The sequence below is a fragment of the Arvicanthis niloticus genome, chromosome 16 (assembly GCF_011762505.2).
Source record: "Arvicanthis niloticus isolate mArvNil1 chromosome 16, mArvNil1.pat.X, whole genome shotgun sequence".
NCBI lineage: Eukaryota > Metazoa > Chordata > Mammalia > Rodentia > Muridae > Arvicanthis > Arvicanthis niloticus.
Genome location: NC_047673.1, coordinates 29,470,286 through 29,614,464, shown reverse-complemented (window position 1 = coordinate 29,614,464; position 144,179 = coordinate 29,470,286).

Genomic DNA, 144,179 nt, shown 5'->3' with positions numbered 1-144,179 from the left:
AATCCATCAATGTAATCCACTACATAAATAAACTCAAAGAGAAAAACCACATGGTCATCTCACTAGATGCTGAGAAAGCATTTGACAAAATTCAACATCCCTTCATGTTAAAAGTCTTGGAAAGATCAGGAATACAAGGCCCATATCTAAACATAGTAAAAGCAATATACAGCAAGCCAGTAGCCAACATCAAACTAAATGGAGAGAAACTTGAAGCAATCCCACTAAGATCAGGGACTAGGCAAGGCTGCCCACTCTCACCTTACCTATTCAATATAGTACTGGAAGTCTTAGCTAGAGCAATTAGACAACAAAAGGAAGTCAAAGGGATACAGATAGGAAAGGAAGAAGTCAAAATTTCACTATTTGCAGATGATATGATAGTATACTTAAGTGAACCTAAAACTTCCACCAGAGAACTCCTAAACCTGATAAACTACTTTAGCAATGTGGCTGGATATAAAATCAACTCAAACAAATCAGTAGCCTTCCTCTATTCAAAGGATAAACAGGCAGAGAAAGAAATCAGGGAAATGACACCCTTCACAATAGCCACGAATAAAATAAATTATCTTGGAGTGAATCTAACAAAGCAAGTGAAAGATCTGTATGACAAGAACTTCAAGTCTCTGAAGAAAGAAATTGAAGAAGATCTCAGAAGATGGAAAGATCTCCCATGCTCCTGGATTGGCAGGATTAATTTAGTAAAAATGGCTATCCTGCCAAAAGCAATCTACAGATTCAACGCAATACCCATCAAAATTCCAAATCAATTCTTCATAGAGATAGAAAGAGCAATTTACAAATTCATTTGGAATAACAAAAAACCTAGGATAGCGAGAACTATTCTCAACAATAAAAGAACCTCTGGGGGAATGACCATCCCTGACCTCAAACTGTACTACAGAGCAGTAGTGATAAAAACTGCTTGGTATTGGTACAGAGACAGACAGGACGATCAATGGAACAGAATTGAAGACCCAGAAATGAACCCGCATACCTATGGTCACTTGATATTTGACAAGGGAGCTAAATTCATCCAGTGGAAAAAGGACAGCATTTTCAACAAGTGGTGCTGGCTCAACTGGAGGTCAACATGTAGAAGAATGCAAATTAATCCATTCTTATCCCCTTGCACAAAGCTCAACTCCAAGTGGATAAAGGACCTTCACATAAAGCCAGGTACACTGAAAATATTAGAAGAGAAGTTGGGGAAGACCCTCGAATACCTAGGCACAGGGGAAAAGTTCCTGAACAGAACACCAATGGCTTATGCTCTAAGATCAAGAATCGACAAATGGGACCTCATCAAATTGCAAAGCTTCTGTAAGGCAAAGGACACTGTCAACAAGACAAAACGGCAACCAACAGATTGGGAAAAGATCATTACCAATCCTACATCTGATAGGGGGCTAATATCGAATATTTACAAAGAACTCAAGAAATTAGACGCCAAACAACAAAATAACCCCATTAAAAATGGGGTACAGAGCTAAACAAAGAATTCTCAACTGAGGAAACTCGAATGGCCGAGAAGCACATTAAGAAATGCTCAACATCCTTAGTCATCAGGGAAATGCAAATCAAAACAACACTGAGATACCACCTCACACCAGTCAGAATGGCTAAGATCAAAAACTCAGGTGATAGTAGATGCTGGCGAGGATGTGAAGAAAGAGGAACACTCCTGCATTGTTGGTGGGGTTGCAAGCTGGTACAACCACTTTGGAAGTCAGTCTGGCGGTTCCTCAGAAAATTGGACATAGCACTACCTGAGGACCCAGCTATACCACTTCTGGGTATATACCCAGAAAATGCCCCAACAAATAACAAAGACATATGCTCCACTATGTTCATAGCAGCCCTATTTATAATAGCCAGAAGCTGGAAAGAACCCAGATGCCCTTCAACAGAGGAATGGATACAAAAAATGTGGTACATTTACACAAAATGGAATATTACTCAGCTATTAAAAATAATGAATTTGGGAAATTCTTAGGTAAATGTATGGAACTAGAAAATATCATCCTGAGTAAGGTAACCCAATCACAAAAGAACACACATGGTATTTACTCACTGATAAGCGGAGATTAGCCCAAAAAATTTGAAACAACAAAGATTCAACTACCAGATGACATGAAGCTCATGAAGAAGAAAGAACAAGTGAGGATGCCTAGGTCTTTCTTAGAAGGAGTAACTAAATAACCAAGGGAGCAAATATGGAGACAAAGTGTGGGTCAGAATCTGAAGGGGGGGGTTGTAGGGAGACCATTGCGTCTGGGTATTCATTCCATGGGCAGTCACCAAAAATAGACGCTGATAGGGATGTCAGGATGGGAAAGCTGACAGCAGCCTGATAAGGCTGTCTCCTTAGAGGTCTCTCAGAGTCGGACATACCCAGAGACAGATACCCACAGCTATCCATTAATCTGATCAAAGTTCCCAATGGAGGAGTTAGAGAGTAAATTGAAGGAACCGTGAACCATAAGGGCTGGTGGCCCCATGAGGAGAGCAACAATACCAACCAGCCAGAGCTCCCCAGGGTCTAAACCACCAGCCTAGGAGCACATAGGGAGAGACACATGACTCCAGCTGTATATGTAGGGGAGGATGGCCTTGTCGGGCATAGGTGGGAGACAAGATCATTGGTACCCTGAAGGCTGAGCACTGAGGAGGGGGATCTGAGGGTGGGGAGGGAGGCTGGGGGTAGGTGGGTAAACACCTTCATAGAGGCAGGAGGAGGGGGGATGTGATAAGGGGTTCCTGGGTGGTGGGGAAAATATGGTAAGGGGATAAAATTTGAAATGCAAATATTATGTCCAATAAAAGAGGGGAAAAATAGAAAAGCGGTTAGAACCAACATTCTTAATAAAATGTCAGCCCTCTTAAAAAAAAAAACTATCTTGATACTAAAATTTGTTTTGAGAATTGTATATTGCAGAATGATCAGCCTTGGTGTATCTACTCAACAAGCAAGCTGGGCAGAGCTGCTCAAACCTCTGAGGTCCGTGAATTCCATCTGGAGGCAGCGAAGACACAGCATCAGAGGATTGCCAATTTGTTCTCCCCTCCCCCCACTCCTCTTCTAATATCTCAACGCCCATAATCAGCTTGAAGAAGCTAATGATGAGTCAGCGCCCCTATTCCCTGGGCATGGGGACTAAGGTGGTAAATGTTGGGCTGTCTCTCTAGGGAAAAGTAGTGGTTTTGTCGGAATAGAGAGGATTAGCTAGGGTTTATAGCATAGCCATAACCTATTAGTAGAAATCTGTATAATTAATATCAAGATGAAGATATAAATTCTTAAATGGCACCAATTTACTTTGTTTACAAAATTTTAAGGTTTTCATTGGCATGAGCTTCTTAGTGATATAAGAGTGAGATGAATATTGTTACTCTCATAGGCATTGTACCAGTATAACACATTTAGGAATACAAAGCTTAAACCCAGTCCTTCTTTAACTTTTTTAACTGATTTGAGATGGTCAGCCTGTGAGTTAAGGGACTATAGCAAATTCATGACTTGGAGTTTATTATAAGGATGTTCTCTATGTTTTATTTAGAAATAGCTGAGTGGAGTTAACAGGCAACAGTCCAGATTACCTTACATGGATAGCTGGTTTTCAAACATCAGAAATCCTTAGAATTGACATGACAAACATTTCGGTATTAATGTTCATTTTCATTAGAGACTTGTCTGCTCCGGACAGCTTCCTATGTTAAATTCTAAGAAGAAATTGAGCATCCTTGGAGTTACTCCAGTTGTGGTGAGACAGCCACTAGGCAAGAATTGCCACTTTCCTTCTACAGACAAATTACTGTCCAGAAAAGGAAACACTTGCAGAATAGTCGACTGATTATATCTGCCTAGACAGAGTAATCAGCCCTTAATAATTCTGCAGCACTAAGGTCTGTCAGATGATCCTGGGACAGAAGGCAGAAGAAAAGATGCTCCAACGTTTTAAAGTAGAGCGAGTGTCCAGGTGTTCAGAGGTATCCATAAATTGGCTAAGTTTTAGAAGCTATGCTTTGTGCTTCCCACAATTATAGTCAACTCAGTCATTCTGGATTTCTGACGGGGTTGAAAACTTATAGCTATTTACCTTGAGAGAAAAGATTTGAGTGGATGGTCGTCAGCTGACATTCATCCTAAAGCCAAGGAAAAAGCCAGGTTCAGAACTAAGTGTTTTAGTTAGGATAGATGACAGAGTGCTGGTTAGTCAACAAAAGGATGACTGGGTATTAGGACTATCTTGTACCTCACTGGTACAAATTGGCATAATTTTATCTTTATGTTTTTTTCAAAAATCATAAAGACTACCAAACCACTGTACATATAACTTAGAGGAAGTGGAAATTAAGTACTTTGCCTCTAGTGTAAATTAGACTTAAAGAAACTGATCTCCCTCCTTTTCCACACACAGTTTTAAACAGGTTTTCATTAGTGTCTGCTTATTTCTCAACTCTCTCTTCTCATTAAAGAGTCAGCGTATGCCTCAGGTTGAGCTTATTCTCCAGGCATCTTTAGAGGAGAGCTGACCAATGCCTGTTTATCACTTTGTTTTCCAAATATTGATATCTTATGGCAATCAATCCACGACTAACATTGTAGAACCTATTAAGAGGAGTGAATTGGTGGTCTGCTAGACACTAGACTTCACTCCTAGAGGAAAGGGTTATTTGCTAAGAAATCTAAAGAAGGGCCTATTTCAAAGATCCACAGGGCATTGTAAGAGCTTTGACTACACAAATAAAGTTGCTTGTTTTCTCTGAAGAATCATTAACATTCAGTTATTGTCATATTCCTCAGAATCCGTGATCAGGACACACACCATACACTATTAATACTAGGTTGCATGTAACCATTATTTATTCAATCATTGCCTGGACTTCCTCAAGCTTCTTAGTATTGATGAAACTGCTGAATAGACAGATATAAATCTGTTTCCCGTGGAGTTCTCTATTAACTGCTTGAGGTTGTGGTGGTGGTGAGTTAGAGAGGTGGTAGGCAGCATATATACAAATACACAAAGAAGATGCCATGATATAATGTTAGTTATTAATAAGAACATTAAATACAGCACTGTAGTATGTATGAAATCTCGAGAAGAGATGTGGTAATGGGAAAAATCAAGGTGGAAATGATTTTGTTACTTTCAGTGTTCCTCACCTTACCTTCTCTCATTCTGATGTAACACTTGCTTATATAAAATTATAAGGAGGAAACTGAATTTTGGCTCACAGTTACAGGTCATGGTCCTTTGGTCTTGTTGTCTTCGTTATATGCCAGCACAGTATTTTATAAAGCAAACAAGCAATGGAGAAGTCTCATTTATTCATTCTAGCTGGCTAGAAGTAGAGTGAACAAGAATAGAGGTAAGGATGCTGCTACAAACTTCAAGGGGTTATCATCAATGATGTAATGTCCTATTAGCCAACCTGACTTCAATGTTACATCACCTTCTAATATCAGCGCAATCTGGAGCTGAACATTCAGCATATTGACTTTTGATGTAAGTTCTAAATCATAAAACTAACCATCATGTAGTGGTGACTGGAACTGTTTTTCCTAAACTCTGTGAAAGGGTGGGACTCCATGGTACATATTCCAAGAGAACACACAGCCAGTCTGCTCAGGAAGTCCTATAATAATTTGTAGTTAGGTCTATGATCTATAAGACAGAGTATAACAACCATCCTATACACGGTAAGATTTTTTTTTTTCTTAAAAGAAGCAGATAAAATATCTGGTACAGATAGATACAAAATAGCTCTCATTTTTCACTCTCTTTTATCAATGATACTTAGTATGTATGTTTTATTTAAGTAAATATAAAGGGTGTTCCATTTAAAATATAGTTATGGAATATTATTGATCTACGTGAGCACAGTCCTGGGAGACTTAAATTAAGCTGGTAAATTTGTTTAAAAAGTAACCTTTCGGTCTGATCAAGAGAAAAATATTAGGCGAACTTCATCTATGACTCATTTCCCCACCGTTTGAAAGGAAAAGGTGAAAACGGAGTATATTTTAATGTGAATAGAAAATTACCTGTCAAAACAAATACTTCCATGTGACTTATTAAAAACCTACTTAGAAGGATTAAGAGGGATTTCTGTCTAAAATCTTTAAGCTTAAATGTACAATATTGGGTTTGACATCACATTTCTACAGTTGGAGGTAACTTATAGGTAAAATAAAATTTTGCTTAAGTAATTTGTTTTCATCCTTAACTGCCATAGAATTCACATGGGGATTTTTGACAGGCAAATTATTCATAAGAGGATGAATGAGTAAAATGAAAATTGAAGGGCTACTGTTAAAAGATGGAAAAAATTCAAAATGACTAAGACTTAAAAAAGTCATAGAATGCATGCTTTTCATTCAAGCAACAAAAAAATAAGATATTTTTTGCTTCAGAGCATTCTGTGTATTTGATTGTACATCAAATATATTTTTATATAAGTGAAATAGTGTATTAGTTATTTTGCGGCTGCTGTGATACTCCAGGGTCAAAACCAACTCATTGACAAAAGAGATTGTTTTGGCAAGCTTCCAGCAGAGAGAGCCCATAACGTTAGGGAAAGTTACAGCAAATAGGCATGGTGACAGTGAAAGAAAGCTGAGAGCTCACATCTCATCTACCCACAAGAAGCAAAGAGAACAAGAGCCAGAATGTGGTGAGGCCACCATCCCTCAAAATTGCTCTGATGGCATACTTCCTCTGTCAAGGTTCTACCTCCTGATGCTTTCATAAACAGGGGAGCAAATATTCAAACACATGAGCTTAGGAGGAAAATTTCTCACTCAAACCATGAGAAAAGAACATATTGTTAGACATAATAGATTCTCTCTTATTGAAAACATTTCTATCAGGAATCCCCCCTCTCTCTTTTTCTCTCTTTCTCTCTTTCTCTCTCTCTTTCTCTCTCTCTGTATGTATGTGTGTGTGTGTGTTCATTTCCCACTATAGGTCTAGAGTTTGGGAAATCCATGCTGAGGTGCTGACACAGTATGCCTCTTTTAAGAGCCCATTTCATGATGTGAAGAATTGCAATAGGTCAAGTTTCCACTACCCTTAGACCAAACTAAAATCTCTTACCACAGCCTACAGAGAACAGCAAGATCACTCTGTCTACTCCTAACTTTATTGTTTACAATTTGCCTATCTTGAGTGAGTCAGTGACTTGGCCTATGGTCAGGTTTTCCAAATCACTAACTTCATTGAGTTTTGAACCTTTCTGCTTTCTAAACCTATTGCCCTGTAATGTCAGACTTACTTACATGACTGGACCCTTCTCCTTATCCTGATCTCAGCATAAGTACTTTTATATAAACATGTCTAAACTGAAAGTAGCTAGCCATCTGGTTCATCACACCTCTATACATTTCTGTGCAATCATTTTATTTTCAGGGGCTGTTCATATAAGAAGACCACTGTACCTGGTTCTATAACAATATCTTTTACCCTAAAGTCTTTTCAATATTAATATCATCATATCACATTTCTTTTGAATGGAATTACATAGTTGAGATTTATTCCATTCTATATGTTTTATTTTCCAAGAAATTTCTTTTGGATGATTGTGAAAATCAAATGCTTCTATCTCCATTTATTTCCTCTTGTCCTTCCTGAGATACACATAAGATCATGTTGTTTCCTGTGATTATTGATTCATTTGTATTTATTTTCCCAAGGTGTTTCTGTCTCTCTCTTCAGATCCTTCCCTCCTTTCCTTAGTGTTCAATTAACTCTGTTGAATGACTTTTTGTATATTTGTATCATATTCTACTGATTTTAAAGTTGTATATTGCTTTCTATTCCTTTTGAAATTAATTTAAATTTAACAAGTATTAAATTCATCGAGTTATTACAAATATATAATTAACTAAGGTTTCTTCAAAAATCAACAAAAAGAAATTCAGGATGTCCTGATTCCCTTTTAAAGTTTTTATATATTGCTTCCTGGAGTTTTAGTTTTATTAAACAAAATTAATTGTAATATTGCTAGAAACTGTTAAAATTTACAACATAGCTTTTAATATTTTAACTTATTTTTATTAAATATATTTATTTATTTGCTTTACAACCCAGTATCAATCTTACCTTTCCTCCAAGTACCCCCTAAAGCAAGCCCTCCCTTCATTTCATCTTCCCCTTCTCTTTGGTGAAGGGGAAGCCAGCCTCTGGGTGTCAAAGAAGCACTTGGGTGCTAGAGATGTGTTTTAATGGGAGAACATGTGTTTAGCCCGAGGAGACTGAGGGTTTAATCTCCAGCCCATACTGATAAAATGGGATAAAGTTCCTTGGGCTGTAAAATGTCTAACTTGCTCTTTGTGTGTTTGAAATGTCTTCATTTTGCCCTAGCTCTACCAAGACTATTTAGATGAACATAACACTGTGTTCTTTTCCTTCAGCACTTTGAAGATATTGTTCTATTATTTTTTAGTTGTTATTATTGCTGTTGAGAAGCCAGCTTAAGGCTAATTTGAAATCCTTTGTAGGTAATCTGTCTTTTCCCTCTGGTAAGTTTTAAAAATTAAAAATGAAGTCTTTGATGATGACTTGCAGGTCTGCAGCACTGTGCTAAGTTTGCATTGGTATTTATGAGCCACCCTGTTCCTCTTCCTTCAGGAAACATTTGATCTGAGAAAAAAAATTTCCCCCCTTTTACATCTGGAAAGCACTCATTGCTGTTCTTGTCAAGTGCAATTTCTATGCTGTTTTCTCCCTTCTCTTGAAACTAACAAAATAGGTACGGAAGCTATTCAGTCACAAATTACTATATTCTACTTGTTCCTTTCATATTTTCATCCCCTTATGATTTGATTTTCAACAGTGTAAACATTGCTGTATTTCTTTTCTCTTCCTCTGGGTCTGGTGTAGAGTTCATCTTTTAGGCAGCACATTATTTCAGGGCTTTTTACTTACATTTATGATTCCCTAGTAAAGTCACTTCTGGACTTACATACAATTAAGTGTATCATAACTTAAAAATATCTTAAGTCAATTGCAGGGTGGTTTAAATAACTAAAATCTATGTTTTCAGCAGTTTCTAAGTTAAGAAACCTGAGATCAAGTTTTAAGAACAGTATGTTCTGCCTGGTATCTCTTAGGAGAAATCTGTCTCATGAATCACCACTAGTTTCCAGTGGGTTGGTATCTATATATTTTTTGGATTTTCGGATCAATGGCATGGCTATCATGTGCCGATATCTGTATATGATAATCTTCCTATGAGTGTGTCTCACAAATTCTCTACAGTAAAATTGCCTGAGAACTGTATTATCCTGGAAAGAGAAGGCAAAAGACAAAAGAAGGAAACATTTCCAAGACTATCTTGGTGACCTGTTGAGTTCATGTGCATTACTTACAGGTGCACAGTAAGTCTGCTGTGTCTGCATTATTGTCACTATGTGTGACAACTCACTTCAGTCTCTTGAGCAACTTGTCAGCAGTTATAACCCAGAAGAGTTACTTCCTCTTCAGCAATTATTTACCTCTTATATAACCTAGTTCTAGGTTTATGATATTTTTGTCTCAAGAGCTCTGTGAATTTTGAGCCTCTTAAGAAACATTTTGCCATCCATAAGGGAATGGTTACACACAATATCTGAAAATAAAGTTACATTCTGTGGTTAGGACCTAGATAGAGAAATTTTGTAGGGAACAAAATTCCATCAGTGACACACAGTCACAGTAAATGTCCTTAAGGATACTTCTGCTCAGGGTTTTGTAGCTCACCTTTGAGGATGACTACCAAATACCCACCTGAACTTCTGATTTTCATTCTTAAAAATATCTTTGGTTGCCTGATTCACACAAGTTAACTATGAGCCCCAAACTGAGCAGAACCATATCTTCAAGTTCCTTCAATTTTCTTTACAATTTTTATATCAGTCTTTATGGGTTTTGTAACAAGGCTATATGAAAGTATATACCTTCACAAGAATCACATACATCTCTATTTCAATTACAATAAGAATAGAAAAGAGTCATATTTTTGGAAAGCTGATGCTACAAAGCGTACACCATCAAGATAAGAGGAACAAACAGCTGGACAACTGTAAGATCTGAGGCATATTAAATTTGATTTTGATTTCTGTTAATTACTGCAGTATCATACTATCAAGAGATAAATCAACAAAGGAAATATATCCCAGAGATCAACACTTGTCCATAAAAATAAGTTGTAGATATACTTGGATTGCATTAAATTTAGCTGCACTAATACCCAAGAAGTAGATGAACTTAAAACTCTACCTCATGCTGTTCATCATGACTATACAATATAATTCAGCACATTACAAATATTGATTATAGCATGAAAGTATAGAGAATCTCTTACCAAAAAAGAAAATGGTACCACTGATAGCAAAAGGACATTTACAATAGGTCAACAATAATGCAATGGTAAATGCAGAAGAAATAAGAAAGAAAAATATGAAATGATGCAGAATCCGAAGGAACCTGAAAGTGATACCAGTAGACTCATTTGGAAAATGGGCTGAGAGTTCATGAAAAAGACTAAAAGTAAAGGTGGAAATGACATAGCCTCTGCTTATCTGTGGCTTTGCCTTTGGTGATTTTTTGGATAATGTAGTCAAGTGCTGTCTGGAAGTATTAAATTTTTATAATGATTTTATTTTATCAGTAGTTATTTTTAGTCTCTTCCTGTATTTTAATTTAATTTATTCTTATTATAGTTAATGTTAATTGCACCAAGTTATGGACTCTCTGACTATTTCATTCATGAATTTGCTTCATTAAAATGGATTCTGTCAATTTCTCTCTTGCTCTATATCCTGTTCCTGTTCTCCTACATATTAGTCACTCTTCTATTTTCAGTTGATACTCTGGTGGTCTTTTTGTTGCTATTTCCATGCATGATGGAAAAACATAATATACTTGCCTTCTCATGTCTAGTTTATTTTACTCAAGATAGTGATTTCCAGTTCATCCATTTTCCTTTAAATGACATAATTTCATTCTTGTTTAGGGTTGAATAATACTCCATTGTGTATATATGCTACATTTTCCTTCCTCATTCACCTATTAATGGCCATCTAGGTTAACTCCATGGCATTGCAATTTAAAATATTGCTGTAAGAAATGTGGACATAAAGGCATCATTTTATTTGCTGACTTTATTTCCAATTGGCATAGCTCTATCACATGTTTATTCTACTGTTAGAAACTTGAAGAATCTCAGTTTTTTTCTGCAGTGCTCCTACTACTTTATGATCCTAAGAGCAGTGTGTGGTGTTCCCCTTTCTTCCCTGAAGGCTGAGAGCATACATGATTGGGTAGGGGTTAGCTTCAAAGTAAAAATACAACTAGATATCTTTTAATCTTACATATTATGTAAATTTAATAAGGCAACCCAAAAATTGGCAGAGATCTCTACCAAAGACATATCTGCATAGTTTTCCTATCTTAAAAATACTCCTTTGTGATATATTATGGAACCACTGAACTTGTTACTGTTTTTTCCCACAGTTTTATAATTTTCTAAGTGCATATTAGTTGTCAGCCCAGAGTTTTGAGTCTTTCTGTATTGGCTACAGAAATAAAAAATATATCTTAAATGAAAGCATTCTTTGTAGCTTTTTACTACTTTGTTGTAAAATATAGAATTGGACAATGGACTAAAATCTATGATAATATTTAATAGAACAAAATTCACATCAAAATTGTATATGATATATACAAATTATTCATTGAGTTGTGGGATATTCTTTGGAGAACAAATGAAATCCTAAGCAAATGTGTGTTGATCACATAAGTATGGCCATGTCAAAGAGGATGATGCCTTAGACTCCTGGGAATGGAAAGTCTTTTCCTGGGAAGGACTCATGGGAATGCAAGGACTTCCCTCTGTCCAATTAGAGATATTTACAGTGTGCAGAATGTATGAGCCACAGCTTTTTCCTCTGGCATGACTGTGATCTGAGATTGTTCCTCTTCTGAGACTTCCTATGAAGTTGAGCTATTCTGTCTCCTCATTCAACTATATATAAAAACATTCCTCTTCTCATTTCATTGCTGGGCTCCTGGTATCTCTCCATCAGAATACATAGCTCACCTGACCCCAACTTTTATGTATATGTGTTTGTTGTCCCTTCATTCCTCATTATCCTTGTCTGGTCAGTCTCAAAGTTATGTATGTTTTGGCAACATCTGTTGGATATATGCTTAAAATAAAATATATGCAGTAGCTAGAGGAATAGTTCAGTGACAGAACAATTGTCTGGTAAGAAAAAGGTTCTGGATTTGATTTCTAAGATAAAAAAATAAAAATAAAGTCACAAATCAATGAATAACAATGATATAGCATATAACCACACTATTAGCAGTCATCTTTAATAATACAGTTACGTGTAATTTTTATTCTTTTTATGATTTTATTCTTATATTCTCTTTTTGTAGTTAGAGCAGTTTTATTAACTCACACACACAGAAACACACACACGATGATAGTTTTATTTTGTCAGAATTGTTCTCCTTATCCTTAAACCAACCCTATCATGTCACTGTTAAAACAATGGCTTCTTTTTACCTACTGTTTTAGTTAAAATAAGAGACAATTTCTACTGTTTTGTAATATATGCTTGACAAATAATCCTTAGGTAACCTAGGGCTGTTTTAACATTGCCATCAACCTTCTTGTCTCTTGAATAAATTAGCAATTTTATTTAGTACTTTATGTTATATCTTTTTTTAAAAAAAAAATTACACATTAAGTTAAAGTCTTTCTGTTCATCATGGACCTTGTACTAAATCTTCCCCACCCTTTGGGCAACCAAAATAATTTAATATAAGAGCAGAAAAATATATAAAATGAGGAAAATTGTCAACGTGCAAATTCAGAGATCTGCTTCAGAGAAATGCTGTATTGGAAAGCTGATGCTTAATGGTAAGCATCAATGACTCCCTTAGTACTTTTGTGTGGCTAGACCATCCTGTGTCTGTGTCTCCAGGCAACAAATAGGACTCTTGTGATAAGAAAGAGTTAATGTTCCTTTGAAAAGTACTTAATTTCTTTCCAGGGACTTTTTGGTGCACTTAAGGAATTTGTCACACCATAACACAGGGCCCTTTGGTAATAGCAGCAACAATAAAAACTTCTAACTTCTCTTTTGTTGCTTTCCATTGTAATAGTTTATTTTTCAACAATTCTCACATCAAGCTCATTCAGAGCTGAAAAGGAAATTTTCTGAGGTTTGGGGTATTGTACATTTAGGGCTGATTATAAACAACTCTGAATTTGTTATGCAGAAGTGAGCACTTCTAGGAGCTTAGAAAGGTGCCTGATACAGATACAGAGAATGGGCCAGTTTGTCTGAAGAATGTTATCAACATACACAAGTAAGTCAGTTTAGTTAGTTCAGTTAAGATAAATGTATATCTTGATTATAGAATGATAATTGAAATATGTAAATATAAAGTTAATATATATTCTATTAAACATTAATGTGATTTTTAAGGAACACAGTTCTTTATATTTTATGCCTTGTTTTCCTGTGTTTTTTTAATCATAAAAATATGACTATAAACTTAACTATGATATAGCACAGGGACTTGAGAGTGACTAGTAAATGTGCCTCCTATTAAGGTCTATGACTACTACCCTAGTTTTCAGTTCTACTTTATATCAACAATAAATGTCCTAGTAATTTTTATTCTTTATATTTTTGAAGCTCAATTCTCCTAAATAAAAATGAATTATTGATTATAATACAAAGTTAGTCTTTTTGAATTGCATATTTTATTACATTATTAATAGTTAGTTGTATAATTGTAGCAAAATTGAGTGGAATGTACTTGGTATTTCCTATTATGTCTTATACAGGTACCTGCATAACTAACTTGTTATACGTGTCCACAACAAATGACACATATATAATAATTTATGAAACTATATTTACAAATTGTGGCCATGAAAACTTCATAATTCTCACAAGGTATCATTTATAGCAGTATATTGTCTAAGGGTTTGCACAGATCTGTGTTGACATGGGTTCATCAATACAGTGCCACATGGAATACTTTCACTCATCAACCCTTAAAGTCTTCTGTATTCCACTGATCCGTCTGCTTCTTAGTGACCTCCATTTTTGTCTCATAACTTTTTGGCAATCTTTTTGGTGATCCCTTACTTTTCCTTTTTCAGATGTGTGTGTGTGTGTGTGTGTGTGTGTTTGATGAGATATAATTAACCACTGTTTTCTTTATTACCTATTTTTTATATAGGCTTCACTTTATTTCTTCTCTAACCATTTTATGCTTTTAAAACTATTTCTCTCTCTCTCTCTCTCTCTCTCTCTCTCTCTCTCTCTCTCTCTCTCTCTCTCTGTGTGTGTGTGTATAGGTGAGAGGTCAAACTCAGATGTCATTACCCAAGAGTAGTTCACTTTGCCTTTTGAGTTTGCAATCCCACCAGCAATAAGGGAGTGTTTTCCTTTATCTACATTCTCACCAGCATGTAGTGTTGCTCAAGTTTTTATCTTAGCCATTCTGATGTGTGTAAAGTAGAATTTCAGAGTTGTTTTAATTTGCATTTCTTTGACAACTAAGGATGTTGAACATTTTGTAAAGTGTTCTCAGACATTCAAGATTTCTCTGTTGGGAATTCTTTGTTTAGCACTGTACCCCATATTTTAATTACATTATTTGGTGTTTCGGAGTCTAACTTTTTGAGCTCTTTGTATATTTTGTATAATAGCCCTTTGTCAGATGCAGAGTTAATGAAGATCTTTTCCCAATCTATAGACTGCTGTTTTTATGCTATCAACAGTGTCTTTTGCCTTACTGAAGCTTTCCAGTTTCAAGAGGTCCCATTTGTCAATTGTTGATCTTAGAGCCTGAAGCATTAGTGTTCTGTTCATAAAATTTTCCTCTGTGCCAATCCATTCAAGCTATTTCTCACTTCCTATTCTATTAGATTCAGTGTATCTGTTTTTCTGTTGAAGTCCTTGATCCACTTGGACTTGATCTTTGTATAAGGTGATATATCCAGGTGAATTTTTATCCTACATGCAGACTGCTAGTTAGACCAGCACCGTTTGTTGAAGATGCCTCCTTTTTTCCCCTCTGTATGATTTTGGCTTCTTTGAAAAAAAATCAAGTGTCTGTAGGTATATTTGTTCATTTCTGGGTCTTCAATTCTATTCCATTGATCAACCTGTCTGTCTCTGTACCAATACAATGGATATTTTTGTTGTTGTTGTTGTTTTTTATCACTTTTGCTCTGCAGTACAACTTAAAGTCAAAGATGGTGATTTCCCCAGAATTTCTTTTAATACTTAGAATTCTTTTGTCTATTGTGGGTTTTTTGTTTTTCCATATGAAGTTGAGAATTGCTCTTTCAATCTCTATAGAAATTGTGTTGGAATTTTGATAGGGATTGCATTGAATCTGTAGATTGCTTTTGGTAAGATTGCCATTTCACTATATTAATCCTACTGATCTATGAGCATGGGAGATCTTTCCATCATCTGAAGTCTTCTTCAGTTTCAAAACCACTTCATCTCCAGCATCAATGATTACCATCTTGGTATGAAGTTATTTTATGTTACCCTAATAAAATATTTTACTCTAGATATTGTGTTTTAAAATATAAGCAAAACCAGACACCATGCAAATTTAAGTTTTGAACAACTGTTTTTACTGTGCCAATTCTATATCATGGCCTTCTTCAACAGGAAATATTTATTAATAAGTCACAGATATAGTATTTTATAAACAGAGCATTCAGATACCAAATACAATTAATAGGAAAGAGAATTGATTGCAGAGCGTTTTAGCCTCCTTGGGGTAAGTAGATTTATTGCAGTGAAAATAGTCTAAAGATAAAGTCTAAAGCAATAGTTTCAAACAAAGGCAAGAAGTTTTAACAAGGGCTTTAATGATGAAGCATAAAGGAAATCATGTATAATGATTTCAATTGAGATTAGAAATGTACAGAAATAATTCATATTCATGGAAGATGGTACAGATTAACTTCTATGTATATTTAATATATGAAACTGATGGTGTACTCAGAGATTTGAAATTTTTTAGTATAAAATAGGAAAAACTTGTTTGAATTGTACATATAAATGAGTTTCATAACTACCACATGTCAGCTTTGGATGGGATTTTCAGGCAGATATAACGAAGAGTAACGTGAGCCGAGAAATTACCCTGAACACAAAAAATGGGCAGGAAAATGGGCAGGAGAATACGGAAAGGGAGGGATAAATGAGGTGTCTCAGAAGAAAGGCTAAAGACAAAACAGCAACAGGATTCAAGAGTCAGGCACACACAAATTTATTTGGGGAACCAAATAAAACCAGAACCCATCCAAAAATAACAAAGTAGAATTTAGACACTCAAGTTTAAGAATAGCTGTGATTGAAATATTTAGGAACAAAGACTTTCAGTAGTGAATGTAACTGATTGCAATTCAGAAAGTTCAGCTATGCAAGTTCTATGTTGTCATGCCTATATTGCAGTATTATCTTGTTCTTATTTAATCTTGGAAGGATATATTTTCATGAGCTATCAATTAATATTTATACTGTGAAATCATCTATTTCTAGACATTTTTAGATAGAAATGAGAGACATATATAAGATGAAAACATTTAAAAGTAGAAAGGACGGGACAAACTGTATGGTTTGACATCTTGGGAAAGTGTGTTAGATGCAGAATATAATAGGAAGCTACCAGAGACTTCTAAAGGAATGGCTGCTGAGGTCTGATATGATATAAAATAAAACTCAGTCTTCACTATGCGCTATAGCTCAGAATTGGCATGTGCCTAAGGGCTCCTGTATTGCTGGCTAAGTCCCCAGCCTGTGGTGCTAGTGGCAGGCGCTGGAAACTCTGTTGCTCTTGTTATTGAAAACAGAGTCATCTCTCCTACAATACATCCCACCTGCAGTTTCCCCTCCCTAAACCCCCTCCAGGTTCCCCAAACTCTCCTCATCCCAAGGTCTCCTTCCTTTCTGTCTCCTCCCCAGAAAAGAGTAGGCCTCTTAAAAGATAACAGTCAAATAAGACAAAATAAGGCACAATAAGACAAGGTGAATACCATCTGATCAAGGCTGGGCAAAGCAACCCAATAGGAAAAAAGTGTCAAGAGCTGGCAAAAGAATCAGAGATATACCCGCTCCCACTGTAAGGAGTCTCACAAAAATACCAAGCTAGCAATCATAATGTATATATGGTAGACCTGGTGGAGATGCATGCAGACCCTGTGCTTGCCATTTTACTGACTGTGAGACCATATGAGCCCTGCTTAGATGATTCAGTGGGCCATATTCTCCTGGTGTCCTCCCTCTTCTCTGGATCTTCTTGTCTTCACAAGAAGACCATATTACATATGAGCACATATGTAATTCTTGATCTTCTGTGGGTTTCCCCAATCTCCTTGGTTAAGGACCCAAGGAAGACCTCCAATTTAGATTCTCTCGGCATAATGATTGGCTGTGTGTCTCTGCACTTATTGCCATCTTCTGATGAAGGAAGACTCTCTGGTGATGACTGGGCACCTATCTATAACTCAAGCAGAATATTATCAGGAATCATTTTGCAGATTTCTTTTTTGTTGTTGTTGTTGTTGCCAGTTTATGTTTGGTTCTGCCCTAGCACTCTGGGCTATCCAATATCTGGTTCCTGAAAATCCAGGTAGTGGAGGTCATAGAGTCACACTCATAGTAGGGGCCTCGAGATAAACCAAATATTGGTTAGCCACTCCTTGTAGTTCTGTGCCATCATGGCCATAGTACATTAAGGCATGGCAGATTGTAGATGGAGGTTTTTGTGTCTTTATTGATATGCCCTTTCCATAGAATATCGTCCCAAGCCAATGAGACTGGGGAGTAGAAGTGCAGGCTTTAAGCCTGCACCAGCTCTACCTCTCTACAGGAGCTGGACCTTTCAGGGGTAGTGTTTAGTGGAAGGAAGTGATGTTCTTGGGAACATATTTTGGAAGGTGCTATTGGGGAACAATATTGCCACTTTTGGCTTTAGCTTACCAGCCTCCAAGAGTTGAGCATCTTCCACCAGTATGTGATCCTGCCAGGATGAACTATGTGCCTATAGAGAAGTATGAGATCATTTTGAGTGCAATCTAAAGCTACAAGATGAAGTCTTGTAAGAAATGGTAGGATCCCTTGAGTTAAAATGAAAACTTGCACTGGATTTGAGATAGAATCAGGTGGTGATTCAGATCAATCAACTTTGAAGAGGATGGAGGTGAAAAAACAATCCCACAAATATAATTGGAAACACCAGCTATATTGAAAGAACAAGAACAACATTGTAAAGCTTGTGCAAGAGACTTAAAGAGAGGCAATGCAAAGACTCACTTAATAAAAAACTTAAGGACATATTAGGTAAAACCACCAAATTATCTCCTGGATCTGGGGGCAATATCATTTACCGCTGGTTTTTCTCTTCCTCTTCGAGAAGTTAGCTTATCAGGAACTGAGGAGGAAAGGAAGTGAGCAACACAGAGAAAGTAAGTTCACCCTAATTTCCAAAGCTTGGCCGTAAAGGAAAGACAGAAAATGGTTGTGGGTTTTCAAAATTTTGTGTGTTCAAGGAAAAAGTGTTTTGATAAATTACAAAAGTAGTAGCAATATAAAAACACAGTGGAGTAAGAAAACTCACTTAGAACAGTAACGGAATGCCAAACACAAGTAGAGGCAAGAATTAATCCTCAACAGCATGTGTGGACCTGAGTCTGACAGGAGGAAAGGATGCCACTGCAGTTATGGAAGTAAGAGAGTCTTTACGTGGAGTCAAGATGCAGGTTGTGGGAAACATGGGTTACCATGGGCCAAAATGCAAAAATGTACTGCAGAAACTCATTAAGAAATTTTCAGTTACTGAAGTAAAAGTTAAGGTCTTAATGTTTAAATTGAAGTGAAAAATACCACTGAGGCCCATTATAATATAGTTGAAACAAAACCAAATTTACAAGCTAATAGTGTTATTTTTCTCTTCTAATATTGACTTTATTTAATTGATAATATGTCCTGGGCAAGAATATTACATATGAGCACATTATTATTTTCTTGAATATGAATCAATACATTAAAGTTGAGAATACCTATGGATATTTCCTTACCATTATCCTCCTTAAGAATTCATTTTATTTTGTTACATTTCTCTCCATTGTTCTTTCTGTAAATACCTCACAGCAACATGTAATTACATTACTATCATCCTAAAGAAATGCGACTATTGTCTTAGTTCATATAATTCTGAAATTATCTAATGTATCATGTTAGAGCCATCAATCCATTTTTAGTTATAGGGCATGGTCACCTCATTTTAACATGCAGAAGCACAATAAAGGGACACAGCAGCAATGTTCAACACTTAAGAGTAATGCTTGGGGAATCCAAATATCTTCTGGCATCTGGGCCTTATTATGGAGCAAGGTCTGGCACATGCTGCTCTTCTGGGCCTTTGCTGTGTCCTGGATGCCTCAGCAGTCTTGACTGTGGGCAGCCTCAGTGCAGACATTAGCAGGCATTGGCAGGCTCTGCCTTGACATTGGCAAAGGCTGTGTGCAGTGGAGGCACCTTGGGGAAGCTCAGTGGTGATTCAGATGGAGGGCCCTGGGGGCCTGGCTACTGACATTGGCAGGAAGGTACTGCAGAGATGCGCACAGAGCAAATGACAGACACCATGCTATTATGCAGAAGCTCATCTCTGAGGACCAGTGAGGCGTGTCCCTGTCATTCTCAGGGGAAATAGGGGAGAAACTGAGGTGAACATTGTTAAGTATTTGAGAAGGAGAGGCAGAGAATTACACTATGGTTAAGATTAAAAGTCTCTCTTTATTCCCCATGTAGGATGGATACAAAACAAGAGCTTCATCTTCCTAAGCCTTAAAGCATCCTTTTCCTAAATTCCTATCCATTTGTCATCTTCCACTCTTACATTTTAATTCACTTATATACATATTAGGTTGAATTATTATCTATACATGTTTGTACATTGTGCACAATATAATTATGTAAGTGCATGGGATGTGTTATGTATAGTAATAATACAGTTAATACTGGATACATAAGGCATAAAGTAGAATAAGTAATGTGATATTAATAGTATTTCACTGTAGCAAAACTTAAGTTCTTGCTATCTTTGTTTTGTATATAGATTGCAACATTTACTCATGCTACCATAATGAAAGTTGAAAGGTATCATTGTAAGCTTACCAGCTATACTTTAATAATTCATTAAAAGTTTTATCCGAATCATTGTATTTCAGTTTAACAAATATAGCCCTAGAAGATAGATAGTATCACTATTTTATGGACAGTAGTAATTTAAGAGGATAAGGATTAATAGCCCCATTCATATACCTGGTACAGGAAAGTAGGACTTAATACCATTGGCTCTGCGTTTAATACTAAAAACTACCACCTACCACCGATAATCTGACTTTGAATTCTATGATGCTCTGTTTATACATTTAAGATTTGTTGCCTTTGTAGATATAGTCTTCTTCTGGTTTACAAAAATTCTGTAATTCCATGAGATGGTATCAAAGCTAAAGTCTTTACTGTCCCTTGTGTGCTTTTGTGCTTAGGCTTCACCACATTGGCTAGAGCACACAGTGGTTTGAAAATGAGTGTCTAGAACAATTTGTTTTGCTCATCCTAACCACTCTGTTTCTGAACTAATGGGTTGTTTAACTATAATAAAATGTTCCCATTAGAGGCTTTTACATTGAAAACACCTGACTCTTGTGGAAGGTCACAAGCTTTGTGTCTAGGCCAAAATGCTCATGCCTCAGATATGGGAGGGTCAAAATGAGTGTTTATAAGTAAGGCTATTAATAGAGAGTGAATTTATGATACAGTATCTTAAGATCAGATATGAAATTAGTATATCTTTCTGTGGCATCTATCCTTTATACCTTTTAATATATTGCAGTATTAAATAAAATTAAACATATCAAGGTCTTACTTGCTTTTTATTATTAAGTGTATGTAATAAGACCTTGTGTGTATATATGTATATCTCCATTTCATTGCTAATATACATTTGGAATATTTTGATTTTGGCACAATCAATAAGTATCGAAGACTCTCTAGCCCAGTAGTTCTCAACCTTTCTAATGTTGTGACCTTTAAAACAGTTCCTCATGTTTTTACTTCACGATTTAAATTTTGCTACTGTTGCAAATCATAATGCAAAGATTTGATATGCAGGATATCTGATATATGGCCCCTGTGAAAGGATCATTTGATCACTAAAGGAGTTGAGGCCTTGATCCTTGCTGTTTGGGCAGACTCTTATCTGGTCTGCTCCCATAAAACCACCATATAATGACCCATCCTAGAGGATCTGTTGTTCTCAGAGCAGTTGGTAAGAACCCTCCCCTACAACCTGAAGTCCCAGAGCTGCAGTTGCCAGCCTGGTGCACTCAGGACCCATCACTCACCAAAACCTCCCCCTCCCGAATACCACTCCCCTTCCGCCTCCTTGACCTGCTGGAGCAGACTCCTAGCTGGTCTGCTTCTATGAAGACACCATATCCTGAGCCATCCTAGCGTGTCCACTGCACTCAGAGTAGTTGAGGATACATCACTGCACTCAGATCAGTTAACAATCAGCTGCACTCAGAGCAGTTGACTGCTAAGTGGTCTGCTCCCATGAAGACACCATATCCTGAGCCATCCTAGAAGATCCTCTGAACTCAGAGCAGTTGACATCACAGCTTGAAGGCATGCAGGGCAAGTGACCTGACAGACTGAAAGCCTCCTTGGAGTTCTGCTGCACACAAGGAAATAGAAACCACAGTCCATAGGCCAAACTGGAGAACATCTTCACACAGGACAACAACATGACTGCTCCACTGAAGAACCAACAGTCAGAAGGCCTACCAGGAGGTCTACTAAAGCCAGCACAACAGATCAGTAGCTTCTCTGCCCCTCTGAAGAGCTTCCAGTTGGAAGGTCCCACAGATAGTCTGCTACAGCCAGGGTTGTAGGTCTACCAAAAGACCTGAAACAACCCAGGAACAAAAAAGGCAGACTCCAGACAGAGTCATGCAGACCAACAAACACTAGGGATATCCAGATAGCCAGAGACAAGCACAAGACTATAAGCAACAGAAGACAATATGCATGGGCATCATCAGAACCCAGTTCTCCCACCACAGAAAGCCTTGAATACAACAACATGGCTGCAAACCAGGAATCTGTCCTAAAATCCTATCTCATGAAGATAATAGAGTCCTTTAAGGAGGATATCAATAAATCAATAACTCACTGAAAGAAATACAGGAAAACACACATAAACTGAATAAAACAATCCAAGACCTAAATAAGGAAGTAGAAACAAAGAAAACACAAACGGAGGCAAATGGAAAACCTAGGAAAGAGGACAGGAATTAAAGATGTAAGTATCACCAACAGAATACAAGAGATAGAAGAGAGAATTTTAGGCATAGAAGATACTGTAGAAGAGATTGACACAACCTTCAAAGAAAATTTATAACGTTAAAAAAAATTTCCTAACTAAAAGCATCCAGGAAATTCAGGACACAATGAAAAGACCAAATCTAAGAATAATTGGTATAGAGGAGAATGAAGATTCCCAGTTCAAAGGACCTGAAAATGTCTTCAACAAAATCATAGAAGAAAATTTCCCCAGCCTAAAGAAAGAGATGGCCATAAAAGTACAAGAAGCCTATAGAACATCAAATAAATGGGACCAGAAAAAAATCTTCTCATCACATAATAATTAAAACATTAAATGCCCAGAACAAAGAAAGAGGAAAATCTGCAAGGGAAAAAGATCAAGTAACATACAAAGGTAGACCTATCAGAATTACACCAGACTTCTGAACAGAAACTATGAAAGGCAGAAGAGACTGGTCAGAGGTCAGCCAGACTATGGGAGAACACAAATGCTAGCCCAGGCTACTATACCCAGCAAAATGCTCAATCAACATAGATGAAGAAAATAAAATATTCCAGGACAAAATCAAATTCAAACAGTATTTATATACTAATACAGCCCTATAGAAGATCCTAGAAGGAAAACTTCAATACAAGGAAGGTACCTGAACCAAAGAAAGGACAAGATATTAAGCATCTCACAACAGAGACAAAAGGAGAGAACCACAAGCACATAAAGCCACCTACAAAAAAGGAACCAGCAGTCATCTCTCTTTACAATCTCTCAATATTAATGGACTCAATTCACTTATAAAAAGACATAAGCTTTGAGTGAATACTCAAACAAGATCCAGCATTTTGTTGCATACAGTACACATACCTCAATAACAAAGATAGACATTATCTCAGAGCAAAAGTATAGAAAAAGGATTTCCAAGCAAATGGTGCCAGGAAACAAGCTGGAGTTGCCATCCTAATATCCAATAAAACAGACTTTCAACCAAAATAACAAGCACGATGAGGAAGAACACTTTATATTCAAGGGGAAAATTCAAAAAAGAAAGTCTAAATTCTGAACATCTGTGCCCCAAACACAAGAACACCAACATTCATAAGACAAACTTACTAAAGCTCAAAATGCACAATAAACCCCACACAATAATTCTGGGAGACTTCAACACCCCACTCTCATCAATGGACAGGACAGTGAAACAGAAACTAAACAGAGACACAGTGAAACTAACAGAGGTTATGAACCAAATGGACTTAACAGATATCTACAAAACATTTCACCCTGAAACAAAAGAATACATCTTCTTCTCAGAACCTCGTGGTACCTTCTCCAAAACTGAACATATAATTGGTCACAAAACAACTCTCAAACAATACAAAAAGATTTAAATAATCCCATCCATCATATTAGATCACCATGACCTAAGGTGGGTCTTCAATAACAGCAAAAACAACAGAAAACCTCAATGATATCTTGGTTAGGGCAGAAATAAAGAAAGAAATTAAAGACTTTTTAGAATTTAATGAAAATCTTAAAACATTATACCCAAACTTATGGGACACAATGAAAGCAGTGCTAAGAGGAAGATTCATAGCACTAAGTGCCCTGGTAAAGAAACTGGAGAGATCTTACACTAACAACTTAAAAGCACACCTGAGAGCTCTAGAAAAACAAGAAGCAAACTCACCAAAGAGGAATAGAAGACAGGAAATAGTAAAACTCAGGGTCCAAATCACCCAAATAGAAACAAAGAGAACAAGAAAAAGAATAAACAAAACCAAAAGCTGTTTTTGAGAGAATCAACATGATAGATAAATGCCAAGCCAAACTAACTAAAGGACCCAGAGGCAGTGTCCAAATTAACAAAATCAGAAATGAAAAGGGAGCCATAACAACAGAAGCAGAGAAAATTCAAAAACCCATCTAATCGGACTACAAAAGCCTATACTCAATAAAACTGGAAAATGTAGATGAAATCGATGGTTTTCTAGACAGATACCACATACCAAAGTTAAATCAAGAGCAAGTAAATCATCTAAACATTCCCATATTGCACAAGGAAATAGAAGAAGTTACTAACAATCTCTCTACAAAAAAAAAAAAAAAAAAAAAACCTCAGGACCAGAGGGTGTTGGGGCAGAATTTTACCAGACCTTCAAAGAAGACCAGATACCAATATTCCTGAAACTATTCCATAAAATAGAAACAGAGGGAATGCTACCTAACTTGTTCTATGAAACCATAATTACTTTGATATCTAAATCACACAAAGACCCAACCAAAAAAAGAGGACTTCAAAACAATCTCCCATATGAATATCAATGCAAAAATATTCTTGAAAACAAAATCCAAGAACACTTCAAAACCACCGTTCATCATGATCAAGTAGGCTTTATCCCAAGGATGCAAGGTTGGTTCAATATATGAAAATCCATTAATGTAATCCACTATATAAACAAACTCAAATAAAAAGTCACATGATCATCTCCTTAGGTGCAGAAAAAGCATTTGACAGACTACAACACCACTTCATGTTAAAAGTATTGGAGAGATGAGGAATCATCATCATACCTAAACTTAATAAAAGCAATTTACTGCAAACCAACAGCCAATATCAAATTAAATGAAGATATACTTGAAGCAATCCCACTAAAATCAGGGACAATACAAGGATGCCCGCTCTTCCCATTTCTATTCAATATAGAACTCAAAGTGCTGGCTAGAACAATAAGGCAAGAGAAAGATGTCAAAAGGATAAAAATTAGCAAAAAGAAATAGAGGTATCACTATTTGTAAATGATACAATAGCATACATAAGTGACCCCAAAAATTCTACCAGAGAACTTCTCCACCTGATAAAGAACTTGAGCAAAGTGGAGGGATATAAAATTAACTCAAATAAATCAGTAACCTTCTTTTATACAAATGATAAACAGACTGAGAAAGAAATTAGGGAAACAACACACTTCACAATAGCTACAAATAATATAAAATATCTTGGGGTAACTCTAGTCAAACAAGTGACAGATCTGTATGACAATAACTTCAAGTCTCTCAAGAAAGAAATCGATGAAGATCTCAGAAAATGGAGAAATCTCCCATGCTCATGGATTGGCAGAATTAATATAGTAAAAATGACCATCCTACCAAAGGCATCATATAGATTCAATGGAATCCCCATCAAAATCCAAACACAATTCTTCAAAGATATGAAAAGAGGAATTCTCAAATTCATCTCGAAAGACAAAAAAAAAAAAAAACCAAAACAAAACAAAAAACAAACAAACAAACAAAAAACAAAAAACAAAAACAAAAAACCCAAAACAGAATAGCAAAAACAATTTTTAACAATAAAAGAACAACTGGGGCAATCACTATCCCTGACTTAAACCTTTACTACAGACCAATAGTGATAAAAACTGCATAGTATTGGTACAGAGACAAGTTAACAAATGGAATAGAACTGAAGACCCAGAAATAAAACCACACACTTATGGACACTTGATCTTTGACAAAGACTCCAAGAATATGCAATGGACAAAAGAAAACATCTTCAATAAATGGTACTATTCTAACTGGCTGTCTGTATGTAGAAAAATGAAAATATTTGTCACCATGTACAAAGTTTAAGTCCAAGTAGATCAAGGACCTCAACATAAAACTAGATACACTGAATCTAATAGAAGAGAAAGTGGCAAAGAACCTTGAATTCATTGGCACAGGGGGACTTTTCCTAAACAAAACTCTAATGGCTCATGCTCTAAGATCAAGAATTGATAAATGGGACCTCATGAACCTGGCAAGCTTCTGTAAGGCAAAGGACAGAGTCAATAAGACAAATCAGTGTTGAGAACTGCTCTGCCCCACATTGGGGGTCAAAATGTTGTAGACTACTCTGTCAATGTTGGAATCCTCACTGCCAAAAGCCTTGGGGGCTAAATTGTTAGAGCCCACACTGCCCCAAGCTGCTCCAGTCTGGGGTCAGCAAGAGAGAGAGTGAGGATGGACTCAAAGAATGGAGACCAGACAGAGTGTGACTCAATCCCATTTATTCTTCAGTAGCTCTTCTCTCCAAGTCCCTAGTTCCCAGTCCTATTTCTAAGTTGCTAGTCTTTTTCCCAGTTCCCAGTTCCCAGTTCCAAGTCTCAAGTCTCAAGTACTCTTCCAAGTACAAGTGTCTAATCCTCTGTTGTCTGTCTCAAGTCTCAAGTGCCTACTACTTTCTTCTGTCTGCCTCTTGCCTTTTATATGTCTCACTTCTAAGCCATGCCTTTAAGTCACACCTTTAAGTCATGCCCTTAGGTCTTATCTCTAAATTGCACCTTTAAGTCATGCCTTTAAGTCTAGGCTCCAAATCACACCTTTAAGTCTCACACACACAAGGGGAAATCCTGGGTATCTAAAACAAGATGTTATTAGAGTGTGCTCAGCTGTTGTAGGCTGTTGTAAACAAATCTCTTGTCAGGGTATATGGCTCAAGATGGCTGTAAGAATGATAGCCGCCTTCTGTTGGCTCCCCACAAATCAGCAACCTACAAATTGTAGAAAAAAATGTTGGGAAAAAAATTTCAGCTAACCCCACATATGACAGAGGGCTAATATCCAGAATATATAAAGAACTCAAGAAGCTAACCACCAAAAAACCAACAAAACCAATAAAGAAAATGGGGTATAGAAGTATACCAACAATTCACAATGGAGGAATCTCAAATGGCTGACAAACATTTAAAGATAAGTTCAAAGTCCTTAGTGATCAGAGAAATGCTAATCAAAAAGACACCAAGATTTCACCTTACACCAATCAGAGTGGCTAAGATCAAAACCTCAGGTGACAACATATGTTGGCAAAGATGTAGAGAAAGGGGAACACTCTGCCATTGCTGGTGGAAGTGCAAACTGGTACAAACACTCTGGAAATCAATCTGGAGGTTCCTCAGAAGTCATGGTGTGTTTTTGTTAACTGCCTTTGACTGCATATTAAAGGAAGAGATACAAAGAATGAGGACAAAGAAATAGAAGAAGCCAAGAATTTTGGAATATCATGTACACAGAAATAACACTTGACTTTTACATACCATAAAGCAAAGCCAAAAAATGCTAAGAAGCTTTCACATGAAAAGGACCAGTAAAAGACATCTCTTTAGTAATGGCAATCATATTTGTGACATAATTCATGTTGTCAACATTCTCCTCACTTATCAACTATCTCTATCTTCCCATTAAACCATTTAATAGTTTAGCAAAGGGGATGTTGATGGATATACATAGAAATAAAGCATATCTAAGACTTCTTGAGATATATTTGATATGTCTTCCTACTCCTTATACTAAACACCAGAGTAGATTATGAACCTACTAGTAATTTGACAGACTGTTGTGACCAACAAAACTGCCTCTCATGTTAGATGTCACAGGTATAAAATCTTTGGATTTCTGTCTCATATTGACTTGTGAACTCTTAAAGTCTATATGTAAAAAATACTAATTCATCATATTTTGAGATAGAGAAGCAAGTTGAGTAGGTTCTATGAGGCTTCTGTGTCATATTCCTAATTCAATATTACTGGTGTTTGTATAGAAAGAGAATATTTGGACACATTATGTGATGCCCAGGATATAAATAGAAAAAGCCATGGGAAAACATAATCAGAGGGTAATTCTTTCAATATGTAGAAAGAAGAAAGCAGATTTATGCATACCTTATCTGTGGGCATCTGTCTTATAGAACTTTACAAAACTTGTTTTAAATAGGTAATTCAGGATGTTGTAGTTTTTTATAGTATTCCCAGTGCATTAATGTACCATCAATGCTAACTAGAAAGATGGTACCCATCCCCTAAGGAAATTTACCCTTCTTCTAACTATTATTTCAGATAAGGGTAAGGAGGAAGATAAATGCAGAATAAAATTTTGAAAAGCCACAACATTGCTCCAGGAAATTCTTCTTATATCAACAGGATGAAGTCAAAGACTACTGACCATTCCCAGGAAAAGGAGACTGTAGCCTCCATCCGTAAGGAGTTTGTCATAGTTGCTATGTGTATGGGCTCATAAATGTGGTGCCCTATAGCATTTTAAGTTTTTCTCTTTCTTAATAGGGATAATTTTATGGTTATCCTAGTATTCTTACACATATGCATATGAGAGTTGGAGGGAAAGGTTTCATTTTTTTAATCGCTTTTTCAAACCCACCACTGCTGAACAAATGCACTGACACTGAATGATGCTCTTCTCCATAGGGGATTATTATGTTTTTAAGTTCACAGGTGACTAAATTATGAGGAACCACAGGTGAATGGGAACATGCAGTCCTGGTGTGTGAGGCATTGAGTTGAACAGATAAAGAGATAAGTTGCTCCCCGTTAGGTAGAAGGTGAAGAATTCTGTGAGTGCTTATGAGGTAGCAAGAGCTTGTGTCAAAAGCTGTGGTCCTGGTTGAGATTGCAAGATTTCTTCACCATCTTCTTTCCTTCTTCTTGTTAAAGCTAGACCACATTCTTGGTTTTTCCCATAATGATGTCAGGATTCCTGGCTAAGTTTAAGTTGGTGTCCTACTTGACGAGGCAACAGGTCTACCCCTTGAAACCTGCTTTTCCTAAGTTAATATTCTGTGTAATTGAATGTACGTCAAGAGAAGATTCAAGACTCCAGAGCTGTGGATCTCATCCTGTGTGTCATAAATACCCTGCATATTAGACATTTACATTAGTATTTATAACAGTAGCAAAAAAAACATTTATAAACTAGCAATGAAATAGTTTTATGGTTGGGGGTTGCCATAACATGAAGAACTCTATTAAAGTGTTACAGTATCAGAAAGGTTGAGAATCACTGACCCAGAAGGACCTGTAGATGTGTTATGCTATGAAATGAAACTATTGCCCAAATAATCACACAAGTCTGTGATATGAACAAGAAAGAACAATTTGTTGTAATACGAAACTGAGTGTTGGGGCTGAAAAGATGGTTCAGCTGTTAAGAGTACTGGCTATACTTCCAGAGGCCCTGGGTTCAATTCTCAGCAACCAAATGGCTCACAACCACCTATAATGTGGTCTGATGCTGTCTTTCAGGTGCACATGCAGATAAAGCACTGGTAGACATAAAATAAATTAATAGATTTAAAAAAAAAAGAAACTGAGTGTTATCTGTCAAAACTAGTAGTATTCAGCTTGGCTGACAAAGAAATATCTCTATGGATAGACTTTCTGTACTGTAGAGTATATACATGTACACACTTTAAAAAATGCCTATTTCTCCCATGTTGTTCAATTTATAGTACCAAAGAAAATGATGAGATCTTTTAGTGGCTCCATTATCCCCCAACACCATCTTTGCACATATTGAAGTGTAAAAACGATTCTAATTTTGGTTTTGAGTTTTTCACAAGTAATAGTAAAGATGGATGTATATGTTACGTGTGCATGCATGAACACACACACACTCACAGAGAGAGAGAGAGAGAGAGAGAGAGAGAGAGAGAGAGAGAGAGAGAGAGAGAGAGAGATTAGGAAAATAAAGCAACATTCATACATTTATAGTTATTTTCATTGTCAACTTGACTGTGTTTCGAATCACTTAGAAGAGACACACTTTAGCATGTTATTAACCAGCGTTTCCAGGTGTTTAACTGAGGTTATGAAGACCCAATCACATCACCCAATAGGTTGATATTCCATACTGAGTGAAAAAGATACTCCATACTTCTCATCTTCACTCAGCTCCATCGGCTTCCTGACTATGGACCCAATGTGAGCAGCTGCCCGATGCTCCTGTTACCATCCTTCCTCTGCTGTGATCTACAGTATATCAGGTCTGTGAGAAAATTTGACTTTTCCCCCTTTTGCAGGTGTGTTCTGAGAAGCATTCATAAAGGAAGCCAAACCCAGAAGTATAAATTGTAGAGATAAGTTCATTCAGATCCAGCAAGTTTCAAGACATGAAAACATGCTGCTAGGCTCTCTTTGGGGAAGGAACACTTTCCCACTTTCCTGTTTGGGAGGTTCTGCTGATGTGTTGTTTCCTTTTCATTAGGATACAAAGAGATATTCCTGGCTTTTAAGGAATGAGATAAACCTTTCATTCCTAAAGTTGTTATTGTCAGGCATTTTGTAATAGCAATTGGAAAGGTGACTAATCTATGATTCCATTAATAAAGATAGAAACTCTTAATCAATGGTTATTCTTAGACGGAGTATGTGTGAGGAGGTTAGTTACAGAATTTTAACACTGGAAGTGGCTTCAAAGGGAAATACATAAAATTTTTTCAGCGTGTCTAGTTAAATATGTCTTGTGGTAATGTTCTTTGCTTGTAATTTCACTTAAATTGATTTGTCTGCTGAAAGGTGATATAGAATAGTTTTAGGTTTCCTAATACAATCCTAATAATTTAGGATGTTTGTGTTCTGAAGAGACAGATTAGGCACAAGTTCTCAGATATGGGGAGATGCCTTTTTGTTGCTGGTTTGTTTCTCTTTCCGATGTATCTTGTGTTAAATATTTCAGGTGATTGAAATTCTGATGCACCCATTTCTCTCTCTCTCTCTCTCTCTCTCTCTCTCTCTCTCTCTCTCTCTCTCTCTCTCTCTGTGTGTGTGTGTGTGTGTGTGTATGTGTATCTGTGTATCTGAAATCATAAAGCAGAGGTTAAGATTTTATTATCTGTCAATTTAGCTGTGGATTATGTCATGTAACATATTTCCTTAACCGTTGTCCACAGCTTACTTGTGAATTTTCAGTGTGATCTTCTGTTAAACATTGCTTTGTAATTGATCTGAGTCCCTCTATTTCATGAAACTGGTTTCTACCTCTCTTATTTTTGACAAATATAAATGATTAAATTACATAATTGCAATAAGAATTATTTTCTATTAGTGCTCCTGATGTTTGTAATATCATACAGAGTAATTTTTTTATCTTACCTATTTTTAAAGGAAATCTTGGAAAGTTGTCTATAAAAGGTAGGGTTTTTTTTAATCCTGAAAATATTTTAAGATGTACAATGATTATCAAACTATGGAAATTTTATTTTTGAAATATTATTGGTTATGTACATAATTGTTAGGGTTGATAAAAGTGCACAGTAACAGATAGATAAGTTTTAAAATTAATGGCCATACAGGAAGAAATTAAAAATAGTTCTTCAGTCTTATAAGTGAGTTATGCATAAACCGTTATAAAATGTACTTGAAAAAAAATGTAATTGTGTAAAATTAGTTTTTAATGAAAATATAGAAAATACATATATTGCTTCCATTTCAGAAAACAGGTAGAACATTAAGATTATAATATTACTGTAAGAAAGAGACTAATATAATAAAAGAGAATCACATAGGTGGTTTTATAACATGAGCTACAATTGCCTCCATTGTAAGCCTGCATCCAAAATAAATTATTAAATGAAAAATTTATACACGTGTTTCATTGTGTCTCTGTCATTCAGAGTTAAATTAAACAATGTGGATTTTATCCATATGTGCTTTACAAATCCAAACAAATGTCCTTAATCACAGAAGAATTAAGTGGCACTTTCTAAACAAAAAAATTCATATGCCCAATTATGCATTTTGGAAATTCCACCCTCAATTTCCAAAAACATTACCTTTAAAATCATCAACATTTGCATTCTTTCTCCCACCGGTGTGTTCTGAGATGTACCAAGAAAACAAGCTAAATCCAGAAATATAAGTGGTAGAGATCACAGCATTCAGAGCAGGCAAAGTTTCATAATATGAAAAAAAAATTACTGGACTCTCTTTGGGGAAGGAACACCTTCCTGACTAGAAGTTTTGGCCAAGGTGAATTTTATTTTTAATTAGCACAGAGCAGATCTTCCTGGCTTTCTGGGAAACTGTTCATCAATCAGATGTACACTATTTATTCAGGTGTGATTTGTGGGGGAATGTGCTTTCAGTTCAATACCAGGATCAGTATAGGTACCAAAAATTTAATGAATAATTGCATTTTAAAAACCTCAAAACTATAGTAAGTTGGCCCTCACACTAATATGTACAGTATATTAAATGTACATATTAAATATAAATATATAAAATTATCTAGGCAATATTACACTTCTAGTCTCTCATGAAACCACAGCTAAAGATCAAGGTTTATTTTCCTGTTGTTGTTTATTTTTTGTTTTATTTTTACCATTAGGTGGTTTATTTGACTAATTGTATGATCCTGACTGAGAGACAGCTTCATAAGGCTCACTGGACAGCCCTTAGCTCTTCTGACTATTCTTTTTTTTTTTATTGGGTATTTTATTTACATTTCAGAGTTATCCCCTTACCCCATCTCCCCACCACCAAGAAACCCCTATCCCATTCCCCCTCCTCCTCCTTCTATGAGGATGTGCCCCTACCCACCCCCTCACTTCCACCTCCCCACTCCTACCTCCCCACCCTCGAATTCCCCCACACTTGGCCTCCAGCCTTCATGGAACCAAGGATCTCCTCTCCCACCTGTGTCTGACAAGGCCATCCTCTCCTACATATACAGCTGGAGCCATGAGTCCCACCCTATGTGCTTCCAGGCTGGTAGTTTAGACCCTGGGAGCTCAGGTTGGTTGGTATTGTTGCTCTCCTCATGGGGCCACAAACCCTTTCAGCTCCTTTAGTCTTCTCTCTCCTCCTTCAGTTTCTGTCCCACACTTTGTCTCCATATTTGCTCCCTTGAGTATTTTGTTACTTCTAAGAAGGACTGAAGACCCACACTTGTCTTCCTTCTTCATGAGCTTCATGTGGTCTGTGAGTTGAATCTTCCATATTGCGAGCCTTTGGACTAATATCCAATTATCAGTGAGTGAATACCATTTGTGTTCTTTTGTAACTGGGTTACCTCATTCAGGATGATATTTTCTAGTTCCATCTATTTACCTAAGAATTTCTTGAATTCATTGTTTTTCATAGCTGAGTAATACTCCATTGTGTAAATGTACCACATTTTTTGTATCCATTCCTCTGTTGAAGGACATCTAGGTTCTTTTTAGCTTCTGGGTATTATAAGTAAGGCTGCTATGAACATAGTGGAGCATATGTCCTTATTATATGTTGGAGCATCTTCTGGGTATATGCCCAGGAGTGGTATAGTTGGGTCCTCAGGTAATGCTATGTCCAGTTTTCTGAGGAACAGCCAGACTGATTTCCAGAGTGGTTGTACCAGCTTGCAATCCCACCAACAATGGAGGAGTGTTCCTCTTTCTCCACATTCTTGCCAGCATCTACTATTACCTGAGTTTTTGATCTTAGCCATTCTGACTGGTGTGAGGTGGTATCTCAGGTTTGTTTTGATTTGCATTTTCCTTATGACTAAGGATGTTGAACATTTCTTTAGGTATGTTTTGGCCATTCAACTTTCTTCAGTTGAGAATTCTTTGTTTAGCTCTGCACCCCATTTTAAATAGGGTTATTTGGTTGTCTGGAGTCTAATTTCTTGAGTTCTTTGTATATATTGGATATTAGCCCTCTATTGGATGAGGGATTGGTAACGATCTTTTCCCAATCTGTTGGTTGTGTCCTGGCTATTCTTATTATCAGTAAGATACTGACAAACTGAACAACATAGTATTAGACTATATATTTTAAATTTTTGTTCCCCTAATTCTTGGAATGTTTCCAAAAACATTTATGCAAAATAAGTTAACTAGCCAACAATGGCCAACAAATGAAATCTTCCAGAACATTGGCAAAGCTACTACCATTACATAAAAATGAAATATTTTAGTTGGCAATAGGTAATGGATTTCTGGCTAAAATAAGTAAAATGAGTAAGATTTTTTTTTCATTTTTTATTGGATATTTTATTTACACTTCAGATGCCATCCCCTTCCCCGATTCCCCCCCCCCTTAGAAAACCACTATGCCATGCCCCCTTTTCCTTTTTGCACTTATACATTTTTTTAAAAATGTTAATCAAAGGCTTTATAAGTTTGGTAATGCTCAATCAGAGATGTAACCCACTAACCAACCTAGATATATCAACTATCTTTGACTGGTTGAGATACGTGAACATCTGCCTCCCTGTCTCCCCCCTTTCACTCTCTCATCACCTAGCTTCTCCTCTCCTTCTTCGCCTCCTCTCCTTACTCCTTCTCTTCCTCTCAGTATCTTGTACCTCACTGGTACAAATTGGCATAATTATGCTCTAATTGTATTTTGAGAGAAAAGTTTTATTTTAACAGGAAGGATGATATGTAGGAGAAGCTAAGGTGGGAGGAGTACTGAGAGGAAGAGAAGGAATAAGTAAGATTAAAATTTAGAAAGTCCTGGGCAATAACCCACCTCCCGTAAAAAGAAAAAAATTGACAGGGCCTCAATCAAAATCCCATTGTTATTATTTACTTTTAGAATACTCATTGTAACTTAATTTTATTGTCAGGCAAATTATTTAAAATATGCTATAAGCTATTCACTTATTGAGTATAATTTCACTCCATTAATGTATTTTTATTATAGCTATGGCAAGTATAGGAGTAAGAAGAAAAGAATTTCTGTATGAACAGATATCTTGAAAATAAAATTCAAATCATAGGCAAATGTTAACAAAATGAGAGAAGCGATAGTTACATGTTCTGTGCTACTAATTTCATCGCTGCCATGGGAAAAATTTTAAGCTAGATATGGGAACTGTATTTTAGAATTGAATCACATGAAGTATTTTCTTCCAGGTTCTTCATTGTTTTTTCTCCCTTGTTTATTCTATTCAATGGAAGGCCAGTGTCATTTTTAGTCCATTCCAGCTACTCAGACTTCATTTGGAATCAATAACTTTTCTTCTACTTTGTGTTATGACCCTGTTCCTCATGTTGCTCTATTTCTAAGTGTAAGTCAACTCATGACTCAGGTACTTTTAAAATCATCTGTTTGAGTAGTTGACCATAATAATTAGCTACAGAGGCACCTTTGCCAATTTCTTTTGTCATTATTTCTAAAAGAAAAGAAAAAAAAATCCCAGTCTTAATATTTGGTATCTTTGATAGTATCCTCTATCTTTATTTTGTCTTCAAGCTGGATCAAATCTGCCTCCAGATTTTTCTTAGCTTGGATTTTTACATTCTCATTTTCTCCTTTCTAATCACACATGAGATACTAAATGTCTTTCATTTTTTCTCTTTAGAGGAAAAAGTTACAACCATTTGCCTGTGAATTTCATAAAGTCATTGTTTTTAATAGCTGAGTAGTATTTTATTGTGTGTCTGTTCCTTTGTTGAGGGACATCTGGGTTGTTTTGAGCTTCACATTATAAATATGACTGCTATGAACATAGAGGAGCATGTGTCCTTATTACATGTTGAAGCATTAGTCGGAGGAGCGGCCCTTGGTCCTATAGGGATTCGATGCCCCAGTGAAGGGGAATACCAGGGTGGGAAGGCAGGAGTGGGTGGGTGGAAGAATACCCTCATAGAGGCAGAGGAGGGGTGATGGGTTAGGAGGTTTCTGGAGGGGACACCTGGAGAGGGAATAACATTTGAAATGTAAATAAAGAAAATATCCAACAAAAGAAAAAATAGAGGAAAAAGTTAGAGTAGAACCATGAGACCCATGTTGGAGGCTAAAAAAGAAATTACTTTAATTTTAGTATTGTTTTCTATTAAAATATATATCTATGCTCTAATCAGATGTGATTAATTTTGGAGAAAAGATGAAGCTTTTAAAAAAAATCTAAATCACAATATCAATAGTTCATTTAATTTATTTTTCCTTAATATGAATATTAATACTCATGTGACTTATGCAATGTTATAATAACTAATACCTTATATATTTATTTATGTAATTAAAAAATTTCATGTAAAAATAAGATCATTATAAGATAATTCCTTCTGTGATATGATAAGCACTTTGAATATAATTTCTGAGCAGTACACATAAAATGAGGAACCTGTTAAAACAAGTTATTTAATAGTATATTTTAATAAATCATGATGTATTGCCTCTCCTTTTAATAATTTCAAAACATGGAAATAAAATATTGCCTTGCTATGTAATGCAGCATGAAAAGCCAAATAAAAGCATAAAATTGCAAATTTGGCATGAGGGTTTGAAGGAAGAAGTATAAAGGCTTACAAAATTTAAAACTCTGTAAGTGATTTTTTACTACAGATGAATAAGAAATATATTGTTGACTGGAAGAAAGCATATTGATTTACAAGTAGCTTACTTCTGTAATCTAAAGATGCTCACAATGGCAGGTATACATCTGCTTTAATACCTATGGTTGAAGGTGACATTGATGAATGTATCTATGGATGAGTGAACCTGAAGTGTAAAATCTCATGACCTGCAGGTGTTTTTGCACAGCCTTCCCCGTGCTTGGGTATTGCAATTACACTGTGCAGTTTGCCTTTGAATTGCACATCTTTGCTAAATTGAATGATTCGCCTTTCAGATATTCTGTTTTGTGCCAGAGCTAAGTTTTTCTTCACTATCATGGGTAGCTGTCTCAGAGATGGAGTTTAGGACTTCTACACAATATGGTTATTCTTATTTTACTTCCCCATTCTTGCCTTGCCTGATTTTATGTGTAAAGTCAATTCAGTTTTCAGAGAGTTGCCTCATCTACTTGTGGGTCAGATGAAATGGAACGAAGTCCTGATTGCCTTGAAAGGTAATATAAATATACCATAGCAAACTGCATCCCTTCTTATCAAACTATTCTTGTTTGAGTTTTAGGAATATGTAGACTAGTAAATTTATATAGAAATTCATGTTAGCTTGTAAAAACTCAGTAGTCTTTGGTTTTATAGATATTTAATTAGATGTAATACAAAGCTAAATTAGAGGTCACCAGTCACTTCTGTAGCTCATCAAAATGGAGGTTTGAGTAACATCAAATGTGGGATATATTTTGATTTGAATTTCAATTTCACTAAAAATGAAGTTATTATATATGTGCTCATAGGTAGGTACAAACACATACCTATCTATGACTGTAAGTGTATTTTAAAATGCAACTTAATTATCTTTGTTCCTATGTATAACAGTATAATATAGTAATAATAGTTACAAAATGTATTATGTACAATATAATCATCATAATCATCATCTTCCTTGTGGTACACATTACAATTACAAATTTTAAAATCCTCTTAGTATCACTCTTCATATATATTCATATACATCATCTTGTTTTATTATTTTCTAAAATTAGACGGCCACTATTTGATAGGAAATATATGCAATATACAAATATTTTATATAACAGTTTTGATTTTAAAAAATTATTATGTATTTTTATGTTGAATCAGTAGTACATTTTAGAAAAGCAGCTCTTTAAGGAGTTATATTTTATATAAGTTCATGTACTGGCTATGTGCAACTTTATTATTTTTCCATCCTATATATGTAAGATAATTAGACAAACAGGACATGTAATGTTTATTTGCAGCATTTGATGTTTGGCCCACTAATTATGGATTATTGGCTATTTCATGTTATCTCTGAATGTTGTAGGCAGAAGTCAAAGAAGAAAGACGACTTTGATAAGCAAGTGAAATAGAAATGAGCTCAAGCAAAGAACTCAGCATGCTTAAGAATAAAGCCAAGTCCTGCAGGCTTAGCTGCAAAATACTCAATGGAAAGAAAAATGGGGACCAATGTGATAATATACACACACTATATGTATGAGATGACAGGAAAAAAGAAACAGGCATTTTTAGGAATTAGAATTGTAACTTCAAAGATTTCTTACACGCATTTATCTACTTATTTCACATTTGCATGCTTTATCATCTACTAGGCTCTGGATGTACTGGTGAATAAGACTGGCATGATATCTCAAGGGCATATCATTTATTGAAGAAGTCACACATTCAAGCAGATAATCAATGCACATAGGCAATAATGATAAATCGAGGTTCTGCTATGATAAGTTAACTGAATACAATATCGAAGGGACTCACGCTCAAAACAATCTTTTCTGAGGGAATGACATTAGACTGAAACTGGAGAACGAGAAAGATATGGAGTCAGGGGAGGAAAGAGATGTCTTGACAGAGAGGCAGAGGTATGTATTAGTGGAAAGTAGAAGGAACGGCACGTGCACAGGTAGACCAGATGACTGGAGCTCAGCAGTGCAGAAGTATGAAAATGTAGTTAGAGAAGTTGGCCAGAAAAGTATGTGTGGACAGGTTTCAATTATTTTCAAAAGATACATTCTTTTAAAAAAAAAAATAATTTACATTGCTCTTTTTTGAAATCTGAAAACATTTTTAGATTTGAGAGTTTTATATGCCACACTAAAAGGTGACCGAAGCCTTAACATAAATCAAAGGGTTTACCCTAAAATATGTAAATGAAGCAGAGGAGCCCCTACCTCCAAATTTACAGATTACAAGTGAAATGCATTGACCTGTTAGAATGAATTCAAAGAAGCGTTTTCCAGCAGAAAACTAACATTATTTTGAGATACATCGTGGCGAGAAATCTTTAACAACCCCACTCCCCATCATTTAAAAATTAGTATTTAAGGTAAAAGCTACCTGACATTTAAACAGCTCAGATCTAATGGATACAGCTGAGATTTAATTGGATGCATGAAAACGATACAGGCAAGCCTGTGTCTCCCTGTGCTTATCCGAGCAAGAGGCTAGAACAGTAAGTGAATTAAAATGCCTGTCACCTAGTGGATTCCGGACAGAGGGCAGTCTTTAAGACCCAGCGACTGTATTTGTCTGGAGAGGAAATGTTGCTTTTTGACAGATGAGAGAAATCCCCTTAGTGCTGGCTGTGGGAAGGGAGAAGTGAAGTCAGTCACCTGGTGGTGAAGGCCAGTAAAACAGCAAAGCGGGAGGAAAATTGCGGTCTCCCTTCTCTTCTCTTCCCTCTCTTCTCTCAGTGGGAGCCTCCTCCTATTCTCTCAACTCTTTTAGCATAACCTTCAAAGGAGAACGGTCCCTTCAGACTTTATTACCGTCTTTTCCCCACTGAGAGAATACCTCTTAGCTACAAGACATTTTTTTTTAAGTCTATGCAGGACTTCGGGGATCCAGTTATCTTGCCAGGGAAATTGATGATAGCTAATGTCTGAGACTCACAGCGTGCTAAATTAGCTACCAGAGTATGCCTGACGGAGGAAGGCTTTTATCACATACTCTTCTCTCCAGTTTGAACACATTTGCTTGAATTTTGCCGCATGATGCTGTCCAGGGAAGCAGCTTTTTTTCTTGGGATGCAGCAACTCGCTGGTTTCTAAGCTTATTGCAGAAGAAAAAAAAAAATCTGAAATTGAGTGGATTTTCCCCCCTCCTCTGCTTGATTCGACTGAGCTGTGTTGCACGGCGGTAAAGATCAACTGTCCCTAAATCTTTGAAGAAGTAAAACAAAGTGAAATATCATTAATATTTATTTATTTATATTATTTTTAACCGGTGGAGGCGGCGAGACCACGGAGAATGAGATTGAGAGAAGCTGCCGGGGCTTGGAGGAGGATAAAGCTGAGTTTCAGCTGGAAACTAAAAGACTAGATCGGTTCGGGGAGCAACTTGGCCGGTTCCTCTCCACTTCCTTTAGTTTCACTCCATGGACAGATCCACGGACCTGGACATCCAGGAGCTCAAGGTACGTGGTCCTGCGGCGGCGGCGCTGGCTTTCCGCTCTGCCGCGCTCGCATCCTAGGCTTTGCTCGTCGCTACCCGGCATCTCCGGAGTAGTCGCGGGTCCCGCTGGACAGCGAGGGGGCATCTGGGGAGGGGTGTCCCCGGGCGCAGCGCCCCTCCCCGGGTCGCGAACACACAGGCGACTATCCCTAGCCCTCCCGCGCGGGGCTGCCCTCCGAGTCGTTTTCCGGCTGGAGGCCACCGGGTGCTTCCCTCTTGGGTGACAACGGCAGCTGGGCTGCAGGACCTGAGGTCCTCGGTGCCCCGGAGCTGACAGAGGATACAGAGGTCGCCCCATCTCTACTCGAGGTCGCCTGCTTTCCCGGCAAAGTTGTCCGCGGCCACTTTCCCTCCGGTCCCCGCCCGCCCCTGTTCTGTCCCGCTCCTGCCCCCGTGCGACACCGGGACAGCCGGTTTCCGTTCGCAAATTCGCTGCACAGAGGTGTTTGTGGCCACCACTAGGCAAAGACCCCCTTTTCCTGTTGCCGACCACACCGAATCACCCCTTGATGGCCACTGCCTTTGGGCGGGAACGGGTGGTGATTATCCTGGGGACAGGGTGAGACCAGATAGACATGAGGGGTCCCCTGCTGGCTTGTCTCCACCAGCAAAGGGAGGGACGAGCTAATCCTATTACCAGGCTAAATCTGAGGAGCTGGGGAGGGGAGCCCCGGGAGGAAGCGATTCTGAAGGGGGCGGGGCGCCCCTCCCCCGCCCACCCTCCCGGGGGGCCCAGACCCTTCCCAATCTGCTGCTGTACCCCATGCGGTGCCCTTCGGTGTTCTAGCACTACCTGTCTTGGAGTGGCCTCAGAGCGCCCAGGCCACCAATTTGCCACTCTCCTGGTGGATATTTCTACCTGCAGGGCAGATATAAAGAGAAAGAAAGAACTTTAAAAAATTAGCAAGTCACAAAATAATTTAAATGTCCCGCTCACTCTTAGATGATAAATCTGAAACGAGGAGAGGCTGAAGTGTTAAATATTCATACATATTCACCCTACTCCTCCTCCAGTCATTTTGTACACTATCATTCTGCTTCGGGTGGGTGGGGGTTACTAGAGCTCTACATGTAAGGACTTTGTTCAGGTGAGGACTCTTTAGGCATTCCCTCCTGCCAGGGAAACTTGATGGTTAGAGTTTTGCTGAGCAGAGTCAGGGAAATGGGTTTGTAAAAGAAGGTGAGTTCAGGTTATGGGAAACCACCTTGCAGTTTGCTCTGATAGAGTCCCTAAGCCTGCCCATCCCCAGTGAGTGCTAATGTCACCTTGTGGTTGCCAAGCCACAAGAGGAAAACGTATGTAGAGCCCTCTGGTGCCAGACTGTGCCTTTAGCCCCAGGGAGCCTGGACTGTTTGAATGCACCATAGACAGTACTTCAGTCCAAGCTTCTGGGTTCCTTGGAGATGAATTGGGGAAGAAGCAGATTAGATGTTCCAGTTTAAAGTTGGCAAACAAGGTCCTGTGCTTTGGCCAAGGTCACAGTCAATAGACCTTGGCCTGGATGGAAATGTCCTGTTACCTCTCTATTGTACCAATACAGGACACCTTGCCTTGTACTTAGAAAGATCACTTGCTGCAGTCTCCCAAATCATTTGGGAAAGGGAGTAGGCTTTACATGAGAAGAATACAGGATTATGATGTGTTTAGTATGGAGAATTAGGTAATTGCTAATCCTCCCCCCCCCCCAAACAATAAGGTATGGCACAACGAACATTTTGTTACAAGAAATGGAAGGAAAACGTGATACGAGTCGATCATTTCCTATTACCCCCTCCCCCCTTAGGTTTCTAGTGGTGAATTCCTGAACGCATAGACACAACATTGTTTACATGAACAAAAGCAGCATGTCCACCATGGAAACTTTGGTCTGGTGTCAGTCAATGATGTAAACTTAACCTTAATGCTACTATCCATTAGACTGTGGGTCTTTCAGCCATCAAATACTAGACTCTGTAAAGGACTAGAAGGTTTTGGTGCAAAAAGAGACGTTTGAGGATGTCTGGGAAGAAATGAAGGGATGCTAGAAGAAAAGTTACTTGGAGACTGCTGAAAAGTTGTATCAGGTCATACTTCTGTGAGAGTCAGAGATAACAAGGGAAGGAAATAAGCAGTTAAGCCTTAATAGGAAATAGTTGATGTCATATTTGAAGTACTTAACCTCTGAACAACATGTGGTCTGTGATGGCATCACATAGAAGAATGGCTTTCTTACAGCAGTGTCTACAGGCTTGGGTTTCTTAGGTTTCTCTGGTTCAAAATATTCTGTGATGGCTTTATACTAGACAACCTTCCCTGGTGATCAGTGGACAAATGGGCATAGAAATTTTTGAGACAAGTTTGTGGCAGCATCATTTGACGTTTTGATATTTATTTTTCCCCTCCTTTCCAATGGTACTTTTATTAAGACACAGCTACATAAACTTTAGTTTTTATGATGCTTTAAAGGACCTGGAAATTATTTCCAGGCATTAGATAAATAAGCAAATGTGTAGAGTATTACTATAACCCTGTCTAGCTCAGTTTGAAATCTTCAGTATCGTTAGAATATTGTGGTACTCATCATCTTTGTTTCAGGGTAAACTTTTCTCTTTATGAAATTTGACAAGAATATGTATGTATGTGTATGTATTTGTGCTGTGTGTGTGGCATTGGTATTTCCTATATGTCGTTTGGTCAATAGTGCTTTATGAATTAGCTGGAAATACTAAAGATTGGTTTTCAGTAATTAGATGTGAAACCATTGCTATCACTATCACAAATACAACATGCATATTAAAGGATTATTGGTGGATAATTGAGATAGAGTTATGTGTGTGAAACTTGCTAATGAAGGTGAGGATATTTTCATCTTCTGGTCTACACACAAGCCTCTGATGAACCAGAGCTGCGGTGAAAAGGGACCCAGTTCCCAGCCAAAGAGTGTTGGTCTGTTCTTTTCTCTTTGATCTGTCTCTGTTTGAATGTATAAACTTTGCTCTGGATTCTGCCTCCGTGTTTGTTTTAAAGAAGAAACAACATCAAACAACCCAGAATATGGGCTGCTTCTTTGGAAATGTGGGAGTTAATGAATATTGATATTAGAAAGAGTATCCTCAGGCCTGGAATAGCTCTAGGTGCAGGGCACTGAGTGCCTCTGACTAGTTGGTATGTACTTATTAACTCTAGCTTGTGTTGAGACATTTCCCTTTCTCCCCTTGAAACAACAAATTTTACATCATAGAACAAACTACAGTTGGTGCCCAGAGTGGATACTTTAAAATATGACTATAAGGACAATTTATGATTATGAAACACCGAGCATGAATAAATTATGGTTAAGATTATGAGCATTGAGTCTTAGAAGAACAGGTTCTATTTTTCTGTATTGGCATGTAGAAAGTTATGCTTTTAAATGCAAGTAATTTGTTCTTGTATAATCTAAATTGCTTGTGTATCAAAAACATGAAAACCTCCAAGACTATATAGTGCATTTTAATGTTATATTTAATTTAACATTTTACTTACTCATTTTTAATTTTTTTTAAAAGAAAAAAACTGGTTAGAAGTTAAAACAATTTTTTCTACTATTAGAACAGCATTACATGTGATTCTGTTTTTAAATTTTCTTTTTAAAGACAAAATGGCAAACTATTTAGTTTATCCTGCTATGCATAAACCGACTTTTTAATATGGGTAATTTAATTGTTGAAGTAAATGTGATAAATACAGGCTACAGTTGCTTAATGTTATCTCTTTAAATTGGACACAATTTTGTCAGCTAAGAACTTGAAACTTGACCTATATAGGCAAGGCAAAACCCTCTCAGAATGATACAATTAGGCCATTAGGAAAGTACTGTATGGGAAAGAAATGATTACCCAGCAAAAGCATGCATATATTTAAACAAGTGGTTTATTCCAAAATGCAGAAGTCTGTAACAAATACCACAGTACATTTGTCTACAATTCAATAAAATAAGAGTATTGGCACTTAGAGAAATTCTAAAAATGATTTTTTTTTGTTTCATCAATAAGACACTCAGCCCAGAAAAGTGGAGCTTGGTGCAGTGTGGGAGTCTTTGCAAGAGAGTAAGTAGGTGATATTTTTTATGTTAGTCATTCCATAGTGAAAAATAGTACTCTCCAACACATGCCATATTTTTAGCAACCTGCTTTTTATATTCATACTTTTTGGTAAGAATAAGGAAACGTATATGTGTACAGTGGCTTTTTGACATCTTTGACATCATTAGGAGTTAGAATTTCCCTCCAGTTATGTCCAGTTTGAACTTTTTGATAACAAGAATTATGCAGAGATTTAATTGTACTTAAATTTGACTTTTAAAGTTAATATTATCTTAATTAGCAAATAAGAGCAGTATGTATGCCTTTATGGTAAACAACCAACATGATATTGTCAGATGTTTTCAATATCAAACTCATTTGTATGTTTCTTACTTCATATTTTTTGTGGTGAGACATTTGAAACTTACATTTATATTTTGTAAAATATGTTACAATATGTAATTTTATATTTGTTATGTCTTAGTCACTTTACAATGTAGACATACATCAAAATATCATGAAGTATATAATATTTTGCATTATATATATATAATGTATATATATATGTACAAGTAGATACATTTTTGTCAGCTCAAAATTGAAATTACTGAGGAATGATAGGTAAAGGGTATTTCAGGAAGTCGCTAAGTTATTGAAGAGTAAAATTGTCTCATCAATGCATGTATAGGAATTATTATTTGTTTTTGTTTTATCATTACATAATTTGTTGTGTGTTTGCTTATTGTGTGTATGTAGGTGTGTGAATTACAGGGGTATACATGTGAAGGTCAGAGGACAAATTTTAGGGGTCAGTTGCACCATGTGAGTCTTGAGGAGTATAACATAAATTTGTCTTTTAAATCCAGAAATGTAGTTAATTGGAGTGAAGTAAACTTTAATAGAAGTGTAACACTATTAATAGTTGAACAAAGAGATATATTTAATATGTATGGAAAGAGAACTAGGACAAAATTGCTATTGTGAGAAGACTTGTATAGATACATTTGAGAAGCTTCAGTCAATTGCTGTCATTAGTAAGCTCAGATTCAAAGCTCTTGCTGGCTATTTCAACTTTGCTGATCTCCAGACTTTACAACTAAAGATACATCAAATCTTGAAGTTACAGTAAAAAAGGATATTTCAGGATTTATAGGCTCAAAATCATAGCTCTGCAAGATGGCTTAATGTTGTAAGACAATAATTCAGTGTGCATCTTTTGGGGCATTCCTTTTGTATGATATTTAGTTATTTGTCATACAGATCTGGATTTCAGGTAAAGTGCAATTCAGCAGACTTAGAACTTTAAGGTACTAAAGAAAATGACGATTTGCTTTGGTTCAGATCTCTATGGTTTTTCTGAGAACATGCATTTAAATTTTTACTTACTAGGTGAGCAAATGTTCACATATCAAAATGAAATGTTATAAACTTAATAGTTTAACATTACCCGTGGCTTGTGATTCTTAGCCTCTAAAACTCTGAGAATCAAAGTTACCTCATTAAAAGAATGTAGATTTTAATATGGCAATTTTACTAGCATATGTATATATTTTTCTTTGGCTAAATTTTTTTTCATGTGTGAAAGTTAAAATTATAGGAAATCTTATATTTTGAATAAAACTGAGTAGAGAATTCTAAGCTTACCAGAGAATGAGCATTTTTAAGGATGAGTGTTTTTTTTTTTTTTTAAATGTCACATTCCTTCAGGTTCTAAATATTAAAAATTGTATTATATGACTTGGGAGTTGTCTTGGTATATGCCTAGATAAGTTACTTTTAGGTTGGTTATAAAAATATAATAAGCTATGGTCATAGTTTTGTGCCATTTAATAGGTAACAGTGCTTCTAAGCCAAGAGGAAATATGAAAAACAAAACAAACAAAAACCCTAAAAGTTTAACAATAAAATGTTTCTGTATCTACTCTGAAATTCTCCTAGCTCCATGGCAGTGCCTATCTGTAAAAGAGGAGCTAAAGTTTAGACTTAGGTATTAATTGAAACTATTAATTGAAATTATTAATTTCCATCCTCCAAATATTTCTCATCTGAACATCAAGCAGGGTTATATAGTCAATATGATTTTTTTCATTTCGTGAGTCTAGATTGTAGCTCAGAAAAATCAAAAGGTTAATTTAAGAAATGAAATAACGACTCTCTTCTTTGTCTTCTGTTTCCACATTCAATCTCTACCAAAATATTAGAAAACAGAGATATACAAGAGTACCAGAGCACCTTTTTTTGCATCTGGCAGTCTTGGGGGTTCTTACATGCTTCTCTTTCATAATATAAATTGCATTGATTGTTTATACAATCAAATCCTGGCTCACCAAGGCACTAGAGGTAGCTGTATGGGCATGGCTCTTAAAGCTCCCAGTTTTCAGGTTTTGCAGGGTAGCAACTACTAAGGCTGGAAATTGGCTTTCATTGTAGTGTTTTGTTGTAACCATTTTTAACCTATGGCTGGCTATTTTCTTTAAAGATACATTGAAAATAATCCCAGTATTTAACCTATTCATGGAAAGTACTTCAGATTAGGGCTATTATCAATTCTGCTTGCTCTTAGCTTACAGTTCACCAGAGACACTGCTAAAACCTGTAAGATGAAAAAGTATAAGTTAGAAACCTCATGGTCATATGCTCTCTTAATTCTCTGGTCTTTGGCTACCTGAGCTTTTGAAAAATGGCAGGTTTATATCTTCTTCAAAGAAACTAATTTTCAAACTGATACATTTAACACAGCCATTTTCCATTCTCCAAATATTTCTCATCTGAACATCAAGCCGGGTTATATGACCAATATGATTTTTTCATTTCGTGAGTCTAAATTGTAGCTCAGAAAAATCAAAAGGTTAATTTAAGAAATGAAATAACGACTCAATTCTCTATCTTCTATTTCCACATTCTGTGCTACCATAAGTAGTTTAAAACTCAGATATATCCAGAAGGCATTTCTCATGGAAGAATAGTTTACTCTGACTTTCAGGTTTGGAGTGTGAGCGGTGACATTTGAACAGCAATCAGAGTGTTTCCTCTTAATTGAGAATAGCTCTTCACTTTGCATGCCTTAAACAACAACAGCAGCAGCAGAAGCAGCAACAACAACAACCCATTATGTTCATTCCCTAATATTTGGGCTAAATACTTTAGGTTGATATTTGCTAATAAAACCCAATACTAAGTAAAGGAAGCCTAGGTTTGTGCGCATGTTAATAATACCAGGAATTGGAAGACATAAGTAGGGAATCAGAAGTTCAAGTTATCTTCAACTATACAGTAAATTGGAGACCAATCAGGCTACATGAGTGTTTATCTCAAAAGTTTTTTAAACTTAATAAATAGTTAATAAAACTAGTGTAATAGTTTTATAACCTTAACAACTCTGGAAAACTAAATCTTAAGTACTTTGTATAATTTTATATATTTTCTCCATTATTTTACATTTCAGGTTAGTACAAATTTTAATTTTGTTAAAAAGTGTAACATAAATTTGACTCCATTTCAGCTTTTTGTACACTCAGTTTCGGTTTTAAAAATTAATACACACGTATACAAATGTGAATTATCATGTTCTTAGATTTATGACAAAGCAGAATTCTGAAAATGAACATTAGATTATTTAATTCACAATGAGGCTAAAGATACCAATAGAAATTCTTGATACTTAACAAAAGTAAAACACATGGCTATAAAGTAAATTTGGTTTTAAGTTTTGAAATAATTTTTGTTAATATTTTCTCTGATTTTGTGAAAAAGTCTTTTATGTATAAACTCTTAAAAGCACAGCAGCATATTGCTTGAGAAAGGCATTTCTTGTATATACATAAGAGATCGATACTTAATAAGGCTTTCTGAGGGCATTTTCTAAACCTTTTGAGTCGGAGTATTTCTAGGTCAAGCAGATGTGACTAAGCGCATAACATTTATTTCCTTGAAGAATCATCACTTCTTAGGTGCCTTCTCCTTCCCTAACAGTGCTGGAGGCTGGTGCTCTTCTGAAGATGCTCTCCTTGGAGCAGCACAGTGCCTGTCACTGCTGCAGTATGACTGCTTCTGTGACAAGTAGTCAACAGGATGGAGCTGTTCTGAACTTCAGAGCAGGGTGGGGTAGCAGACCGCTTCATGCTGCTCTTGCTCACAGAAACATCCTGCCTAGTCTTTGCCTCTGTGAAATCAAAAATGGCTACCAGCCATAAACATTCTGAGTTACATCTAAAATAATTAAAAATGAAAGGCTTAACTCTGGGAAAATTAAAAATATACTATATTCATCTTAATGGGGCCTGTGATGCTCAGTTACTAGGTCACACATAGTCATTTTCTGGTTTTCACATGTGTTGATACAGATGCTAGGCCAAGGAAATATATTGCTTACCTTGAGATTTATAGAATTGTATTTTAGCCTTTCTGCCTCTCCTTCAATTTGAGAGACATGAGAAATTTTATCTAGTTTTAGAAACAAAATATATCTCACTTACCCTAAGCAGCTGCTTGGTTATTTAACTTTAAGAAACCTTCTTGTCCTGAAACTGATAATGCCTCCATCTGGTATTGATGCCCTTTGCGTTTACCATAAGGGCATATTTGTGTTTCCATTCTAACAACTACTTCTATTCTAATCTATTGGGCATATAAGACAGTGATTCTAGTCTTTCATACTTTCTTTTTTTTTGTTTTGTTTTTTGTTTTTATTAGATATTTTATTTACACTTCAGATGCCATCCCCTTCCCCCATTCCCCCCCCCCTTAGAAAACCCCTATCCCATGCCCCCTTTTCCTTTTTGCATTTATATATTTTTTTAAAATAATGTTAATCATAAGCGTTATAAGTTTGGAACTTCCATACTTTCATAAGTAAGAATTTATTGTAATTGTAAAATTACAATTTCATAAGTAAGAATTTCATAAGTAAGAATTTTATATGTAATATAATATACATATATATATACACACATGTATATATACATATATATGTATATATATATGTGTATATATATATATATATATATATATATATATATATATAGTTGAAATTACAAGGCTCTTTGTCTGTGACTCCAAAATTTGTAAGATTTTAAGCCATGAAAACAATGCCATAGTGTTACATATATCTTGCGAAAGGCTCAGCCCTCTATGAATTTTCTTGCTTATCAGAAGCAGCAAACAGTAGGTACACAGTTGGAATTAGAATGCTGTGCCTATATACAGATGCCATGTGTGTTGTATCACTATGAATTAGCTCAGAAACTTTGGAACCTGTTTGCCACAAACTAAAATCTTGTGTGCCCTTGGGCTGGCAGTCTGATCTGGAACACTGATTTTTGGGACTTTTTTCTTATTCAAATTTATTCTGATACTAGTCACTATTTCACTTTTCATTGCTTTCGAAGTTGGCCTTTGTGAAGAATAATTACACATACTGCCACAACTATGAAATTCTAATGCTCCTTACTTTTATCTGGTGTGGAAACATTGTTTTAGGAGAAGTGAAAATAAATAAACCCGTCTAAGTCAGCATTTTGTTTAATGTTTTCAAATCCACTTTGTAAAATCAATGTTTTGATCTGTTGATTGCTCTAGGCCAACAGACACAGTTAGAATTTATTTCATCTCATCAACTTTCTCAATGTTCATATGTGAGTGAGTTATGGTTCAAAGAGTGAGCAGTTCCATGTACTTCTCCTGATGATAAGCACCCTCATTAAAGCATCCCCGAAAGAAGCTCTAGCCATTTAGTAATTACAAGATGTGAAATACACAGTGGAAACAATTAAATGTATCTTAGGTGTGTACAGTGGTGCCGAGTACATTTCATACACTTCTTAAGTCATAATAAACAACTGCCTTCATCGCTATGAATATGATTCTGCAGAATATAATTGATTCTATCACTTCATGAACTGAATTAAAGGCAAAATACACCCGACTTTAGAATGTCTAGCAATTTTTTCCCCATGAAGATGATTTTTAAAAACCTTTTATTGATTATTTGTAGACTTCACATCATGGACCCCAATCCCACTCATCTCCCTGTCCCTCCATATCTGCCCTCCACCCTCACAACTTCACCCAAAATAAAAGAAAAAGAAATAAAAGAACCCAACAACTCTATCTCACCATGAAAGCTTTAGTGTGTCCCAGTGTGTCCCAGGGTATATCATTGCACTTGCAAATCTTAATTGCAATGAATCATTGGTATGGTGGAAGGCCTCTAGTTTCTGCTTACACTAACAATACTGAATTCTTAGTAGGACTTTTATTGGATATCCTTGTTGCCACATGTCACAGAGATCCTGTAATATTGGAGCTGTAGGACCAGCTTCTTCACCTGCTTCAGCAGTTCATAAGAGGGATAGATGTTGGGATGGGCCAACTCAAAGTCCTGGATCTGAGCCTGGGTAGAAGGTGAGTTGGATAGTTGGTCAGCTCTCCTGTACCCTCACTACGAGGGTGAGATCTCTAGCATTGCCCCAGCTAGCTCACCCAACATGATGCCAGCAAGGGGGCAGGGCCAGCTCTCTAGCTCTCAATGCCCTTGGGCAACACCCATGCCAGCCAGTGGGGCCAGCTCTAATGTGTTTCCCAGGCAATGGGAAAGAATCACTCTCCTTAGTGCTGTAGCCAGAGAGGGGCAGGGACCCACAGGCTCTCTTGCTTTCATGACATTGGGGCTAGCTCTCCTGTCTGCCATAGGCACAAGTAGGGGTAGGGGTGGGAGCATCTCTTCCTCACCAAAGCAAGTGCAAGGCAGGTAGTGACTATTTTGGCCAAAATACATTTTATTTTTAAATACACTTGACATAGGTTTTGATAACTTTTTAGAGGACAATGGGAAAGGTAGGAATGGAAAAGTTCTATAGATAATATAATAGTAATGTTGTATTTCACCCTGATATAGAGTTCTGCCATTTTAATATCATCTGAAACACATGCTTAGACTAGGACTTTTGTCTTCCATGTCTCTACTTTCTGATGCTTAGTGAGATATGCTATTTGCTAAATTTGTAAACTGTGATTATTCAATGTTATGACATTCCTTTCAAGAATATACAAGAAAATCAGAATTCAAAGACTGAAATATCATTTTTCTACCTGTTGAGTTATTGACAAATAATATCAAAGTTTAAACTAAGCAAGATGATAAGCTGAAAAGTCAATAAAAATTACAAATGTTTACTGTAGCTTACAGGTGAACTGAAAGAGACTGGTTCTATGTAATCACAAAAAAACAAGAATAAACATTGCTTCCGTCCCATAAGAATATTTTCCCACATTCTACCATGCCCCATGATTTTAAATAATTTAATGTCTAAATTTTACATTAAAAGACCTCTGATCCACTGCTGTGTTATTGAATGTAAGCTTTCAAGCTCTTGGCATATACATTAATTATTATTGAGGAATTGACAGTAGAATATTTTCAAACGTATATGAATGATAGAAATTTTTAGCTATCTGAGCTGTCACTTTGAGAATCTTTTATAGATTCCTTCCATGTCTGCTTTCTAACACTCTGTCTTCTGAGAGTTTGTTCTTGATCAGTTCCTTCTTCCTCCTTGCACACAGTTGGTAGGTAATCTCAGATGCCCCAGTAGTTACACAGTGTTAGCAGCCAGCAATGAACATTCACTTCCCACCTCTCCTTTGGGCTTCTTGGTCTCTATCACAGAGTTTCACAATCTTCTAGATAGCTCAGATGTTTAACAACCATCCTCTAGTTCACTGGGTTTCAGCATTCACTCAAGCGTCCGTTCTCTGATGCCTTCTCTACAGCCATCACTTTCTTCACCCTCATCCTACGCATCAGGAAGTTCATCATAACTTGTTTGTTTTCTCCTTCACAGCTTTTGCTAAAGGAAGCATGAGGCCCACATTTGTTATAGCTTCTCCTAAGAGTCATGTATAGAGCCCTTGCAATGCTGGTGGTCATTGTAACATTGAAAAATAAGATTAATCTTAGGAACTGGGTCAGAATCACTGCCAAGGGATTTATACAACCTTGTTCTCTTTTTAATTTCAAATAAGTTAACTCAGAGTAAGTTGGGAAAGACTAGACACTGATTCTCAAAGCACAAAGGCTGTTCCTGATTCTCAATAGAAAGAGATTTAGATTTTTTTTTTTGAAATGCCTGAGGGTACTTTGTAAAAGGAAGAAAAGAAGAACTCTGGAAAATAGTCCCAACAGTAGCCAATTATCAGCCTTGACAAGATTCCTCCATCTGAAGTTAAGAAACACATATTCTTTGAAGATGATTATCAATTTTCATTTTGTGTCATGGTGAATTTCTTGCATTAAGTGTTCACAGAGACTAACATCTTGATTGCTTAGCTGCTTTTCTGTATATTGGGCATAATAATCAGTGTCCTCACAGATAAAATTATTAGCCGTTTCTTAGAATTTGAGAGTTATGTTTTCTTAATGTGACTGGAAGATACTATGCTAACATAGAAAGTCGACTTACCCAGCAGTAGGGAGGCTAATCTGGAAGATTCTCTATGAAGCCAGGTGAAGTGTCAGAAATCTGAGCCAAATGAACTTGTTCTCTTAGCTACCTGCAAATTGGATTGTATCTGGCTTTTATAATTATTGTATCCAATTCTTTTGGTAGAAATTAGAGTGTATCATGTGTTTTGTGACAATACATATGACTTATATTAGTAAGGTAATATAGGTGTCCACAGAGCAAAGTAAGAATAAGTCTGCAAAATCTAACTGAAGTTGTGTGCTAGGAACAATGAGCAGTGTGAAGTTTCCTAGGAGAATGATTAAGAAGAAGGGCAAGTAGCCTGTTTATGGCTTTCTCTCTCTTTTTAACTAGCCTTGAGCAGCCTAATTCCCAACCCATTCACAATTCTACCTTTGTACATATACTTTTAAGAATCAAACCGTAGTTTATTTCTTATCTGTTTAAGTTTTATGGTTTATTCTCTGTCGCTTATTTATTTTAATCCCTACACTTCAGCAAGGTCCAGCTCAATCAGCATTATGTTGACATTGCACATGCCCAGGACGTCCCCAGCCCCTAAACTTTACTAAATAATTAATTTCTTCTTGATCATGCATTTCCTCGCTCTGTCTTATAATACTGCCTATGTACTTGCTGGAACACATTTTTAATTCTTTGCCAACTGATTTTCTACTTTATTGATCAATAACTCTTCTGAGGAAGAGACAACTGACAATTTTTCTACCTTTTCATTGCCATACATTGCATATTGCACCACACATTCTTTGGTCAGCTGCAGGTAGAGGGAGAGAGAGATGAGGGCGGTGCTGTTTCATAATACTCTTTTTTAATAATTGTTTTATTTGTTTACATTTCAAATGATGTCCCCCTTTATACAACTTTTTCAAACATGTGAAAATGTTTTTGTGTGTATGGGTGTTTTGCCTGTAAGTATTTATGTACATCACATATCTATAGCAACTGTGCAGACCAGAAGAGGGTACCAGATTCCCCTAGGACTGGAGTTATAGCCCACAGTGAGCTGCTTGTAGATGCTGGGAATTAAACTTTGATCCTCTGAAAGCAACCAGTGTTCTTTACTGCTGAGCTATCTCTTTAGCCACACATAATAAATATTCTTATAAGGTTTGTTAAACATAACCTTAAGACCAGAATGCAGTCAATAACTGTACAGGTTCTGAATATCCTTGAAGCATAAACAGTTACGTTTTTAAACTTGTAAAGTGCCTATTCATTGACTTTAATCTTTTATTGTTTTTTATGCATTATACATTTTTGCTTTTTAAACTATGAGATATATTTGTTATTTTTTCTTGCTGACTTATTTTATCAATAATCTGTGGAAGACTGAGTTTTAATTATGGGAAAGAGTGTTATTCTTTTAAGCCTGCCCTTTGGTTTGCTTATTACTTGGTAAAACATACGAGTTAAATGAGGCATAAATGGTGCTTACTGCAAATGAGTAATGATTAGTTACTTATATTCGTGCTTTTAAAAAGTTTATTACTATTTGATGATGGCATAAGATATTGTCTTTTGGCAGGTAGAAAATTATCCCTTTAAATTTTATGTGTACATGCTATGAAGTTCTATGACAAGATACTATATGAAATGTATTTTTGTGACTGAGAGTTTTCGTATTGCAAATTTAGGATTTTTTTTTTTTGGTTTTTCTAATAATTCAAGGACTTTGTAGAAATTCTTTTCTAAAGTTCACACTTGTGAGTCTGTTTTCTTGAATTAGAGAAAGTAATCCTGTATAAACTCAATTTTATATTAGCCACAGGCTAGAAGAATTTTAGGTGTTGTATGGTTTGCTCTATGTGTTTATGGAATGGAAAGTAACTCATATGATATAGTCAGGATTCTATAATCTCTTGTCTTCAGGGGAAAAACAGGTTCCCCAAATGACCCAAATTTCAATAATTATTTTAGCTTAAATGGGTGGTAATTTTTCTCAAACAATGTGCTTATTAAAGTGTAGTTATTTACAACTCAATTTGAACAACAGCAATGATCAAATTTACTTTTCTCTTCTTTATAGCTTTTAATTGTTCAATGAAACCACTTTTTTTTGTTCTAGAATAATGTTTCTTTTTCTAATCTACACATGCACAGACACATACACATAAGTGTGTGTATGCACACAGACACATTAATATGAATAAACACATACTCGCATACATACTCAAACACGTACATATACAACCTGTACACATACAGCCATATGTGTGCATGTCTGTCTGTCTGTCTGTCTGTCTGTCTGTCTGTCTCTATCTATCTATCTATCTATCTATCTATCTATCTATCTATCTATCTCTTCTTATACAAATACTGACTTTGATGGTTTTTTTTTTTTTTGAGGAAAATAATATTACTATCTATCCAAATTAGTTTATTTATTTTTTTAAATTTTACTGTAGTTATATCCTTGTATTTAAAAAACTAAATGCTTAGGATTTGCCCTGTTATACTGAAAATTCCTCAGAAAACTAGCCTTAAGAATGGCATAATTCTATTTGATGTCTCTCTATACTCTCTTTTTGGCTCTAGTTAGGTACTCTGTTAGAAGGCAAGAAAAATATATTTGCTATTTTATGTGTGATTCTTTCACTTAATGGAAGAGAACTGGAGTAGGACTATATGTATATCAATACCAATTTATCTAAACATGTCGACAAAATCGACTTATTATGTTTTATTAGTGTATATTAATTTTACACAGGAATTGTTATGACATTTTCACATGTGTTTATAATACACTTTGATAATATTTGCCTCTGGTAATTAATGCTGCCCCATTTATTTTATTCTGCCCCAAATGACTTTGGAACATATGTTAATTTCTCAAAAAAATTCTAGGTTTAGCTTATTGTTTAGATTTTTTAGATACTAAGTTCTATGATTTCTCTCAATTTTTTAAATTGCTAAATAGATTTAAAAGTACCTGTATGGTATTTGCTCTTTAAATTATCTTAAAATCTGTATCCATTTGTTACATACATTGCATAACAACACAACAGATAAATAGATTTTGCTTATATATTCCTTTTCAAATTATCATAAGTTAATTTTATACTTGAAAAATTTATTTATCACTGGCACCTATTTTTTTTTGAAACAGTATGAGGAATATTTGTTGAGTTAAATACCTCTGAATAAAAATTGCTTTTCAATGCTCACCTTACTGAATTTTCCTCCTACAAGGTTATCATGATATCAATGCAGATAAGAAATGCAAATGGTTTATATGTCCTGAACAGATTTCTTATTAGTTAAACCCCATGTTTCATTCAACATTCATTTAGATGAGGTTGATATTATTCAGCATTCATGGCAATCATTCACCTACTCAGCCTCCTCATAATACTGACATTATTGCATAAGACATTTAATGTGACATGAATAAAGACACCACATCCTGAGATAAAATCCCACTGCACTCTAACTGTTATGAAAGGCAAAGCATGTCCTTCCTAGATGACCATAATATTGAATTTGGCACTTCTTATTTTGGACAAGTAAGTAATAAGAAATGCAAGATAATGTAGAAAGCAGAATCCATAGTTGAAACTCTGTACATGATACATCAGGGTTAGGGCATCATATTGTTGATATATATATATATATATATATATATATATATATATATATATATTCTCCTAGCTTGTAAAACCAAGGTTGTTAGTTTATATTTTCTTCAAATTACATGCTTGTCTGACTCTACAGAATACATTAAAGCAAACTGTCATAAACCCATACAAGAGACACTTTATGGAAATACATATCATGACAATAATTCCCATGTATGATCTCTGAGTAAAATTTACAAACTTTTAAACACTGAAAGAAGTGAATTTCAGTAGTGGGTGAAGACTATTATACGTTATGCTGATGTTCACCTACCTAGACAAATGTCTTGCATTAAAACATTCGATACATGATTACTGAGTAGAATGTAATTTCAGCATAGGGATTTTAAAAACATTTTTAACTCATAGAGAACTTGAGAGTTAAATTAATTGTCATCTACCCATTGTTAGAAAAAAAATAATGCAATCTAACAAAATTTGAGATGCCAAATCCAGGGCTTACATGTCTTTGCTCAGTTTGGGAGCTACATAGATGTGAGTTATTTCAAACTCCCCTCATGAGCTACCTGTCTTCTGATGAGGTACTCAGCATTTAAGTGTCATTTTCTTCTAATGGTATATAGAGACTAATAATTATTCTTTCTGCATGTAGATATGGGATTATAATGCTATAGTCATTGAGCACATTCATCAATGGTTAGCATAGACCTATCTAGCCATGTATTAGTTATTATTCCATTATTATCATTAATGGCTATTGAGGGCTAAGAAGAATGGGTAAAACCTGGAGCAGGATATTAGAAAAAGTAAACATACTTCCCACAGTATATGGAGGTGGGTTCACCTGGGAAGAGAATCTGATTAACTTGCTATGTAGGACAGAACTGGTATATGGGAACACCAAAATCTTTCCTGGAATGAGACTTTGTTTGGCCTTTGCACAGTTCTATGGTAGAACTGAATCCAAGTGCTTGAGTTTAGTAATATCAAATGCTCTCCAAAGGTTCTTAACTGCCTAAAGGCAGCTTTTAATTTTAAACACCGAGAAAAGTCAATCAGCCTCCACCTAAAAATATGCATTGGAATGTGTTTTGCATGCATTAAAATCTAATTTCACATCTCACCAAGTTTAACTACTTTTGTGCTCAACTAGTCTCACATTCTTGGTATTTTATTTATTTCTAATAGGGCACATAATCTGCTTTACCATATATAGCTCTCAAATAATTATTTTTATATAAATTCTTTCAGAAATATTGGTTTTGTTGAGGTATTTTTAATTGAAAATAGATTATTCTGTCACACAATACATACTGACCATAGTTAATCTGCCCACTAGTCCTTTTACCCTCCCCCGCCCCCGCCCCCAACTTTTCCTCTTCTCCAGATCCTCTCCCCCTCCCATTTCTATTTAGAAAAGAGCAGGCCTCCAACACAAGACAACAAAACAGGACAAAACAAGATACAATATGACAAGGTACAAGCCCGCATAGCAAGGCAAGACAAAGCAACCCAACAGGAGGAAAAGAGTCCCAAGGTCAGGAGATATTTTAAAATTTAGTGTCTTGTATAAGGAATTTAAGAAAAGTTTCACACTAAAAATAAATTTCTCAACCCACACACAATGAGAACTCTGAGTAGAAAAGCAAATTTTATTCAAATATTTTTATATGTCATGACAAATGAGCTATATTTTTTAAGGTTTTTAGTTATTTATTCATGAGCTTTAGAGGAAGGATCTCTTGTAGCCCAGGCTGGCCTTAAATTTGCTATGTTGCCAAAGGCAGCCTTGACCTCCTTAGCCTTTGCTCTGTAGTGTTTGGTCCAATACATTGAATTCATTGCATGTATATTTGCTAAATTAAAAATAATTCTGTCCGTGGGCTGTACATGTGGCTATTTGCAATTCACAGAGCCTTTGTTTCTTAAGCCTAAATCACTACTTCTTGCTTTGCCTATAGATATTACATAAGAGAATGTTAGCTTTTGTGAAACAAAAGCAGACAAATTATGCTATAAATGCTAACATTTAAAAGCTCTCAGTGAAAACAATGCCAACCTCCACCACCACCACCACCAACCAATCAAATGAAGGGGTAGGTCCTGGTGAGCCTTGCCTTATCCTCTAGTTTTGAGATAAGAATCCATGGCCTCCCTATCTGGGTTGGCAGAGTTTGTTATTGCAAAGTCTTGCTTTTGGTTATATAACTCAAATGAAACTATCTTTCTAAAAATGGCAATTTAGTTAGTATAATCTGTGGCCCTACATTGTAGTGGAAATGCCAGCTATCACTGATCAATTTTTCTTATCCTGCTGACTTTGTGAAAATGTAAACATAGAAGCCAAGACATGATGTCAGAAAAGTGGGCAGAATCTATCAGTTTATGCCACCCCCACTACCACCACCAAACAAACATTCCTGAGCTGGCTAGTCAGAGCCGTAAATGCTGCCTTCTCTTACCTTGATCTCATGTTTAGTCCAATTGTAGCCAAAATTTTCATCTTTATTATAGGAGGATAGAAGTGAAACAGTGCAAGAAGACATTATTTTATTCTCTCCTGTTTCTGACACTCTGTCAGCTTGTAACTTTGTTTGTACTGCAGTTACAAGTATAAGCTAAGCATATTTTGTCCTTGTGCTTGTTAAAGGCACTTGACATTCTGAAGGTAGAATTACAGGAATATAATCAGATCTTTTCTATTTATCTTTATAATTGTGAACTGGTAAGTGCAGGGTATGCATATAATTCTTTTGATATTTTTATAAAACCTTAGCATATTTTACAGATCACATATGGTGCCATTGGTAATTCTTAGATTTATATATTTTTTAGAATAAACTAAATTAGTAGACAAAAGTACATTTTCTTCAAACTAGAGATGCCCTTTCCTCTAAACATAGTAACAGAAACTAAAATTAGTGCTGTGGACCAATGATAATAGTGACGTACATGACAGGAGATGTGCTGTTCATAAGCACATCTGTGACATCACGCCCTCCTTGAACTAGTAGAGATCTGAGAGATGTTTTGTTAATGAAGAAAGTCTCAGGGCACTGACAAGTATATTCTCCTGGCACTGAAGTAGAGGGAAAGAAATTACCATTTCTATCATTGGATTACAGTTTGTACTTTTCTATTACCCTTTCAATTTACATAGAGATGACTCAAAACTTTTTCGTTTTAAAAAATGAGTTTCATCTATTTATTGCTAGTGAAGGTATACATGGGTCTAGAAAGTTTTTCTCTTATACACTACATCCTGACTGCTGTTTCCCTTCTTTCTAGCACTTCCCTTCACCTCCCCTCTTCTCCCCATCCTCCTCCTTTCTCTCCCTCCAGTAAAGGAACAGATTTTTAAATGGCTGATAGGAGTCCCATTTCTCACTCTCAAACTGTTCAAGATTTAGCAGAGTGGTCAGGTTGCTGTAGGGAAACTTTCAGTTCAGTTTATATTACTCATCAGAGTCTTTTTATTAAGACTACAATATCTTCTATTTATGTAGAAGAAAAGAAGCCATAATTTCCCTAAAAAACAAACAATGTGCTAATCAACAGTCTCTCATGATATCATTAATCTCATATCCTTTGGTCTTGGCTTATCCTGGTGTCATTGGAAGAATGTAGTAGTTGTACAAATGCATCAAACAGAAATTTGAAACCTGTACTTCTCAAACAATTCAACAGTTACTACGATAACTGGTCCAGCAAGAATCTAATTGTTTTATTCAGGCAACATCATTTCCCTAAAGCATTGATCAATTTTCTTCTTGGGGATAACAAATCAATACATATTAGAATAAAACAAAATATGGACAATCTATATAGATGTATTTTCTCAAGGTCTAGATAATATGATATACATGTATAGTGTTCACATATTAATATTTGAAGAGCAAAGCTGATGTTCACTGTAACTTTAATAGCCACAAGATGCTACAATCCACTTCAGTTAAGTAAGAGACTTGTAAACTAATTTCTTATAGTGTTTTACATATTCAGCAATCTACATTGTCATTACTTAAAGATGAAAAGAGAGACTTGTTTTGAGATTGAATGTTAAAAGATGCAAACTAACTTGCTCATTTAATTAAGGAGGCATGGAGATGAGCATGTGGGAAGAGAATCAAGCTTAAGATTTTGTTTTACATGTTGTATCCTTCACTAGTTTCATCATAGTCTCATTATCCGAAACTTCTTTTCTTCCTAATTGAAGAAACACCTGCTCTTCCTTTCTTATTGAGTTTGCTGTTTTCATTTGCTCACAGCATCTCTAAAGACCGATTGCCAGATTATATCCTTAAAATTGCTCCTTCAGCAGCCTGGATAAGGCAATTATCTTGGAGAGGGGAAGTGAAGTCAACGTGTTCGAAATTCATGTCTGATTTTTCTTAAAAATGACCTCTACAAGGAATATTCCTCCCTTAGGAAGATAAATTATAATGTGAGCTCCTTAGGATGCAGGGAATGAGTGTGAGATTGCACAGAGAGCCGTGTATGTCTGGCATGAGCAAATGTTCTGACAGTACCTAAGAAGCAATTAGGAGCTGCACAGAGCTTTTTGATTTCAAATTTAATTTTGATTAGCTAATATACTAGACATTATTTAAATGATTTATATTCACAGACACATTAAAGTTGGATGAGTTAAAATTAAAACAAATAATCCTCAATGAATATTAACATCCAAAACATTTAATGAAAGAAATGGTATAGGGATTATAGAATTTCCTGTAAGGCAGCCTTTGAAATGATTTTATGTGTGTGTGTGTGTGTGTGTACACATATATATACATATATATATATATATATGCCTTTGATACTACTACTTTGTATGTTCTTTTGTAAGAAAAATCATAACTCCTAGTTGCTTGTTTTCATTACTTTGCAATCATTATTTTAGAATTTAGGGAAGTGATATAACTAATTTTGTGCTAAGTTCCTCACTTTCTTTACCCTTTAATGGATGATTTTAATGCCAGCTCCAGTGCTCCAGTTTTCTTAAGTAAAATTCATGATGTGTTAGAGGATTTGGCATCACTTAGTATGTTATAGTGGGAGTGACCTTTCAGCTGCTATATATGCATGCATAAGACCTGCAGAAGATCAAACTAGCACCAATTCCATCCTGGAAGAAGGAAGAGCTCAGGAAGGATGCCTTCTAGCTAAGAAGCTATTGGAAACTAATAGCTTCTGGTATAAAGTTAAGTTTTTACCAGGAATAATGACTATCAGCTTTCTTGTGAATGACCAACCACCCATGCACATATCACAGTGTTAAATGGATTCATTGGCTTTTAAAGAAGACAAAAGACATGAAGTTAGGAGGGAGAGAATGTGGGAAAAATAGGAGAAAATTGGAAAAATATGGAATGGGGATAAAGTTTTATTTATCTATGTGTTTATTTATTTTTAACTTATATCTTAGCCAAAATTTCTAAAGTTAATTAATAAATAATCAGGGGCTGAATTATTTTTGCTGCAATAATATAGGTAAAACCTTAAGAACTACATTGATTCAACCTAAAATATATTTTTATCTCTAATTTTAAAAGTTATTCAATATATACTTAGTGACAATTGTACTTGCTTAAATTTATTCTTCACTTTTCCCTTTATATAACTTTAAATGCTCCAAGTTGGAAGTGTGCATTTAAGTAGTCAATTCCATCCACTTCTGTCAATGCTATAATTTTTGTTATGTTCAACAAATGCATTTAGTGATCAATATAAGAATGTAATTGATAGAGAAACGTTAAACACTAAGTGAAGCTTTCTAACTTCAAACTGATCATTTTTACCACATAGTTCATTAAAATGTACAGAGGCCATAACTGGACAAATGTTTGAGGCTCTTCCTTTTCTTTTTGGGATTGTAATTTCATTATAGCATTTCTCCTTCCCTTTTGTTTCTCCAAAGCATCTCATATACCCATATACCTCCCTGCTTTTTTCCAAATCCATGGCTTCTTTAAAAAAAAAAAAAACAACAAAATTCCACCAGTTGTTATTACATACATCGATCTATACATATATGCATACACATTCCAAAATGTATTTTGTTAAGTGCAAAATGCCAAGTATATCTTTTTATTTTAGGCATGATCATTTGGCACTGGACAACAACAAATTGGTATGCTCTTCCCTGGGTAGAACCACTTAATTTGTTCACAGCTTTCCTTAGTTGCCTAAAGTTTTCTGGGCAAAATTGGGGCCTCATCAGCTTTTTTTCCATTTCATTTTGGAAATGTTCATTAGTGTAATTCTCATTCAACTCATATGATAATAGTCTTGGTGAGATGTTATGGGTGAAACTTCTGATATTACCAAGAGGTACAATCTCACAGAAAACTCTCTGATCCTCTTACTCTTATAAAATTGTTATCCCCTCTTCTACAATGTTCTTTGAGGTTTAGGTCTGAGAGAGTTTTGTAAATGTATCCTCTGGGACTGAGCTCTATAACTCTGAATTTTGGTTTTGGTTTTGGTTTTCTGCAGTAGTCTGTCTTGTTTGAAAATTCTTGACATAAGGTGAAGATCACCGTTATCTGTGGGTATGACTGTAAAGTTCATGTTTGTTGAAGAAAGACCTCAGAAGACAGCAGATACACTCTGCACTAAAACAGGATCAAGGCTAAGTTTAAGAATAAGCTCATGAAGCTAAGGAAGTTTGGGATGGAATGGAGTTCTAATGGACAGAATGGAAAGGCTGAGACAGAGCAATATTATGGGATATTACAGTGGAGAAAGAAAGTCACTCGGGATTCTTATAGGATGGTGTACTAGGAGATTGATTCAAGACTGATTACTGCATCTATAAAGGTGCTTTGAACTGTGGTGCTTTCGGCTGTAGTATTAGAGTTATTACAATTCCATATCAATACTAATAGAGTTTATACAATTCCAGTGTTAATTTAGTATTTCAGTGATGCTAGGATTCAAATTCATTTTATCTGCCTAAATAGAAATCTGTTTTTATTGCCTCTTTGCTCAGGCTTGTCCTCTTAGAATCATAAATACCAGACAACAAGCATTGAATTTTCAGAACTTCTAGTTCAATGGGAAAAACTAACCAACCAACTAAATGACTGTATTTTATGTGTTAGGGAAGACCTCTCAGAAAAACCATAAATGATAATAGCTATGATTTTAAGTGATCAAAACTATTTTATGTATAGAGATACAACCATGACATATTAACTTAGAGAAGCAACTGTAATTAGCTAATAGGAATATATATATATATATATATATATATATATATATATATGCCTTGTATTAAGGGAAGATACAACTTTGTAGTAAGAAAATAATAATACATTTCTTTATGTCATAAATAGTGTCTAACATTTATTGTTGGCTACAAATAAAACCTTAAAAATGTAATTGTTTTTTATATAATTATTGACTTTTATATCTTTATGGCTTAGAGCAATTTATTTAGGTAGTTTATTTTTATTATTCTCTTCCCTCTCCATCTTTCCATCTCTCTGCCTGTCTCGATGTGTGTATATCAGTGTACAAACATGTGTATGTTGAGTGCACACATCTTTAGAAACAAACAAGTTCCATAGCAGGGTGTTGGCCATCTTACTTTATTATTCTCTACCTAGTCTTTTGAGTCAAGTTCTTTCCCTAAACTTGGGGCTCATTTGTTGTCAATTCTTGGCTTTAGTTTCTAGGCAAACAGAGTCATTCTAAGACAGTCCTTTCCTACATGTATCTCTTGTAGAATGTTACCTATGGTTTCTTCTAAGGCTTATTATTTTAAGTTTTAAGTTAAGATATTTGATCCATTTGGAATATGTGTGTGTGTGTGTGTGTGTGTGTGTGTGTGTGTGTGTGTAGGGTGATAGCTGAGTCTACTTTCATTCTTCTACATGTAGACACCACTTGGAATTTCAAAGATAAAATGCTATGTATATAGAACAAGAAACAGCACAGAACCTGAAAAGCTGCAAGAGGAAAAAAACACAAATCAAATTTAAGAAAAACCCATTAGAATAACAGCTGATTTCTCAACAGAAGCTGCGAAAGCCCCCAAATGCGCAGAGCAATGCAGGCCAAGTTCTAAAGTGCCACCACTGCCAACATAGCCTATTATACCCAGAACAACTATCTGAAATAATTGAAAATTCATGCCCATTAAAACATATTTAAATAGAATACTGGAATCAATAGTTCAGACTAAATTAGGAAAACATAACCAGGACACTAGAAAAGAAAAAAAAAAAAAAAAAAAACCAAATGAAACTACAATTAAAGAAAAACAAAACAACTCACCATGACTTAGTACATGAGCAGTAAACGAAGGCCAAACCAACCAAACCAAACCACCTGCCAATCACACAAACAAACAAAAACAAAGTGACTGAAATCAATACATACTTTTCAATAATGACTTTAAATATTAGTAGGTTAATTCCCTAGTCCGAAGACTCAGGTTAATTGAATGGATTATTAAACAACATCCACCTATTCCTTTAATAAGAAACTCAGCTTTAATTAAGGAAACCCATGTAAATTTTCTTCCAAGTAGTAAAGCGAGTCTTTTTAAGTTTTTTTCTAAACACTGATATTTTGTCCCAATAAACTCATCATAATAATAAAAAAACCCCTTAGCTTTAAATATAGACATTATATTAAATTGTAAGGATATTAAGAACAAAAACAACTAAGCAAATAGGACAGTAATCAAGCTAGAGTGGCTTTCTTTGTCTGATAAGAATTAACCAAGAGGGGTGGATAGATGGCTTAGCGGTTAAGAGCACTGACTACTCTTCTGGAAGTCCTGAGTTCAATTCTCATTAACCACATGGTGGCTCACAACCATCTGTAATGGGATCTGATACCCTCTTCCGGTGTGTCTGAAGACAGATACAATGTACTCATATAAATAATAAATACATCTTAAAAACAAAAAGAATTAGCCAAGAAAGCACTGCAGTTGTAAACATCTGTGCAACAAACTCTGTTGTACTTCCTCCCATGAAAAGTGTAACACTGACATTAATAGCACAGATAAACACTAATGTGAAGTTATTAGGTAATTTCAGTATCACTCTTTTTCTAATAAACAGCTACAAAGGTTGAACAAAGAAACTTTAGAATTAAATGGATCTAATAGACAACTACAGAATACTTCACACAAAGACAGAAGATTACACATTCTCCTAAGAAACTTGTAAAATCTTCTTTAAAGTAGACCACACCCAGGGATGCAAAATATATCTTATCAAATTTAGAAAACATGAAATAATTCCATACTTCCTTTCTCACTATTATGCAATGAACTTAAAGCCAGGAAGCAAAACTAGAGTAAGTGCAAAAGTTCATGAAGATTAAGTAAGTCATTACTGTATAGTGAATGGGTCATAGAAGAAATCAAGAAAGAAATAAGCTAACCGTGGAACCAACTGAAAATGAAAACACCATGAATCCCCTGGGACAATAAAAGCATCTATATAATAGAAATTGATAGCTCTAATTGACTATACTAAAAATCAGAAAGAGTGCAAATAAATGGCTTAAAGATACAACTCAAGAATTTTAAAAACTAGGAACAAACCAAACCTAAATTGCATAGATATAAAGAAATAATAAAAATCAGAACAGAATTTATTGAAGTAGAGAGAAAATAAACTATACAAAGGAACACCGAATCTAAGTGGTTGTTTTTAGAGAAGAGAGAAAAGATAGACCCTTTGCTCAACTAAACAAGAGAAAAAAAGGGTGACCCCAATCAATGAATTAAGGAATAAACAGAGAAATATTGTAATAGACACCAAAGAAATTCACAATATTAGAGTGGAATACTTTAAAAACTTGTACTCCATTAAGTTGGAAAATTAAAAGAAATGGATGAGTTTCTAGATTCAGCCAAATCACCAAAGTGATATCAGGAAGTGACCAACAACCTAAACAGACTCTTAATAATAAATGAGATTGAAACAATAATAATAATCTTTCCATCTAAAAAAGGAAAAGCCCAGGCCTAGGCTTAGAATTATATCAGATTTTCAAAGAAGGTACAGAACCACTAGTTTTTAAATAATTAAGGAAAAAATAGATGTACAAGGAACATTCCCAAGCTCTCTCTATGAAGCCACTATTACTCTAATACTAATACCCAGTAAGGTCACAACAAGACCAACAATGATCATAAATATAAATATTCTCAATAAAATACCAGGAAACTGAATACAGGTGCATTAAGATCATCCTCCACTTACTGTATTGAACAGTGTGTTTAGTACCTTTAACATTCTTACTTTTTAAAGAGTTGGAAGCACCAGTAGTCTTTCTTTCCATTTGCCCTCTTAAGCTTTGTGTTATTTTGGTCATGTGCTTCCTGTCCCTTCTTTCTTGACAGTGTCACTTTCCTTTAAACTGTTCTCTGCAAGATATTTATTAAATACTTATTAGATATTTGTCTTATTGTAGAAACCTATTAGCTGATATTTTTCTCCTAGCATTCATTGTAATTCGTATTTCTTTCCATACACTGAAGACAAATGCATATTTCTGACATGCCGTCTAATTATGCCATCTTAAATAAAATCTTAGCTGACTCTTATAATGGAAAACAGTCTCTTCAGTCACTCATTTGATTCTCCCTGATGTAAAAGCAGTCTACTATCCTATTCTTCTTTTTCTCCTCAAAAGGACCCTGTGCTCCAGCTTAATTGGATCAGTCACCACCTTTGCGAAATGCTGAAGCTTCTTCTGGCACCCTTCCCAGAATCCCCTTACTACTGCTGACAACCAAGTCAACCAATAAGGTGGAGCTCAGTTCTCACTTCTGAAAAGCCTTCTATTTGAATCTTCTGTAGTAAAAATAAACAAACAAAAAGTTCTCTTTTGCTTTTAAAATCTATTGGTTAAGAACTCTCCCTACTAGTTGAAGTCCACATTAATTATAAAATATTATTACATAGTAAAATTGGTATTTATTACCTTAGAAACTTCTTTTCAAACTTATTTCTTGTTACCATTCTCTTGATTGAATGTGAGTTCTGAATGTGCCACTTTAAGCTTTTTTTCTCATAATCTTGAAGAACAAAAGAGACACAAGGTGATCAGAAACAGAGAACTTTAAACATCAGATAGACAGCTGTTTTGACTGGTCATGATTTCAAAAATTAATAATTCTGGTCAAATATTTTTTCTTTATGCATGATAAATACAAAGATGATGCAATAATAAAATGAGAGCTGCATTCATTGAACAGTATTAATAATAGGTCCAAAGGGTTTTAGTAACTACAGAAAGCTTTTATTTTGAGACAAAATCTGTTTATAAAGTAAATAACATTTGATTTCTGTTTCTATGGCAAATCATTATAAAATTGAAGTTATGCTGCTTTTGGTTGTTCTTAAGTCATTGTGATCTCTTGGGTATTTTTTTAGATGGAAAAGAAAATTATAGATCCCAAAGTGCTCATTACATGTAATAATATTTCAGCCAAATTATGCATATTTTATGACTGTCCTGATAGATTCCCTACAAGATCTCGACAGTTCACTCATTCCATCTTTTATTTTTTACTATTTCTATCACTTGATAAAATAACCATATGACATATACAGATATCAAATTCCTGTATTAAAAAATCACTTGAGCTAGTGAAACCAAAACCAATTTAAATAGAAGTAGCCTGTGGCATTTGCATGAAGAATCAATGTGCTTCTCGCTCTAGAGTTAAATCTATAAAGCTGAGCTCTTGTTTTACATCAGCCCAGTGTATTTTATTTGTTCTGAGTCTAATAACAATGTACATTGTGCAGCTGCAGTTCTATCAAGGCATATGTACACACAGGCTTGACATTGGTATAATTGAGAAGCCAATTGAATGTCCCATCATGATAGATTTTGTTTTCCCAGTGTGACAGAGATAAAAGGCAAACGAATGTCTGTGAATTTTCACAATATATATTTACTTGAATTTTGATTAAAGTATTTATAACAAACTGGTTTTATTTTAGATCATGGGATGAAGTATCATTTCCAGAAAAAAAAAATGAAGTAAGGCAGAATGTCACAGGCAAGAAAATCATTTTTATTTTTTTTTGTGGTATTTGTGTATATGTATAGCCATGAGTTGAATTATTTATTTTAATTTTATCTTCAAATGATAGTAAAAATTCCTTTAACTCAGGAATATATAAAGGTATCAGGTTATAGAAAGACTTTACTCAAGATTGCAATTTTGTAGGCAGATGATAAATAGAAGATACTTATCTTTGGAATTTTCCTTGGCTGTCAGTGTTTAGCTGTGATCTTGGACTGTGGCATTGTTATGTTGTTTTTGATTGCATATTTCTATTACTCTGTCACCTTTCTGGTGCTAAGGTGGTAACATTACTAAGACCTGGAATGTTTGAACCCGGGGAAAAATAAAAAAATACTACTAATTGTTTTAATGATTAATAAAGAAAAATAATGTACCAACATTTAGGAATAAACCCTTTAGAAGAACAATACATGCAATTGAAGGTACTAGTTGTCTTGATCTGTTGGTGTATAACTAACTGCTGGCTACTGAAGTAAGTGAGAGATTTTGAGACAGATAATCAAAGTGGCCCTGCAGGGAAAATATTCCTATTGTATGTATCTTGGTTTTTAAGAACATTAACAAAAGTTAAAAATAATACAGATTTTATGGGTTGCAATATGTGTATTTTTTCAGTTGTGTAACTGCAATGATTGGACACATCTTCCTCATGAACTCAAAAAAGAGAATTTAGTTCCTTCATGATCTGCTGAATGGCTGTTGGCTTAAAGCCTGGATACAGAACCAAAGAGAGGAACTGGGTGACTTACAAAGATTTAGGCTTGGCCTCCAACTCAGGTTTTGTAACTTTGTGTCTTTTGACAAGTTATCTTACCCCCAAGAACATTTCCTCCAGCAGAAAAGACGTTGCTGTCTTCATTAGCTTGTAGAATGGTTGTGAGAAATTGTTTTGATTGTAGATGATTAAATACAAAGAAATCTTCAATCATGGGCAGATATTTTGTTTCATTCTCCTTAAAGTGTAAATAGACTGGTAAAATGATTCAGTTGCTCGCACTACCTCACAAGTTTGAGGACTGATATGTATATCCCCAGAATACCACTAAACATCCCAGCATCCCAGGGTGTGTTTTTGTGCGTTTGCGATCCCCCGAATGGTGAGATAGGAAGCTCACTGCTTAGCTAGCCTACCTGAAAAAGGTCCATGCCTATAGGAGATCTTGATCCAAAGAGAAAGGGTCTAGAAAGCCTGTGAAGAATTAAAGTTTCCCTTTGGTCTCTACACACAAGGTCCTATGCATGCAGGTGTTCACCCACCCAGAAAACACCTGCATCAAAGCATCCTGCCCCATACATATTATAAAGGAGATTTATCTGGGAATGTTTTGGAAATGAAGATGCTAAAATTGTTGTTGACTATAGAAAATCAAAAGGAAAACAGTATATGGACATTTCTACAGTATCATATTTAGAAGTTTGAACAAAATACATATTTAGATTACGATTTTGATCCTGACTCTTATCCTAAGAGTCAAGTATGTGCTTAGAGTGGGCCTGAGGTGGAGTGTAACTGACAGGAGAAATTTAGAGTCAGCAGGATGTGGCTATGCATCTCCTCTATGCTCAGATTTCTCTCTTTTTTGAAGGATACTGGTTATTCCTCTAGTTAAGAAACTTCTAAAGAAAACTTCTACATACCACTCTGCTCTATCCACTGAACATTCTTCATCTGACATGATGGAAAAGAAGTGACTATTTATGCCAGTAATATATATGAAGGGACAACCATGACATCCTGGATTGGCAGGAATTTTTCCTCACATCATATGATCAGTCTGTATTTGTCCCCTCTGGCACTCTTCTGGGAAGTGTATGGTATCTTGTGTTAGACTTTCTAAAGCTCAGTCCTATTCCAACTTTGTCATGCTCACAGCTGAGCAGCCCGACTTTTCTGATACCCTATGGGGGATTTCTGTCATTACAAGGAGTGACGTGGAAAGCTGCAGAGCAGAAGCCCCAGTGGAATTCTAATTAGGTTCTAACTGAATTTTTCAAACTTCTAGACTCGGGAATGAGAGCTAATTTACTTAAATCTTGGAACCATAACAGCCCCAAAGACATAGACATAAATCAGTGTTTGCACCCTCAGAAGATTCAGTACTGGAACTTGATAAAAACCATCATGCGTTTAACCAGATGGTTTTTTTTTAATCTGGATGAAGAGACATGTATTTCTACAGTTGGACTTATTAATTAAATATTTTTTAGTATAGAAAAGCATATAGGGATCACAGTAGAGGTATCATGTAATCAGGAAGGTGCTACCATTTTCCACTACAGAGCTGTTCACTTCTGTTCTAATCGGCAGTTACATTTTCATCATGTTGGAATAGCTGGTTGGAGATGAAATTGATACTTCTACAAATGTTTATCATGTTCACTGAATTAAACCAAGAATCACAATTTTCACATGTCTTATACGTTATAGAAAGGGTAGCTCAATCATTATCTTCCAACAGAGGTTTAAGAGAGAGTTGAAATGTATGGTGATGACTTGCTTTCTCCTTCTATGTGATTAAAAGGTATGATTGGTTTGTATGTTCTTTTCTGTAGAGGGGCATCAGCTGGTTTGTTTCTCATTTGTAGAGTGTATCTATTAATAAACTTTCTATGTTCTAAATGAAGTCCATAATTTCCTCCTTGCTTTTTCCCTTGGCTGGAAGTCATTATTCGTTATGACTCTAGAGTATACAGAGTGACAAAGATTTTCAGAACAGATGGAGCATTCCAATCTCTTAAGTAACAGTGTTGTTCAACTTTATTACACAAATTTAAAAGAGTAAAAGAAATATTAGACAGAGATGATTCCAGTATTTAATAGGGATTAAGCTACTTTAATGGGTGAATGAATTGCATCTATGTAGGGGTTAAATGAGCTTCAGGTTATTTTTTCTTTTGATTTGTTTTATCACTGTCATGATAGAAGTATTTGAGAGGCACAATAGGAAGTACTAATACTGTAGCTACAACCATAAAATAACTAAACTGTTAAATTAATGAAGACATGCAAAATGAATGAATGAATGAGTGAATGAATGATACAAAAGAATATCACACCAAGCTCTGTCAGTGCTGGAGACTCTTGAGGAACATTTCTAGATAATGAGGTTTCTAAAAAACAAAAGCAAAAATCTTAAAAACCATCAGTACCTAGAGGGAATTCATGATGCATCTTTTAGACAAATAACTCAGATATTAGAATGTTCAGAAGACAATATGAGTTAGTTGTGCTACATAATACTAAATATAAATTTTACATTGTGTCAACTGTCCACAAAACTATACTTCCTTGATATTCACATATGATTCTAGACTTATTTCTTGACAAGAAGATATATAATGTATAAATATGAGACACAGGTTGCATTCAGATAGAACCACTACTAATTGCTCCTCTCAACTATACTGAATTAAAACAATAACATAGTAGTCTGAGTATATTCATTGTTATTATTATGATGATGTATTACGACAGTTTCCTCAAAATGAGACACCAGCAACATTTAAAGGGTTGTTCTTTCTACTTGCCTTTGCTTTGCATTAACTTGAATACTTTTATAATAAGAAATGCAATCACTGATTTTTCTTTACAAGATTGCTTAAACAAGAAAGAATTTAGATTAACATGATTTTTATATATGTATCCACTAAACTTTCAGTAGTATCTCAACAGGTTGATAATCTAGAAATGCCCTGTGGAAGTCAATATGTATGTTTACTATATATCAAAAACTATAAGGAACTTTCATCTGAAAGATTTCTTTGTATGTATGAGTCTTTTAGCCACATGAATATGTATGCGCTATGTGCATGGCACTTACCTATGAAGACCAGGAGAAGAAGTCAGATTCTGAAACCTAAAATCATCTATTGGTTCTGAGCCACTATTTGGGTGCTCAGAATTAATCATGAGTTTTCTGGAGGAGTAGCAAATACGCTTAATTTGCTGAGGCATTTCTCCAGCCCCAAACTATAAGAAAATCTTTATTTGAAATTTTCTCTTTTCTTTTTAAGATGAGCTTATTATGAAATATAAATGACCCTCTCTTTTATAGACTAACTTCACAAGAGGTAACACATACCCAACAGTGCTCAAGTAACCAAGAATCAGAGACAAGATAATCTATAGACCTAATATAAAAACAAACACTAACAAGTGTCAGTAAAATGACCCCTAATTATATTTTGCTATACTATAGATAAGTTACTTATCTAGTTATCTAGTTAGAGGTTTTCTTCAACAGCAGATGGAAACAGATGTAGAGCCCCATATCCAGACCTTACATGGTACTTTTCAAGTTCTGACAATGAGAAAATATAAATAAGCCTAAATTTATAAAATATTTCGTGATTGTGTAAAAAATGTATTCACTTACATTGTCTCATGATAATTACAACATTTATTTAGTGACCTGTTATAAATTCACCTCAACACATTGGAGGTAAAAATCTCTGAGGTGAAAAGTGAGCAGTAGCCATCAGTTCAATAGTGTCCTTGAACTTGGGCTTGAGAATAGCCCCTCAGAAAAATGTTCAGTTGTGTTGCAGAACTTTAACTATGTTGGCACATTGACAGGATTTGAGCTCTAATTGGGCATGCAATCTTGTCACCAATGAGGTAAAAATATAATGCTCTACTTTAGCATTATTAATCAGGAGGTTGATAGAAACAGCAAAGAAGTTTGCAGCAGACAAAAGGAAGCACACTTCAGAATAAAGACCAAGTGAGTTAGTGTGTCAAGGGCTGAGACTACAGACAAAAGCTACTGTTGCACCCCAAGTCAGCAGAAAACTTTTGTCGTTTGACATTGAATAAATATCCACAGAAATGAATTCAGGGACAGTGTAGGAGTGAACACAGATTCTGCATGTCATTGTCAAGATTATAGGTAACACAGCAGGGCCCATGACTTTTGGGAAAATGTCTGGGTTCCCAGAAAGTGATGAGGGGAACAACAGTTTTATTCAGTTTCTCAGGATATAAATGTGGTTCCTTTGCTAAGAAAAGCTGATTCATGATCTATGGACCTCATTGCATAGCAGTGGCTTATTAGATTGAGAGGCACTTAAAAAATTGAGGTGGAAACTTTATTCTAAGGTAGATTATTAGTCATTTCAATATTTCCTTTTGTGTTTGTTATGAATCTATGTCAATAGCTATAGATATTTTCTAAATATAGTACTTTCCTATTGTGGCTGAAACACATTGTAAACTTGCTGCTTGAAATACTGCCAATTTATTATCTTATAGCATTGGAGGCCATAAGTTCAAAATGGGTTTCACTTGGCTATAATCAATTCTCATCATGACCACACATTTCTTTTCAATATATCAAGAAGAATTTATTCTTTGTCTTTTTATCCTTCAAAAGCCTTCATTTCTGGACCACTTTTTACCAATAAAGGCAGTGTCCCCTTAATCAATCAATCAATCAATCAATCTTCTGTTCCTCATTTTTCATCTCTCCTCTGCTTTCATCTTTATGTCCTCTGAATCCAATATTCTTCCAATTTTCTTACCTATCTGGTAAGAGCTCTTGTGATTATTTTGGACTCTCTAGGACTATCCAGAATAATCTTCCCATCTGATCATCCATAGAAGAAGGCAATTTTACATTGATTAGCCAAATAAGGTATATATTCACATACTACTAGGAATAGTGTTAGGCATCTTGCTGAAAGAGATTCATTGTTAGACCTAATGCTTACGTCACAGAGCACAGTATTGATTTGACTTTTTGTTGTCTCACAGATGGATTAAAAATGTGTATTCTTCCCTAGTAGATCATCAACAGCCAACTGTTGAAATATTTTTACTCAAGTCTAGCTTGATCAGTCAATGAGTTTAATTGAGTTTTATTATGGGAGCATCGGCAACCTATAGACTGGCATATTACTATAAACAACAACAACACCCACTCCCATTCCCCCACCACCACTGTTAATTGTCTATAAATCTTAGAGATAGGTAAGGCCTCATGACCCCTCTCCTCTAATGATCTTCAAATAACCATAATGTTTTATAAACCATAGGTGTGTGGCAAGGTCCCATGAGACCCTCTCCTTATACTGTATAACTTTCATAAACACTTTTGCAATGTGCCTCATGAGCCACTTCCCAACTCCATGGTTGGAAGTTGGTGGGTACTAATTTTTGCAGTTCTTCCTTGGGTAAACACAGCTATCGATGGTGTTAATAGTCTGAGGAGATAATAACCATGTGGAGCTTGGAGGACAGCATCACAACAGCCTGGGACTGGCCTGACTTTCTTGCTGGGTGTAATGCATCAATAGGTGTACAGTGTGTGTGTGTGTGTGTGTGTGTGTGTGTGTGTGTGTTGTGTTTACACAGAGGGCATAGGAACACGTCTATGCAATAGCCAAGAGGAATAAAATACTAAAACTTTGTTAAACATAAATATTTATGCATAAGTAGCTATGCTTGTTTAAAACTCTGCTTAAGAAGAATATTTTTACATAATGGTCAACACAGAAAGCATTAAATGTTAATGGCCCTGATTTTATTTTAGGCAAAGTGAAGCTAGCTTAATCTCCTCTTACAGTAGAGGAATGTCCACCCTGCCAAGTCATATTATTAGTTAAATAGTAGAACAATACTGAGAAGTTTGGCCTAGTTTTTCAGCTCTTATATTGTTACCATGGGAACATGTTGAAAATAACAACTTGGAAAAAAAGGAGAAGAAATAATTGCTTATTCTTTAAATTTTTTCTTGTTTGTTTGTTTTTTGTTTTCGTTTTAGACAGGGCCTCACTATGTAGCTCTGGCTGGCTTGAAATACACTATGTAGATCAGGTTTGTTGGGAACACACAGAGATCTGCTTTCCTCTGTTGACGTAATTTTTGAGCTACTTTATTGGGTTCTATTATCAACCACCCTTCCAAACCCCAACACTAGGCAGGAGAGAAAAAAAGAGTAGAGGGGGGAAAGGAGTCTAACCCTTTTTAGACTATTTTCTGCTCAGTAGGATCCTGAGTTCCTTAGGGCAAGTCCAATCTCTGAAGACATCAGACTATCTTCAACCAGCAATCCCACAACTCAGTAATCCAGTATTCTAGCAATCCAGCAATAGCAAACACAGAAGCAGTGACCAACAGCCATGAGAGACAGCAACTACCACAGACTCTAACATTTATAAATTACATCCTCTCAAGATTCTTCAGAATTCCAAACATAAACTATCTGCATCTGGCAAAAATTATGCCCTTCCTACAGCAGGAGACAATTATAGTTGTGGTGGACAATCATTAGCAGCCTCATATCCCACATGTGGGGTTAAAACAACATATTCACATAACAACTGGGTTTTTTAAGTAGCCAAACTTCTCTCTATAATCCTCTGCTCCTTGAATGGGAGGACTAAGTTGCACATCACCTGCCGATGGATGTTTAGCTTTAAAAGGGAAGTGCCTTACTCTTTATAGGCACCCAAAGTAGGTCGGTCTTGGTTTTCTTCTACTCAAACATGATTTCAGATTTCACTTCCCATCCACAGAAAGTTTCATTTAAACTTGCTACTGCAGACTTTCCCAGTCCATCACTAGCTATCAAGATCTCAGCTTCACGTGAGTTTATGGAGACTTTTAAACCACCCAGTAAGAGTTGTAAGAAAATTAGATGCAGAATATGGCACCATGAACAGAGAGTGTGAGTTCAAATTTTCTGCTTGTCTGTTTCCTGCTCATGGGTGCTACAGAAATAATTGCATCACACCATGGTTTGCTTTTCTCTCTTTGATGATTGTTTTTGCCATTTACAAAGTACCATTTCAGAAAAGTTACCGTGAAAGGTTTTTATAAGAATTAAATGATTTTGTACAATAAATACTTAAATACTTTGCTGACAAACAACATTCGGTATGTGTTTAGACAGACAGGAAATCTGCCCAAGTTTGTAAACAATGTGAAGGGTAATGGTTGCAAAAAGTATCATCTTGAACCTACATAGCTGATCATTCCTAATTTAGGATAAAATTATTTCTAGTGGCAAGGTTAAACACTCTTCCATGTTTCTGACAATTCAATCTTTTATTAAATAGCGTTTGTGACTGTTATTCCGATGCCTATTCCTGGTCACACAAGAAAATTGAGACTCCAAATATAGTGTCCTATGGAAGGCAGGAAGATTTACATGAGACATCGGTGTCTCCCACCAAACACTGTTGGGAGCTTGCTTAAGTTTCAGACAGCAAAATGCCCTCCCCCCATTTCCTCTGTTACATTCAATACATACTGTCTTAAGGAACAGGACATTAGTGGCTGTGTTTAAATAAGCTTCATTAGAAGAAGAAATTAGCCAATTCTAGTGCCATTTAAAACAAGTACTTGGTACAAATCTATTTATGTAGGAATTAATTTTAGTATTCTTTTAGAAAGTCCTTTTTCCTCTGCATATCTAGTTCTGAAAAACAAAACAAAGGAAATCAGTTCAGCCTATTTTTATTTTCTTGGAATGACAGACCACAAGGACACGAAACCCAGTAGAATTTCCTCAAAGCGGCTCAAAATTCTCTCTGAAGTTAACTGCAAGAGAGCATAAGATTTGAATGGAATTGATAATTTTAGAAACTATACAAGTTCCAAATAAGAAAGCATCACAGAAGTTCTTGGGAGTAAAACCGAGTTGTTTTGTATTGAATCTGTTGATTTGCTGGGCAATTAAGAACCGATTCTGACATTTAGAATATCAGGTAGTGTCTCTTCTTCCAAACACTGAAAAACATGGAAACTCTAATTTCAAATTGCAAAATAAAGTGAGGAAGGACAATTTTCAATAGGTGCTTAGTCACGATGACTGGAAGATATGTAAATGCAGAGGTGCCAATCATTTCTCAAGATATTCCTCTGGCATATTTGATTTACTTAAACAAAATAACCTGTTACATGTCAGGATTTCCAAAGTTGATTTAGCAATCAGGTGTATTTAAGGATCAATTAGTATTCACATTTCAATCTTCTTCCCACATTGTTCACCCAAACATATTTCTAAAATTGTAAAGCTGTGCTTCTTTCCCCTTCAGAAACTCTGACTATCAAAAGGTATGAGAGCATATCACCAAGGCAACTATCTATATGGGCACAGGGATTTGGGAGCAGCTTTTACAGGGATGAAGAAATGGTAGGTGAACAAATATTATTTTAAAGATGATTGCTGCTGAATTTGGGAAGGGATATGATGGCAGAACAAACAACATAGTAATTAATAACAGACACATTCATCAATTCCTATATTATACATTTTTTATTATATATCTGCTATATATAATTCTAAGTGCTGTATAGATATTAACTATTGGTCCCAGTGGTCCTCACTCAGTTTCTCAGAATCTATTCCTGATTTATTTATTTTTTGAACTTCATACAGATTCTTCTTAATTAAATATTCAGTTTAATGCACTTCTTTGAGGAGATATGCTAGAGTCAAAAATCTTAGAAAACTTTAATATATTAATGTCACTAATTTAGATCTATTATATATAATTCTAAGTGCTGTATAGATATTAACTATTTAATTAGTGACATCCCTCATTGCTGCTAAGTTTACTGTTACAATATTATGAGAGAACTTGGTTAGGTTTGCCTACCAGAGGCTCTCTAACTCAAACTGAACCACACATCTAGCAACTGGGTTCTTAAAAATTAGCCCAAGACTTTGGAAAAATAAAGGAATGTATTTATTCTGGGCTGTGTTTTTACCTTTATTACTTAATAGTTATTTATATAATTAAGTGGATAATTTTAATTGCTGTCTTAAATTTTAAACAAAGGGTTTATTCCAATTGTTAAATAAAGCATTTTTAAAGTACTGTTTTCCCAAGGACACTGTATGTGCACAAGCCTCACTTCTATGACTAACAATTCTGTTAGACCCTTTCTAAGCATGCTATTTTTACATTCTGTGTTGTCTGTTTTCTTTAAGTCATAAATGTCTTACTTTCATATGATGCTCAGTTAAGTAATTTGAAGATAAACATGGATTCATAGAGACATTGTCCAATGAAAGTTTGAACTCTAGCACGTGTGGTTTAAAATAATAAGGTTTTGGTTTATTTTTAACTTCAAAAATCTTAACTCAAGCTGCCATTAAGGTTAAATACAATTTACATTTTCAAGTTTATAGTTGAGTTTAAATCCCTTAAGCAGTGACATTCAACTTGGTCAAACATATTTTCCACATCATTTGTTATGATTAGTTTACCCGGCTGGGTTAGGTGTACTTAAGAATATGAAATGAATACCAAATATTTTCTTTTGGAGATTAAATGACTTCATTGTGCATTAGATCACAGAAAGTTTTTTAATGTCTCTGTCTTATACACTGAGTATATTTAAATTTATAATTCTATAATTTATTGGATAAGTTTTATGGCATTAATTATTCTGGACCAATAAATCCAGATGTTTTGAATTACATTTCTTATATGGACTGCGTAATAATAAAATGCTTGACTTGATAGAATTATTGTTATATTAAAGTATATGTATATGTGGAAATTTTAATTGGATCCTGTTGAGAACCGCACTACCCCACATTTGGGGGCCAAAATGTTGAGAACTGCACTATCAGTGTTGGAACCCACACTGCCAAAGCCTTGGGGGCTAAATTGTTACTGCCCCAAGCTGCTCCAGTCTGTGGGTTGGGGTTCAGCAAGAGAGAGAGTGAGGACGGATGCGAAGAATGGAGACCAGACAGAGTGTGATTCAATCCCGTTTATTCTTCAGTCTTTCTTCTTCTCTCCAAGTCCATAGTTCCTAGTACCAAGTCTCAGGTCCCTAGTTCCTAGTACCAAGCCTCAGGTCCCTAGTTCCTAGTACCATGTTTCAGGTCCTAATCCTAGTTCCTGCTGTAATAAGCCTCAAGTCCTTATCCTAGTTCCAGCTGCTAGTCTCTTTCCTAGTTCCAAGTCTTTTCCCAAGTTTCAAGTTTAAGTCTCAAGTTCCTAGTCCCTAGTTCCTAGTCTCAGACCCTATCCCCTGTTCCAAGTTTTCTTCCAAGTTCCTAGTTCCTTCTTTTGTCTGCCCCTCGCCTTTTATATGTCTCACTTCTAAGTCACACCTTTAAGTCATGCCTTTAAGTCTCACACCTTTAAGTCTCACATACCAAAGGGAAAATCCTAGGTATCTAAAACAAGATGTTATTAGAGTGTGCTCAGCTGTTGTAGGCTGTTGTAAACAAGTCTCTTGTCAGGGTATATGGCTCAAGATGGCTGCAAGTATGATAGCCGCCTTCTGTTGGTTCCCCACAGAATCCTTAAGTTCATTTCCCTTTAAAATCCAAGCAATGATGTCTGTCTTCCATATAGAGTTCTTACTGCTAACTTCTAGTTATACATACTGGTTTAAATTAATGAATAACAATGTCAACTCCTTAATTGTCTTTCAATCACTAACTTTTTGAATTTTCTCTGTTTTTTGCTATGCAAAAACGGCTGTGCAGTTAATCATTCTTTTTGTGATCCATTCATGATTATTTTTGTGAATAGGACAAGATGTTATAATGGGGCTGTAGTGATGAATAAATATTAGTGCATCATGTGGGGGCTTTTTCCTGCCTACCTCCTTTATCGCTTTTCCAAGTTAATATTTCATGATGTACAATGACAATGTATATCATAAATGAAGCAAGAGAATGTAAATAACATCACAGAATATGTGGTTACTATTTGTGTGAAAACAGCAGATTGGCAAACTTCAACATGCTGATTGTTTATATGCAAATAAATTCTGTTAAGTACAAACGATCCTTATCTGTTTCTTCAAACAAGCACAACAGGAATTTTACTTGAAGAATGTTTCTAGTATTTAAACTTGTTCCTTGTAGGGAACACCAAATGAGTCATGCCAATGCGTAAAACAAAGTGAAATGATCTCCACATATTTTGTGATTACCAAGTGAGAAAAAGAAAAGACCATATTTTCCTGTAGCAAAATTACTTTCTTAAATTGTCATCTGACAATTCTGTGTTCGTATTTAGCTCATTTAGACCTATAGATACACCAAGAAGAACATTTTAAACTATGCTAGAGAATATATCTGTATAGGCCACTGGTCCCGGAGGAGATGGCTAGGTACTGGTTCAGTTTTAAAGCTTAGAGGAATTAAAAAAAAAAAAGTGAAAAGCTTCTGTAAGGCAAAAGACACCTCAATAGGACAACTTTGCAACCTAAGGATTGGGGAAAACTCTTCACTAACCGTACATTTTATAGAAAGCTAATATGAAATAATGTAAATTCCTCAAGAAGTCAAAATTCAAAAAGCCAAATAATCCAATTGAAAATGGAGTACAGAGCTAAACCAAGAATTCACAAGAGAAGAATCTCAAATGGCCAAGAAGCACTTAAAGAAATGTTCAAAGTCCTTAGTCATCAGGGAAATCCAAATGACCCTGAGTTTCCTCCTTACATCAATTAGAATGGCTAAGATAAAAAACTTAAGGGATAGTACATGCTGGCAAGATGTGGAGAAAGAGGAACACTCCTCCATTGCTGGTGGGATTGCAAACAGGTATAATCACTCTGGAAATCAATCTGGCAGTTTCTCAGAAAATTGGAAATAGTTCTACCTAAAGACCCAACAATAACTCTCCTGGGAATATACACAAAAGATGCCCCATCCTACCATAAAAACACATGCTTCATTAATTTCATACAGCCATATTTATAATATCCGGAAGCTAGAGTCAACCTAGATGTCTCTCAACTAAAGAATAGATACAGAAAATGTTCATTTACACAATGTAATATTATTTAGCTATTAAAAATGAATTTTGCAGGCAAATGGATGGAACTAGAAAATATCTTGAGTGAGGTAACCCAGACCCAAAAAGATATGCATGGTATGTACTTACTGATAAATGTATATTAGCCAAATAGTACAGAATACCTAAGATACAACCAATAGACCATAAGAAGTTTAACAACTAGAAAGGCCCAAGTAAGGTTTTTTCAATGCCATTTAGAAGGAGGAACAAAATAATCACAAGAGGCAGAGGGGCAGAGGGGCAGAGGGGCAGAGGGGCAGAGGGGCAGAGGGGCAGAGGGGCAGAGGGGCAGAGGGGCAGAGGGGCAGAGGGGCAGAGGGGCAGAGGGGCAGAGGGGCAGAGGGGCAGAGGGGCAGAGGGGCAGAGGGGCAGAGGGGCAGAGGGGCAGAGGGGCAGAGGGACCTGGGTGGGTGAGGTGTAAGGGGGAACAGGATCAAGTATGGGAGTTGACAGGAGAGAAACACAAAGGGCCAGAAGAATGAATGAAATTATGTAGCCTCAGGGAATGGGAGGTGGGGGAAACCATCTAGAAAGTACCAGAAACCTGGGAGTTGAGAGACTCTCCAGATTCAATGGGGGTGATTTTAGCCAAAATGCCCAACAATGAGGAGAGAAAAGTCTACCTCCAGTACATAAGCAGGGCCTCAAGTGAAGGGGCAGTATTACCAACCACAGTCAAAATTTCTGACCCAGAGTTGTTCTTGTCTAAAAGAACTAAAGGGGAAAAAATGGAGAAAAGACTGAAGGAAAGGGGTTCCAGTGACTGGCCCAACTTGGGATTCATCTCATGGAGTGGGGGGGGGGGGGGGAACCAAGTCCTGACACTATTACTGATGCATGTAAGATGTTTCCATCCTCTGAGATCTTCTTGGATTTTTTTTTTCTTCAGAGATTTGAAGTTATTGGCATAAGATCTTTCACTTTCTTGGTAAGAGTTACACTAAGATATTTTATACAATTTTGGCTATTTCATAGGCTGTTGTTTCCTAACTACTTTCTCAGCCTATTTATTATTTATTATATTTATAACAGACAGCTAGCCATTTGTTTGAGTTAATCCTATATCCTGTCACTTTGCTTAAGTTGTTTATCAGCTGTAGGAGGTCTTTGGTGGAATTTTGCATGTAGCTTATGTATACTATCATATATCAAAGTATCTGCAAACAGTGATACTTTGACTTTTTCCTTTCCAATTTGTATCAACTTGATCTCATTTTTTGTTTTTTGTTTTTTGTTTTTTTTTTTTTGGCTAATTACTCTAGCTAGAACTTCAAGTATTATATTGAATAATTAGAGAGAGAATAGGTAGCCTTATCTTATCCCTGATTTTAGTAGGGTTGTTCTATATTGCTTTTATTATGTTGAGGTATGTGCCATAAATTCTTGACCACTCCAAGACTTTTAACATGAAGGGGTATTGAATTAGGTTGAAAGTTTTGCAGCATCTAATGAGATAATCATATGACTTTTTTCCTTTATATTTTTTTATATAGTGTATTACTTTGATGATTTTTTTGTATATTGAACCATCTCTGTATCACTGGAATGAAGCCTACTTCTTGATATATGAATATAGACAAATATAATATATATAAATTTATAAATAGAATCTATTTAAAGTAAATAGGTACATAAAAGGCATACCTTGAAAAAGAGGAGCCCTCCATATATTGTGAGAGTCTCCTAATGATTATTGAACTTCCAGCTCAGTATTTCTTCTGATTTCTTTCTCGTACCTGTGTATTAATCCAGTGCAGAACTTAGTCTCAGAGAATTATGAGGTTTACTTAGTCCTTTATTAAGATGCCATTGTGATCACCTGCCTTGTCTAGGTTGCTGGGTGACTTTTGTATACCCCTAGGAATAAAGGGATGCCCACTTTTGAAGGACATTTGCCAAACAGTTGTCCTTTGACTCTCCAATTTTAGGTTTGTCTTGCTGCTCAGGGGCTAGGCAGGAAACAGATGGTATACTCAGCTAGAATTTTGATGAGATCTTAGCAAAGGGACTATTTAAAGGGAATCAACAAGGAATGTTGAAACAGACAAAGATTAGAAACAGCTGGAAACCATTACAAGGCTGAAATGAAGAGGAAGAATCAACATTACCCATCATTACCCAAACCTGGAGTGGACTGGACAGATGATGCGGCTTCTAGAACAGCAAAGCAAGAAGGTGGTGGGTAAAAGTGGAGCACCTCCTTGATCACCTCCTACTGCCTCCTCCTGAACAGTCCCATCTGCAAGAGACCCTGGGTGAGTGGATGACAGAGAGTGATGAGACAACAATTCTAGACATGAGCCAGGACTATAGAGTTCATGAAAGGGATAAGAAATGAAAAATAACTGGCATGATTCACTTTCAGTCCAGCTGTCTAAAATGAATTACTTCATTAAAGAATTGTATATTTTAAAATAGGATGTTTTTTGTTTGGGAGAGTTGTAGATGTACCTGTTTAACAGTTTATCCAATACTACGTAAATTTTAAAAAATGGATACTTGCTTATTTTTTAAATATAATTAGATTTTCTAGATTGTTAGGCCTCCTGAAAATATATTTTCATTTTCTGCCTAAAATCTCCATAATCGTGGTCCTCAACCTTCCTACCTACTGCACAAATTCAAATGGCACTCTCCAATAAAAAAATGAAATAAATTTTTTAAAAAATATGAACTATCTGGTTGTACAGAAGTCAGAAGTATATCAGTAAATACTTATAATAAACTAAGTGGGTGAACATCCACTCAGTAAAAATGACAGTCAGTATGCAAAAATCTCATCTCAGTGTTCTGATGTCAAAGATCAATTATTTGAGCTTTTGTCAACAGTGATCTATGTGTATTAAAATCAGGTGGAATTCAGGCAGATACTATCATTGCTACTTCAAAACTGAAATTTTCTACTGTTATAAATAGTAATGTAAATATCTGTGTTTTCTGATGGTCTTAGGTGACTCTTATGAAAGAGTTGTTCTACCATTCAGAGGGGTTGTGACTCACAGGTTGGGAAACACTGCTCTTTAAGGGAAGTATCTAAAACAAATTACTGTGTAATTTTTATTGAAATTATGAAAAATGTGTACTCATGATTCTTTTTTATAAGCAAACATGCTAAGGTGAGTAAAAATAGCGTGTTTCAAGTGAAATATATTGTGTTGGTGCAAGATGAAAAATATATATACATGTATATGTGATATATATGTAATTGAGTGATATTTACCCTGTTTTGATTTGACAAGTAAATAAAATTTATTTAGATTAAAAAATCCTAGGAAGTGGCAAAGAAAGCAAGAGAGCTATCTGTATATAGTTTATCACAAGATGGCATAAAAATGTAGATTTCAAAGAAATAAATAGCTACTAATAATTATTTGTTATTTCCCAAATGAAAACCTAAAGAATATACTGTAAGACTATTTTGGCATAATCTCAGCCCACCTGCCATGCATGACTAAACTTGAGCCTTGTAAGAATTAACATTAAAAATTATTTAAAAATACTACATAAAATCAGAGTTGGCTCTGATTTTTTCCAAAGTGCAGTGCATTGTGTTTCATTATGTTAATTTTTAATTTCTCCTTCACCGTATTTTGAATCATTTAAATATAATTGAGTGATCAAGGTTTATTGTTTTTATGAATCCCAAGACATGGTTGAGATCCTTTTTTGGGGCACAGAGGATAATTTGCCCTGGATTCTCTCCCCCTACAGGAGTTAAGTCTCCGGATTGGTCTAGCTAGCCTACTTCTCTTAAATATATTCCGTCTTCATTGTGATACTCAACATAACTCTCATTTCAACAAGGAAACCAGACAGTTCTGACATTAACCATGCATGCTAATGAACATTGCTGCTGATAGAATTATGAGAGGCAACAACAACAACAGCAACAACAACAAAAATTTTGTATATTGTCCACACCTGATAAACATCTATGGACTTTTGGATATCCACAACTGGTTATATTTGATGGTGAATAAAATGTCAAGATAGAGGATCTTATGTTGAGATGTAAGCCATTCCATTAATTTTACATGACTAAAATATGTCATTGTGTTATTTCAGGAGTGTGTTCAGAATGAGGGAATTTTGGAAGCATGTCATGCGGGGCTTTCATGTTCTTTGAGAATTTAGTATAAATGACCTATATTGGAAGGTTATAGGTTGCTTTTTGTAGAAAGAAGTTATTTCCTTTTATATAAATTTACTGGGACATCTAAGCTCTTGGATAGCATTTATTTTAGCTTTTAGGTCTTTGCATAATATTTCTGTCTTTAACAATTGTAGACAGCAAAAAATATAATTATACAGGGTGGATAATTGGTGATATATAAGGCATTCAGTGAAGAGAATTATTTAATACCTAATTCTGTTATTTTGTAATAGATATAAAAATTATTATTTATCATATATATGCACACACATATATATGTATATATGGATACATATATACTTAATGGATATAATAGGGTTTGTGTATATTTTTGTGTAAGTATGCAAAATGGAAGTTCTGGATTGAAATAAAACCATAATTTCCTCCATTAAAATTAATAAATTTCACCTCATTTGTTGGCTTCCTGGCAAGTAACATAATTGTCAAAATTAATGTTAATCTAGATAATTCAATGTATGAATTTGAATTTATTCTCATCTTTATTTGTGTATGATACTGTAAATTTTATCATTTACATTATTTTACATAATATATATAATTTAGATTAGTATTAGATATGATTTATATATTGGTGTCCCATTTTGTTCTCTTTTCTAACTTATTTGCATTTCTGTTAAGTTTGTGATCACTCTTATCGCTAGATCAGAGTGAGTATTGCTTTGTTCAACTACATTTACATAAAACAGAGCCAAAAAGAAAGGAGCCGATAGAGGATAATTTTCAGACTAAATATTACTTTCAGCAATTTCTGACTTCAAAGCATGTAATACTGCAAATAATATTCCATAAAGGGCTTATCAGGTCAGTACATCAACGTGATAGTATAATTGAAATTCCTACAATAGCTTTACATAACTGCAATAGCCTGTGTCAAAGCTAAAACATAGCCTTTTGATATGTCCATGTTGACAATAGCTTTCTGCACATTGGAATCACTCAAATTGTACCAGGAAACTCTGTGCAACATACCCTTTTAGAGACAGCATGACTTCAGTTCTGCTGGTCTAGAGAATAATGTATCTTTCTTGTGATCATGATCTGGATTGTCATTCTAGAAATGGTTTGTTTAAAGAATTGACTGCTTACAAAAGAAATAATCGAGATCTTGAAAAGGGAATTGTTTCATGCCCTGTGAAAAATATATAAAACCTAGCCAGCCCAGTGGTGAGTGGGGTTGGGAATGCCAATGCCTGCTCATGTGGTCTGGTCCCCAGGAGAACAGCTATTCTGAGACTGCTGTATAGGGCACAGCTCACTTATGTTTTCTTTTGATCTTGTCTCATGCCCTTTGAAAAGTCCCTCTGTTTGGTCTTTGCTAATGATCCTGTGAGGTGCTTTCTGAACCTGTTTTCATCTCGCCACTCCTACTTGATTTCTTGTCATTATCCTCTGATTAAATTGCAGAATTATGCAGTTGAGGCTGTTACTCCCCCCCCCTTTAGGGTGACACCAAAATGCTACTCATTTTCTTTCTCAGTTATAAATTACTTCATGAAACAATGGCTGTGTACACACTTTGAGTCATTCATGACATGGAATAATGCATTTCCTAGCTTGAATTGCAGGCTGTTCACATTCCCCAAACAATGACAATTGCTTTTCATTTTTGGTTTTTTGGCTTGTAGTTATCAGAGCATCTTGAAATCTTAAGAGCCTTTTAGTGCTTGCTCTGGGGTGATTGCTAATAAGATTCAAAACTATAAAGTTCTGTGTAATAATAGTAGAAGCACACAATAATTGATTGTTTCTTCCCCACTTGTTTTATTTTCTTTTGAATTATGTCTTCACTTAAAGAGATTGAGCTTGGGAAAAAGTTTAGTACAGAGATTGTTGTTTTTGTTGTTCATTTATATTTCTTTCTTTCTCTCCACCTGAATAAATTAATTGATATTGCTTTTTATCATCTTATTGTTAGGTCTTTGTCAGATTAGTAATCAAAATTACATTAATAGATTGCTATTATTTATGGCTTAAATCTCAATAGTATCAGAGTATGTATCAATAAAACTGGAATTATTAAGATTTTTTGTCTGAATTCTTGTTCATAGCAAAACAAATCAAACTAATCTTTTCATTTTGATACCCATGGATCTAATTTGTAGTTTATCAATATAGTGCATGATAGTGAAAGCATCAAAGAGGTATCACAGCATAATCAAATGTCAAAGTCACACTTAAGCAGTTTTTCTGCTTTTTACTTTTTTGAACATGGCTTTACCAAGTCCAGCATTGAAAATTTATTTTTCACTCAAAAATTCATGATATTTCTCAAATGTAGAGGGTTTTTTTTTACTCAAAGATAATATGCAGTTTCTAGAAGATTTATCTCTCTTTTTCAATTTTTCCCTCCTCCATGTCATCTCCTCAGTTAAACATTCAAATTATAGAAGTTTTTCTGGCCATCGGCTCAAGTCATCATGTGTTGAAGTGGCTGTAGAGGATACCCTGCAGGGGTAGAAGAAAAGAAAAGTGTTTTAAGACATATTCCATGAAAGTTAAAAAGATCCCTGAGGCTCCTTATTATGAAGGTAAATGTGCTGGATTTGGTGGTAGGAAATGCAGAAATGAGTGGTTGCATGGAGCATGCAGAAAGCCGCAGGCCTGAAGGCAGTCTTGGGAAAGAGGGGGCAGGGGTAATGCAAGCTTTGGTAGATACGTAGGGAAGCTGAGTTTGAAGGCTGACATAATGGCTTCACAACTTCCATAAGTATGTACACAGGAGGCAGGACATCCACACCTGAAAGACTCCCAAAGACTGCTATTACAGTGTCAGGAGGAATACTAGAACATGCTGGTGACTCACAAGGAAAGATGCCTCCTCTCCTCGTTTGTGGAGAACAAAATGATATATTGTGTGAGAACTTATGTTTAGAAAGCTAATGTTTTCACACCACACTTTATTATGCTTTGAATACTGACATTCACCAGTCTATTTTTCCAATGTAATCAGCTTTTTAGTCTTTCAACAGTCCCCAAATCTCTCCTATCATTTCCTTATATAAACTCTGCTGTAATGCCTTCCATTGCAATATCAATTGTTTTTACTTTTCTGTACCAAACAGTCACCAACTTTATTCGTACTTAAAGGTGGGGATAAAATAAGGCCTTGTTTATAGAATACTACTGGATTAAAAGAAATTGCCGAATCACATGTTAGTTTATCACTCAGCTAATTGAGTACCGACTGCAATCAGGTTTTCTCCTATCTTGCAGTATGTATTTCAGTCCATGTGGTGCTATGGAATCTCTTCCCTTATTCATTACCTGCTGTGAGTGGGACCTTTCTCTACATCCTAACATGTACAGTAATTGAGTGATGAGAGGCATACTGAAGTAGCTTCTACTTGTCATATTGGATTCTTTATTTCAAAAGTATATCTTTGATTCTGTATCACAATTGATTTTTAACTGAGGTTCATACTTGACTTAACAACAACAAAAAATAAAAAACTTGTGTGGAGACTGTGGGAAGAAAAAACGATCGCTTCAAAGTTATCCTTTATAATAAGCTTTACAAAACTTAGAGCTCTTAACATATGGTGATTTTTTTAAAGATAGAGTTATTTATCCAAGGAAAATATAATACTTTGTGGGGACAAAATAATTTATTTGGTAATATTTTTGAGTTTATTGTTCAATAATATGCTTTAGGTTATTCACTACGGTGAGTTATATCACATAATAACTCTTCATAAAATATTACTTGGGAAGTTCCACAGTATATTTAATATTGATCTAATGTTAAGAACTTTGATTTTTTAAGGGAAAACATAGTATGTTCATTTATTAGGCTATTTAAACACAAGTGTTTTTAGTCCTCTAATTGGATCACTTCCCAGCAAATGCAAAATGTTTATTGATGTCAAAAATCTTTCCTAGAATCACAAATCATTATCATGAAAATTAAAGTTTAACATTTGATACATGAAAGTTGAAAAGGAAAGATAACAGTATCACGTGGCTAATAATTTATGATTAGTTTTCACAGGTTATCCCTAGAATTTGGTGTCATAATTCAGAAGGTGGGCAAACCTAAAGCCTCTAAAGTTTAACTGTTTAATTAAACTACAGGTTTGATGTGTTCCAACTGTAGTGTTGCAAAATCAGAGATAGCCTAAATTTTCATTTTAATTTGACTAGTAAAAAAAAAAATAGAAGTTTTTCTTCTGGTTATTCTTTTAAATTGTTTTAAACTTCATATATTTATAATGAACATAATGTGTATGCTCTTCATTAAAAGGTCTTATGTGTTTCTGCATTCAGTTGTATGCAAACTCACTTGCTATTTACTACAGTACAAGTCTTCCTGTCAACTATGAACCTTAACTTTGTGTGTTTCTGTTCACTTAAAGGTCTTTTTCTTCTCTCTTTATATTAACATTTCTTCTATTTTAACTTTTCTTGATATTTAATTTGAAATCCAAATTTTTGGTAACTTAGTAGGTGGCTTAGTAGATGAAGATACTCACTGCCATGACCGAAAAGTTTAGCTAAGTCCTCAGATGCTAGATGGTGGAAGGCAAAAACAGATTCTTTAAAAATTGTCCTCCAACTTCTCTATGTGCTTCCTGGTATGTGGGAAGGTATGCTCCTGTATGTACATATGTACATGCATGTGCATGCACACACATACCCACACACATGTGAGTGAGAAAAAGAGACAGAGACAGAAATAGAGAAAGAGAGAGACAGAGAGACAGACAGAGAGAGAGAAAGAGAGAGAGAGAGAGAGAGAGAGAGAGACAGAGACATAGAGAGTGAGTGCAAGTAAAACCTATATTTATGTAACTGCATAAGTTTCAAAGGTATCTACTCTGGCCAAGTACTCTAAGTGATTAAATATCCCGTGAAAGCACTTCTTTGCATTTCAGAAAATGTAAAATCCTGTTCCAGGAAAAACATTTGAATGGATTCCAAGACCAGAGCTACTTGTCTGAGAAGGGCTCTGCTGTAGGATCTGATCAGGTGCTTCATGTTTCATTAGCTACACCTATCAGATTAGAAGAAAAGCTTAATATTTTTAGTATTTTATGAACTAAGATGATAAGGCCTAGCGTGATTGTGTAGTTTGCTTCATCTTTAAAATCCTCATTCACAAAAAAATAAAAATAAAGTTTCCTTTAAACTAAGCAAAAGAAAATGCTAAATATTTATTTTTCTTAACATTTGTAATGGATTCCATGCTGTAATTGGTCTTTCTTGAACATAAATCTTCAGTTGAAAGATATTAGTTCACTTTCATCACACACCACACACACACACACACACATACACACACACACATACACACACACACATACACACACACACTTGCACAAATGTATAAGATATCAAAGTCTTTCCCCCTCTTTGTTAAAGTAATGAATAAAACCCACAGAGTTTCTTTCCTTTGTCTATCAATGTCCTCTTTGAATATAGATTGCAAGCTATTTGGATAGTTAAGCCTAGGTGGAGAATGAAAATATAATTGTTTCTAATTTTAGATTACATTGAATAAAAATTTTATGAAGAGTTCCTGTAGTTCAGGACAGGATGTCATATTTCACACTCAGTTTATCATAGACTATGAGTAAATCATGCACAAAAACTTCTGTATTTTTCCTCTTCACAAGGGAAGAGAACCCAGGACTTGCACTCCCAAGCACAAGAGGCAAAAGTCTTCACAGTGAAATTGGAGACTCTAACTTTATTGCTGCAGAGAAGTCCAAACATAATTGAAAATTTATAAACTACTCATCCCAATCACTACCTAAAAGGAAAGCATGTCTCTTTTGCCCAAGAGTTATTATTAGAGCTCAGAGTCTCTGATTGACAGCTGGCCTATCACCTGGTGCTTCCCCCATCAAGTCTGTTATCTCTTGTGCTTTGTGAAATTAAGAAATGCAGTATTAAGAAAATAAAACAAAAAAGAAAAGTGTTCATCTTTGTAGATGTATTTCCAGCTACTGAATCCTGAATTACTTCTTTCCAGAGCCAGCAATATGGCTGGGAATCAATACTACACCCTTTCACTCTGGAGCCTCTCTCCTTTACTTTAAGACTTTAAACCATACTTTGTTGATTATGATAATACAGGGAAACTAATTACCTTGAAGGCCACTTTATCTCTTTCCAATTAAAAGAGTACATAGAAAATTATATCCGTACCCAGAGAGGAAGCTGCAAAACGGAAATATCTGGAAGTCTTTCTTCTTATCTTTCTATTAAGTATAAGTACTTCTATTGTCGCAGGAGCTGAAGATTTGTTAAGTATTTATAACTCAAAGAATCACTCAATATGTTATCATTATTCTAAATATAATACGTGTTATCAATATAATTCTTAGAATGTTAAGAGTACACAACACCTCCAAAAAATATAAACTCTGTTGATTTATTTGGGTCCAATATTTTCTATAGCAGTGGTTCTCAACCCAACCTTCCTAATGCTGTCTAACTTTAATACATGTATTCATGATGTGGTGACTCACAATCATAATATTATTTTCATTGCTACTCCATAACTGCAGTTTTGCTACTACCATAAAATTTAATGTAAATATGTGATATATAGGATGTGTGATATGTGACCCCTGTGAAAGGGTCATGACCCACAGATTGAGAACCTTGTCTAGACCAAGATTCCACAAAAACCCAATCAATCACTAAAAGTTCCCAGGAACAGTAGACTTAGAAAAGAAGAAGGAAAGAGTCCTCAGTGTGAGTATTTGTGAGGCAGGACTTTCCCAATTCTCACCAAAATTACAAGGCATATGTGAACATGGGTGTTGACATCAGAGCCTGATGTCTTAAACATATTGCTTGTTGCAACAAATGACCTCTTTCACTGGACTGTTTTATCCAAGTATCATGACATATTAGAAACCCAGATTGTCAGAGAAGAGTATCTACTGTTCTGCTTTGAAGCTAAAAACGACATCACTGCCCATGGAAGTAATTTACAAGCAATTTGTGGTAATAAAAAGTTTGAGTCAGGTAGATCTAGACTACAATGTCCCACAATTACTTCACATAATGCATCTTCCCAGGGCTGGAGTAGTATATATCCAGAAGACATGGGGCTGGCTTGTTTGTATTTTCTTATTTTTGAAAAATTTTCTTCAGTCTTTTGTCTACAAGTTACCAATTCTAAGACAACTTTTATCTTGTTATTTTATAAAGTGGTATATACAAAATATCATGCATAGTCTCATTCAACCTAAGATTTGCTAGAAATGTAAGATTAAGTTCCCTAAAGAAACTGATTTATTGTACTATCTCATTTCTACCATAATGAGATTTGCTTCATAATGCTCTTGCTTTCAATAAGAGGATGTTCTACCTTGGTTTTAATGTGTACTTTAATATGCTTCTCTTCCATTTCATGTATCAGAACTTAATTTTGATTTAGTAGCATGAACATTTTGTTTTTCTGCATGCCCACCATACAGGTGAGTGTTTTATTTTTACAGCAAATCTCCAAACCCAACTTAGTAAATTGTATGTGTTTTATTTTCTTTCTACGTAGTTTCTTAAGAGCCGACAATTTGGATGATGCATTATATTTAGTCCAACTAAGTAAAATACAGGACACTTATTTGACATTACTTTCTACTTTTTGTACTTCTGCTCATCTACCTTTTACTCCCAAAATCTTCCACTTTGTGGTGATGAATGAATTTGTGTTTTCTTTCATTCATGCATCTAACTCAGTCAACAGAAGTTGGTTATGCACCTACCGAGTTCTAGATACTGCTTATTGCTGAGAATATAGCAGCAAGCCCAACAGTTGGCATTCTGGTTATTTCTGGTGTTGGGACATCGGCAAAGCCTCAGAAAAATAAATACAGCATGGTCTGGAGAAAAGCAAGCAGAAAAGGGTCATTTCAGGAGATGAGAGACTATTTTAAATATTGCTGAGTAAAAATGGCTTGGAGGAGATTTTTATGGAAGACAAGAACATAAATGTTGCCATGCTGGAGTTAGGTTCTCCTTCCTTGTCAAAGGGCAGAAGTCATTATGGTTGACTGAGGTGAGGAAAGCAGAAAGTAGCTGAAGTTCAGACAATGATCTTGGTAGCAGACCATGGAAAGATTGAGGGTCAATTGCCAAATCTATAGCCTTTAAAGGAATATTATTGAAGGATTGACCATAAGATCATTCAGTTAAAAGCAAGTCTCATTATTAGCCATGCATGAAAGCTGAATACTGTTTTCTATGTATTTTCTAAGAGAATCATTTTGAACATCTTACTTTCATGGTCATTTCTTTTAAAGTTGGTCTTTTGGGGATACAATTCTCTGTTGCTAGATTGTTGTCTGACCCAAGTCAGAGCTGATGGTGTCTCATGCTAGTGAAATATCTGGTTTTAAATACAATTTGAAGATGTAACATGTAAGATTTGCCAACAAAAAAAGTCAGGAACAAAGTATGTAAGGATGTATCTTGCCTGAGAGGTGAAAAATGCCTTTTGCTGCTTACAGTCAAGGGCAGAATACTGCTCAGTGCAAGGGGAATACTGCAGGGGAAAGATCTGAATGGTGGTTATATCATACAAAGCTTGAGACTCCCTGCTTATGTTTAAGTTGAGGTGTCCATTTCAACGTCTAGGTTTTACATCAAAAAGTTTTCCCTAAACTTAAGACAAGCTAGGGATGTTGTATATGACAGAAAAACTGTTGTATGTATTCTTCACATGGCTAAATCTCCCTTTTGCATACTAGAAGGCTCTAAAAAAATGGGATTTTGATGGGCCAGTCAACTCAGGACTTTCATTTCAGCACTGTGTTTCGAATAGAATTATTTACAATAGCCAAGAAGTAGAAGTTATGGAATTGCCTTATTGATAGTCAAATGGGTTAACAATACCCCATACTAATTGTGAGAAAGAAATATTATTTGGTCTCAAAAAGGAAGAAAATTATGATCCTTGTTACATTAACGGTATTCATATCAAGTAAAATAAGTAGCCAAAAGAGGCAAATGCTGCATGATTGTATTAGTATGGGTGTTGTATAAATTGTTCAATTCACAGAGAATTGAATAAATCTTAGAGTCTTTACTTTTGAAGATAATAAAAATCTGAGATTGCTTGCACAATACTATGTGTGCTTAGTGAATTATGCAGTTCAAGATGCTAAATTCTCTTGTGCATATTTTACCAATACATCAGTCAACATTTTCATATCTCCGATCTGCCTATTCCACTTACAATCTATAAACCCTTACTGTTGTTTTCTTAAGCTTAGATACCTGGTGGTCATAGACTGAAGCCAGCTTACAATGATAGATTTCAACAATTGTCAGCAAAGCAAGGAATCAGGGGCTGGAAGTGACTTCAAGTTCAATGTCAGAAATCACTAGTCTTGGATGCTGCTATGTCATGGTCATGATGTACCTTTGCCTCATTGGATTCAGGCTAGACCTTTTTCTAGACCCATTTCCCTCTGGAGAACTTTTCCATCATAGCCTCCTTACTCCACAGCAGGGCACATCCTTGTACTCCAAACCTATTAGCCAGAGAGTCTAAAGTTAAATTTCTTTTTCCTTCATTTTGTAGACCAATAGCCCTATGGCCATCACTATTTTTAATTCAAAGATCCTATCGAGGTATTTTACATGAATTATGAAAGCCAAATGAGTTATAAGCACCACATGAATTTCTAAATTAGAAGAATTTATGACTCTTCTTTCATATTCTGAATATTCTCCAGTAGGTTTTAACATGAAAGAGTAGTACTATTTCTTCACATTACTCATGTAAAATATTAAATAACAGTGTCTACTTTTCAGATTAAATATCAAGTAACACTTTATAACCCACATGTATATCATAAGTAATGACTGTAATTTTATATTTATTGTCATATGAATATAAGACCTGCATGTATATACTGGCTTTTTAGAACATAGCCATAGAACTTATATTCTACAAATCAATGGAAGAAAAGTAATACTTGAAATGGAGGTTTGGCTTTCAAGGGTTGGAAGAAAGGATGAAAGAAAATCAACCCAGAGAGGACACTGGTAGAAGATGCTGTAATGGGGAGGAAAGAGATGGTCTGACATATCAGGATTATGCATTTGCTCATTTTGGAGAAAAGCAGGAGAATTGAGATAAGACATGAAAATGAAAAGAAATCAGAGACCAGACCAAATTAAAGAGGAGACGATATAAGGAGAGAGATTAAAACACTTGTATTTACCCAAACTAATGAATGGACCATATCAATTTCATACAGAAAGGAACAAAACATTTAGCTGTGATGAGCCCGGCGTCAGTGCCACAATGACAGACCTGAAATGAAGACAAGAAAGACACAGAGGCCTAAAAGGAAGACACAGTAAGGCTAGATGTCTTTGTAGGGGAAACACTGTTTTACCTGTACATCTTATGGAGAGGCAGATGAAGGGAATGCAGTTTCAGACGAAATTTCCTATAGCACAATTTCACAGTGAAACATAATATGACTCCAATGAAGTTCTAGCAGCAGAGTGATCTAGAATATTAAATATCTCACTCAAGATGAATGTGTGTCTATATGTGCATTCTCTTGGAGGAGACCAGAAACGTCCACTTGTTCAAGGATTTTAAGCAGAACAGGTCCATTATATGAATGAGAAAATGTAACCCTAAACCTTAAAATCATAACCCAGGAGGTCTTAAAGTAGGATCTATAATTTTTATTAATGTTAATAGGTATTTCTACATTATTGTTGTCATTTTAAATTAAAACCTATGACAAGGAAGAAGTGTGCTGTGGAATATGTGTGTGTTAGTGTTATGTCTGTGTCTATACATCTGAGTGTAAGTATGGTGTAGGTATGGTATATGTGCTCATGTATTGTGTGTGAACACACAGGAGGCCAGCAGAGGTTATCACGGTGCTTCTTTAGCACTCTTCATTGTTCTGCTATGAGACAGGAGCTCTCTGTTAACTAGTCTGGTGGCTAGCCAAACTCCTGCAGTACTGATCCTCCTGTCTCTGCTCATAACTGCAATGGGTTACAAGCACATGATTACATCTATATGTTTCTACATGTGGTAGGGATTTGAATTCAGGTCCTTACACTTGCTAGCAAACATGTGACTAAGCCATTTCCATAGCTGTTGGAACAATCTTATGAAGAAAAAAAATCACATTGGAGGAATAATTTTTCTGAGTAAGAGCATGAAGAATGAAGCTATTTGTATGGAGGATTTTGGGTCTCAGTAAGCAGTGGTGCTCAAGTTATTTTTGCATCTGTATCATTTCAAGGGATCAGGATGTATGTACATATGTGTGCATGTGTGTGTGTGTGTGTGTGTGTATGTACATGTGTATGTGTGTGTGTAAGAAATTAGGAACTTTGTGGTTTTATAGACATGTGTTCTTTACGGTTAACTATTTTATAAAAGAAAACAATGAGTATTTTTCTTTGTCAAGTTTGATGAATTGTCTTAGGACAGGTAACAGTTCCCAATGTTTATTTATGCAGATCATTTTCTTTGCAGCTGGAATTTAATGCACCAGGTGGAATTTGGTATTTGATTGCCTTTATTGTCTGGATCTTAAAACATTAGCCATTTTAATTTCATTAGTTTTTAAATTAAGGTTAATTTGGTCAAATCGGTTAATTTGAAGCTGGAGAGTTGGTTTCACTGATAAGAGAGCAAAGCCTGATCTTCAAAAGCCCAAGTTTCATAGTCAGGACCTTTGTCAGCTGGCTCACAACTTCCTCTAACTCCAACTTGTGGGATCCAATGTCTCTCATCTCCATGGACAACTTAATTCATAGAGCCATTTGCCTAAACATAATTGAAATATTAAAAGTAGAGTCTTTAAAATTTTCATTAATTAATTTTTTCTTGAAATTAGTGTAAAAGTTGAGGAGGAAACAACAGATATTTACAAGCACTATCTAGAAAATTTTGTCAATATTTTTGATTTTCTCTTTATCATACTTTTGCTATATGTACTTTATTAAAATATCAATTGCACATATGGGTGAGGTTCACTGTGATATTCCCATGGACACAAATATCATGTGTTGATTATAACCATGTGCCTTTCTTCCATTTGTGTAATACCTTTCCCAAGAGTACTTGCTAGTTCATAATAGTCACTGTTTTATTTTGAAGACATAGTAAATACTTCCTCCTCCCCTTCTAATATCTGAAGGTAAAGATGCACATGTACATGGTGACTTATCTCTCTGTGCTTGGTGAGTTATGTTGCTGAATTCTATTCCCCTGTTCCATCTAGTTTGCTACAAATGGTAGGCTTTATTCTTGGTCATAGCTCGCTAGTACTCCATTATACACACATTCCATGTTTTCTTAATCTATAGAAGGGCAACTAGCTGTTGTAAATAATATGGAAATAAATAGTTATGCAGATATAATATTTATGCTGACTTAATTCCTTTTGGATGAATACCCAGGAGTGAGGTAGTTGGATCATATAGTAGTTCTATTTTTAGGCTTATGAGGAAACCATACTGTTTTCTGTACTGACTGTACTAATTTAGTTTATTACTGAGAATCTGTATCCATTCCTTTTTCTGCCCCCTCTCTTTGTTTTTTGCATACTTGCCAGTTTTTGCTGTTTTTATTAAATGGTTTTGTTTCATCTATTACAGTTTCCTAAGCCATTTCTAGAACTCTTTCACGTGTTTATGAGACACTTGTATTTCTTCAATTGTGGAAGGCAAATTTGGAGGATTTACTGAATTTTAGCAGTCATCATTCTTTTTTTTGTAAAGGTTGTTTCTGGGGTCTTTCCATACTCTGTAGATTACCCCTTCATCAGAGGAATTGCTGGCAAGTGTTTAATTCCACCCTGTGGGGTTTTCTTCACTCTGTGGATCATTTCCACTTTTAATGCAGCCATCTCCTTAATTTGATATAATCCCACTTGCCACTTTTGGCTTCTGTTTTCTTTGTTTTTGGAATTCTATCCAGAAAGCAATTGCCTTTGCCAGGCTCCTGATATACTTCCCTTAGCAATTCAGAATTGCAGAACTGACAATTGGGTCTACTGTGTATTTTAAATGAGTTTTGTTCAGGGTGAGAAATAGGACTCAAGTTTTTGTCTTTTGTTTATTTTATCCAGTCTTAGCAGCATCATTTGTTGATGAGATTGTCTTATCACTTTCTTTCTGTCTCTCTATCTCTTTCCTCTCTCTCTTTTCCTCTCGCTCCCCTCATATACCTCCTCCCCTACTCTCATTTTTCCTTTTCTCCCTTCCTCCTTTTCTCTCTGTTTCTCTGTTTCTCTGTTTCTCTGTTTCTCTGTTTCTCTGTTTCTCTGTTTCTCTCTCTCTCTCTCTCTCTCTCTCTCTCTCTCTCTCTCTCTCTCTCTCTCTCTCTCTCTATTTTGTAAATAAAATGGCCTAGTATGGGTTTGTTGCTAGGTTTCTAATGTCTAAGCTTTGTAAAACTGTCAACACAGAATCTCAGTTCTCAGACTTGACTATATCAGATAGACCTCTTAACAAATCTGTGAGGAATTACCTTACAGATTGAGGTGGTTGGTGCTAGCCCACTGTGGGATGTGCCTTCCCTGGGCAAGTGGCATAATGAATGCCCTGTAAGAAAGATAGCTGGTCATTTCTTCTTTATGAACTGTAATATCACCTACAATTAATATCATTAGAAAGATTTTAATAACCAATAAAGATAATTTGAAAATGAAATAACAATAAAGATAGTAAAGAAGAAATACATAGAATTTCACCATTGTTTCTGCTTCAGTTTGCTCATATGGTTATAACATTTCAACAGGAAAGAACACTAAAACGTCTACCATAGCCTACTGGATTCTTTCTCTCTCCTCCCATCTCCTCCCCCTTTCTTATCTCCTTTCCTCCCTCTTTCCTCAATGCCTTTCTCTCCAACTTTCTCTATCCTCTTCTCATCTCTTTCCCTCCTACGACTCCATGCAACACTGACTACTAAGTTTTACTTTCTATTTTGAAAGTCAGATTTAATTCTTTTTATGAGTATTTTTTTTCAATTCCACATTTCAATCCCAGGAGTTTCCTTACTCTAAGTCTGGGGCAATGGCATCAGTTATGTGTTGGAGATTTCTTTTAATCTTCAAATAGTTTGGGTAGTATGGGAATTTAAATAATAATTTTATAAGGAAATAATAATATTTTCTTTCCATCAACATGCAAGGTCTTTTACTTTGTCTAGTACCTTGTAATTTTCAGGATAGAGAACTTTTGTTGTTCTAGCTGCGCTTATTTCTAGCCATTTTGTTACTTTTTGCTCACCACTGTCAATGGGATTGCTTTCCTAAATCCTTTGCAGAAAACTCATTATTTGTTAGAGAAAAACTACTGACTTTTGTATGTTGGTTGTATACCATGTCACTTTAATGAATTACCTTTATCATTTATTCAAAATCTTACAAATGGTATTAGTTGTAGGTGCTGATATAGTTCACAAAAATAATTTTCTTCCAACAGTGCATGTCCTTTGATCACATTCATTCCTTGTAATCTTTCTTTCTTTCCTCTCCATTTAATCTTTCTCTCTCCAAATAGTCTCCAAATGTAGTCATGCCTACATTTATGTGTAATTATTCATGTAAATTTATGTACCTATTTAAAAATAGGACCCATGAGTGTGGCATGGACTAACTTAATTTAATGTGTTCTTCTATACGTGTATTAATTTTCCTTTATGCAATAGAATCTCATTCTTTATAGCAAAGTGAAGCTCCACTATGTTTATATTTCTGCTATTTTCTTTTTATAGTCTTAGGTTGACTAATACCTAGGCTGGTTCTGTAATTTTTATATTTGGAATACTGCTTAATAAACACTAGAGTGTAGATATCCTGTATTATACCATCATGGGTTCATTTGTACATATTCCCGGGAATGATATCGCTGAGTCTTCTGTAGTTCTTTTTTCCCTTTTCTTTTTTATGAGGAACTTCCACACTGATTTCCATAGTGACAGGGCTAATTTCACCTTGATTAGCGACATATAAGGACACCCTCTCTTTTTAGATCCTTGCCAAAATCTATTATTTGTTTCTTTAATGACAGCCATTCTAACTGCAGTAAAAGGGAATCTCAATGCAGTTTTAATTTGCATTTCCCCCAATGACTAAGTATATTTAACATTTTTTACATATGCTTATTAACTATTTGTGCTTCAGCCTTTAAAAACTGTTTATTTTGTGTGTTTTTTATTGATTAGATCAGAAGGATTATTTTTTTTTTTTAGTAGATGTGTGTATTCCTTTACTCTAGGTATTAACTCTATCCTTTTCCTCAATCTTCTTTTATTATTTTCATAGTTCAGAGTTTTTTGATTTTATACCATCCCATTTGTCACCTTGCACTATTGGTTCATCCACTGTTGGAGTTCATTTGACAGAGTCTGTGCCTAAGACTATATCTTGAAGCAATGCAACTGACTTCATTAAACCAAAATAAAACAAAACAAACAAAGCAGAACAAAACCAATGTGGTTTGGTACACAATACTTTTTGAACAAAAATTTAACACTAATGAATTAATTAGTGAGTTATTTAATTAATATGTATGCAAGCACATGTGACATGGTGCACATGTACCACAGTGCACGTATAAAAGTGAGCCAATGAATGTAGAAATGTGTTTTCTTCTTCTATGTATGCTCCTGGGATTAAACACACATCATCAGACTGACGACATGCACTTTTACCCACTAAGCCATCTTGATGGCTCAAGATATATCATTCTTGATTGGCAGTTATGCTTTTTAAATTATAATATTGGTATTTATTCTTTAAAATTTTACACAATATATACTAATTACTTGTCCCAGACTTCTCTCCCTATCTCCTCACACCTCTGCATCCATTTCTGGCTTCCTCCCAACTTTGTGTTCTCTTTTGCCCTTTTTTTGTTATCATATCAAGTCCAGGTGTGCTGTTCATATATTCACAGGTATGTGCATATTCACTGGATCATAATTAGCCTTTTTTATGGGCCTCACTTTTAAATAAAACTGATACTTCATATTCCCAAAGCCATCAACTGTCAATTGTTCAATAGATCCTCAGTACTGGAAGATCATGAGCCCCTCCTCATTCTATGCTAGAATAGTGACTGGATTGATTGTATGAAGATCTTGCATAGGCATCTGTTGCTGTTGTACTTTGATGAATGTGCTGGTCTGTCCTGGCCAGCAGGGCATTAAACAGGGGTCCATGGAGGTCACCTGAAAGAGAGCAGGGAAAACAGGCAAACACGCAAAGAATCACTTTAGCTTGTCTATAGGCTGATCAAACCATAATTTTTAGTTTTTCACACAGGGGTTATATACAGAAAAAGGCAGGATGTGTGAAAGGGGATGATGGAAGAGCGTAGGTGTTCAGGGGGAGTACATCTATCTTCCAGAACAGAGTGTCAGCTGGGTGAAGCTTCAGGGGACAGGTCACTATGACTCCGCCTATGATTCACTTTTCCTCATCTCAGTTGGTACTATCCACCAAGGCCACCTATCTACAACGTCTATGACTATTCAGCCTGACAATTTTCCACCAAAGCTGCTTGTGTACAATAGCTTATAGCCATCTGTTTCAGGGTTTTTCCAAAGAGACTTAAGACTTTGTGTTAGCACACATGTAGGTCACGCCTGTGGCTGATTTTTAGGCCTATGGCTGATTCTAGGCCTTCAGTGTATAAGAAGGGCTGCCCCTGACACTGGTTCAGTCACATCCAGAAAACATTATGTTGCTCTAGTTGTCCCAACCTCTGGTTCCAACAATATTCCAAAACTGGTCTCTGAACCTCAGGGACTGATGCATGTCCCATTTTTGACTTTCCATTGTAATGACACTTATTCTTTGCATGTTGATCAGATCACCTCTTTGTTATGTTCTATGTTAACTACTGCTTTTAGTTTACTTATCTAGATACACTCCAAGTTAGCCCAGCCAGTATCCATGTTGTTTGCTTCATTTTCATCTATAGAGAAGGGGTAGTTGACTCTCCCCAGCTGTAGAGCCAGGATAGGAGGCTTGTCCTACCATGATATTGTACTTTTTTGGATTTCATAGTGTTTCTGCTTTTCATCCATGACTTCTAATGTTCTCCCATGACCACTACCTCCATATGCAACTATACCCTTGCAGCATTTATTCTGTCTTGTTAAGTGCCAGATGAGTGCTAGATATCTCTTTTTAGTCACCATCTTTAACTTTCTTATGTGTAATATTGTACATGTTCATCTTAGGCAAAGTTTATAGTGTGCATTTACTGCCACATGGTGATCAGTTATATCATATATTATACATGAATTTTAAACATGTGTTTTTATGTGTCATTTTGATGTTGGCAAAAAATTTTCTTATTATACATGAGCTATTGTTTGTCAAGCCAAACTTTTGGCTCAGTTATGACAGCTGGTTGGTAAACATGACTTTGTTTAACATTTTCATGAATCCGTCTGTTGTGCTACTGAGAGACTGTCTGACTAAAGGGGAGTCCAGAAGGTGGAATTCCTGGGTCACTAAAAGAATAATTTTTTATAGATTTGGGCAAGACATTGTGAAGATTCCGCAAAAAGATTACAGCTTTTTATACAAATACTAACATAATAGAAACACTGAGGTACTAGAATGATAATAGTCTTATTTGACTTGTAAAATACTCTTAGCTTTCATTAGTAACTGTTTATAGTTCCACTTTCAAAGAGAAGCCTCCTCAAGTAGTCTCTGAAGCATGGGTGGTTCTTCCACTTTTCTGTACAGAGTTTGATCACTTTTTATTTGTGATTTAGGTAGGAATTGACAACACTTTGTGCTGTTAGACACACTGATATTGAATAATACTTGATCTCCTGACCTGGGTAAGGATGAGGAAGCATTATACTGTTATCACTGTACTTTTTCATAATTAAAATATTAAATGATGTTATGAATATAATTTCTGTCTCTGTGTTTCTGTCTGTCTCTGTCTGTCTGTCTGTCTGTCTGTCTGTCTGTCTGTCTCTTTCTGTGTATGTGTGTTTGTGTTTGTGTGTACACTATAGAGATCCTTAGTAATACTCCTTTTTAAGTTAGAAGATTTAGTTAATTAATTAATTAAATTAGATAGTTCCATAGATTCCATCCCAATTACATGAAGTCATATTTTGATTTATATTCTCTTTATCTCCCTCCCATGCATGGTAATGATAGTTTACCATGCATGGTAATGATAGCTCTTCCATCATGTATAGTAGTTTTTCTGCTTTTATATCTGTTGTTAGGAACTTGTTCCAGGTCAGGATATTTTCCGCTAGGCTTTGCTGTTCTCACTGTTCTAAGCTCTTTCTCTATGGCCTGGCTTAGGTATTGAGCTTCATCCACACTATGGACTCCCGCAAGCTGCTATCCTATAACTTCTGTTATTCTAAGGTTGGAACTCTCTAAGGGCTTTTTCTTTGTTTTTTTCTGTAAATACTTACATCTGGAATGAATGCACTTAGGTCATCATTCCATGGGAATTTTGTCTCCTTTATTCTTTTACTGTTAGCAAAGTAGCACATTTTCTATGATTTGGAAATCCTGAACTACATTTCTCACAGCTTGAGACTATTTGTTATTAGACTTACAGGTTCTTTCAGTCTACCCTAGGACATTTTATTCTCAATAAACCAAGAATTCAACAAACACAACAAATGATACTTTGAGGAGAAAATGAGAGTGATTTAAAAATTTCCATGATTTTTATTTTTTGTGTTATATGTTTTAAACTAGCTACAATTCCAAAGGTGAGATCTATTTAATGTCTCCCTTCTTTACTTTCCACATTTTACTCCTAGTTGGTGTGGTTTACACAAAGATGAAAGGGATTTACCATAGAAGATTATTTTAAAGCCAGGAGTTATCTGAGAATAGTAAAGTTAACAAAGTCATGACAATTTACTGAGTTTGAGTTGAAAGAGCAGGGTTATTGTTAGGTAATTTATTATTTCCTCAATTGAATACTTCTATAATTTAAATTTTTTATATTGTTCTTCATTATTCATATGTTTCTTTTAATATGAAATATATTTTAAAATTAGCCTTATGCCATGATAGATATATAATTTTATAGTAAAAATTTTATATGTCTTTCTAAGAAAATAAATCATTTTTCAAAAATGTTTTCAAATTTTTATTATAAATATATTCTACTCCAAGTACAAAAATTACAAAATGTTCCCTTAGATCTTAAAAATTAAGTATTAGTTTCCAGTGCTGTCTATCTAACTTTTTCATAATATAGCAATTTTAACTATTTCTATCACAGTGGAATGGAAATATGTTAATAAAATTATGTGTTTATAACAAATCAAAATACATCAGAAATAAAACTGCCTCTAAATACTTATTTTTCATGGATTATGCTGTTTGGGAATCTGGGAGTGTCTGTGCTGATATTAATTAAAAAGTTTTCTAGCCTCTGTGCTAGGTCTTTTAGGCTGTTATTATCAGAGCTGCCCATTGCGTGGGATTTTGTGATAAGTTGCCATCATAGCTCCTTCAGGTCTTACAAGAAGCTCATTCACATGGTTGACAGTTAGTGTAGGTTGTCTCGAGGGGAAGCTCCACAGCCTAGCCACTGTCCTGCAGGGCTCTTCCAGCAGGAGAAGCCTAGACTTCATGGTGTATGGCTGAGTTATGTGAATGCATGAGGGAGATGATGTGGAAAATAACAACAAGAACAAAAAAGTCCAATTATTTCATTACCTTCTCATTTCATCTCTACCATATTCTACTAATTATAAGCCTACACTGAAGTAAATGGAGCATGTAAGTGAGTAATGTTGCCTACATTGAAGAAAAATAGACCATGTAAGTAAGTAATATCATTGGGGACCACTTTAGTGGTTGACACCTAGACATTATTCATTAATAAATAGTAAAAGCTATGCTACCTCATCTTATATGAAGTGAGAATTTATAGAAAAAAGAACAAAACAAAACAAAACTACTCCTGAATTCCTTAGAAAATAAGCAGGCAGTATAGCTAAGCCAGATAAGAGAACCTATGAAAATAAACCAAGACCAATCTGTTTTTTCTGTACCTAAAATTTTCCTTTCTCTGTTTATCTTCTACTTCCCTAATAGGAATGGGTTTCCCAACTCCCTGCATTCTTTTTCAGCCTAGGCATTTAGAAGGGAACAAGTCTATTACTTGGAGATTCCAAAGAGAAGCTGGCACTATCATAATTGAGTCTTTTTGTCAATGACTATGTGCGTAGCGGGAGTAGGATGGGTAAGACATGGACTAGCTAAAGAAAAAAAAATGAGAATGAGTTCTTTCAGCTTTGCCTATGCTCAATAGAAATAGTGACCCCAGGGCTTTGAAAAGGAGCTCTATCAATGGGAGGAGAGGCCCTTGGTTCTGTGATGGTTTCATGCCCCAGTGTAGGGGAATTTGAGGTCGGGGAGGTGGGAGTGGGTGGGTGGGTGGGGGAACACCCTCATAGAAGCAGGGGACAAGGGATAGGATAGGGGGCTTCTGGGGGGTTGGATCAGGAAAGGGGAAAACATTTGAAATGTAAATAAAGAAAATATCCAATAAAAATGGGAAAAAAGAAAAGAAAAGGAGCTCTTCTAAGAGACCTAGTTCATCCATTAAATGGCTGGCTATCATTGGGTAGTCAGTGCCTTTGGGTAAGCACATTAATATAAATAACTAGTAGACATAAATATAGTACAGTTATGAGGATTTATATTCTGTATGTTGAAGCATAGGTATGGTGACTATTTTATAATGTAGAAATTCTAATAATTTTACAAAAGTTACCCAAAAATCATTAAAAAGTATGATACATTCATTTCTGACTCTTGCTGGAGTTTATGTAATATATCATTGTATGCCACCTCAATACTGTTTGTAATGAATGTATTTTGTGGGTGGCTACTTTATAGCTTACATTTTTATTTTTCAACTTATTGCATATGTTTTCATTATAACCCAATAGAGGCATACACAAATATTTTGATGACTGTTCCGTACAGTTTGTATTGTGGTCCATGTTTCCAGATTCTGCATCGCTTCATAGTATGTCTACAATCTTGTGAACACATAAGAAGTCAAGTTAAACTTTGTGTCTTGTGAGCATTTTATATTACACATGTAGCTTCCAGTATGGATTTGGCAGTACAGTAGTGGCCAATCACTTGTCAAATTTCAACCCTTTTTTTTTTTTCCTTTTTAACTTCTCTCTTATGGGAGCTAGGATTATCCAAGAAGCATCACCATAATAAGTTTGCTTTTGATTGAACAATGACAATTAAGAATTAATTGCTTCTCTTTTCAATTTATCCTTGAGAACCTTTTAGTTTAGAAATAGAAAGGAGTCTCCATGAGCAGTGAATGGTTCATCTTTGCAGGGACTATTAAGCAAGACAGATAATTTCCTTGTTTGCCTTCTTGTAGTGATGGACCGGTTTTCTCAGGATGGAAAATTCTATTCAGAGCTTGCTTTGTTTTCTTTGTTTTGGTTCTTATGCAATGGTTCATGTTTGCTGTATGCTTGATAATACTCCTGGTTTTAGTACTGATGTTTGTTCCTTCTCTAATTTGGCCTTTCTACCTCATCTTTTCCATGGCTACCTCTCTCTCCTTCTCCTTCAACCACCTTCATCCTCCACATTGTCAGGCTTTGATAAGGCACATGGTGATATGGTTATTTCACTATCTCCTTTCTTGTGACTAATGTGCTGGGAGTTAATCTTGTTATGACATCTAACATCCAATTTTTATAATAGCTTGTGTCTGAAATTCACTTATAACTCAAACATCAGGCTTTGTAGGAGAACAAACCCCAGTGTCTCTTGACAAAACTGTTGAAATTTGAACATACGGGTGCATTTATATATACTATCCACAGTATAAATGAGGCTCAAAAATATAGCGAAGTCAGGAGTTGTATTAATCAAGCAAAAGTCACTGGTTAATAGGAGACAAAGGATAGTAGGAAACACATGGACTTGATTCCTGAAGCTCCAGAGAAAATTGCCTCAATATTTGGTTTGATAATTAATTATGGAGAAAGGATCAAGGTCATACTCTAACACCCCAGAGGTCATAGGGCAGTACACTTAACCTACTTTTATGGGAAAGCAACAAATGAGCAAAAATCAAGGCTGGTTATCAAAGCATCTTTTCTTTAAATGAAGTTCATTAACCAGTGATGGGTTACTAAACCCAGTATATTATGTCAGTATAATGATAATCACATTTCAGCATGTCCCAACTACTGTTGACCAGATTATTGACTAGGTCATCAAAAGAAGAGAGAACTGGTTTATATACTTTATTTAAAAGGCAGCAATGTGCTATTTCATTTTTACAAATACATTATTGAAACAAAATTACTCCAGTAGAAAACCATTTTTAAAATGTAGCTTTGCTATTGACCTTTATATAAGAGACTTTGTAATTATTAGCCAATTCAGGTCCATTCTGAGAAAAAAGAATGCTTAAAATTCAGGACCAAAATGGGACTTCTGGTCCTCTTACTTAGATAGTCAGTGATTTGCCAAAAGTCCAGAAAAACAAGCCTACATCCATTATGAGTAATAATGCATAGTTTACAAAGTTGTACAGGAAGTAAAATGGCAAGTATTTATATTATATATTATGAAATATATTTATATTACATATTATGAAAAAATAATGAGCCTTTCAATATTTCTTCCTTCCAAATCAAAACTATATCTCTGAGAGATCTCCATGCTTTTCCAATATCTGTCTGGCCTAGGGTCCCATTTGAGGAACTGCTATTTTGAGCAAATATGATTTTGGAGTAGCTTTCTATGGGGCTTTTGCCTTAAGAGTTCTTCCCAGGGAATATTTTGCCCAATGGCACAAAAATAACTTAGGACATGGCTTTTCTATCCCCAATTTCTTTCTCTTAATTTTTTGTGTTTTTTTCTTTATTTTTGGGAGGAACAAGGTTAGGTCATAGAGTGAAAAATATCTCAGGTCAGTTCTGAGGTTCAAAAGTTTTAGTTGAATTAGGTGTGACATGATTGTTCAACAATCAATCTTTATTTATTAGACACATTCTTTCAACTATGAACATTAGATACAGACATACCCATTGACTAATTTATAGTTTTATAGATGGGAGACAGCTTCAAGATGATCTAGATCAAGTTTAATGACTACTATGTTTCTAAGAATTGGAGGAAAACTATCTACTGTGAGACTGTTGATACTTTATTTTTCCTGAGAATCTATGTTAGGGCTTAAGGAATGATTAATTTTATTGTTCTTATATTGCTATATAGTTTTAATTTAATTGAATTAACTTATGATAGCCTAACCAAATAATATTTATTAAGGTAATAAATAAGCAGATATTAAAGAATAATTTAGAATATTATGCATTTGTTAGTGCTTTTATAAAGTTTCATTCGAAATTAATTCATATATAATTTAAAAGGAAAAATACTCTGAGGATTATAATGCAAATAAGTAGTTGTTTACAATCTTCTTCCACTCAAGATTTTTTAAACCAGAAAGTCTTTTGATTTGATGTTATATTCATACGTATAAAATATTTGAGCAAAATTCGTCAAAACTACAAAGTAAACAAAATAGTCAGCTAACAGTATTTCTCAACTTTTCAAAATATTTCTTCCTGAAATATTAAAAGTTCAGTTGTTTTACATTCTCAGCATCCATGTATAATTTATACATTATTGCAGATATAAATCCCTAGTATACAATTTAGTCATTGTCCTTTGAAGAAAGTGAATGAGGGTGTGTTCTTTTATATTTTGATTACATTTAGTTCTCTTCTTCATCAGAGCTAATTTTTAAAAATAGTCTATTTAGTTAATTCTCAACATCCTTTATCATCATTGATGTCAGGTTTCTAAGACTTTGGAAGCTTCTGAAGTGCTCACAAATTCCCAAGCACTAATGAAGCAGATGGAGTAGAAAGAGATGATGCTTTAGCTCTATACTCCTGGACCTTTTCCATGCCCTCTGCTATTCAGGGATTTATCTGTTTATTCTCCTCTAGCCATTTCATTCAGTTGTGAGCAGTAAGAGGAATAAAGATATGTCCTTTATCTTCCACAAATGACACAATTTTTGAGCCATGTTGTTTAATTATTTTGTCTTATTAAATCAGTATAAGCCACAGTGTTTCTATAGTCATTCTCTAAGAGGGTAGGAATGCAGAAGCATCATTATTTTTATTTGTACACATAGCTGATCAGTGATTTCAAAGAAGTCATTGGCATAATACCTTGGTCTTCCTCACTCCACTATTCATCTCTTTAGTATAACTTTACTGACGACTTTTAAGCCCTGAGAATACTTTCTTGCCATGTCATATTGTAAAATGTTCTGATGTTTTTGATCAGTTTTGCCACTGGACCACATAACAGTCAATCAACATAGCAAGAAAAGAGAAGATATTAACACAGTTTCACAGAGAAGCCAAAAAGCCTGAAAAGAGATGGCCATATATGGAGAATAAAGCAATTGATCAACAAAAGTCCAGTGATCCTGTGCAGAACTTTGAAAATAAAGTACAAAATAATCTTAAAACTCAGAGGAGAGTTTATTGGCTACAGAAGTTGGTCATGCTAGGCAAATTTGATTTTTGCTGCTTTGTAAAACTACATAGCAAATGAAGAAATTATAAACAGAGGGTGGAATGTGTACTTAACAGAATAGTTGATGCAATATACTAAAAATTGCTAGGCAAATAAATAATCAAAAGTTGTGTATCTCCATATGTAGCTATTTTTCCTGGAAACTGACTGATTCTAATTCCTTTTTCTAAGCAATAGATGTCAACATTTGAGATGATTAGTATTTCCACAAAAGCAAAGCATGACTCAATAAAACAAACAAGTAAATAAAATAACACTGTGCCACTTTCAATGCATGGTGTTTTGAAAATTGGAAAAGAAGTAAATGTTTGAACTACCAGAAAATGTAAAAATAACAGAAAAAACTCAAAAGCCGTATAGATATGTGCACTATAAAACAAAATGAAATAGAGGATCAAATAAAAATAAAATGCTTATGAGGTACTTTGTATCTAAGACTGCCAAAAACTGTGACATTGATCCTGTGAAATTCAATTTTCTGATTATATATCAGTTTTCATTCTATCATCTTTAAGATGCTGGCAGCTTATATTTTATGTTACCTGGATAGAAGAAATAAAGTGTATATTAAGTTAAGCCCAAGTAACATGGTGACATGGAATGTAGAAAATTATACTGATCATGTTAAGAGGAAAACTACTAAAGAGATGGAAATTCTAAACTTTCAGTTTATGGACTGGTTTACCAAGGATCAGTATATTGGCAACATTATTAAACAAAATAGCTTTTCTTTAACTCTAGTTGTTGTAATTAGTCATGGTTTTCAGACAAAAATAATTTATGACAAATAAAACTAAATGAGCCTGAACTAAGTTCTACATATTCAGCTGCTATTAGTACACCCGGAAGAACCCCAGTTCTGAGAATATGATGGATATAATATTTCTCCTTCTGCACTTCTAATGACATTGTAGGATGCTTAACCTGTTGCATGTTATAGACATCCTGCTTTTGAGTACAAGTATGAACAAGTGCCATTAGTTTTTTTTTAGCATCTTTGTGCTAGAGTTGTTCTGTCTAAAGAAGACAGAATGGAAAACTAATATATGAGCCCTCTTCAGATAAGTATTAATTGTGGCTGGTAGGGATCAGACTTTAGGTTATGTTTGAAGAAGGTGAGGACATTAATTTCCTCTTACTTTTAATGGCTATGATTTATATTTTTCACACTAGCTATCTCATAATTAATATGACATTACACCCATATGGTTCTGCTAGATAGCCATGGCTGTGACATTTGGTTCCTTAGCACCTAAAACTGTGCCTTGCAATGAAAAGTAATTTGTCATGAAATAAGCTAGGGCAATGAAGCCTTATCATAAGATATCAGTTAATCTGGTGCACTTACTAAAAAGGTTTTAGTAAGTGGTGAAAAATATCAGATTAAAATCATAATACAAAATAACATTTTCCTGGTGGCTTCTTAATAGTTGAAGTTGTTGTGTTTGTGTAAATATGACTGGACTTGAGGTGAAGGTGACATGTCTGAAAGCATTTCCAGGTTATTGGTAGGTGATGAGTAGCAGAGGTACAGCAACTCTTCCAGACTAGTAATATGCTACTGTGGCTTCACATGCTTATGGGTTGATCTACCATTCTACTCAACTCAGAAAACTCTGGGCCATAGTAGCCATAGAATGTTATCTGTTGAAAAAATAAGGATGCTGGAATCCATACTCACAGGCAAAATAGTGAACTTTTGTTTTGGGTCATTCTGAATTTAAGTGACATAAAAGGAACACTTTGGGGTAGTAGAATCTTCCTATTTGACATAAATGTTTCAAATTTACAAAAGCGAATGTGCACTCCACATTCTATTAATTACTTTTCTGTTGCTTTGATAAAACACCGTGATCAAGGCAACTTGTAGAATAAGGAGTTTAATAAAGCATGTGATTTCAGAAGGACAGTAGTCTGTCATGCAGGAAAGCACGGCAGTAAGCAGCAGGTATGATAGCTGGAGCAGATTCTAAGGACTCAACCAGAAGCATGAAACACAGAGGGCAAGCTAACACTGGCAAGATATTGAAGCTCATTCTAATGACATACTTCTTCCAAAAGAGCTACATCCTCTATGTTTGCACAAGCATCCCACTCCACAGGCATGGGAACAAAATATTCAAATACTGGAGCTTATGGTGAACATTCTTATTTAAACCACTATATATATTAAGGCCATTGATATATAATTGCACAAGCATTCTGTTTATAGATCAGAACTCCTCAGAGTATGATCAGAAGCCTCACCCTTCCTGCTCACTGCTTACCTAAACTCATTCTGAGATGCTTTCATATCTTCCTTGAAACCTATCTGCTCTTTCATGGTAAAAGACTCATGTAGTCATTTTGTGTTGGTAAAAAATAGATCCACTGCAGTGTACTTCTCAGTACCCTGACCCAAAATCCATATTCTTCCCACCCATTTATGGAAGATGTACGATACTCCCTGTTGCCCTTGTGGGAGATATGAAGCCACGAGGACCTTCTGCTCTGTGCTCTCCAATGGAATATAAATGCATTAAATCAATCCAGGGCCATCAATTTCTTCATGGACTTTCTTTTTCACCCAAAACCTTCCTGGCAACCATCATTTATTAAAGCCTTTGTAAATAAGCCCTTTTATGAAATATCTTCAGTTGTGCAAGAGAGAAACCATTCAGTTAAATATGTCATTTCTGAATATTCATTTCCTTTTTTAAATAGTTGTCTCTTGTCTATAATCATAGGAACCCCAAGCTAGCAAATGATATTCACACCCTTCTTGGTGTTATAAGCTACAGGTATTCTGTCTGTCCAAACTCCAGGATATACATATAACATGAATATACCTCTAGTAATTTATACCAAAGTTAACCTGAATCTTTGCAATACAAAGTCACTGTGGAAACAACAGGTCTTGCTGGGGAAAACATCAGCTGTAGAATCAAGTGTACAGACTTGTGATTCACAGACTTCCCTTGGACCTTATGCTACATATTGAGGGCAAGACATGTTTCTTAACTCATTAGTATCAAATTGGTTAATCAATAATTGCTTTATCAATATTTGGTGCTTGCATGTGATGTATGTGAACACACACACACACACACACACACAACCAAGGAGGAAATTAAATAAACCTGAAATGGCAAAGGACAATTAAAATGCAAACTTGAAATAAAGTCATAATTAATTTTAATATACAAATAAAGAGACATAGGAGAGAGAACTTACAGGATCTTTATTGCATAGGTATACCTACTATATATCGTAATTTCTTGCTAATTATTGGGTGGCCATTACTCCTACAGATGTATACCACTCATCATGACAATGGCTGCAAAAATTGTTGTGTTTCTCTTTCATGCTCAAGTTCCACTCTGTTGATTTATCACAGAAGACAGAAATGGAGATTTTGGAATATGGGAGGACAGTTCAGGATGAGTGAACTATCTTGATGGATAACATGCAGTGTTCAGAGTGAACACTGAACTACTACTCTCTGAAGCTCCCAAAGATGCCCAGTGCTACTGATGGAGGACATAACTCATGTGCATTTTTATAAAAAGTAAATATTTACAGAATCACTGTAGGGAGTGATGAGCTGAATATTTGGACTTTAGAATTAATACTATTAACATTAATTGGCACTTCACATGAATAGTGCCTCAACCCTTAATATATACCACTTTACTTAGTTACTAAGAGTGAACAATGTTTCTTCCTACTCAAAGACAAAGATATTTAATTTTTAGCAGAATAAATGTACCCAGTGTGACATAGTTCTCAAGAATAATACTGGATTTAGCCACTGCTATGTTTATATCATTTGAAGTCTCTAAGTAAGCTCTTAAGCCATAGTCTGCTTACAAGGTCAAAGCTACTAGTACAGAAGTTTCACACTAAAACCAGTCTTAGGATTTAATTAAGACAAAGTGGAAATGACCTTTACAGTGGTTGCTGAAACATGATAAGTCATAGGGTCCTTTCAGCAATTGTAACATCATCATTTCTAGGGTATCTCTAATAACAAAGAGCACCTTTAATAGGAACTGTTTTATATTCTACAATATGTATTCCATAATAATGTGTCATAATCCAGAAATACATACAGCGTGTAGTATTTCTGAATGCAAAATCATTGGCAGAAACAATAAAAATTTAAATATGGAAAGTTGACTCATTGGTAAGAGTGAATAACAGCATAAGAGAGTAAACCTAACATGCAAACAGCTTCAGCAGGTCTTCCCATTTCCCCTGTGGATTCCACATGTGTTACATGCTGGCTCATGAGTCCTTTGTACTCATTATGTGTGCATTTTCTGCATGTACAAATACATACACATGTGTAAAGACTAGACACTAATGTCAGGAGCATTCCTCTACTGTATTCCATTGTAGGGTTTTTGTTTTGTTTTTTCATTTCTTGTTTGTTTGTTTGTTTTAAATATGCTCTGCCATTGAGCTGAATGTTTGATTGTCTAGAATGGCTGGCCAGTGAGCTCTGGAGATCTACCTGTGTTCACTTCTCCAACCCGACTGTGCTACCAGACGTACCTCTTCATGCATGCAGAGGATCAGAATTCATGTCTTCATGCTTGCATTGCAGGTACTTCATCAACTGAACCATCTACCAAAGCCTTATAAATACTTTCATCAAAATATGTGGGAAGTATTAGAATAAGAGCGGTGTACAAGGATGTTACTAGGGTCATTTGGGTTCGGTGTTTATGCTTTTATTTACCAGTAGAGACCAGAGGACATTCAAATTCTCACTAACGTGGCCAAAACCTGCTCTGTCTAAACCAATGTTTATCTAACTTAATTTTTCAGCAGAAAAATAAAATTAGCAGAAATGTGGAGAGATGCAAAATATTCAACATTAGTCCCCCTTAACTTCAGCACACACAAAAAGAGTCTATCTAAAGGCAGTTGTGTCTGTAAAGCTTGTGCAAAACAATTCAATATATCTTATTAGAATTTTCTTATCTACCTTAGATTTTACATTTCCATTTTAAACTCTGTCCATTATGTCTTCAGTTGAAATGTTTCTTCTGGTTCCACCTCCTAAGGCCCAAGTTAAAATATTTCTACCCTGGCTGTACTTCCCCAGTGATCTCCTGCCATTCATTCCATTCTCCAATCAGAAATAAGCCTTCTGTGAGGGGAGGCTCCTTATTGTGTGTTGGTATAACTAGTACCTGCTACTCAGACAGAAGCACATGAAGCATGATTAGCCCTGAAATATTCTTCAAGATGGAATATAGCAGGCATCACACAATGATCTCCTTGTTGAGGTAGAAGACACTGATTGGGGCAAATCATATTGAGATTATTCTGGCCCAACAGGAAAGGAAAGAGTAAACAATAAAAACATGATTTTATACATCTATTCCTTTCAATAGAGACACAGAGCTATGGTTCATCAGTGTGGCCAGGATTTCTAGAAGACAGCCACCTGTACAGTAACAGTGCTGGCAGCATTATTCATTTGCATGCAGCTCCACTCATAGAGTTGGTAAATGTTTAGAAAACAGCATACACAGATTTCTACATACTTTAATAAGCTGCTGAATCTTTTTGACAAGGTGACTTTGTTTCCTTCATGGGCTTGGAAAATGTGAATAGAAGAATTATGGAATGTCATTTTTTATTTTCTGTCATCACAGAGCTCTCTTTTCAAATGAAAAACTAGATTAAAATACCAAATCAGGGAGAATGATCCAACTGAAGAAGATCTGCTTCCTTTTCAGTGTTTATGCATCTGAAAGTTTCCAGTTGTATTTCATGGGGAAAATATTGTTAGAATATTTGCACTTAGGGAAATATATCAATTTACCTAATAGAGAAATAAATGGGAAATTAAACCCTCAGAGCTGTAATTTAGCTATTATTTGGAATGAGTCAAAATCACTAGACAATCTTACAATTGAATTTTTAAACCTGAAATCTATAAAAAACTATGTACTGGGCATTCACAAATTAAGATGTCCAAATAAAGTTAAGTCATTCAACTGTTGCAGTTGTTTGTACGGGATTGCTGGCAAGATGCTTCAAACTCTGACCAATAACAATATTTTAAGTCTAAAGCTTTTGAAGTACTGTCATCTGAGAGAATAACCAGACTTTCAGTAAAGTTATTTCATATTCAGATATATTTAGAGAAATTCCATACAATGACCTTGCAGAGATTCAAAAAGTATATCTGTATATTAAAAGTTCTGACATGGCTATTCTCTTCAGCAGCTTTTCCATATTTATTTGCTGCAAATATAATTTTTGAAGCACTAGTCATAAGACTTTGTCCAAAACATGTATTTCATATAAACTACCTTGAGAATCTTTAAACTGAGCTTGGCAACTTATATTGTGTACAGTTGGCTGTTAAGTCCTCAAGTTACTCATATATTCAAAGAAGTATATACTACATAGAGAGTATTTTAAAATCATATAGATACTATGCATTTCTTATTGCAAGTAGTATCCTAAAATTGAACAGTTTTTTAACAAACAAAAAATTAAATTTATTTTAATATATAGAAACCTTTAACTGCTGTCAGTAACAACCTTTTTGCTTAGACATTGTGTGATTATTCATGGACATTGCTTTGGCTTTGGAAGATAGTTTAAATTAGATTATCTGGCAGTTCATTGTTTGACCATGGGCCTCATGTACCACTTTTAGTTTAGTGAGCTTATGAAGTTAATATCTTAGCCAACTTTGTAAGTATGACACTCATAAAAGATGCAATTGCCTAATGACATACTTCCCACAATATCCTTGTCATTCAGAATTGCATATCTATAATTAAGCTTATGTTTAAAGGTTTAAAATCAAATATTCAAAGTTACAAAATGAGCTCTGTATCCAATACTCCCATTGCTCTGACACTTTAAATGCCTCAGGTAAAACTGCAATAATATTACCCAAAGCTGTCTCAATGATGCCATGATGACTTCCTGTTTTTCATCTTACTCTAAATGGAAAAGCAGTGTAAATGCAGATAATAAAGCTTGATTAAAGAGGATGCTAAAATATTTATGAAATATTCTTACAAAGGCAAAATACAAAACTAATTGGCCTCAGTCATCTGCCTTAATCAAGTATATTGTAGATGTTAATCAGCGCATACTTAAAAAAATAGCTGGCAAATCTAATATGCTTAATATTAATTTTCTAGATTGGTTATATTTTCATTGATAGTATTAAATAACAGAGGCTTGAAATAGATGTCTGATTCTAAGCTTACTAAAAATAAATTTATCTAGAAAATTAGAAAGGGAAAGCTACTAATTTTTCCCAAACATTGATATTAATAACCTCCCTCCCCCTAATCTGTAATTAAAATTCTAACTAAGCTCCTTTTCTTCTCAGAGATAATATAACCTCAACTGCTAATTATTTGGATATGATCTGTCTTATCTTAGTTTGTTGTAAAGCCCTGAATTTTGTTTTGCTCTTGTGTTTCCATTTAACTCATGAGTAAGGACAAAGCATATAAGACATCCTTCTGCATGGAAAAGTAGCAGATGTTTCTTTTCCTCCCAGAAGGGAAACTCTGCAGTCACATCTAACTGTAGAATTTAGAAAAAAGACTAGCTTGAAAAAACATACTTAAAAGGACATGTGAGGAAGATGGCAGCTCAAGGTGCAACTATAAAAAGAAGGAAGAGAAGACTGGGTGGGTTTTCACACTTACTACTATTTTTAAATTTAAGTTAATGTTGAAATGTTCTTAATTGAGATAAAATTGCATCATTTCCACTTTCTGTTTTTCCACCAGCTTCTCACAGTCCTCATAGTTACTGCTTCTCTCCTATGTCCCTGGACACTCAATTTGAAGTTTTCTTTCTTTCTTTGGTTATATTTGCTTCTCTCTCTCTCTCTCTCTCTCTCTCTCTCTCTCTCTCTCTCTCTCTCTCATCTCTTTCTCTCCCTCTCTCTGATAGCAACACACATATACTCACGCACACAAGCACACAAGTGCTGAGTCTGTTTTTGTTTTTGTTTTTTTTTGTGTGTGTGTACATGCTTTCAAAGCTGTCCATTATGCAACTCTGTATTAAATCTGTATTGGATAACCAATAAGGTTGGTCATGCTTGAGAGATACTAATTCTCCTCCCTGTAATCAGTAGTTACTTATAGTTCTTTATCCAGCGTTATAACCTTGTGAAACATTTCCCTTTACACATTAATATAGCCACTGATCATATTAGTTAGTCTCATTTATGCACCCATTTTAAGGAAAGACTGTTTTACAGCAGAGTTCCTTGTTCTGGCTCCTACAAACTTTCTGCTCTTCCTCCATGACATTCCCTGAACAATAGTTGAAGGCTCTGTAATATAGATTGATTCATCAAGGCTTGGATCTTCATGATCTATTGATCTCTGCATTGTATCTAGTTGTAGTTTTCTCTTATGTCTTCATTTGCTGGAAAGAGAGACTTCTTTGATGAGAAATTGGTAGCTATACTTATCTGCTTGTATAAGGATATGATTTAGAATATACGAGTGAATTATGCTGGTCTAACAAACTGGCATTAGTAAGTTCTTTTCTAAGACCCATGAACTTTTAGTTCCAGGAAGCTGTCTAGGTTTCTGGTACATCCATGGTTTTTCTTTTGTTGAACGGGTTTCATGTCCAATAAGACAGCTATGGTTGTCACTGACATGTGAATACCGATTCACACACACACACAGAGAGAGAGAGAGAGAGAGAGAGAGAGAGAGAGAGAGAGAGAGAGAGAGAGAGAGAGAGGGAGGGAGGGAGAGAGAGAGAGAAGAGAGAAGAGAGAACCTTACCATGCTATTAATTGTTGTCATTTATAGGTGTTGTAACTGGGTGGGGCTTTTAAACTGCTTCCCTCTTTTGACAGATTGTATATTTTCTGAAATCATAAAACACAAATGTAGGAAAGAAGTTTTCTGATTAGATCCAGCTTGAGTAATGTTTCCTATGTATGTGGTATCTTTAGCAATAAGTTTCCTTTGTGAACCCCTGGAATACTAAACAAGAACAATATTAACAATCACTATTGTTTAAGTTGTCACTGGAACTACACTGACCAAGATGTTTCTATAGACTGGTACTGTTTATTTTATTTTTATTTTTTATCAGTCTATGGTTCTTGTGTGGGCATTGCCAGCTCAAATAGAGTAAATTTCTTTAATATATCTATTACCATATTTGTCTATCTATTCACTTTTATTTATTGTGAATAATTTTATTTGTGTTTTTGTTTTTTCTATTTTTTTTTTTTTTTTTTTTTTTTTTTTTTAGACAGGGTTTCTCTGTGTAGCCCTGGCTGTCCCGGAACTCACTCTGTAGACCAGGCTGGCCTCAAACTCAGAAATCTGCCTGCCTCTGCCTCCCAAGTGCTGGGATTAAAGGCATGAGCCACCACTGCCCAGCGAATAATTTTAGATAAACATAAAAATAATATGATTCCTTGAGGATTTCTCGCATACCCTCAGTGTTATTTCTTCTTCCTTACCTATTGATCTCTCTCTCTCTGTGTCCTTTCCAGTTAGAGTTCCTTCCTTATAATTCTGCTTCCCACTTCATATCACCTGTATCCTGTTTTTACCCCTCTTCCTGAGCATGTGGTCCCTTTATGCTTTCTTTGTTTCTGTGTAAGTTCACACTACATAATACAATGTTAGGATTTGAAGCTGGTAACCACAGATGGGAGAGAACATGCAGTGTTTGTATTTTGAGTCATTCAAGACAACCTTTTCTAAGTCTTTCCACTTACCTGCATATGTCATGATTTCATTTTTCTTTTTTGATGAATAATATGCCACTGCATATATTTGCTACATTTTCATTATTCATTCATCAATTGAAGGGCATTTAGGTTGTTTGTACTTCCTGCTATTGTGAATAGGGCAGCTATGAACATTGCTGAGCAAGTATCTGTGGGGTACAATATCTAGTCCTTTTGGCATATTGCTAGGAGTGATGTAGCCAAGTCATATTTTATTTTTACTTCTAGATTTTTGAAGATTTTTATAGGCTTGGATTTTTAAAAACCCACTTTTAATAATTATCATCTCTTCTAGCCCACCACCCACCAGAAATGGAGGAAAGGAAAGATGAATAGAGCTAAGGAGGATGCCGACTTGTTTAGAAATAGTTCTTTGGAGCAAATCCATTCTGCCTTGTCAGGATATCAGTAGTTCAGTTCGCATGAATCAGCAGCAGAAGCTCAATCCACTCGCAAATACCATTCAGCAATGGAGTGGGTCTATCCAACAGAAAGAGAAAGGCTCTGCTAATTGGCCTGAGTCTGTGGAATCGTCAAGAAGCTGCCAGAACACCACCAGAAATTCTTTGGTGAGTTTCTCTCCATGAAGTCATGACAAACTATGGCCAGTAAAGAATGGTGAACCAATACCATACAGCATTATCAGGGAAGAACAGCATCAGTAAAGCCCAGTGATGACCACCAAAAAATTAATCAGGCAAACCAATAACATACAGTATTGTTCACTGTCTGTAGGGGTATATTCATACCCTTTCCAAATATCACACGTTCTCTCAAGCATCCGTTCTAGCAAAATATCACATGCTCTTTCTCCAGACTTCTTCCAGAAAAATATCACCTCTCTGTTCTCAGTAAACCAACCTCCCATGTGTTTGCTTCAGCAAAAATATCCTCTTATAAGACAGTTTCCAGAAAAATATCACATGACACAACCGAGTCTTCAAAGAAACCAGAAATTTTCACTTCATTTTTTTTCTTTTTTAAAGCTTTTATTTACTTTTTATTTTTTCCCCAATCTGCTTTTGTACCAATTTAATTATTTACTTCAATTTTTTATACCGAATTCCAGTCTGGTTGGACTAAGTTGTATTTACATCAAGAGTGACTATGTGTCTCACTCATTGGCATTTTGTCAGTAGTTTCATTGATATGGACTAGGGGAAACTCAAATCTTGAAGTGGATTTAACTTGTACAATTTTTCACTAGTTGCTAAAAATGGTGAGCACTTTTGGAGGTATTTAATAGTCACATTTATGTCTTCTATAAGAACTCTCTTTTTAGATCTCTAGCCATTTTTTTGTATTTTTGATTATTTTACTAAAATTATTGAACCTAGGACACCTAGATACTTTAAAAAACATACTTTAAAGCACACATCATATAATTTTTAATTTAAATTATAAAACACACAAAATTTGTTTCTTTGACTGTGGTTTTTGTTTCCTTTTGGGGGGGAAATTTTTGTTCCTTTATTTGGATAAGCAATGTAAGAGAAAACATGCAATATTTGTCCCTTTGAGTCTATAATACCTCACTCAGGATAATTTTTTTCTAACTCTATCTGTTAATTTGTAAGTTTCATGAATTTATTTTTTTCTTGAAGACAACATATAATGGAAGACACAGTTCTCCAACTGAACACCTTAATGCACAAACTCAAATGTGCAGTGCTATGAATGAGGTTCATATCATCGAGTGATTGTAGATAGCCTTCTGCCCAAACATTACAGACTATGCCAAAGCTATTGGTTTCTCTCTATAACCTGACTGTAAGTGCCTATTGCCATTGACACCACTTAATTATGTCATAGAACATGAAAAAAATTAGCTAAGGCCCACCTAGAAGCTTCACGCTTGCTGACCATCATTCATGGTGAGGGAAAGTACTCTGTGAGCTCCCAAAGTAGAAAAATAATCATTAATATCACCTAGATATATACCCTGGGAACAGAAACAGCTGCCTGCTTATGAGATATACTAGCAATTGAAGCACAAAAGATTTGGGAGTATTCAAAAACTTTCTTTTTGAATTTATGACTTACCCCATGGGTTGGTATTTATTCCTGACACTGCTAAATTGGGCAAGGTCAGTTGAGATTAGACAGGCCTTGGGTCCTAAGGGAAAAGTCTATTATTATACTAAAGGAATAACATACCAATAAAAAGAGTTCTAATCATACACTGTTGTACCCATAAATCAATTCATCACTTAATTCTAACCAGAGTTTGCAGTAGATAGTAATTAATATAAAGACCTGTAACTGGAAACATATAGAGAGTAAAGAAAATGTAGATCACTCAGCAATAAATGTAGTTCACTTGGTATATCTCTGTCAGACACTTCCCTCAAGGTTCATAGATTTAGTATAAATATTATAAGAGTCAGAAATGGTGGATGACTCCAAGAAAACAGTACCTTTAAGATACCAGGTTGGTACACATACGAACTCATAGAGACTGTGACAGATATGCAAGGTTGCATAATTCAAATCAGACAAAATACAAATATGGATAAGTAGACCCAAAATTGCAAACCTAAGATGCTATTTGTAAATGATACGTGCTGTTCAATTCATAATTCAAGATTAAGAAGCCTGTATGATGAAGCTCTTCTTGCTGGAGTGATCTCTTCAGAGACCTGAGGTGACTAAGGACAACAGGAATATATGTAAGTCAGTGCTAAACTGCGGTATAGTATAATGCCTGGGAGACTAACCTTTTCTTACCAGTTCACTCATCAATGAGGAAATACAAATCTATTCACAAGCACAGAACCAGTATGGCTTCTTTACTTCTTTAAATTTACTACTTGTTGTGTCTGATAACACTTCCTAGTAGCAATAAAATTTAGAAGTTTTGGTAGTGACATTCAAATTATAGCATCTTGGTCCTAAGGACAGGAAGGCTTGGTAGAGGAGAAGATAGGGAGACAGTGACTGCCTCTTGAGCAGTAGAGTGAATCCAGAAAAATAGGCATAACTCATACACTTAAAAACAAGTGAGAGGATGATACAGTGGGTCTGAGGAATGAGCAGAGATCTAGCATAATTTCCAATTACTGTTGTGTCTCTTTTCCTCTTTAGCAGTTCCCAAGTGTGTACAGTTCTTGCTAAATGAATTGCAATGTTGAAAGAAGTTGTATGAAAAAAAAATAATAGCAAACAATGACTTATAATTAGTGAGGCTAACAGCTTCATGTAAGTAAAATGAACAATTTCCAGGGGCTTTTATGTACTTGCACCAATGCACTGAAAGAATTATGATTATGCATTTGTTCTAGAAAGGGACTGGAAGGTGTTAAATTGCTTAGCTTTATTACAAATGAAAGAGTTGCTTGGTAATTAACATCAAGGCATTCATTTCATAAAAGGGTATTAGCTAATGTCTTGTCATAAAATAGGACAAATTAAATTTTGAAAAGATGAAGCGCTAAGAGCCTTTTCAGGCTGAGTGAATCTTTGTCTTTTCAGAACTTGGTTCAAGATGTTAAAATGATTTTTGGCATTTGCAGTGCCAGGCTTATGGCTGACTCTATGAGGTAGTGTAAGAAAGAGTGTGTCCCTTGGTGATGTGTATGCTAGATGGAGCTGGTCAAGCCAGAGTTCTCAATAACAGTTTTTTAATGAGAACAGAACTCCCCATTAAAAAATTTGCCCCCTTTAAATATTTTTGTATAAATCTAGAAGTCTATAAAGAGTATAATGCTAATATTCTTGATGGTCTCACAGAAATCTGTAGTTAATTTAACCTTTGGCTATTAATATAAAACAGAGCAAAACAAAGAGAATAAAACATTTCTGCATTTACGCTATTTAGACATGAAAATATGAATAATATATGTTGACATACTGATGAAATTGATTTGGTACTTTTAAAAAATTATTTATAATAGTACATATATGACTAGTATTTATTACTGGCAAACTTTTATGTATTTAAATGTAAAATTTTACATTTGCTATTTATACAGATCATATTTAAAGAGAAAATAGGAATTTGCCAACATCTTGGTTTATTTGTTTTGAAAACATCTACTATGATTGGCACAAAGCACTTAGACAATATTTATAAAACTGATGGAGTAATGTTGAGAAGTATTAAGTAACAAAACCATCTTCATCTTCATAAATTTATGAATTATTTGTCATTTAGATATTTATGTTAAAGATAAATGATGAATGTTCAAAAATAAAAATATGTGATTTTAGGCAGCATGCATGATTTTGACATATAATTGTTGTTTCTAGTGTTTACAATTATTTACATTAATTGACATAGAAAGTATTTTTGACAGGATTGACATAATCTTATTATGTCACTGAATTTTTAAACTAGCCAACACCAAAAGGAATTTAACAAATTAACCAGCAATACTTTAACAGAAGTGAAAGAAATGACAGCCTGCTAAGATTAGGGACTTTTTTAGAAACTGTTTATCACAGTGCAGTTTAGCTCGCAGGAGTATTTGTTTACTGATCACAAAGGTCATTTATTCCAGCCATGTGTTGGTTACCTATTGTCATCTATGTAACTGGTGCATTGTGGTCCCATTGTATGATCCCAGAACCTACCATCTTAGCCCTCAGAGATGGGTTATAGAAGCTTGCCTTTATATAGCCATCACATAGATACTGGGCATTCTAATCTGAATAGTTTGATTGGTCAGCAAGCAGTTTCCTCACTAGCCATCTTTCTAACTCTAAACTGGACCGTTGGCAGTGGAAAATCGTGCACATACACGCGAGCATTTCCTCTCTGTCTTTCTGCAGCAGGCTCAGTTTACTATACATGCCAGGATCCTTGAGAAAAAAGAAGTGTAGGAGTGGGGAAAGAGTCACCTTTTCCTTCAGGAGTTCCAGCATCATGTCAGACAACACCAAAGTCAATCAAAATATGATGTGTAATCTTGGACAGTGAGGGAGGAACAATTCATGCCTTTGGCATCCTCAGTCATTCTGTATGCATCATCAATATACTTAAAATACCAAGATTACTAACTGCATACATATGTATATGTATGTATGCATATTTACAAGTATATTTATCTGACTTTGTAAGCCCCAGCAGAGAATATGCAGCAAAGGGATACTGGCTGCTTCCCAGGTGTTTTCTGTGCCATCAAACCTAACGATTTCTTGCAAAGACAGTTGTGCTAATGTTTTTCTCCAAAAAAATCTTTAGAGAGAATTGTTGATTTTTGTTTTTAAAGAAACCCATCTCTGAATTTAACTGAGTCGAAAATTGTAATCTCAAAACATTTACAACTGTATGTTTGAATTAGTCAATCTTGAGTTTTAATTTTTTTAAAAAGTTTTAACTTTTGAGATCACATTTCTGTCTTCCCCTTTTATTCCCTCTAAACCTTCCCAAATACTTTACTCTCCATCAAATTTAGGGCCTCTTTTATAAAGACTAATTGATCTTGCATATGTACATGTATATGTATATGATGTATATGTATATGTATATATGTATGTACATATATGTTCTTAAATTTTGACCTGTTCAGTCCATATAAAGTTACTTGTATTGATGTTTTCAGGACTGACAGTTTGGCATCAGATAGTCAAGTGTTGGGTTCTTCCTTGGGGATGATCCCCTCTCTTATTTCCAGCTTTCCCAATTTGCTTATAATACTTTATATAAGGCTGAAGCCTTGTAGACTTTTTCCACTCACGTTTCATGTCCTTTGAAGTCATGTTCCTTCAGCTCTCACTTGAGAAGTCATTTTATGGGTGAAGCTTATATGACTTATGATCAAGTACCTTTCCCATGCAACAAGACTCATTTTCTTTCTGTTTTTTCTTCTTCTTTTTTTTTTTTATTTATTAGATCTTTCATTTACATTTCAGATGCCATCCCCTTTCCCCATTTCCGCCCCCCCCCCTTAGAAACCCCCTATCCCATGCCCCTTTTCCTTTTTGCATTTATACATTTTTTAAAAAAATGTTAATCATAGGCTTTATAAGTTTGGTATTGTTCAATCAGAGGTGTATCAACTATCTACCTAGATATATCAACTATCTTTGACTGGTGGAGATACATGAACATCTGCCTCCCTGTCTCCCCCCTCTATCTCTCTTTCATCACCTAGCTTCTCCCCTCCTTCTTCTCCTCTTCTTACTCCTTTTCTTCCTCTCAGTACTCCTCCCACCTTAGCTCTTCCTACACATCACCCTTCCTGTTAAAAGGAAACTTTTCTCTCAAACTACAATTAGAGCATAATTATGCCAATTTGTGCCAGTGAGGTACAAGATTTGAAGTAGAGCGAGTGTCCAGGTGTTCAGAGGTCTCTATAAATTGGCTAAGTTTTAGAAGCTATGCTTTGTGCTTCCCATAATTATAGTTAACTCAGTCATTCTGGATTTCTGACGGGGTTGAAAACTTATAGCTATTTACCTTGAGAGAAAAGATTTGAGTGGATGGTCGTTAGCTGACATTCATCCTAAAGCCAAGGAAAAAGCCAGGTTCAGAACTAAGTGTTTTAGTTAGGATAGATGACAGAGGTGCTGGTTAGTCAACAAAAGACTCATTTTCTTATACATTTTTTTTTCTTGTTTGGAGTATCTGTCAAGTTTCAATTCTTTCTTTTCAAATCTTTCAATTCTCAAGACTCTCATTCCAAATGTGGAGATGAGGAATATTCTGTAAAAACAGGAAAGAAAGAAAGGAAGAAAGAAAGAAATCAAAAGTATAATGTTACTTTTTTCAACTAATATAAGACTAAGAACAGAATGGAATTTAAGACAATAAGCTAGTATTATAACTGCTAGTATGAAGATTCTCAAGAAAATATTTTTTGAAATGGGCCTGCTGAGCAATCTCTGGGTGCACTTGGGAGGCTGCATGTAAGATGAGATACAATTAATGAGGATGGACAATAAGTGCTACTGCACACTCAAGGAGCTTAGCCTCTTGAGGCATAGCCAGAGCATTTACTGATTGCTGTTAAATAAAAACAGGGTTGGCATCAAGGACAGACCATCAGAAGTATGAAATACTGGAAAAACAAACAAAAATATTGTAATATATAGAGAAAACATCAAGAAGTCTCACTAACTAGGAGACCAGATTTTGGCAACAAGGGCTTTCTTTTAATAGAGAGAAAAACAAGACTTAGATGAACTAATTTCAGAAAGTTAAGAGAAAGTGGTATCATATGACCACAGACTTGAGAGTGGTTTGTACACAATCACCTTGTTCTTCAAAATAGCTAAGGATGTGTTATGTGTGAAATTGGAGCCAGTTTGGAAACATGAGGGAAGGAGAGAATTGCTGAGACAAAGCATGGTTAATAAACAAGTTTTTCAAAGATTTATCATCTAGACATGTATGATGCAAAAAACTGATGCTTGGAAGATCTGGGATAGAAAATCATGAGCATGCCTCAATTACAGTTAAGTTTTTAATGGTAGAACTATGTTTTTAACCTGTCATTTCTGGAAGCAGAAGTGGAAATTGTCCTAATTGTCACAGTTTACTCTATCCCATCAAAACATCACAGGGTTCAGGCAGTAAGAGGTAGGGAAGGATAGTGAAAATTGGTGACAGAATTTTGAGGACTAGTGCAAGGGTCTAGAAAGACAGAGCTCATTGCAAGGGCTTCTAAGAGTAATCAGCATACTGCCAGTGGAAAGGCAGACTGGCAAGCTAAATGCCTGCATAAGGACATTTGGATCTCAGGATGGGGCTAGAATTTGTTCCTCAGAGACAGAGGATGCAGACACATAGTCAAGCTCCAAAGTCTGAAGTTTGTGTGGGGAATTCCTTACTTTCTGGAATAAGATAGAGTTTCTATTTAAAGTGTCCAATATTTTAGCATAGTTGAATTAAGAAATCAGATGTAAGACAGAGAGCATTAGAAGTGAGGATTTTTTTTTTTTTCTGCCAGTGGGTATGAATGACCATAGACTCTAAAAGTGGTTCAGCTCTTGCAGGCAAAGGGTCATGATGGCATGCAGAAAACAGCAAAACAGGCAGATCCTTGCAAATGATACATTTAAAAGGAAGGCATATTCTTTAAGAAAACCAACTTATTTTCAGCTTGAATAATAGCCTAGTGCATCTTGGACCTCTGTCATTTCCCTGGAATTTCTTTTTGTTTTGTAGGTCAGGTTTCTGAGTCTCATATGGGAAAAATGCGTAGTTAAATTTAGGGAGGAAATAGAATATAAATAGCTATTTTAGAGGATTGTAAGTTTTGAAAAATTACATGTCAAAATTGAAAATGTAAAAGTTAGATTCTTCTGGCTTTCTTTACTTTAAATTTCTTTTCTGCTTTTTATTATGGTGATAGCATTAATATAAATATTGAATTATATTTTGTTTCAAATCTTAAATATGCTGTATATATGCAACACAGAGACTTTTATAAATAGATTGCATGTGATTTACCATTTACTTTCTATGGGTATACTTAAATTTATTTAAATATCTAAGAAGTACTCATAATATTTAAATATGAATGCAACAAGATAGAAAAATACAGTTCTATATTATTATTCTAGAAAAAAATTTGTGAAAATTTTATGTATAGGAAGAAATCATTATGTTCTTGATACTGTGTGCCAAAGATCTCAATGATGAGTTCTAACAGTCTAGAACCATCCTCAATGTTTGGTCTAGTCAACTCTGAAGTATTATATTCGAATTCCAAATGTGTGTCAGAAGACATAGGGTGCTTCTTCAGATTTCTCAGCTGAATGCTGTCTCATGGTATTTCATATATTTATAATTGTGTTGAAGTTCTATTTTCTATATATGCTATATTCTATATTATGCACACATTTTCCTTGTCAATATAAACCTTAGGATAGAGGTTATCCTCATCCTCGTGTATCTTTGACAACCCCATAGGTCTTTAAATGGTGTCTTATGGTGAGCGTAGTAGGCATGCAATAGAAATTGGGGGAAAGAAGAGGCAAGGAAAGCATGGGAAATATAAAAGTAGGTATTTGAAGAAGAAAAAGGAAGGATGAGGTGCTGCAATTTTATTACAGTCTTTTTTTTTTCCAAGTGGGGTTTATTCAGGAGATAGGGCAAACATGGGGGTTGGAAGAGAAGCAGAAGAAAAAGATGGAAGAAGCTTTATAACAGTCTTAAAAAATAAACACATGTGGCACCAATGCCATCTAAGTTTTCTTTTTCCTATAGATCATGAGCAAGGATTATTCTCTGCACTGTGACTCTTTTTAATCCCCATTTTAATCTTCATATTACAGTTCAAGAAGCTTTCCAAAAATAGAGGTGCTGTTTTCTGCCATCAACTTCCGACTCCCTCCTATAACTACCTCATGTTTCCTTCATCCTTAGTCATGGGAGGTAGCCAAATGAGTCTTTCTTCACATTGTTTGCATATTATTTTTCTTGATGAATTGGTACCTGAAAAATCTGAAGCTCTCTATTATCATTATGTTACTCTTGATGTGGCATTTACTTGCCTTCACCCAATATTAGTGGTGCATATTTTCTTCTTGTCTACCAAACTGGAAATTTCTTCTTACTTGTCTGCCTAGTACTTGCTCTTGTTCAGCACCCACTGGTAACTAATCAATAAGTCTGTATTAAATAAATTAGTAGAAGTTTGTTTCAATTTTTCTTCTATACAGTAAGAAGGAATGACTTTAGAAATCAATATGCTTATGAATTGTTCTTATTGGTAATCATATCTATTCAGATATTAAAATCCATTAGATATGTTGCTGTTAGTTAACACACATGTACATTGTTAAATTTGTATCATTGTTATGGTTTAAGTGTATCCTCCCAAATTCATATAAGGGAAACATAGTCTGTCTAGGTAACTACTGAGATTGATCTTTTTCAGAATATATTTAAAGATAGAAAAATAGCAACTTTAGATATTGTGTTTTGGAGTTAACTATTTATCAACTTGCAGCAAAACATATAATAGAAATATTTGATGTGATCAGAAAGAAGAATCATTCATTTTAATGAGGGTATCAGAAAAGTTTCAGAAGGAGCTCACTGCAAATGTATTCATGTAAGGATGACTAAGCCTTTCTCAGGAGGAAGGCACCTTCCCAAACCCCAGGACCTACATAAGAACAGATGGGAGTGAGCCAAGGCACAGAATCAAAAAAAGGGTGTAGGTTAAGTAAGAGCCAGCCATTGAGAACATCACTACAAAACTAGCAATTACATTCAAATAGGATTTTTCTTTCTTAAAGTAAAAATATTGTCAATACTTTATTGTGTATTACTTTCAAAAGTGAAAGTAAAATTACTTTCGTTTTACAAAAGACAGCATTAAAAGAAGCAATGTATTAATGAAAGAAAGTACCTGACAAAGATGTTAGAAGAAAGGGGCAGTATTCTCCTCAGAAATATGAATTTTGCAGATTCATTTCAGTTTAGCATTATAACTAATTTTCATAAAATATTTTATTTGGCTATATCCTTAAACCAATACTTATAAACCATTAGTTAATATTTTCTCTACTTTCACTTTCGCTTGTTTGGGAGTTTTCCATTGTCATTGTCTTAATGTCTTACACACAACACACACACACACATACACACACACACACACACACACACCAGCCATAGATATTTCTTTGAGAAGCAAGATTTGTGGGTTTCTTTCATGTAAATGGAACTATTCATTTTTAAAATCATAATTGCATTCTCTTAGTAATGAATGCCTCAGAACTGAAATACATTCATATTGTGTGATCTTATTTTTCCCTTTTGGCATTTCTTGTCAGTTCTCAGCTTCCAATAATTTAAAAAAAATGGGTTGGCACAAATGCAACAGCACAACCACAAAACCAGCTAGAATTGGCTGAGGCATGAAGAGCTTGGCTGATATTTTGGCATTTGTTTTGCAATTGAAGAGGGAACCTTCAAAAGAATAGACTCTCCCTGTACTTTGGGTTTCAAGAAGGCTTATTTTCAAATTATTTTCTATTTTTAATTAAGCCATGACTATTCATAGTCAGGAGAGCTGCCCTGGCATTTCATACACTGTCTACTTGTTCAGAAATGTTCATCCTCAGAATCCTAACTGAGTTGAACCACATAACTGGGCTGTAATGAACCCTTTCAGTCTATCAGTAATTAAGGTTTTTCATCTAAATTTACATAATATTAACTTCTTCCTAACCAAGGTTTGTTTTCCAAAGATAAACACAGTCTTTTTTTTTCCACTCATGATGTATCACACTTAAAAAAAAAAACCCTGTCTTTCTAAAATATTCTTTGTTCTTTTGAGATGTAAGCTATCACTCTCTTCTGCATAGTTAGTATAGGGTTTTAAATAATCTTCCGATCTTAAAGGTATAAGAATTCTCTGTCTCATTTATCTATCACAATACAGCTATAATTATCATTCTGCATGAAGGTATGGCTGGATTTTATTTCTAATTTAAGTCAGGGAATGACTATAGCACATTTATTACTGCAAGACTGCGAAGCCATTCATGATATGCCCCTATTCCTAATGAGATTCTTTGTCTCTCCAATCTACGCCTCTCTTGTTTCTAGGACTGTCTACCAGCATTCAGAGTAAACTTCTCTCCATTCTTCAGTTTTCACATCATGCATGTTTTGCTTCAGAATATCTTCTTTGTCCTCCTGGCTTTAGTATAATGTTATGTCATTCTATTCACTATAATATTATGCCTAAGCAATTTTCTATCTTGCCTAAGTGTGATTTCTATTTATTTTCTACTTCTAGGACATTTCTATTTCTAATCAGAGCCTGAGACTAGAAATGTTTACCTCTTTTCTTTATGAAATTATGTGTCTTACATAATAACAATCAAATATCTGTTAAATGGATCAGACGAGAAAACAAAAGTATCATTAGGATACTAATATTCTTGGTACCAGCCAGATGAAAAATCTTGATTAACTTATTTTAACCTTCCCAAGTTTACTGTCTTGTCTTGGCTATATATATTTTATATATCCATATGGTCTGTAATTTTTGCCTCTATTTTTATTATTATAAAGCAAAATATTGCTAATATAGTATAGTTTGGTGATTGGCTACAGGACCTCCTGTGGATTCAAAAATTTTAAAATGCTTAAGCCTTCTGGTTAGTCAACAAAATGATGGACTGGGTATTAGGACTATCTTGTACCTTACTGGTACAAATTGGCATAATTATGCTCTAATTGTATTTTGAGAGAAAAGTTTTATTTTAACAGGAAGGGTGATATGTAGAAGGAGTTAAGGTGGGAGGAGTACTGAGAGGAAGAGAAGGAGTAAGGAGAGGAGAAGAAGGAGAGGAGAAGCTAGGTGATGAGAGAGAGAAAGAGGGTTGGGGAGATAGGGAGGCAGATGTTCACGTGTCTCCACCAGTCAAAGATAGTTGATATATCTAGGTTGGGTATTGGGTTACACTTCTGATTGAGCATTACCAAATGTATAAAGCCTTTGATTAACATTTTTAAAACGTGTATAAATGCAAAAAGGAAAAGGGGGCATGGGATAGGGATTTTCTAGGAAGGGAATGGGGAAAGGGGATGGCATCTGAAATGTAAATAAAATATCCAATAAAAAAAATAACGAAAAAATGCTTAAGGCTCTCATAAAATAGTAGCATTTGCATATAACCCCTCCACCCATTCCAGTATACTGTAATTATTTCTAGATACTTATAATATATAAATGCATATGTAATATAAGTAATTTTTGTATTCTATATTGTCTGAGGAATACTGACAAGTTTAAATAGTCTATGGTTGGGGAAATTTGTCAGTAGGTAAAGTACCCACTATGTAACTTGACCCAAACTAAATCCAGATACCTGCTATGGCATTTTGACTGTAATCCCAGAACAAAGGAGGTAGAGACAGGGCAATTCCTGGAACAAGATTATTAACTAGACTAGGGAGTTGGTAAACTTTAGGTTCAAGTGAGACACTTTCCCTCAATATATAAAATGTGGATTATTAAGAAAGACAAAGACCTCAACCTGCACAAAGCCTGTGCAAATTCAAGCCAGACTGGATCCCTACTTAACCAGAGAGGAGAAAGTGGACATTGGCCCACATCCACAACCAACAAGATATTTGGAATTGATACATGCTTGCAAACAAAAGCAAATAATTCTTCAATGGAGTCTTACTGAGCATGTTAACTACACTTTAGTGTAGACTGTATGTCTCATAAGTTTGGTGGCCATTATTCCCATGGAGACTCACACAAAATGAAACCAATAATATTTTTGCAAATTATATTTTTCATATTGCTTTTTTCACATTGTTGAAGCACTTTTGGGGGGTTTTGTTGTTGTTGTTGTCATTTTGGTCTTTTGCTTGTATATTTTATTTTCAGTTTTGGATTCTCTGCATTTTCATTGTGTGTGTATGTGTGCGTGTGTGCATGTGCATGCATGTGAGCGTATGTGTGAGAGAGAGACAGTGATGTTTGTTTTTACTTAAAGAGAGAGATGAGTGGGAGAGGGTAATCAGAATACATTATATGAAAATATATTTTTCATTAAGAAAAGAAAGAATATACAAATCAGCTCAAAGAAAAAAGAATAAAAACCCAATATTAATTTATGACCTTGACATTTTCATATGCACACATACATACTTGTGTGCCCACATATATACATGTGCATCCTTTCATGTACACCATACAAACATACATGCATACATATATACATATATACACAAAGGTAGAAGTAAGTATACATGCTCAGTGTAGATACAGTGATTTCCACAAAATTTCTGTATTTAATTGGCCAAATCAATGTGTGGAACTCATACTACAAAATGTCAAGTTAAATGAGCCAAATGAGTGGTGGCATCTGTTGGTTTTATTTTGAGAAGTAGGCTTGGAAGAAACTTACAGTGATACCTAAAGTTAGAAATCATTGCAAAGTGAGATAAGCATGAGGTTTGTCATTAGGAGTATACCTATGATTCTTATGTAACAGCAGAAGGACACTGATATCTCACAAATTTTAATTTTAAAGTTGTAGAGTAATTTCAGGTTGCTACTGGGTAACAAAATCTGCAGGCATGTTTTTTTGAAGGTGGGTGCATTTGGGCCAATTTAATTACATTGTACACTGTAGCCTAAAGAAAATACTACTACTCACATTGAGAGCTCAGCTTTTCTAGATAATAGGAAGTGTTCGTTTCCTAGCCTAACAGGGCACCATCTCCCCTGTGTGCTCTCTGTGTATCTGGTTTTCAATGGGTCAGTAATGTAGAATTTTAAGAGCCTTGTGATATCTTTAGATGTTAAATTAAACTACCATGTACTCTTAATGAACAATATTCATAACTTTGCTTATTTTTGACTTTTATTTTTAGTAATATAGGTAGTCAAACTATTAATGTACATTTCTCTTTTTCTCCCTCCAATTTTCTCTCTCTCTGTCTCTCTGTCTCCCTGTCTCTCCCTCTCTCTTTACACACACACACACAAATACACACACACACACACACATATATATATGCATATATACATATATATACATATATATGTATATATATATAAGCATTTACAATTTACCTTAATTTTCAAGAGCTGATGTCAATAAAGCATTGGACACAGAGACAAACACATTCCTATTCTCTCAAGTATTGTTATTTCCTACAGGTTCTCTTCAACCCTGAGTAGTTTTATTCCTGTATTTAAATCTAAAGGTTTTCTTTTTAGAAAGATATTTTCATACACAAAGCAAACCTTTTTATGATCCAAGATATAATATCTTATAATATATACTCTTTAGGAATGATCAGAAGGTGATTTTCCTTACAATAAAAGGAAAATCCAAAACAGTCTTAGCCATCAACTTCAAAGTTACTGCCTCAAATGCCTTTGTTCTCTGTTTTATTTTACTATATTTTCTTCATGATTTCCCCGAATTCCCAATATGTTTTTATTGAGTTTTTCACTTTGAAGAAACTGAGTTTTTTCTCTACATCCTTGAGTACTATTTGTATTAGGATTTTTAGTTGAGTCGTTCCTTATGATATTAAGACTGGCAGGACATTTCATGTCATTTTACCTAATCTCTCAATGTGAAGAATGAGGGAACAATGTCACATCTAATAGAAAGTCATTCATTGTTTATTTTCATATAAAATTTCTTTTAATTTTGGCTTACAGTTGTGATGTATCAGTGAATTATAAAGTATCTTTTACTTGTTGCCTGTTTTTGGATCCCTTTCCTTTAGCTAGGCTGCCTTGCCTGGCTTCAGTGGGAGAGGATGAGCCTAGTCCATCTATCCCTTCTCTGAAGATAAGAGGATGGAGGGAATCAGGGAGGGGTGTGAGGAAGAGGAGAGGAGAGAGGCTGCTGCAATCAAACTGTAAAATTGATAATGATAATAATAATAATAATAATAATAATAATAATAATAATAAAACAAAAGGTCTAGATCAGTAGATTCTCAAAGGTACTTCAATATCTACACTGGCATTTGCATCTGCTCATAAAACAAACAAACAAAGAATCAAACACCTATTCCAAAAGAGACTTTCTCTTGATCTTTTGTAGTATCCTATTTAAAATATCACCACTGACTTTGACAATGGATTCTGGCATAAGATGATTTTTCATTCATACATTTTGCTAATCTACCTTTGATTCAGGCCAAAAACCTTGCTAGAGATGGACTTTATCAGTTCCTTCAGGATACATTCTAATACTTCATACGTATGTTTCATATACCATAAATTCTACCTTATTGTGTATACATACATTTTTCATTGGTTTTTATGCCCCAACAAAGAGGTCAGTAAATCACCTTATGGGTAGGGAATTTTCAATGCATGATTGGCTTGGGTGTTTAATGATTCTTTTAGTTATTAGGGAGTATAATTTACTACATGTCATATTTTATAACCATTGACGTTACAGTGAAGGTCTGCAGAATGTGTTAATTATGTACCTAGAGCCAATGTACTTTCTGATCCTATAAGTAATGTCATTTATTGTCATTTATTAAAAGAATGTGAAGAAGTGAGACTGAGATTTGAAGGCTACTGGTAAGATGTGAATGGGACACTTTCCCTGGGAAAGTATTGCTTTGCATAGCTATTAAATAGCTTTAAATGGAGAAGATGAGTTACAGTAACCAAATGAGGCTCAGATGAAATTGGATTATACATTCAGTGAGGATACTTATTAAGTGTCTTATATTCCCATTACACAATCATTGTGGCAACCCAGTGAAAATGTGGAGAAAGCGGTTATTTCAAAAACACTTACCTGCTGGCTCACTTATCCACTGTGTTCAGATAAATGAAATCTGACAGGATTCCCAGCAGGGCTGCTGTCAGGATAGTGATGCTTTTGATAAGATAGCAAAGAAGGCCATCTTCTGACGCTATTATTTGAATTAGTTCCCAAGGCTGAGAGTTACTACCACTGTATCATAAAGGAGAAATTGTCTTCCCAAGTATTCAAATACAAATAGAACAGTGATTTAATGCTATGAAGTTTGAAACAATTGGTGACATCAACTGCAAACCTCATCTTTGAAGTTGTTCTGAGTATGTAGTATATAGATGAAAGAGATAGCAGTTTTGTAAGATAAACTCAAAGCAGGGTAAAGTGCCAGGCATGCCAATTCATTATCTCAGGGTGCAGACCTAAGTCTTTATGGAAGTCCTTATCTATTACATCGTAAGACAGAATTTTCCAATTTTAATACAACATTTCTAACATTATCACTGTAGAGAGTGAGATATCTGTTAAATTGAAGAGCAAAGATAAGCTTTTCTATAAATCTGAAACTTAGCTCCACTTTAAGAAGAAAATTCTTCTATAACAATAGTATTAAACCACTTAGACTAATCAATTAGTCTAGTTGGAGCCAAATAAGCCTCACACTGAGATGTATGTGGTACTGTTGGTGCAAAATACCACAGGTGGAGGATTTGATCAAAATCATCTTACAAGTCAAAAAGGTAAATTATTTCATGAAATATTCTTGCAAAGTCAAATGTACTCCAACACGACCTCTTGCATTTGGTAATCTCATAAGAAACTACAGAGATTTAAAAATAATCTCCATAAAATGTGATTTTTTTATTAATTTGTTTCCACTCCTCTTTACCCAAATTAGAAAATGTTGTTAGAACGTTAAACAGGGAATAGAAAGAGGATGATGAGATGGGAAAACTCAGGGTAGTCGTGAGGGAGGTTGGAGCATAAAGAAAGTGTAAGAAAGAAATTCTTTTTTCTAAGGACAGAATATATTGCAACTGAGAAAAAGAGAAAAAGAAATGTATCAGTAAAGTTGGAACTATTTGGCAACAAGTGGATAATATAGCTGCCTGCTAACCTAAAAAATTCTGACCTGACCTGATTTTTAATACGCATGAGTATTTTATAACATACCATGAAGATGGTGCTCAGAGGAATTGTTTTCTATTTTAAGTTGTTTGCTCTTGTAAAACTCTTTTTTATTACTTATTGATATTTCTATCAGTTGTGCTTTATTTAGAATATAATAAATGTTTATTATACCCTTAAAGGAGGGTAAAACTAAAGCCTACATATAAAATGCACTGCTTAAAAACATAAAATTAAAATTTATTTTATAAGCCATTCCCCAACAGAGTGTCTTAAATATAGCAGCGAATTGGAGTGAATAAGTCTAGTTTATAATTTAGAAAGGCTATGTCAAGAATAAAATATCAGAATTGGTTTATATATATAACATGCATATATCCATCTGGTATGTAGCCCCATTTGCTTAAAAAAAAACAGAGCTATAGCAGATATTTGAAGGTGATTTTCAAGGCTAACTCAGGCTGTTAATAACCTGTTAAAAGAAGACTCATTCTTAGGATTCCTTTTTAAATGTGTTTTGATATATCTCAGGTTGAAAATGAGACACAGTCTTTTACAGTTCAAGGTACTTCTGACACAAGGTTTCCAATGTAATTTGCAATTTATTCATTAATTTTATTATTGGAAGTGGACCCTGTGAATTATCTACTGAACTGGCTTACAATTGCCGTCTCCCCTCCAAAACACACATTTGCACACATTGAGCAGATATATACTCTCAATGGTATGGCAGAAGACTGAGAAACTTATATACCTATCTATGTCTACATTTACATCTATTTCTATCTGTAGTTATAGCTATCTATCAATATTTCTATTTCTCTATCTATCATCTATCTATCTATCTATCTATCATCTATCTACCTATACCTATTGTGTGTGTATATTTGTGATGTGTGTGAGAAACAAAACTTTTAATGAGACTTGAAGTCTTTATTCAAATGATAAGTATCAAAGTACATCAGGAGAATCTACTCAAGCAAGTTGGCAAACTATAGTTCCTGGGAAATTCCTTTTATAATTATTTAGCATAGGCTTACTCATTATCATTTAAGTATATGTACTGAAGGTGAAAGCAAGTATTAACTCTAGTATAAAAGTGTCCAGTCATCATGCTAAATATAATAGTTACTACCTGGGGACTGAATTCTATATGAATCTTTGCTTTTAGTTAATAGTCTATTGTTCGGATGTCATTGCATATAATAGTGACAAGGGTTATTTCTTGAGTTCTTATATGATCAATTTTTACATTTTTGTACAAATGAAAATAATCCATACTTGGGTATCATTCTGTGGCATATCATATATTTTTAAGCACCTTATATTGTGAGAGTCTCACAATGAACATGGAGAAAAGATAGGTTAACTATTTGTCTTCTATATCTTGTAGATGAAATAAATATCCAGAACCCTAGGGTTATAAACCCTAAAGTGTCATACAATTTACATGCTTCAGTTTAGAGATTGTAGTGAAAATTTTGACTATTTTCAGACTCCTCATTAGGGATGTATAATTTGCAAATCAAAGGAATTTGGATGAGAGATCAGTGAAGGGCCAGGATCTTTCTGGGCCATAGAATGCTGCCTACGCACATACAAACCCATGAGTTTATCTTCATCACTGCAGAAGAAAACCAACCATTGCCAAGTAAATTAAGATCAGATAACAGCCATTATTTTATAGGTGAAATAGTTTCTTATGACTTCAACATTGATATGACTGCTTTCCTTTGAGGCAGATTGAATGCTGACATGACAATCTATGGGCATGTCTATCTTACAGCCACTCACCAATGGGAAAATATTTCAATTAGTACCCTGAAAGTTATACTTCTATGAATAGTATATGTGTATGATTATATTTGAATTATTTATTTTCTTACTTTAATTTTGTGTCTTATTTAAAAGAGATTTTTTTCAAATAATAGTCCTGATTATCATTTTCTCACCCTCCACTCCTGCCAGTGCCCCCTCATCTTCCCTCCCATCTAGATCCATTCCTTTCTGTCACATATTCAGAAGCAAACAGGCTTCTAAGGAATAGTAATAAAACATTATATAAGATAAAACAAAACCCAATACATTGGGAATTGAACAAAGTAAACAAACAGAATGGAAATAACCCCAAAGAAGGCACAAGAACCAACTCATTGACACATCCAGGATTCCCATAAAAACACTAAACTGGAAGCCACAATATACATGCAGAGGACATCATGAAGACCTGTGTAGGCTCTGGGCATGCTGCCTCAGTCTCTGTGAGTTCACATGTGCTTTGATCATGTTGATGTTGGGGGACTTCTTTTCTTGACTCTCTAGCCCTCATGCTTTTTTTGCCTCCTCTTTCAATGGTTCCCTGAGCCCTGAAGGGTTGAAATTGTTGGAAACAACCACTATACGCTGACTGTTCCAAAGTCTGTCACTCACTATATAATGTATGGCAGTAGGACTCTATATTTGTTCCCATGTGCTGTGATACCTGTGCATATACAATACTAAGCAAAAATATTTCAATATAGAACAATCAAGCAATTTCCACTGATTGTAAAGCTTAGTATTTTTACTTTGTTCTTCACTTTCCCATTGGTGTTGTTTGTATATCACTTCCCGTAATATACTCTCCTCTCTTCCTGTCAGCCTGCTCTTAGATCAGAGTTATTAAGAGGCAATCATGTAATGAGTTTTAATGGAGCAAGGTTTGTCACTTAGCCAGAAGGCTTTTTATAACATCTGTTCTGCATTTTTAAGTTGACCCAAAGCCATTTTATCTGATACACAAAATATTTACCTGTGTCTTGTTGAGTTATGTTACACATAGAGCAAATTTAGTTTGGGATGCATAATACTAATTTAAAATTTCATTATCCAGATGTATTGGTAGATAATTGCCTACACTAAGTTTTGGTTAAAAGTCATATTGACCCTCTTATTCTAAACTGATTTCCTGACATATAAGAAAAAAAATCCTGTTGGGAAAAAAAGTGTATGTACTATGTCTCTGAGGAGATTACATTCTTTTGTTCTCTATGAAATATTAAATTTTAAATGACTATATATAGAATACTTAGTATAGTAACATTTATATCACTGTTTAATAATTGTGGGGCAATGGTTGGCAAATTATGGCTTGTAGTCAAAGTCTGGCCACATGACATCTTTGGAAGTAAAGTTTTATTGGAGCACAGCATCTAGCTTGGTCATGAATTGCCTGTGACTGTTTTAGACTAGAAGGGCTGAGTTCAACATTTTTAACCCATCCCATATGTCCTTCCTCAGAGCCTTAGTCATTTGGTTTCTGGATTGATGCCAAGGAAGCTACAGATGTTGGCATGCTTTCTAGCTCATTTTAATCAGAGCTATTTCTCACACCTATTTAAAAATCTTCCAGTATGTAATATTTTATCTATTTGGAAATTGTCTCTGCTTTTGTGCAGTAACTCTACTGTTCATTTGAGACCAAGTATGACTATACCATGGAAATGTTTGGATTTTAAACTAGCTTGCATTTCCTTGAAAAATATTTGAATGGCAGCAGTGTAATATGTCATTGGAATGATAGGACATATGAATCAACTGGTGCTGAACACTTCCCTGCCTCTCTGTATTGCTCATATCAGCAGTGGTTTGCATGAAAGCTAAGGCTGGTGCATGTTTCTAAGCTAGCAGGTATTAGTAGTTAACACATAGCTTTAATGAATGATTAACAGCTCAGAAAGAGATCACATTTGAATAAATAAAATGCTAGGCTTTCAGCAGGACAATCTCGTTCCAGGAAAATCCTCTAGATGCTACAAGAATAATCACACAAGTTTCCAAATATCCAATGATTGTAAGACTTGTCACAGTGGCAATAATGATAGCAAGTAACCTGCATATTGGACTTGCTGTGTGCTTAAGTGTCTCATGAGTATTGATTTATTTAGTCTGTGTAACAGCTGAGCATTTAGATTGACACTGTGGTAAATAGCAGGGTTTATTTTACATGTCATGGGTGTATGGCATCTCTCAGTATGTTCTAACTTCTCCAGTTCTTACTTGATTGTATCATAGAACTGCTTGCAATGTAGCTATTCTTCAAAATCAATCCTATTTACTATTAAATCTGTAATCATTATAAACAAATGACTATGTCATAATGTCTTCATGTTCCATGGTCAGTTTGTGTGGTGTAACATTTTCAAACAAGACTTGGAATACTCATCCACTCATCTTCTATTTAGGAAACACTGCTTCTTGAAAAACAATTTCACCAATTTGATCCACAAGCATCAGAATTGTGTTGATTTCTGAGCTGATATTAGATTGCATTTTGTGATTAATTAGCAGGGATTAAATGAACTTCCAAAATTTATGGGCTGGAAATAGAAGAGATACCTGGTTTTTTTTTTGTTTGTTTGTTTGTTTGGTTGGTTTTTTTTTTTTTTCTTCTGTTTCTGCAGGACACTGGATTAACTACATTTCCAAGAACAGCTGGTGTTTTGATTTGCTAGGTATTTAAAACTTTGATTCATTTTTTGCCATTGTGATGTGTGTTGGCTATATTTTATTTCTTCTAATCATGAGTAACTTAAGCCAGTTCCCTCAATATAATTATTATGTACTCATCAAAATTAAAAGGACTGAAGGCAACGTCATCTTTTTATTTAATTTATTATTAATTTATTGTAGTTGTTTTCTCATATTTAGTCATTTTTAGTACTTTCGAGGCACTTTGGGCAGCCTTACTTCCAGCTATATATTAACTATGGTAGCCATTTGGCTTACTTTTCTGCATCAAAACTCGTGATGCAACTCACAGACTATAGAAGGAGGCCCAAGTGTGGATACGTCAAACCCTCTTAGAAGGCAGAACAAAATAATCATGGAAACAGAGGAAGGGAGGGACCTGGATGGAAGGGGGAGGAGGAGGAGAAAAAGGGGGATAGGATCAGGAGTGAAAGAGACAAAAGAAAAGCCTAGGCGGCCAAGAGAATGAATGGAAATATGCAGCAGTGTGGGTTAGGTCATAGGGTAGACCTCTAGAAAGTCTCAGAGACCTAGGTTGTAAGAGAATCTCAGGACTCAATGGAGATGACATTACCAAAATGCCCAACAGTGGGGAGATGAAACCTGAAAAGACCACCTCCAGCAGACAGATATGGCTCCCAGTTGAAACCAACCATATTCAAATTTTTAGAGCCAGAATGGTTCCTGTCTAAAGGAAATGTAGGGACAAAAATAGAGTAAAGACAGAAGGACAGGCCATCCAGTGACAGGCCCAAGTTGGGATCCATCCCATTCACAGGCACTCAACCCTGATACTATTATTGATGCTATGTTGTGGTTGCAGAAAGGAGCCTAGAATGGTGGTCCTATGAGAGGTTCTAAAAGCAGCTGATTGAGACAGATGCAAATACTTACAACCAACCATTGGATTGAAGTCAGGGACCCCTATGGAAGAATTAGGGTAAGGACTGAAGGATCTGAAGAAGATTGCAACCTCATAGGGAGAATAGTATCAACTAATCAGATACCTCAGAGCTACCAGAGACTAAGCTACTAACCAAAGAACATACATGGGCTGATCTGTGGCCCTGGGCACATATATAGCAGAGGACTGCCTTGTCTGGCATCAGTGGAAGATGAGGCATCTAATTCTGTAGAAACTTGATGCCCCAGGGAAGGAGGATATTGGTGTGGGTGAGGTGGGAGGAGGTGAACACATTCTCAGAATTAAAGGGGAAGGGGATTTGAGTGAAGAATTTATGGAAGGTGGGCCAGGAAGGGGTAACATTTGGAATGTAAATAAATAAAATATTTTTTTATTTATTTTAAGTATTTATTCATTGAGCTTATGCCAGGGAACACAGTAATGTACATACTCTTATGATAAAAATTGAATAATTATTATATATATTCATAATGATATTTTTACTTGTCTTTTGGATTTTAAATATCTTCTATATTTGCAATTCATATTGCAAATTCATATTGCACAGATGTGGTGTATCTCTGGGACTTGAATTCAAGCTGTGTTTTGAATACTTGTTGAGAGGAAAGCACATTTTATTTTATAGGACAAATTGTTTGAGAATTCTTTTCCTCTGCCAAGTTGCATCTAGAGCCCTTAAAACAACTATTTAGTGGTTGCTCACTAAATATATAGATGTAGGTGACCAAGCATTGAGGATTCATTGGGTTTTATTTACAGAGCTTTCCAGTTGCTAGTCATCAAAAAGGATTACAAATTTCTGTTCCCTTCAGCACTTAATGGACTCAACAAAAAACAGGGTCCCCAGGACTGAACAGCTTTGGATTTAATCTCTAGTCACATCCATGAAAAACATTTGAGAAGTGCATGATCAAGATGTGTATTACAAATTAAAGATGAGTTAAAGGAATCAATTAAAACTTCACATTTAAAAGTTGTCCGCACAGCAATGACATATATCTACAGGAAACACAAGTAAAAAATTAAGGAAGAATAAATATGGTCATAGAAAGTAGGATTAATAAATAGAAAGCTATTTGCTCAAAAGAGTTGGGGGAAATAAAAAAATTAATAGTATGTCATAGAGTTTAAAACACATATGTATTTGAAATTAACTATGTTGGGCGGTGGTGGCGCACACCTTTAATCCTAGCACTTGGGAGGCAGAGGCAGGCGGATTTCTGAGTTCAAGGCCAGCCTGGTCTACAGAGTGAGTTCCAGGACAGCCAGGGCTACACAGAGAAACCCTGTCTCGAAAAACAAAACAACAACAAAAAACAAACAAACAAACAAACAAAGAAATTAACTAAACAGAATACTCACAGCTACAAAAGGAATTATTTGGTTTAAATGATTATACTTTATTGATGTCTGTTTAAGTACAAATACTAAATAAAATGGAATTTCTAAGAGGACATAAATATCAGAAAAGTGAGCTCAGAGAAGATACGTAATCACATAAGAAATAAGGAGTCTTTCCACAGATGACAAGTCCCCAAGCAGTAGTTCAGTGGATTTTAGAGCAAATTATCTAAAAATACTGGAGTGTGCAGAACCTAGTGGAATTCAAAAGGTTCTCATACATTGAAAGGTCATAAAAGTTCTAAAATAATCTTATAGATTTCTTTGAGAGAGCATTATAGAAACTATACAACCTACTTAATATGAATCTAGGCTTACTACTTAATATCTAATATGAAATTATAAACCTATACAAAGGAGTCCATTAACATATTGACATGTAGTATGATCTGATTGTACATGTAAGAAATACAGGTTTATATCTCATCTATTTATCAAGGTAAAATTGTAAAGCTTAAAAATATTACACACACACACACTCATATATATACACATTACAGAAAATCTCATAGTAATTCTAATACAGATTTCAAAATAGAGTTGAAAATAAGAATAACTATTTTTACTA